This window comes from Coregonus clupeaformis, chromosome 6, assembly GCF_020615455.1.
Source record: "Coregonus clupeaformis isolate EN_2021a chromosome 6, ASM2061545v1, whole genome shotgun sequence".
Lineage (NCBI taxonomy): Eukaryota > Metazoa > Chordata > Actinopteri > Salmoniformes > Salmonidae > Coregonus > Coregonus clupeaformis.
This window is the reverse complement of record NC_059197.1, coordinates 11,200,681-11,344,859: the sequence shown is the minus strand read 5'-3', so window position 1 is coordinate 11,344,859 and position 144,179 is coordinate 11,200,681. Positions and strand designations below refer to the sequence as shown.

At 43.7% G+C, this 144,179-nt stretch overlaps 2 protein-coding genes and 5 non-coding genes across 7 annotated transcripts; all 7 read left to right on the top strand.

Annotated features, from left to right (window-relative positions):
• The first annotated feature begins 783 nt into the window (after nt 1–783).
• trnat-cgu lies at nt 784–855 on the top strand. Its single transcript has one exon. It is a non-coding gene; the product is annotated as a tRNA-Thr (tRNA).
• A 915-nt stretch (nt 856–1,770) lies between these two features.
• trnat-cgu lies at nt 1,771–1,842 on the top strand. The gene has a single exon. It is a non-coding gene; the product is annotated as a tRNA-Thr (tRNA).
• A 914-nt stretch (nt 1,843–2,756) lies between these two features.
• trnat-cgu lies at nt 2,757–2,828 on the top strand. The gene has a single exon. It is a non-coding gene; the product is annotated as a tRNA-Thr (tRNA).
• Nucleotides 2,829–7,665: 4,837 nt separating this feature from the next.
• trnat-cgu lies at nt 7,666–7,737 on the top strand. The gene has a single exon. It is a non-coding gene; the product is annotated as a tRNA-Thr (tRNA).
• Nucleotides 7,738–8,652: 915 nt separating this feature from the next.
• Nucleotides 8,653–8,724, top strand: trnat-cgu. The gene has a single exon. It is a non-coding gene; the product is annotated as a tRNA-Thr (tRNA).
• A 41,872-nt stretch (nt 8,725–50,596) lies between these two features.
• LOC121568224 (probable G-protein coupled receptor 171) lies at nt 50,597–68,057 on the top strand. Its single transcript, XM_041878777.1, has 3 exons — nt 50,597–50,665; nt 66,781–67,189; nt 67,345–68,057. Exons 2-3 carry the CDS (start codon nt 66,816–66,818, stop codon nt 67,994–67,996), a joined length of 1,026 nt encoding a protein of 341 aa, XP_041734711.1. The 5' UTR covers nt 50,597–50,665; nt 66,781–66,815; the 3' UTR covers nt 67,997–68,057.
• Nucleotides 68,058–81,406: 13,349 nt separating this feature from the next.
• On the top strand, nt 81,407–133,403 carry LOC121568222 (clarin-1-like). The gene is made up of 3 exons (XM_041878776.2): nt 81,407–81,976; nt 130,662–130,841; nt 132,368–133,403. The coding sequence occupies exons 1-3, from the start codon at nt 81,724–81,726 to the stop codon at nt 132,631–132,633; spliced, it is 699 nt and encodes a 232-aa protein (XP_041734710.1). The 5' UTR covers nt 81,407–81,723; the 3' UTR covers nt 132,634–133,403.
• Nucleotides 133,404–144,179: the final 10,776 nt, after the last annotated feature.

Genomic DNA, 144,179 nt, shown 5'->3' with positions numbered 1-144,179 from the left:
CATGTATTAGGTAGCAGGTTCAATCCCGAACTCCTCCATTGTATATTTTTTGGTTGTTGAAATTTGCTTTTACAGAACTCCTACTTTCCAGAATGTTGATATTCTAAGCAGGAAATAGAGACGTGTAAGTCATTTCGTTTTTTAAACTGAAGCACATGGGTTCAATCCTTGTTCGTAACTTTAGGGAAGATAGCTGATATCATGGAATTGTACTTTCAATGGAATGGTGTGTGGAAAAAGTTAATTGTATTGATATGGTATTATTTTTGTCACAGCAAGATGATGTAGCTAAATGGTAGAGTACATGCTTTGCAAGTAGGTGGTACTAGGTTCAATCTCCAGTGTTTCAATTGTTGCATTTAGACAATTCTTTCCTTCCATAATGTTGATATTTAGCTGGAAATAGAGATGTTTTATGTCATTTGGTCATGGAACCTGAAGAACATCTGTTGAATCCCGTTCATGTCTTTATTGAAGAGAAGTGTCATGGTGGCCAACTTGTAAGGCGTGGTTTTCGTAAAGTGAAGTTAATGGGTTTGATCCCTGTCCGTACCCTTATGGAAGATAGCTGATATAATGGAATTGTACTTTCATTGGAATTGTGTATAGAAAAATATAATTTTGTTGATATGGCGTTATTTCTTTCAAAGCAAGGGGATGTGTCTCAGCAGTAGAGTGCGTGCTTCGCATATATGAGGTCCTGTGTTCAGTCCCCAGTGTTTCTGTTGTAGAGTTTACACAACTGTTAGTTTCCAGAATGTTGATTTTCAAAAATAAAATGGTGGCATGGTGGCCAAGTGGTAAGGCGTTGGTCTCGTAAACCGAAGATCATGGGTTTAAGCCCCGACCGTGCCTTTATTTAAGGTAACTTACATATTGGAATTGTACCCTCAATGGAGTTGTTTAAAGAAAAACTCATTGTATTTATATGTCATTTCTTCCATAATAAACAGAGGATGTAGCTCAGTGGTGGAGAATATGCTTTGCATGTATTAGGTAGCAGGTTCAATCCCGAACTCCTCCATTGTACATTTTTTGGTGGTTGAAATTTGCTTTTACAGAACTCCTACTTTCCAGAATGTTGATATTCTAAGCAGGAAATAGAGACGTGTAAGTCATTTCGTTTTTTAAACTGAAGCACATGGGTTCAATCCTTGTTCGTAACTTTAGGGAAGATAGCTGATATCATGGAATTGTACTTTCATTGGAATGGTGTGTGGAAAAAGTTAATTGTATTGATATGGTATTATTTTTGTCACAGCAAAATGATGTAGCTAAATGGTAGAGTACATGCTTTGCATGTAGGTGGTACTGGGTTCAATCTCCAATGTTTTAATTGTTGCATTTAGACAATTCTTTCCTTCCAAGATGTTTATATTTACCTGGAAATAGAGATGTTTTATGTCATTTGGTCATGGAACCTGAAGAACATCTGTTGAATCCCGTTCATGTCTTTATTGAAGAGAAGTGTCATGGTGGCCAACTTGTAAGGCGTGGTTTTCGTAAAGTGAAGTTAATGGGTTTGATCCCTGTCCGTACCCTTATGGAAGATAGCTGATATAATGGAATTGTACTTTCATTGGAATTGTGTATAGAAAAATATAATTTTGTTGATATGGCGTTATTTCTTTCAAAGCAAGGGGATGTGTCTCAGCAGTAGAGTGTGTGCTTCGCATATATGAGGTCCTGTGTTCAGTCCCCAGTGTTTCTGTTGTAGAGTTTACACAACTGTTAGTTTCCAGAATGTTGATTTTCAACAAATTGAAAAGTGGCATGGTGGCCAAGTGGTAAGGCGTCGGTCTCGTAAACCGAAGATCATGGGTTCAATCCCCGTCCGTGCCTTTATTTAAGATAACTTACATATTGGAATTGTACCCTCAATGGAGTTGTTTGAAGAAAAACTCATTGTATTTATATGTCATTTCTTCCATAATAAACAGAGGATGTAGCTCAGTGGTGGAGAATATGCTTTGCATGTATTAGGTAGCAGGTTCAATCCCGAACTCCTCCATTGTATATTTTTTGGTTGTTGAAATTTGCTTTTACAGAACTCCTACTTTCCAGAATGTTGATATTCTAAGCAGGAAATAGAGACGTGTAAGTCATTTTGTTTCTTAAACTGAAGCACATGGGTTCAATCCTTGTTCGTAACTTTAGGGAAGATAGCTGATATCATGGAATTGTACTTTCATTGGAATGGTGTGTGGAAAAAGTTAATTGTATTGATATGGTATTATTTTTGTCACAGCAAAATGATGTAGCTAAATGGTAGAGTACATGCTTTGCATGTAGGTGGTACTGGGTTCAATCTCCAATGTTTTAATTGTTGCATTTAGACAATTCTTTCCTTCCAAGATGTTGATATTTAGCTGGAAATAGAGATGTTTTATGTCATTTGGTCATGGAACCTGAAGAACATCTGTTGAATCCCGTTCATGTCTTTATTGAAGAGAAGTGTCATGGTGGCCAACTTGTAAGGCGTGGTTTTCGTAAAGTGAAGTGAATGGGTTTGATCCCTGTCCGAACCCTTATGGAAGATAGCTGATATAATGGAATTGTACTTTCATTGGAATTGTGTATAGAAAAATATAATTTTGTTGATATGGCGTTATTTCTTTAAAAGCAAGGGGATGTGTCTCAGCAGTAGAGTGTGTGCTTCGCATATATGAGGTCCTGTGTTCAGTCCCCAGTGTTTCTGTTGTAGAGTTTACACAACTGTTAGTTTCCAGAATGTTGATTTTCAAAATTGAAATGGTGGCATGGTGGCCAAGTGGTAAGGCGTCGGTCTCGTAAACTGAAGATCATGGGTTCAATCCCCGTCCGTGCCTTTATTTAAGATAACTTACATATTGGAATTGTACCCTCAATGGAGTTGTTTGAAGAAAAACTCATTGTATTTATATGTAATTTCTTCCATAATAAACAGAGGATGTAGCTCAGTGGTGGAGAATATGCTTTGCATGTATTAGGTAGCAGGTTCAATCCCGAACTCCTCCATTGTATATTTTTTGGTTGTTGAAATTTGCTTTTACAGAACTCCTACTTTCCAAAATGTTTATATTCTAAGCAGGAAATAGAGACGTGTAAGTCATTTGGTTTTTAAAACTGAAGCACATGGGTTCAATCCTTGTTCGTAACTTTAGGGAAGATAGCTGATATCATGGAATTGTACTTTCATTGGAATGGTGTGTGGAAAAAGTTAATTGTATTGATATGGTATTATTTTTGTCACAGCAAAATGATGTAGCTAAATGGTAGAGTACATGCTTTGCATGTAGGTGGTACTGGGTTCAATCTCCAATGTTTTAATTGTTGCATTTAGACAATTCTTTCCTTCCAAGATGTTTATATTTACCTGGAAATAGAGATGTTTTATGTCATTTGGTCATGGAACCTGAAGAACATCTGTTGAATCCCGTTCATGTCTTTATTGAAGAGAAGTGTCATGGTGGCCAACTTGTAAGGCGTGGTTTTCGTAAAGTGAAGTTAATGGGTTTTATCCCTGTCCGTACCCTTATGGAAGATAGCTGATATAATGGAATTGTACTGTCATTGGAATTGTGTATAGAAAAATATAATTTTGTTGATATGGCGTTATTTCTTTCAAAGCAAGGGGATGTGTCTCAGCAGTAGAGTGTGTGCTTCGCATATATGAGGTCCTGTGTTCAGTCCCCAGTGTTTCTGTTGTAGAGTTTACACAACTGTTAGTTTCCAGAATGTTGATTTTCAAAATTGAAATGGTGGCATGGTGGCCAAGTGGTAAGGCGTCGGTCTTGTAAACTGAAAATCATGGGTTCAATCCCCGTCCGTGCCTTTATTTAAGATAACTTACATATTGGAATTGTACCCTCAATGGAGTTGTTTGAAGAAAAACTCATTGTATTTATATGTCATTTCTTCTATAATAAGCAGAGGATGTAGCTCAGTGGTGGAGAATATGCTTTGCATGTATTAGGTAGCAGGTTCAATCCCGAACTCCTCCATTGTATATTTTTTGGTTGTTGAAATTTGCTTTTACAGAACTCCTACTTTCCAAAATGTTGATATTCTAAGCAGGAAATTGAGACGTGTAAGTCATTTGGTTTTTAAAACTGAAGCACATGGGTTCAATCCTTGTTCGTAACTTTAGCGAAGATAGCTGATATCATGGAATTGTACTTTCATTGGAATGGTGTGTGGAAAAAGTTAATTGTATTGATATGGTATTATTTTTGTCACAGCAAAAAAATTTAGCTAAATGGTAGAGTACATGCTTTGCATGTAGGTGGTACTAGGTTCAATCTCCAGTGTTTCAATTGTTGCATTTAGACAATTATTTCCTTCCATAATGTTGATATTTAGCTGGAAATAGAGATGTTTTATGTCATTTGGTCATGGAACCTGAAGAACATCTGTTGAATCCCGTTCATGTCTTTATTGAAGAGAAGTGTCATGGTGGCCAACTTGTAAGGCGTGGTTTTCGTAAAGTGAAGTTAATGGGTTTTATCCCTGTCCGTACCCTTATGGAAGATAGCTGATATAATGGAATTGTACATTCATTGGAATTGTGTATAGAAAAAGATAATTTTGTTGATATGGCGTTATTTCTTTCAAAGCAAGAGGATATGTCTCAGCAGTAGAGTGTGTGCTTCGCATATATGAGGTCCTGTGTTCAGTTACCAGTGTTTCTGTTGTAGAGTTTACACAACTGTTAGTTTCCAGAATGTTGATTTTCAAAATTGAAATGGTGGCATGGTGGCCAAGTGGTAAAGCGTCGGTCTTGTAAACTGAAAATCATGGGTTCAATCCCAGTCCGTGCCTTTATTTAAGATAACTTACATATTGGAATTGTACCCTCAATGGAGTTGTTTGAAGAAAAACTCATTGTATTTATATGTCATTTCTTCTATAATAAGCAGAGGATGTAGCTCAGTGGTGGAGAATATGCTTTGCATGTATTAGGTAGCAGGTTCAATCCCGAACTCCTCCATTGTATATTTTTTGGTTGTTGAAATTTGCTTTTACAGAACTCCTACTTTCCAAAATGTTGATATTCTAAGCAGGAAATTGAGACGTGTAAGTCATTTGGTTTTTAAAACTGAAGCACATGGGTTCAATCCTTGTTCGTAACTTTAGCGAAGATAGCTGATATCATGGAATTGTACTTTCATTGGAATGGTGTGTGGAAAAAGTTAATTGTATTGATATGGTATTACTGTTGTCACAGCAAAATGAAGTAGCTAAATGGTAGAGTACATGCTTTGCATGTAGGTGGTACTGGGTTCAATGTTTCAATTGTTGCATTTAGACAATTATTTCCTTCCATAATGTTGATATTTAGCTGGAAATAGAGATGTTTTATGTCATTTGGTCATGGAACCTGAAGAACATCTGTTGAATTCCGTTCATGTCTTTATTGAAGAGAAGTGTCATGGTGGCCAACTTGTAAGGCGTGGTTTTCGTAAAGTGAAGTTAATGGGTTTGATCCCTGTCCGTACCCTTATGGAAGATAGCTGATATAATGGAATTGTACATTCATTGGAATTGTGTATAGAAAAAGATAATTTTGTTCATATGGCGTTATTTCTTTCAAAGCAAGAGGATATGTCTCAGCAGTAGAGTGTGTGCTTCGCATATATGAGGTCCTGTGTTCAGTTACCAGTGTTTCTGTTGTAGAGTTTACACAACTGTTAGTTTCCAGAATGTTGATTTTCAAACTTGAAATGGTGGCATGGTGGCCAAGTGGTAAGGCGTTGGTCTCGTAAACCGAAGATCATATGTTCAAACCCCGTCCGTGCCTTTATTTAAGTTAACTTACATATTGGAATTGTACCCTCAATGGAGTTGTTTGAAGAAAAACTCATTGTATTTATATGTCATTTCTTCTATAATAAACAGAGGATGTAGCTCAGTGGTGGAGAATATGCTTTGCATGTATTAGGTAGCAGGTTCAATCCCGAATTCCTCTATTGTATATTTGTTGGTTGTTGAAATTTGCTTTTACAGAACTCCTACTTTCCAAAATGTTGATATTCTAAGCAGGAAATAGAGACGTGTAAGTCATTTGGTTTTTAAAACTGAAGCACATGGGTTCAATCCTTGTTCGTAACTTTAGCGAAGATAGCTGATATCATGGAATTGTACTTTCATTGGAATGGTGTGTGGAAAAAGTTAATTGTATTGATATGGTATTACTGTTGTCACAGCAAAATGAAGTAGCTAAATGGTAGAGTACATGCTTTGCATGTAGGTGGTACTGGGTTCAATGTTTCAATTGTTGCATTTAGACAATTATTTCCTTCCATAATGTTGATATTTAATTGGAAATAGAGATGTTTTATGTCATTTGGTCATGGAACCTGAAGAACATCTGTTGAATCCCGTTCATGTCTTTATTGAAGAGAAGTGTCATGGTGGCCAACTTGTAAGGCGTGGTTTTCGTAAAGTGAAGTTAATGGGTTTGATCCCTGTCCGTACCCTTATGGAAGATAGCTGATATAATTGAATTGTACTGTCATTGGAATTGTGTATAGAAAAAGATAATTTTTTTGATATGGCGTTATTTCTTTCAAAGCAAGGGGATGTGTCTCAGCAGTAGAGTGCGTGCTTCGCATATATGAGGTCCTGTGTTCAGTCCCCAGTGTTTCTGTTGTAGAGTTTACACAACTGTTAGTTTCCAGAATGTTGATTTTCAAACTTGAAATGGTGGCATGGTGGCCAAGTGGTAAGGCGTTGGTCTCGTAAACCGAAGATCATATGTTCAAACCCCGTCCGTGCCTTTATTTAAGTTAACTTACATATTGGAATTGTACCCTCAATGGAGTTGTTTGAAGAAAAACTCATTGTATTTATATGTCATTTCTTCTATAATAAGCAGAGGATGTAGCTCAGTGGTGGAGATTATGCTTTGCATGTATTAGGTAGCAGGTTCAATCCCGAATTCCTCTATTGTATATTTGTTGGTTGTTGAAATTTGCTTTTACAGAACTCCTACTTTCCAAAATGTTGATATTCTAAGCAGGAAATTGAGACGTGTAAGTCATTTGGTTTTTAAAACTGAAGCACATGGGTTCAATCCTTGTTCGTAACTTTAGGGAAGATAGCTGATATCATGGAATTGTACTTTCATTGGAATGGTGTGTGGAAAAAGTTAATTGTATTGATATGGTATTACTGTTGTCACAGCAAAATGAAGTAGCTAAATGGTAGAGTACATGCTTTGCATGTAGGTGGTACTGGGTTCAATGTTTCAATTGTTGCATTTAGACAATTATTTCCTTCCATAATGTTGATATTTAGCTGGAAATAGAGATGTTTTATGTCATTTGGTCATGGAACCTGAAGAACATCTGTTGAATCCCGTTCATGTCTTTATTGAAGAGAAGTGTCATGGTGGCCAACTTGTAAGGCGTGGTTTTCGTAAAGTGAAGTTAATGGGTTTGATCCCTGTCCGTACCCTTATGGAAGATAGCTGATATAATGGAATTGTACATTCATTGGAATTGTGTATAGAAAAAGATAATTTTGTTCATATGGCGTTATTTCTTTCAAAGCAAGAGGATATGTCTCAGCAGTAGAGTGTGTGCTTCGCATATATGAGGTCCTGTGTTCAGTCCCCAGTGTTTCTGTTGTAGAGTTTACACAACTGTTAGTTTCCAGAATGTTGATTTTCAAGATTTCAATGGTGGCATGGTGGCCAAGTGGTAAGGCGTCGGTCTCGTAAACCGAAGATCATGGGTTCAAACCCCGTCCGTGCCTTTATTTAAGTTAACTTACATATTGGAATTGTACCCTCAATGGAGTTGTTTGAAGAAAAACTCATTGTATTTATATGTCATTTCTTCTATAATAAACAGAGGATGTAGCTCAGTGGTGGAGAATATGCTTTGCATGTATTAGGTAGCAGGTTCAATCCCGAACTCCTCCATTGTATATTTTTTGGTTGTTGAAATTTGCTTTTACAGAACTGCTACTTTCCAGAATGTTGATATTCTAAGCAGGAAATAGAGACGTGTAAGTCATTTGGTTTTTAAAACTGAAGTATATGGGTTCAAACCTTGTTCGTAACTTTAGGGAAGATAGCTGATATCATGGAATTGTACTTTCATTGGAATGGTGTGTGGAAAAAGTTAATTGTATTGATATGGTATTATTTTTGTCACAGCAAAATGATGTAGCTAAATGGTAGAGTACATGCTTTGCATGTAGGTGGTACTAGGTTCAATCTCCAGTGTTTCAGTTGTTGCGTTTAGACAATTCTTTCCTTCCATAATGTTGATATTTAGCTGGAAATAGAGATGTTTTATGTCATTTGGTCATGGAACCTGAAGAACATCTGTTGAATCCCGTTCATGTCTTTATTGAAGAGAAGTGTCATGGTGGCCAACTTGTAAGGCGTGGTTTTCGTAAAGTGAAGTTAATGGGTTTGATCCCTGTCCGTACCCTTATGGAAGATAGCTGATATAATGGAATTGTACATTCATTGGAATTGTGTATAGAAAAAGATAATTTTGTTGATATGGCGTTATTTCTTTCAAAGCAAGGGGATGTGTCTCAGCAGTAGAGTGCGTGCTTCGCATATATGAAGTCCTGTGTTCAGTCCCCAGTGTTTATGTTGTAGAGTTTACACAACTGTTAGTTTCCAGAATGTTGATTTTCAAATAATAAAAAGGTGGCATGGTGGCCAAGAGGTAAGGCGTCGGTCTCGTAAACCGAAGATCATGGGTTCAATCGCCGTCCGTGCCTTTATTTAAGATAACTTACATATTGGAATTGTACCCTCAATGGAGTTGTTTGAAGAAAAACTCATTGTATTTATATGTAATTTCTTCCATAATAAACAGAGGATGTAGCTCAGTGGTGGAGAATATGCTTTGCATGTATTAGGTAGCAGGTTCAATCCCGAACTCCTCCATTGTATATTTTTTGGTTGTTGAAATTTGCTTTTACAGAACTCCTACTTTCCAGAATGTTGATATTCTAAGCAGGAAATAGAGACGTGTAAGTAATTTGGTTTTTAAAACTGAAGCACATGGGTTCAATCCTTGTTCGTAACTTTAGGGAATATAGCTGATATCATGGAATTGTACTTTCATTGGAATGGTGTGTGGAAAAAGTTAATTGTATTGATATGGTATTACTTTTGTCACAGCAAAATGATGTAGCTAAATGGTAGAGTACATGCTTTGCATGTAGGTGGTACTGGGTTCAATCTCCAATGTTTCAATTGTTGCATTTAGACAATTATTTCCTTCCATAATGTTGATATTTAGCTGGAAATAGAGATGTTTTATGTCATTTGGTCATGGAACCTGAAGAACATCTGTTGAATCCAGTTCATGTCTTTATTGAAGAGAAGTGTCATGGTGGCCAACTTGTAAGGCGTGGTTTTCGTAAAGTGAAGTTAATGGGTTTGATCCCTGTCCGTACCCTTATGGAAGATAGCTGATATAATGGAATTGTACTTTCATTGGAATTGTGTATAGAAAAATATAATTTTGTTGATATGGCGTTATTTATTTCAAAGCAAGGGGATGTGTCTCAGCAGTAGAGTGCGTGCTTTGCATATATGAGGTCCTGTGTTCAGTCCCCAGCATTTCTGTTGTAGCATTTACATAACTGCTACTTTCCAGAATGTTAATTTTCTATAAAGAAAATAGTGGCGTGTTGGCCAGGTGTTGGTCTCGTAAACCGGAGATCATGGGTTTAGACAACTCCTACTTTCCATAATGTTGATATTTAGCAGGAAATAGAGATGTGGTAAGTCATTTGGTCTTAGAACCTGAAGAACATGCGTTAAATCTGTATTTGTGTCTTTGTGGAAAATAATTGTCATGGTGGCCAACCTGTAAGGTGTCATTTTGGTAAACTTAAGTTCATGGTCTAGGCTTTGACTAGCCCATTCCAAGACATTTCAATGTTTCCCCTTAAACCACTTGAGTGTTGCTTTAGCAGTATGCTTAGGGTCATTGTCCTGCTGGAAGGTGAACCTCCTTCCCAGTCTCAAATCTCTGGGAGACTGAAACAGGTTTCCCTCAAGAATTTCCCTGTATTTAGTGCCATCCATCATTCCTTCAATTCTGACCAGATTCCCAGTCCCTGCCGATGAAAAACATCCCCACACATGATGCTGCCATGGGTGTTCTTTGGGTGATGAGAGGTGTTGGGTTTGCGCCAGACACAGAGTTTTCCTTGATGGCCAAAAAGCTCAATTTTAGTCTAATCTGACCCGAGTACCTTCTTCCATATGTTTGGGGAGTCTCCCACATGCCTTTTGGCGAACACCAAACGTGTTTGCTTATTTTTGTCTTTAAGCAATGGCTTTTTCTGGCCACTCTTCTGTAAAGCCAAGCTTTGTTTCGTGTACTGCTTAAAGTGGTCCTATGGACAGATACTCCTATCTCCGTTGTGGAGCTTTGCAGCTCCTTCAAGGTTATCTTTGGTATCTTTGTTGCCTCTCTGATTAATGCCCTCCTTGCCTGTGTTCATCCGTCAATAGGTCCTTGGCGTTTGAGCAGACAAAATCCAAAGAGGGTCACTCCCTTCAAGGATCGTATCCCACAGTCGGTTGTCATGCATCCACCCCTAGCTGGTCTGTCAAAGAGTACTTGGTGTTTGAGCAGGCTAAAACCATAGAAGGCCACTCCCTTCCAGGATCATAGCCTTCAGTCGGTTGCCATGCATCCGCACCAAGTAAGTCTATCATTGATTCTTGAGAGTTTGAGCAGGCAAAAACCATCGAGTACCATTCCCTTCCAGGATCCTGGTTTTTCCTCAGTCGGTTGCCATGCATCCACCCCAAGGGGCTCCGTCCTGGGTCCTCGGTGGCTCAGCATGCTAAAACTATTAAGTCCCCTCCCTTCCAGGATCGTAGCACACCTACTGGCTGCCACTCTCCACACAGAGTAGTCTGTCAGTAAGTCCTCAATGGTTCAGTAGACAAGTCCAAAAGAGCCCCTCTCTTCCAGGATTGTAGCACACCTCCTAATGTGTCATACATCCCCATTGAGTTATCTGTCACTATGTCTCCTTCCAGTGTCGGATCCTTGCAGATGCATCCAACGTGGGTGGTACGGGGCCGGGGGCCCGCGGGCTAGAAATTGCTGCGTCGGGTCCGCATCCCAGTCAGACAACACGTGGTTCGCCTCAAGGTCCCAAGGCCCCAGAACCATGCCGGCGCGCCGAGCAACCTCAAGCCCATTTTGCCAACACGCCGTCCTAACACTCCGTCTCTGGCCCCTAGGAGCAGCGGGGTTAAGGTTTGCGTGTATGTTCTTAAAGATGGGGTGAAGAGTAGAGGAGAGGGGAGACCATCCGTCCATGTCCCACAGGCAGCTGGATGATTACTTTTTATTACCGTAGTGTGTGCCCACTGTTAGGTCAATGGACAGGCCTAGTTTGCTTGGTGTGGCTCAGCGCACAGTCGGCGTGAAAGGGGGGCCCCGTGGACTGAAGGTTGAGGGGACCGGAGTCCTGTCTGTCCTGAGATGGGGAGTGGGACTCCCGTAGAGTGCGTCCCACGAGGTAAGGGTTTGTTGGTGGGTTGTAGATAGTTGTTCCTGTTGGTGGCTGAAGGTATACAGGGAGCCCATTTAATGGGGCCCCCTTACTATCCCAGCATTGGTTGTGTAGTTGGTGGGTTGGTGGAAGGGTGTTTGTTGATGGAATGTTGTTTTGGTGATGTGTTGGCACATAGGGGGGTGTCCCCCCTGTGTGTTTAGTGGGTTGTAGTTGCTCCCTCAGTGGCTAGTGACATTCGGGGCCTGTGGTTACGGCCGCCCCTGGTCATTAAGCTTAGCTGAGTTTGGTGTTGATATTGTAGTTTTTTATAATGATGTTTGTTGAGTTGGTGTGATGGGGCCATGGTTGTGGTACCCCTGAGTGTTTGTCAGTGGCTCTGGCCGAGGTTGGTGGAGGGCCCAAGGTTATGGCAACCCTCCATCCAGTTTAAAGTGAAAAGGGGCCCATGTGTTGTTGCAATCCTTCGCAGTCCGCCCCAGTCGGAGACGTGGTGGGGCCCATGGCTGTTGCAGCCCCGAGCGCCTAAGACCGAGCCAGAGACGTACCAGGGTCCATATTAGTGGTGGCCCTGTATTGCTGTGTTATCTTGTTCTTTGGTCGGCGGCTTGGATGTAGAGAGAAAGGGCCCATGGTTGTGGCAACCCTCGGTGTCCGACGAGGGCGGAGGTGTTTGTGTGGGGCCCTGGGTTGAGGTAACCCCTTGTCCTCCACCCTAGTCGAAGAACCTGTGGGGCTCGTGGTTGCGGCAGCCCCCAGTCTCATGTGCAGGGTGGGAGACATTGGAGGACCCCTGGTAGTAGTAGCCCTGTTTGTTAGTGTTGTGGAGGTGATGTTGGTTGTTTGTAGTGTGGGAGGGTGCCTGTTTGTTCTGACAGAGGTGGTGCCGATGGTGACGTAGGAGGAGGAGGAGCAGGAGGAGGAGGAGGAAGGTGTGTTCCTGTGGCCATCTGGAGGGTGGCTGTCGTAGCCGTGGTGGTCGTCGTTGTAGTCGCCACTGTCATTGCTAGAACTGCTGCTGTATTAGTGGCTACTGCTATCGTCATTGCTGCTGGTCTCGTTGTACTCTGCTTTGCCTGAGCTGTGTAGGTTTTCCGAGATTATTTTGTTGAGTCCATCCGGTGTGATGGTGCCCAAACGGGCTATCCAATAGCGCTCCCTGTTGCGTCGTTTTCTGTGGTCAATTGAGGGTTATGTTCCAGTCCCGTCATTCATAGTTGGTCTGGTCTGTGCACATGGAGGAAGTGTTGAATTAGTGGAGTATCTGTGCGTCTGAAAGAGGACAGGTTGTAGAGGTGTTGGTGAGTCGGGTCCTGAGGGGGCCGCTGGTTTCCCCCACATAGGTGGCATTGCAGGTGTTGCATATGAGGGCGTATGAGTGCTCAAGACAGGGTAAGTGCTGAGTCGCGGAAGGTGTCCGGTTTGGAACAGATGCGTCGGTAGCGTAACAGTTGAGACTTGAGTATTCCCCTGCATGTGTGGTGTGGATGGAAGCTGTCGGCGTGCAGGAGACCGTGTGTGTCCATTGTTTTTAAGTACATTTTGGTGTCCAGGAGGCCCGTGTCCGTGAAGCGAGGTCCTTTGTAGGTGATGGTGTCCAGGAAGTGCACTTGTTGTGCGTCCAGTTCATGGGTGAGGTGGATGGAGGGGTGGTGTGCATTGAGTACGGTGGCGAATCGCTCAAACTCCTCCCTACCGTAGGGCCAGAATCCCCATATGTCGTCCAGGTAGCGGTAGAATCTTGAGGGTCGGAGATAACACAGGGGGAATACCGTGGTTTCCCACTGGGCCAAGTAGATGTCTGCGTGGGAGGGGGCAAATCGTATCCCCATTGCTAATCCTTTGACCTGTAGATAGGTGTACCCGTTGAATTCGAAGTCGTTGCGTGTGAGTGAGAGCTCCAGTAGTCGTAGGAGTTGCTTGTCCGGTCTGCCGTGTTGCGGGTGTAATTTCAGGTGAGCCAGCACTGTGGTCAGGCCTGGCCCTACCTCAATGTTGGTGTAGAGGCTGTCCATGTCAATGGTAAAGAGGAGGTCGCCGGCGGACACTGGGGTCATGGCCACTTTTTCCAGGAAGTCGGCCGTATCCTTGATGTAGTTTTTGTGCCTGGTGGCCAGTGGACGTAGGAAGGTGTCAATCCAGTGTGACACGCCGTAGGTCTCGCTGCCACAATCTGACAAGATGGGTCTGCCTGGAGGCACCTCATAGGGTATGGGCCAGGTGGACGGGTCCTTGTGGATTTTAGGCTGTAGGTAGAAGTTCCTTGTTTTAGTTTGCTGCCTATCAAGTGATCCCGTTGTTTAGGCCTAAGATGTCCGCTGGTAACCAGTTGGTCCAACTCCTCTTTCATTAGTGCAGCCGTCTCAAGGAAGATGGGTTCGGTGAGAATTCTGTAGTTCTGTGCTTGGTTGATTTGGCGTTCTGCCTCTGTTACGTATTGGCTCCTGTCCAGGATGACCATGACGGATCCCTTGTCTGCTGGTTTGATGACGATTGAGGCATCCTTTTGCAGTTGCCTAAGGGCGGCCACTTCCTCTGGTGGAAGGTTGTGTAAGGTCCATGGTGGGAGGGACGTGGAGTTGAATGTTTCCCAGTCCTCTTGGAGGAGGTGGTGGACTGTCAAAGGTAGCTCAGTGTCGGGTGGTTCCCATACTGAGGGGTCCTGGAATAGTGGTGTGTTTGCCAGTGGGTCTTCCTCCAATTCGGCAGGTTTGCTCTCTACTGTCATGCCCTGGTGTTCGAAGTAGGAGGCTATTTTGAGTCGTTAGTGGTAGTTGGGGATTTCAGAGCGGAGGCGGGCCCGAGCCTCCTTACCAGTGTCCAGTATGGGGACGAATGTAAGGCCTCTGCTGAGTAGGGCGAGTTGATGCTGTGTGGGTGTGAAGATGCTCGACAAGACCACCACTTCCGCACCGGTGTCTTCCACTCCGGTGTTGGAGTGCGATGGGTGTGGTGTGGGGGGATCCAGCCATCTGTCGGTCCTCCCATCTTGGTGCGATGGTGTGTTTATCATAGATGGTGTTGTTATCCTGGTGCTGTATGTAATGGTCGTGGTTTTGGATGTGGTGTGGGGATAGGAACCGTTTCCCACCCTTCGGGGCACAGGGAAATGAGTGGATGGTGGGGCTCTGGCTAGGGGGTCACTCTCCCCCTGGTCAGGGCAAGAGAGCGGCCTACCTAGTTTCACTTTTTGCTCCACCATTGCCACATGGCCGTGCCTGTCGATGGGGTCCAGTGCAGGCAGTCCTGTTTGGTGTAGAACTCTGATGAGGGTAGCAGAGGGATGTGTTGTCAGTTGGTGATGAATCTGTTGAGGATGTCCAGGTTCATTCGTTCTGTGAGTTGCATTTTGGCTGAGTAGTTGATTTTAGGGATGAAGATAGCTGCGTTGGGGAAGGCAACCAAACCCTATTATGGGAGCACCTACAGTTGAAGTCGGAAGTTTACATACACTTAGGTTGGAGTCATTAAAACTCGTTTTTCAACCACTCCACAAATTTATTCGGTTAGGACATCTACTTTGTGCAAGTAATTTTTCCAACAATTGTTTACAGACAGATTGTTTCACTTATAATTCACTGTATCACAATTCCAGTGGGTCAGAAGTTTACATATACTAAGTTGACTCTGCCTTTAAACAGCTTGGAACATTCCAGAAAATGATGTCATGGCTTTAGAAGCTTCTGATAGGCTAATTGACATCATTTGAGTCAATTGGAGGTGTACCTGTGGATGTATTTCAAGGCCTACCTTCAAACTCAGTGCCTCTTTGATTGCCATCATGGGAAAATCAAAAGAAATCAGTCAAGACCTCAGAAAAACAATTGTAGATCTCCACAAGTCTGGTTCATCCTTGGGAGCAATTTCCAAACACCTGAAAGTACCACGTTCATCTGTACAAACAATAGTATGCAAGTATAAACACCATGGGACCATGCAGCCGTCATACCGGTCAGGAAGGAGATGCGTTCTGTCTCCTAGAGATTAACGTACTTTGGTGCAAAAAGTGCAAATCAATCCCAGAACAACAGCAAAGGACATTGTGAAGATGCTGGAGGAAACAGGTACAAAAGTATTTATATCCACAGTTAAACAAGTCCTATATCGACATAACCTGAAAGGCCGCTCAGCAAGGAAGAAGCCACTGTTCCAAAACCGCCATAAAAAAGCCAGACTACAGTTTGCAACTGCACATGGGGACAAAGATCATACTTTTTGGAGAAATGTCCTCTGGTCTGATGAAACAAAAATAGAACTGTTTGGCCATAATGACCATCGTTGTGTTTGGAGGAAAAAGGGGGTTGCTTGCAAGCCGAAGAACACCATCCCAACCGTGAAGCACTTGGGTGGCAGCATCATGCTGTGGGGGTGCTTTGCTGCAGGAGGGACTGGTGCACTTCACAAAATAGTTGGCATCATGAGGAAGGAAAATTATGTGGATATATTGAAGCAACATCTCAAGACATCAGTCAGGAAGTTAAAGCTTGGTTGCAAATGGGTCTTGCATATGGACAATGACCCCAAGCATACTTCTAAAGTTGTGGCAAAATGGCTTAAGGACAACAAAGTCAAGGTATTGTAGTGGCCATCACAAAGCCCTGACCTCAATCCTATAGAAGATGTGTGGGCAGAACTGAAAAGGTGTGTACGAGCAAGGAGGCCTACAAACATGAATCAGTTACACCAGCTCTGTTAGGAGGAATGGGCCAAAATTCACCCAACTTATTGTGGGAAGCTTGTGGAAGGCTACCCGAAACGTTTGACCCAAGTTAAACAATTTAAAGGCAATGCTACCAAATACTAATTGAGTGTATGTAAACTTCTGACCCACTGGGAATGTGATGAAAGAAATAAAAGCTGAAATAAAAAATTCTCTCTACTATTATTCTGACATTTCACATTCTTAAAATAAAGTGGTGATCCTAACTGACCTAAGACAGGGAATTTTTACTAGGATTAAATGTCAGGAATTGTGAAAAACTGAGTTTAAATGTATTTGGCTAAGGTGTATGAAAACGTCCAACTTCAATTGTAGCTCCCATCAGGGCTACCATACTCACGGGCTACTACAACACCAACACTGGCCAACGGACCCCCTTTGGCACAGGCAGAGCGACAACCCACAGGGATCCCTCCCGTCACGGACGGACGCCACAGCAGCAGGAACCCGACTGGACAGCCCTATGGCACCAGTACAGCACCACTGACCACCAGGACCACCAATACCAACACAACACGGAGCACCAACACTCCCTTGGACCCCGACCACATCCAACTAAAGGGACGGGGTGCTCAGGAAACTGGTTAGACACGTCCCCCTCTCTAGAGCAGCACACTGAGCGACGAGCGGATGTGTCTCCCATCCAGTACCGCTACAGTGATGCATCCAGGAGGTAAGCGACATCCAGCACTACCAGCAGCCAGGGACGACGCTACACTACACAGACAACAACCACAACTACCTCGGACCACTCTCTGGTACCCTCCTCCTCCTCCTCCTCCCCATTCAACCAACACAGGGACAGGATCAAAAGCACCCAGACAACCACCTTCAGAACTCACGGCCCATCCTCCATGCCCCCCCCCCCACACAACCACTGGTGGCCTCCCTCTCCTCCAGTCCAGCAACGGACTGTCGGGAACGGTGGAGGGTTGGCAACGGATACAGCACCAGATAGAACCCTTAAGGCCAACCCGAAGCACAACAAAGTAGGAGTGATACCCTCCTTCTTTATCCACCCCAGCATCCAGACCATGGCAAAAAATCTTCTCCAAGCTCATAAGAGCTCGACATCACCTGGAGAAGATCAACAAATATTTATCCGGCAGCCCCTTACCAATGGGCTACCTACAAAAAGCGAGGGAACTTCTCACCCCGCTTGGGGCCACAGAGGAAATGGTGGATGAACTGGATGAGACACAACCATGAGGCACTGGAGAGACACTGCAAAGCAGAGGTCCTGAGAACCCACGGGTCCCAACACAGTCACACAGACTGCATGGACCGGAAGGAGGCCTGGTACTTGGGCAGCCGATTGGCCCAAAAGCTCCTTAGCAGACCTCTACTGGAGCCCCTCCTCGACAACATCCGCAGCTCGTTCCCCAGCCTCCAGGGAGCATGGCTCACAAGGGACACAAGCTGTTTCATCCCACCCCTCACCCGTACACTAACGGGCAGCGAGGCAGAGGACAGTGATGAGGGGCACTCACAGCCTCATCAGAGGAGAGAGACCCTCCGCCACACTCCAGGAAAAACCAACACCTCCTATAGGAACGGTACCTGGCTGGACCAGGTGTAGAACCACAGGAGACACCGGTCCCTGGAGTAGGGGTGGAGGAGCAGGTCCTGGATAGGGGAGTGGAACAAAAGAGCCACATCAAGGGAAAAGCCCCTCAGACCGCTCGACGAGGAGGAAAGAGGTCCCACAAAAGTAACAGGCCTTCACCACCACCCCCGGAACCCCAGAGACCCGGCCATACCCAAACCCGGGTGGCACAGGGAGGTCTTCTGATGAGGAACACAACCTGGTCCGACCCTAGCCCGGATTATACCCCTGCCAGGGTGTCTAGGCAGGAGACGACCATGGAAGTGAAGGTGTCTTCTGAGCCTCCCAAACCCGACCATACCCAAACCAGGGTGGAAGGGATTGGGACTCAGCAAGAACGAAAGGGCCGGCAAGACCTCGCCCATACCCCCACCAAGATTGACGAGAACGAGGTAGTAGCAGACATCATGGACCACAAATCTGTGAACCACTCAATCCTGCTCAATCTTGCATGCTTTCTCAATCAGTTGTAACTGTTGAGTTGGGCTCTAGGATATAACAACCGTTGAGCATCTGATTTTATGGTTGATTGTGGGGGAGGGGGGTTGAGTGTGTTGGAGTATGTGAGTATGTGCGTGTGTGTTTGTCCCGCATCTGTTGTTGGGGGGGGTTGGGGGGAGTATGGGATGGACCGCGGTAATTGTTTGCTAGGTTATTAATTGCTTGTCAATAAATTAAATGTAATACAATGGCAATCCGGGTTATATGTTAAAATCCTACGCATGAACTGCCAACATTATTACGCATATTAATTGATAATGATGGAAAATAGGATATGCATTATTTTTTGTAATAGTTATATATATAGAGAGAGAGGTGATAGCATTGGAAATGCTTTTGGCGGTTAATCTGCTTCTGTTTTGTGGGTGGAACTGTGTGCTGTTTTCGATGGATGGGTCCTGGCCTCTCGGGGCCTTAGGAATCCGGAGGGATGTGGGTGGGATTCCGATCACTGGGATGACGGCTCAACTTGGGATGGGGAGGGGCTTTAGAGGGGGAATTAGTGGAGAACAATTGAAGGGTTACTTGGTAGCAATGCAAATATCACGGTACAGCTATATGGACACTCAATCATTACGGTATTTTTTATTGGTAAATTTACAAACATATATAATGATAAATAGACTTGAAACTTGTATCTCATTATGGTGTATGGTGAAATAAATATAGCCAGTTATAATTGTAATGGCTTAACTGATAATAACAAAAGAAGAACAATATTTACATGGCTCAAAGAGAAGGAATATAATATCTATTGTTTACAGGAAACTCATTCAACAATTCGAGATGAATTTGTGTTGGAAAAGGAATGGGGGGAGGGGGGGATATACTTCTCCCATGGGCAAAGAAATTCAAAAGGGGTGATGATATTAATTAATAGTTATTTCGATCCGAATGTGCAAATTGTCCAAATAGATACGCAAGGTAGATGGATTATTTTAAATATGTTATTGGACCATAAACAGATATGGCTCATTAACCTTTACAGACCAAATAATAATGATCCACACTTCTTTGACAATATATATAATAAATTATCAACCCTGCAAGCAATTCAAGACAATATTATTATGGTGGGGGATTATAATACTGTTTTAAATAGCTCAATGGACCGTAAAGGAAATCACACCACAAACAATCACCCACATGCTCTTAAGGAAATCGTGAATGTCACGGATACATTAGAACTAGTAGATATCCATTTTAGTAGACGCTCTTATCCAGAGCGACTTACAGTTAGTGAATATATATATTTTTTTTTGTGAGTGCATACATTTTCATACTGGCCCCCCGTGGGAATCAAACCCACAACCCTGGCGTTGCAAACACCATGCTCTACCAACTGAGCTACATCCCTGCCGGCCATTCCCTCCCCTACCCTGGGCCAATTGTGCGCCGCCCCATGGGTCACCCGGTCACAGTCAGCTACGACAGAGCCTGGATTCAAACCAGGATCTCTAGTGGCACAGCGATGCAGTGCCTTAGACCACTGCGCCACTCGGGAGGCCAATATATATATATATATAGATATATAGATATATGGAGGCTTAAATATCCTGATCTAGTGAGATATACATGGCGGGGACTCAATCAAGTTAGTCGTCTTGACTTCTTTCTTATCTCATTCTCGTTGGCACCAAAAGTTTAAAAAGTGTTGATAGGGGACATAATGCGGTCGGACCATCATATAATTGGCATATACATTACTCTTACTGAATTTCCACGTGGGCGAGGATATTGGAAATTTAATCAAAGCCTATTGGATGATAATTTATTTTTAATTAGGTCAAAGGAATTTATAACTGACTTTTTCCGACATAACATAGGTACAGCAAATCCCCTTATTGTATGGGACACCTTTAAATGTGCCTTTAGAGGCCATGCAATTCAGTACTCATCTCGAAAACAAAAGCAATTTAGGTCAAAAGAGTTTATACTAACAAAGGAAATAGAAAGTCTAACAGAACAGATAGATGGCAATAAAAACTGTAACATAGAGGCTCAGAATAAATTAGAGGAAAAACAAAAAGAAATGGAGAAACTTCTTCAAGAAATATCAAGTGTAATATATTATAAAAAATAAAGCAAACTGGATGGAATATGGGGAAAAATGCACAAAATTATTTTTTAATCTTCAACATAGGAATGCTACCAAAAATAATTTCATGAAACTGGTTACAATTGACAGAGTCACCCATGATTCACCAAATTATATTTTGAAGGAGGAAACAAAGTACTTTAAGCATATGTTTTCTTTTCAGTCGCCTCCATCTCCTCTAACTGTTGTTGTTTTTATCGCACTGCTATGCTTTATCTTGGCCAGGTCGCAGTTGTAAATGAGAACTTGTTCTCAACTGGCTTACCTGGTTAAATAAAGGTGAAATAAAATAAAATAAATAAATAACTGAAGCTATTTGTAGAGATTTTTTTTCTATTGATAATGTAAAATTAACAGCCATACAGAAAGACTCATGTGAAGGTGAAATTACAGAGGAGGAACTTCTGGATGCAATTAAAGACTTTAAGTCCGGGAAAACTCCAGGGTTGGATGGCCTACCAGTCGAGGTATACCAAACCTTTTTTGATATACTAAGAGGACCGTTATTAGCATGTTTTAACTACTCCTATGTAAATGGTAGATTATCTGACACTCAAGAAGAAGGTCTGATCTCATTATTACTGAAACAGGATACAAGTGGAAAATATAAAGATCCAGTCCATTTAAAAAATTGGAGGGCCCTTACACTTCAGAGTTGCGATGCAAAAATTCTAGCAAAATGTATAGCGCATAGAATTAAAAAGGTATTGTCGGATATTATTCATTCTAATGAGACAGGTTTTTTACATGGAAGATACATTGGAGATAATATAAGGCAAGTATTGGAAACAATAGAACACTATGGAAAATCTGGGAAACCAGGCCTGCTATTCATAGCAGACTTCGAAAAGGCATTTGATAAAGTACGACTGGGGTTTATATATATAAATGCCTGGAGCATTTCAATTTTGGAGAATCTCTTATAAAATGGGTCAAAATCATGTATAGTAACCCTAGGTGTAAAATAGTAAATAATGGCTATTTCTCAGAAAGTTTTAAACTGTCAAGAGGAGTGAAACAAGGTTGTCCAATATCGGCATATCTATTTATTGTGGCCATCGACATTTTACATTTTACATTTTAGTCATTTAGCAGACGCTCTTATCCAGAGCGACTTACAGGAGCAATTAGGGTTAAGTGCCTTGCTCAAGGGCACATTTACGTCATTTAGCAGACGCTCTTATCTTATAGCGACTACAAATTGGTGCATTCACCCTATAGCCAGTGGGATAACCACTTTACAATTATACTTTGGGGGGTAGAAGGATTACTTTATCCTATCCCAGGTGTTCCTTAAAGAGGTGGGGTTTCAAATGTCTCCGGAAGGTGGTGAGTGACTCCGCTGTCCTGGCGTCGTGAGGGAGCTTGTTCCACCATTGGGGTGCCAGAGCAGCGAACAGCTTTGACTGGGCTGAGCGGGAACTATGCTTCCGCAGAGGAAGGGGAGCCAGCAGGCCAGAGGTGGATGAACGCAATGCCATCGAGATGTTAGCTATTAAAATCAGATCCAATAATAATATCAGAGGATTAGAAATCCAGGGCTTAAAAACAAAGGTGTCATTGTACGCTGATTATTCATGTTTTCTTTTAAATCCACAACTAGAATCCCTCCACAGTCTCATAGAGGATCTAGATACATTTTCTAACCTCTGTGGATTACAACCAAATTATGACAAATGTACTATATTACGTATTGGATCACTAAAAAATACAATTTTTACATTACCATGTAGTTTACCAATAAAATGGTCTGATGGTGATGTGGATATACTCGGAATACATATCCCAAAGGAAATAAATGATCTCACTTCAATACATTTTAATAGAAAGTTAGCAAAAATAGATAAGATCTTGCTACCATGGAAAGGTAAATACCTGTCAATTTGTGGAAAAATCACCCTGATTAACTCTTTAGTATTATCCCAATTTACCTATTTGCTTAAGGTCTTGCCTACGCCTAGCGAACAGTTTTTTAAATTATATGAGAAAAAAATATTCAATTTTATTTGGAACGGCAAGCCAGACAAAATTAAACGGGCCTATTTATATAATGAATATGAATTCGGAGGACAGAAATTATTAAATATTAAAGCATTAGACCTATCACTAAAAGTTTCAGTCATACAAAAGTTATACTTAAATCCAAACTGGTTCTCAAGCAAATTAGTAAGATTGTCTCACCCAATGTTCAAGAATGGCCTTTTTCCATTTATTCAGATTACAACCACTCATTTTCAGTTATTTGAAAAGGAAATCATCTCCCAAATATCACTATTTATAAAACAAGCCATAGAAAGTTGGTTGCAATTTCAATTTAATCCTCCAGAAACGACAGAACAAATAATGCAACAAATATTGTGGTTAAATTCAAATATACTAATTGACAGAAAACCATTATTTTTTGACAAAATGTTTAAAAAAGGTATAATCTTCGTAAATGATATCATCGGTAGCACTGGTGGAGTTATGTTGCACATGCAGCTAACAAAAACATATGGAAATGTCTGCTCTACCCAAAATTACAACAAAATAATTGCAGCCTTACCGCAAAAATGGAAGAGGAAAGTGGAAGGGGGAGAAAGTAAGGAAGTTGTCTGTCGGCCTTGCATTAAAGAACATAATTGGTTAAGGAAAACTGTGATAAATAAAAAAGTATATCAGTTTCATTTAAGGACCAAAGGATTGACAGCCGTCCCATATAGATTGCAAAATAGTTGGGAAGAGATTTTTGACGTACCGATCCCATGGCATAGTATTTATGAACTGACACGCAAAACGACACCGCATTCAAAACATAGAATTGTTCAATTTAAATTATTATATAAAATTCTTGCTACCAATAGAATGTTATTTACATGGGGGATACAATCTTCCCAGCTCTGCAGATTTTGCTGCGAAGAGACAGAATCATTAGATCATTTGTTTTGGTACTGTCCATTTGTAGCTTGTTTTTGGACACAGGTCCAGGAATGGCTAAAGGATTGCAATATTTACCTGGAGCTAACCTTGCAGATAGCATTACTGGGTGATCTGAAAAATCACAGTCAATCGATCAATAATATAATAATACTTTTAGCCAAAATGTTTATTTTAAATTCACAATCTGTAGAAACAATGAGAATAGAAAGGTTCAGAACTTTTGTAAAATATCACAATACAGTTGAAATATACAGTGGGGAAAAAAGTATTTAGTCAGCCACCAATTGTGCAAGTTCTCCCACTTAAAAAGATGAGAGAGGCCTGTAATTTTCATCATAGGTACACGTCAACTATGACAGATAAAATGAGGAAAAAAAATCCAGAAAATCACATTGTAGGATTTTTTATGAATTTATTTGCAAATTATGGTGGAAAATAAGTATTTGGTCAATAACAAAAGTTTCTCAATACTTTGTTATATACCCTTTGTTGGCAATGACACAGGTCAAACGTTTTCTGTAAGTCTTCACAAGGTTTTCACACGCTGGTATTTTGGCCCATTCCTCCATGCAGATCTCCTCTAGAGCAGTGATGTTTTGGGGCTGTCGCTGGGCAACACAGACTTTCAACTCCCTCCAAAGATTTTCTATGGGGTTGAGATCTGGAGACAGGCTAGGCCACTCCAGGACCTTGAAATGCTTCTTACGAAGCCACTCCTTCGTTGCCCGGGCGGTGTGTTTGGGATCATTGTCATGCTGAAAGACCCAGCCACGTTTCATCTTCAATGCCCTTGCTGATGGAAGGAGGTTTTCACTCAAAATCTCACGATACATGGCCCCATTCATTCTTTCCTTTACACGGATCAGTCGTCCTAGTCCCTTTGCAGAAAAACAGCCCCAAAGCATGATGTTTCCACCCCCATGCTTCACAGTAGGTATGGTGTTCTTTGGATACAACTCAGCATTCTTTGTCCTCCAAACACGACGAGTTGAGTTTTTACCAAAAAGTTCTATTTTGGTTTCATCTGACCATATGACATTCTCCCAATCCTCTTCTGGATCATCCAAATGCACTCTAGCAAACTTCAGACGGGCCTGGACATGTACTGGCGTACTTTGAGTCCCTGGCGGCGTAGTGTGTTACTGATGGTAGGCTTTGTTACTTTGGTCCCAGCTCTCTGCAGGTCATTCACTAGGTCCCCCCGTGTGGTTCTGGGATTTTTATTCACCGTTCTTGTGATCATTTTGACCCCACAGGGTGAGATCTTGCGTGGAGCCCCAGATCGAGGGAGATTATCAGTGGTCTTGTATGTCTTCCATTTCCTAATAATTGCTCCCACAGTTGATTTCTTCAAACCAAGCTGCTTACCTATTGCAGATTCAGTCTTCCCAGCCTGGTGCAGGTCTACAATTTTGTTTCTGGTGTCCTTTGACAGCTCTTTGGTCTTGGCCATAGTGGAGTTTGGAGTGTGACTGTTTGAGGTTGTGGACAGGTGTCTTTTATACTGATAACAAGTTCAAACAGGTGCCATTAATACAGGTAACGAGTGGAGGACAGAGGAGCCTCTTAAAGAAGAAGTTACAGGTCTGTGAGAGCCAGAAATCTTGCTTGTTTGTAGGTGACCAAATACTTATTTTCCACCATAATTTGCAAATAAATTCATTAAAAATCCTACAATGTGATTTTCTGGATTTTTCTTTCTCAATTTGTCTGTCATAGTTGACGTGTATCTATGATGAAAATTACAGGCCTCTCTCATCTTTTTAAGTGGGAGAACTTGCACAATTGGTGGCTGACTAAATACTTTTTTTCCCCACTGTACATGGCAAATAGAAATCCTATATGGATGGTGTTAAGAGATTGATGGGAGGTGTTGAATGGAGTTGAAGGATGGGACTAATAACAACTAATAACAAATAATAACAAGATAACTAATAATGTAAGCATACTTTATCCATAATAAGTATATAGGTTGTATGTTGGGAGCTTTTGGGAAATAGCACAGTTAGAAAGATATGGCATATAGAAGCAAACCGGATGGACATCATGAAAATGATGGGAGAGGTTGAGAGTAGAAGAAGTTCAGGAGAAAAAACAAACAAAATATAATTATTGTAAAATTGACTGTGTCCATAAAATGTAGATAGTAAGTATAAGCTGGAAGTAGAGGCCTAAGCATTGTTGTTCACTAATTTACCCCAAGTAGGGAAAGGATGGTGGGGTTGGAAAGTAATAAAGGGGAGTATATATATAAAAAACATGGGGGATTGGAAGTGATGCAGACAATTACATTGATGGAAGTTACAATCTATCTGCAATATTAAACTGATCTACCCCCCCAAAAAAATAAAAATAAAAATAATAATAATCTGTGAACCACACTCCTCCAGAAAAAGCGACTGGACCAGCTCGTCATGCCCAGGCCAAGAAAAGGAAGGGCATCAGGAGACTGGTCAACCTGATTTCGGCCAAAGGAGATGGCCTCCCTACATTCAAGGAACTCACGGTCCGCCCTCCAACGATTAAAGGACCACATCTGTCTCCTATTTCACCACCACGAACCCCCTCCCCACTGGACCAGGAAGACCTGGACATCATCGACGATGCCATCTTCATGAGTGCTGTGACAGAGCTCAACAAGCAGGCACGGACGGTGAACACAGTGCCGACAGGGCCACCCCGTCCCAGCAACCAGCCTCAAACCCTACCTCAGCCCCCTTTCCACCAACTCCCCTTATGGGAACGACCACCCCTCTGGACCACCCCCACCGGAAGAAAAACCTGAAGAAACCACTGATGGTCTCCACCACTCTCACAGAGAGCATCCGGCTACGACTCTCCACACCCAGCCGACCCCGGATCCGTGCCACCAGGCACACACCCCAAGGATCCAACCAACCACTACCATCCACCAGTAGGGTCCCTTCTCTCCACTCCTACTCCTCCCCCACTCCAGCTTCTCCATCATCCCCTGTCACAGCAAGCAGCTCCTTGACAGCACCTACAACACCGGATAACACACCTACACCAGAAATCATAAGCTTCAGACACCACCCGGGGGCTCATCACAAGCCCCAATGGAGGGAAACACCCCACCGACCCATCCTCATTTTGGGCGACTCCAACATCGCTAGGCTCCCACTGATCCACTCGGAACAGGTTCAGGTGGAAGCCTACCCAGGAGTACGCCTGTGCCACGCCAACAGCATCCTGGATCACCTCCTACCAGAGGGACACCCTCAGGTAACCAAGGTAATCCTCTCCTTCAGTCTCAACAACTGGGAAAAGGGCAAGGCCACCACCTACCAGAAGGGCCTTGACCTCCTACTCAGGACAGCCACCCAGGCCTTCCCCAACGCAGCTATCTTTATCCCTAAAATCAACTACTCAGCCAAAATGCCACTAACAGAACGAATGAACCTGGACATCTTCAACAGATTCATCACCAACCGACAACACATTCGTCTGCTACCCTCATCAGAGTTCTACACCCAACAGGACTGCCTGCACTGGACCCCATCGACAGGCACGGCCATGTGGTAATGGTGGACCAAAAAGTTAAACTAGGTAGGCCCCATGCCCCGAAGGATGGGAAACAGTTCCTATCCCCACACCACATCCAAAACCATGACCATCACCTACAGCACCAGAAAAACAACACCATCTACGATAAACACACCATCGCACCAAGATGGGAGGACCGACAGAGGGCTGGAACCCCCCCACACCACACCCACCGTACTCCAACACCGGAGTGGAAGACACCGGTGCAGAAGTGGTGGTGTTGTCGCACCTCTTCACACCCACACAGCATCAACTCGCCCTACTCTGCAGAGGCCTCACATTCATCCCCACACTGGACACTGGTAAGGAGGCTCGGGCCCGCCTCCGCTCGGAAATCCCCAACTACCACTGACAAAAAAAATAACTGTTTATTTTAACCCTACCCAATATAAAACCTAACCCTAACCCTAACCCTAACCCTAACCCTAACCCCTAACGCCTACCCCTAACCCCTAACCCTAACCCTAACCCTAACCCCTAACCTGAACCCCTAACCTGAACCCCTAACCCTAACCCTTAACCCTTAACCCTTAACCCTTAACCCTAACCCTAACCCTAACCCTAATCATCAAGTACTCTTTGACAGACCAGCTTGGGGTGGATGCATGACAAACGACTGGGGTACACAATCCTTGAAGGGAGTTACCCTCTTTGGATTTTGTCTGCTCAAATGCCTAGGACCTATTGACGGACGAACACAGTGCGGATGCATGGCAACCAAACGTCAGTCACGATCCTGGAAGGGAGTGGCCTACTGGGGAATTTTGCCTGCTCAACCACCATGGAGTCAGCGACAGTAAGACGAATGTCCTACTCTTCACCTAACCCTAACACTTACCTTAACCTTAACCTTAAACCTAACCTTAATCTAACCCTAACCCCTACCTAACCCTAACCCTTACCTTAACCTAACCCTAACCTTAACCCTAACCCCTACCTAACCCTAACCTTTACTTTAACTTAACCCTAACCCCTACCTAACCCTTTTCCTTAACCCAAAGCTTACCCTACCTTAACTAAACCCCTACCTTTACCTTACCCTAACATCCTTACCTACCCTTATCTTTACTTTACCCTAATCTCTAACTTAACTCTAGCCTCACCCCTACTTTGACCTGACTTCTACAAACAGTGGTACGAATAAGGACACATCTACTCAACCACTGCACCCCATAACAACGAGATCAAATTGGGCAACGAAGGGTCAACAATGGAAGTGACTGGATCACTAGCCACTATGTACACAATTTCTCACTCTCTCTTCCTGGGCTGGTTGTGCCCAGACCCCTCTATGCTCCTGCTCGGCAAGCGTAGTGCCCTACCCCCTGGTCTCCGTGCAGCATCCGATAGGTTCCGGATCGACCCTGTGGATTTCTCAACCTAACCCTAACCCTAACACTATCACCTAACCCCTAACCCTGAACCCTAACCCTAATCTTAACCTAACCATAACCCCTAACTAACCAGAACCCTTATCTTAACCTAAACCTAACCTCAACCTAACCCGAACCCTAAACCTTATCCTAATCTTAACCTAACCCTTAACTTAACCCTAACCTTAACCTAAGCCTTTAACTTAACCCTTACCTTAACCTTACCCTAACCTCCAACTAACCCCTATGCCCACCTCTACCTTGACCTGACTTCTACAAATAGAGGAACGAATCCAGACACATCAACTGAACCTCTTAAGGATCAGACCCTGTTTTTCAATTTTTGCCTAAAATGACATACCCAAATGTAACTGCCTGTAGCTTAGGACCTGAAGCAAGGATTTGCATATTCTTGATACCATTTGAAAGGAAACGCTTTGAAGTTTGTGGAAATGTGAAATTAATGTAGTCAAATATAACACATTAGATCTGGTAAAAGAAAATAGCAACAAAAAAACATTTGTTTTCAATTTTTTCGTTTTGCTCCATGATCTTTGAAATGCAAGAGAAAGGCAACAATATAATATTGCAGTTTAGGCACAACTTAGATTTTGGCCACTAGATGGCAGCATTGTGTGTGCAAAGTTTCAGATTGATCCAGTGAAGCATTGCAATACTGGACTATTTTGTATCAAATTTGCCGAATTGGTCAATTGAGAATATAGAGAACATACAAAAATGATATGATAATACAAAATGTAAGTTTACACACTCCCAGGAATGTCATACATGATGGATCATTAGCTCATACACTAACTTTCACACATCTATATGGCCGGGCGGGGTGGGTGTGGAGCCAGAGACAGCAAGGGTTCAAACTGTAGAAGCAAGTTCCTACATTTGAAAATAAAAATGGATTTTATTAAACAAAACTATGCTATATTTTATCTCTGGGACCCTTAGGATGACAAATCAGAGCAAGATTACTGAATGTGAGTACATTGTTTACCTTCAGAGGTGAACGTATCAAACCAGTTGCGTGATAAGTTTTTTGTTGCACTCTCCTCAAACAATAGCATGGTATTTTTTCACTGTAATAGCTACTGTAAATTGGACAGTGCAGTTAGATTAACAAGAATTTAAGCTTTCTGCCCAGATAAGACATGTCTATGTCCTGGAAAGTTTGTTGTTACTAACAACAGTCATGCTAATCACATTAGCGCACGTTAGCTCAACCATCCCGTATACGGGACACCGATCCTGTAAAGGTTAACCTCCCCACCCCATAACCAACATGATCAAAAAAACAAATGACGTAACACGTCTCTATTTCCTGCTTAGAATATCAACATTCTGGAAAGTAGGATTTGTGTAAATGCAACAATGGATATGCTGGGGATCGAACCCAAAACCTTACACATACAAAGCATGCGCTCTACCACAGCCCTACTTCACCTTTCCCATGTCAATACAATTAACTTTTTATGTACACCGTTCCAATGAAAGTACAATTCCATGATATCAGCTATCTTCCACAAAGGTACGGACAGTGATCAAACCTATGAACTTCTGTTTACGAAATCAACGCCTTACAAGTTGGCCACCATGACACTTATCTTCCATAGGCACAAACAGATTTAATGCATGTTCTTCAGGTTACAAGACCAAATGACTTACCACATCTCTATTTCCTGCTAAATATCAACATTCTTGAAAGTAACAGCTGTCTAAATGCTACAATGGAGATACAACCAGATACCTCATACATGCAAAGCATGGGCTCTAACACTATACACTATTCCAATGAAGGTACAACTCCATGATATCAGCTATCTTCCATGAAGGTACCAAAAAGGTTTGAACCCTTGCGCTTCAGTTTAAAAAACGAAATTACTTACCACATCTCTATTTCCTGCTCAGAATATCAACATTCTGGAAAGAAGGAGCTCTGTAAAGGTAAATTTAACAACCCAAAAATATACAATGAAGGACTTGGCAATTAAACCCACAACCTACTACATGGAAAACATTTGCTCTACCGCTGACCTATATCCACTGTCTATTGTGGAAGAAACGCTATATCAATACAATACATTTTTACACAAATCAAAGTATAATTCCATGAAATCAACTGTCTTTCATAAAGGCACAGATGTGGATGGAACCCATAATCTTCAGTTTACTAAACATAGGCCTTACCACTTGGCCACTATTTTATGCATGGAAGCGCGACATTCTCGAAAGTAGTAGTTCTGTAAACGTGAATTTGACACAAAACCTATTCCTGGAGGAGCTAGTGATTGAACCGAGGACCTCACACTTGAATAGCATGTGCTCCACCTCTGATCCACAACCCTTTTGGTTTGAAGATATAATGCCATATCAACATAATGTACTTTTTATAGTCACCACTCCATTGAAATTACAATGCCATGATATCAGCAGTCTTTAATACAGGTATGGACAGGGATCGAACCCATGAACTTCAGTTTACGAAAACAAGGCCTTACAAGTTGGTCACCAGTCCACTTAAATTCCATAATGGCACGAACAGGAATTTAATGCATGTTCTTCAGGTTACAAGACCAAATTACTTACCACATCTCTATTTCATGCTAAATATCAACATTCTGGAAAGTAGGAATTGTCAAAATGCAACAATGAAGATGCTGGGGATTGACCTCAGGACCTCATATATGCGAAGCACCACTGAGCTACATCCCCTTTCTGTAATACAAATAATGCAATATCAATCAAATTAACTTCTTCTATACACTATTCCAATGAAGCTACAAATCCATGATATAAGCTATTTCCATAAAGGTACGGATAGGGATCCAACCCATGATCCTCGGTTTACGAAACTGACGCCTTACCACTTGGCAACCATGCCACTATTTGCTGCTATGAATATCAACATTCTGGAAAGTAGTAGTTGTGTAAACGTGAATTTGACACAAAACAACCTTTGGAGAAGCTTGTGATTGAACAGAGGACCTCATAGTTGAATAGCATGCGCTCCACCTCTGATCTACACTCCTTCTGGTTCGTAGATATACTGCCATATCAATACAATGTATTTTTTACAGTGGGGAAAAAAAGTATTTAGTCAGCCACCAATTGTGCAAGTTCTCCCACTTAAAAAGATGAGAGAGGGCTGTAATTTTCATCATAGGTACACGTCAACTATGAGAGACAAAATGAGAAGAAAAAAAAATCCAGAAAATCACATTGTAGGATTTTTAATGAATTTATTTGCAAATTATGGTGGAAAATAAGTATTTGGTCAGTAACAAAAGTTTCTCAATACTTTGTTATATACCCTTTGTTGGCAATGACACAGGTCAAACGTTTTCTGTAAGTCTTCACAAGGTTTTCACACACTGTTGCTGGTATTTTGGCCCATTCCTCCATGCAGATCTCCTCTAGAGCAGTGATGTTTTGGGGCTGTCGCTGGGCAACACAGACTTTCAACTCCCTAGAAAGATTTTCTATGGGGTTGAGATCTGGAGACTGGCTAGGCCACTCCAGGACCTTGAAATGCTTCTTACGAAGCCACTCCTTCGTTGCCCGGGCGGTGTGTTTGGGATCATTGTCATGCTGAAAGACCCAGCCACGTTTCATCTTCAATGCCCTTGCTGATGGAAGGAGGTTTTCACTCAGAATCTCACGATACATGGCCCCATTCATTCTTTCCTTTACACGGATCAGTCGTCCTGGTCCCTTTGTAGAAAAACAGCCCCAAAGCATGATGTTTCCACCCCCATGCTTCACAGTAGGTATGGTGTTCTTTGGATGCAACTCAGCATTCTTTGTCCTCCAAACACGACGAGTTGAGTTTTTACCAAAAAGTTATATTTTGGTTTAATCTGACCATATGACATTCTCCCAATCCTCTTCTGGATCATCCAAATGCACTCTAGCAAACTTCAGACGGGCCTGGACATGTACTGGCTTAAGCAGGGGGACACATCTGGCACTGCAGGATTTGAGTCCCTGGCGGCGTAGTGTGTTACTGATGGTAGGCTTTGTTACTTTGGTCCCAGCTCTCTGCAGGTCATTCACTAGGTCCCCCCGTGTGGTTCTGGGATTTTTGCTCACCGTTCTTGTGATCATTTTGACCCCACGGGGTGAGCTCTTGCGTGGAGCCCCAGATCGAGGGAGATTATCAGTGGTCTTGTATGTCTTCCATTTCCTAATAATTGCTCCCACAGTTGATTTCTTCAAACCAAGCTGCTTACCTATTGCAGATTCAGTCTTCCCAGCCTGGTGCAGGTCTACAATTTTGTTTCTGGTGTCCTTTGACAGCTCGTTGGTCTTGGCCATAGTGGAGTTTGGAGTGTGACTGTTTGAGGTTGTGGACAGGTGTCTTTTATACTGATAACAAGTTCAAACAGGTGCCATTAATACAGGTAACGAGTGGAGGACAGAGGAGCCTCTTAAAGAAGAAGTTACAGGTCTGTGAGAGCCAGAAATCTTGCTTGTTTGTAGGTGACCAAATACTTATTTTCCACCATAATTTGCAAATAAATTCATTAAAAATCCTACAATGTGATTTTCTGGATTTTTTTTCTCTCAATTTGTCTGTCATAGTTAACGTGTACCTATGATGAAAATTACAGGCCTCTCTCATCTTTTTAAGTGGGAGAACTTGCACAATTGGTGGCTGACTAAATACTTTTTCCCCCCACTGTATATACACCACTCCATAGAAATTACAATGCCATGATATCAGCAATCTTAAATACAGTTATGGACAGGGATCGAACCTATGAACTTCAGTTTACAATAGTAAGGCCTTACAAGTTTGCCACCATTCCACTTATCTGCTATAAGGGCACAAACAGGAATTTAACGCATGTTCTTCAGGTTACAAGACCAAATTACTTATCACATCTCTATTTCCTGCTAAATATCAACATTCTAGAAAGTAGGAATTGTCTAAATGCAACAATGGAGATGTTGGGGATTGAACACAGGACCTCATACATGCAAAGCATTTCCTCTACCACTGAGCTAAATTCCCTTTCTGTTACATATATAATGCAATATCAATTAAATTAACTTTTTCTATACACCATTCCAATGAAGGTACAACTCCATGATATCAGCTATCTTCCATGAAGGTACGAACAGGGATTGAACCCATGTTCTTCCGGTTACATTATCCAAGATGGCGTAGTAGTGCAGTTGTGTTTTTATCGTATGTCTGTAAATAGCCTGTAAATACCCTATTTTTCGTACATATTTCCCTATCAGACTTTTCATCCTTCTACAAGATATACTTTCCTGCAACCCGCCTCACTCAATGTGGAACGGATTCTATTATTGACTTACCTTTATCTAGAATCTAGAATCTCCAGTTGAAACTAGCTAGCCAGCTAACTAGCTACTTGCTATTAGCCACAGCTAGCGGTGTTTCACCCAGAACATTGGATTTTTATTCTGCGGGATTAATTTTAATCACTGGACATTGATCACCGGATATTCGGCCAGTCTGCACAGCGCGTTATCGACCCAGAACATATCAGTTTTTCCGCCGGAATCACTGAATCACTGGACCTTTAACTCCGGATTCATCGCTACCAGCTAGCTACAACAAAACGGACGCTGTGGTCTGGCTAATCATCCTGAGCTAGGCCCATCTCCCGGCTATCTACCTCTCTGTCAACCGGACGGGACCACCTAGTGTTGACACGGAGCCCCGCCGATCCTACACGACTGGTCTGCCGACGAAATCGTCTGATGTGGTTACGACGTTAACCACGAAGATTCCATCCATCTGCTAGCCCTGGCCCGCTAGCACACGCTAGCCGTGGCCTCTTACTCACTAGTGCTTCACCACCGGACCTTATGATAACTCAGCTATACAGCTGATATCTGCTGGACTGTTCCTTTTTACGGTACTACATCCTGTTTATGTTTAGCCTCAGCCCAAACATGGTTAGTTTATTGTTGTTTCGGTTATTTCTAATTGTACTATATCACTGTAGACCCCCCAGCCTAGCTAAACCTGCCTTAGATAGCTCCTTTGCCCCTCCCCCTATACACGCGGAGACCGACTCAATTGATGCCTCCAGCGATGCTATCTCTTTCATTGTTACCCAACGCTTAGGTTTACCTCCACTTTACTCATATCCTTCCATATCCTTGTCTGTACATAATGCCCTGAATCTTTTCTATAACACCCGGAAATCTGCCCCCTTTATTCTATGTACCCAACGCACTAGAAGACCAGTTCTTAAAGCCTTTAGCCGTATCCTTATTCTAGTCCTCCTCTGTTCCTCTGGTGATGTAGAGGCTAACCCAGGCCCTGCAGCCCTCAGTATCACTCCTACTCCCCAGGCGCTATCATTTGATGACTTCTGTAATCGCAAAAGTCTTGGTTTCTTGCACATAAATATCAGAAGTCTACTTCCTAAGTTTGAGTTATTCACTGCGTTAGCACACTCTGCCAACCCTGATGTTCTAGCAGTGTCTGAATCCTGGCTCAGGAAGGCCACCAAAAATTCTGAAATTTCCATCCCCAACTATAACATTTTCCGTCTAGATAGAACTGCCAAAGGGGGTGGAGTTGCAATCTACTGTAGAGATAGCCTGCAGAGCTCTATCATACTATCCAGGTCTGTGCCCAAACAGTTTGAGCTTCTACTTCTAAAAATCCACCTTTCCAGAAATAAGTCTCTCACTGTTGCCGCTTGCTACAGACCCCCTCAGCCCCCAGCTGTGCCCTGGACACCATATGTGAATTGATTGCCCCCATTTATCCTCAGAGTTTGTACTGCTTGGTGACCTAAATTGGGATATGCTTAATACCCCAGCCATCCTACAATCCAAGCTAGATGCCCTCAACCTCACGCAAATTATCAACGAACCTACCAGGTACAACCCTAAATCCGTAAACATGGGTACCCTCATAGATATCATCCTGACTAACATACCCTCTAAATACACCTCAGCTGTCTTCAACCAGGATCTCAGCGATCACTGCCTTATTGCCTGCGTCCGTAACGGGTCCGCGGTCAAACGACCACCCCTCATCACTGTCAAACGCTCCCTAAAACACTTTAGCGAGGAGGCCTTCCTAATTGACCTGGCCCAGGTATCCTGGATGGATATAGATCTCATTCCGTCAGTAGAGGATGCCTGGTTGTTCCTTAAAAGTAATTTCCTCTCAATCTTAAATAAACATGCCCCATTCAAAAAATACAGAACTAAGAACCGATATAGCCCCTGTTTCTCCTCAGACTTGACTGCCCTTGACCAGCACAAAAACATCCTGTGGCGTACAGCATTAGCATCAAATAGCCCCCGCGATATGCAACTTTTCAGGGAAGTTAGGAACCAATATACACAAGCAGTCAGGAAAGCAAAGGCAAACTTTTTCAAACAGAAATTTGCATCCTGTAGCACTAACTCCAAAAAGTTTTGGGACACTGTAAAGTCCATGGAGAATAAGAGCACTTCCTCCCAGCTGCCCTCTGCACTGAGGCTAGGAAACACTATCACCACCGATAAATCTACAATAATCGAGAATTTCAACAAGCATTTTGCTACAGCTGGCCATGCTTTCCATCTGGCTACCACTAACCCGGCCACCAACTCTGAACCCTCTGCTGCAACTTGCCCATGCCCCCCGCTTCTCCTTCACACAAATTCAGACAGCTGATGTTTTGAAAGCGCTGCAAAATCTGGACCCCTACAAATCAGCTGGGCTAGACAATCTGGACCCTTTCTTTCTAAAACTAGCCGCCGAAATTGTCGCAACCCCTATTACTAGTCTGTTCAACCTCTCTTTCATAACGTCTGAGATCCCCAGAGATTGGAAAGCTGCCGCGGTCATCCCCCTCTTCAAAGGGGGTGACACTCTAGATCCAAACTGCTACAGACCTATATCCATCCTGCCCTGCCTTTCGAAAGTATTCGAAAGCCAAGTTAACAAACAGATCATCGACCATTTCGAATACCACCGTACCTTCTCCGCTATGCAATCCGGTTTCCGAGCTGGTCACGGGTGCACTTCAGCCACGCTCAAGGTCCTAAACGATATTATAACCGCGATTGATAATAGACAGTACTGTGCAGCCGTCTTCATCGACCTGGCCAAGGCTTTCGACTCTGTCAACCACCGCATTCTTATTGGCAGACTAAATAGCCTTGGTTTCTCAAATGACTGCCTCGCCTGGTTCACCAACTACTTCTCAGATAGAGTTCAGTGTGTCAAATCGGAGGGCCTGTTGTCTGGACCTATGGCAGTCTCTATGGGGGTGCCACAGGGTTCAATTCTTGGGCCGACACTTTTCTCCGTGTATATCAATGATGTCGCTCTTGCTGCTGGTGACTCTCAGATCCACCTCTACGCAGACGACACCATTTTGTATACATCTGGCCCTTCATTGGACACTGTGTTAACAAACCTCCAAAACGAGCTTCAATGCCATACAACAATCCTTCAGTAGCCTCCAACTGCTCTTAAACACTAGTAAAACTAAATGCATGCTTTTCAATCGAACGCTGCTGGCACCCGCCCACCCGACTAGAATCACCACTCTCGACGGGTCTGACCTAGAGTATGTGGACAACTACAAATACCTAGGTGTCTGGTTAGACTGTAAACTCAACTTCCAGACTCACATAAAGAATCTCCAATCCAAAGTTAAATCTAGAATCGGCTTCCTATTTCGCAACAAAGCCTCCTTCACTCATGCTGCCAAACATGCCCTCGTAAAACTGACTATCCTACCGATCCTTGACTTCGGCGATGTGATTTACAAAATAGCCTCCAACACTCTACTCAGCAAATTGGATGTAGTCTATCACAGTGCCATCCGTTTTGTCTCCAAAGCCCCATACACTACCCACCACTGTGACCTGTACGCTCTTGTTGGCTGGTCCTCACTACATGTTCGTCGTCAAACCCACTGGCTCCAGGCCATCTATAAATCACTGCTAGGCAAATCCCCGCCTTATCTTAGCTCATTGGTCACCATAGCAGCACCCACCCGTAGTCTGCGCTCCAGCAGGTATATCTCACTGGTCATTCCCAAAGCCAACACCTCCTTTGGCCGCCATTCCTTCCAGTTCTCTGCTGCCAATGACTGGAACGAATTGCAAAAATCTCTGAAGCTGGAGACTCTTATCTCCCTCAATAACTTTAAGCATCAGTTGTCAGAGCACCTTACCGATCACTGCACCTGTACACAGCCCATCTGAAATTAGCCCACCCAACTACCTCATCCCTATATTGTTATTTATTTTGCTCTTTTGCACCCCAGTATCTCTATTTGCACATAATCTCTTGCACATCTAGCATTCCAGTGTTAATACTATTGTAATTATTCTGCACTATAGCCTATTTATTGCCTTACCTCCATAACTTGCTACATTTGCACACACTGTATATATATTTTCTGTTGTATTTCTGACTTTATGTTTTTTTACCCCATATGTAACTCTGTGTTGTTTTTATTGCACTACTTTGCTTTATCTTGGCCAGGTCGCAGTTGTAAATGAGAACCTGTTCTCAACTGGCTTACCTGGTTAAATAAAGGTGAAAAATAAAAAAAATAAAAAAAAATAAAAAATGACTTAACACATCTCTATCTCCTGCTTAGAATGCCAACATTTTGGAAAGTAGGAGTTGTGTAACTGTAAATTTAACAACCAAAGAAAGACAATGGAGAAGCAGGGTATTGAACCCAGGACCTCAAACATGAGAAGAATGCACTCTACATCCCATTTCCATTGAGGATGTAATGCCATATCAACACAATTTACTTTTTCTACACCACTCCAACGAAAGTACAATTCCATGATATCATCTATCTTTCATAAAGGCACGGACTGGGATTCAACCCATGATATTTGGTTCACAAGACCAACGCTTTACCAGTTGGCCAACATTTTCTGCTTGGAATATCAACATTCTGAAAAGTAGTAGTTGTGTAAAGGTGAATTTGACAACAAAGAACTCCATGGACAAGCTGGGGATTGAACCGAGGACCTCATACAGGCATAGCACGCGCTCCACCTCTGAGATACATCCTTTTTCATTTGTAGATATAATGCCATATCAATACAATTGTCGTGACGTGACTTACATTAATGTGATGACTGCTATTTATCGAATCAACTAACTATGTTTAATTGTTACTCGATTAAATTAATCATGTAACAATTAACTCTTTAGGAATTTGGGGCACCATGGAAGAAGTTGTTTAACGAGTTACCATCTCCCGAATTAAACTCTTAGAAGATATATAAATGTATATGTTATATCGATAACAGTCACTTATTAAATCATTACCTCATCAGTCTCATTCTGAATGATGTATTTCGTGATTGTTGTGCGTTGTTAACATCTGCCTAAGTGGTCTGCAGCTTGCAGAAACCTTCCAAGATTGAACTCATCAGAGGGGGACTGTCATGACTCTCTCTCCTTGGTGAGGATCAAAGGTGCCAGATCAGCTTGGCAAATGGCTGACAAATAACAAGACCCCCCCTCTCCTCTCCTGTCTTGCTATTTGTCAGCCATTTGCCAAGCTGATCTGGCACCTTTGATCCTAACCAAGGAGAGAGAGTCATGACAGTCCCCCTCTGATGAGTTCAATCTTGGAAGGTTTCTGCAAGCTGCAGACCACTTAGGCAGATGTTAACAACGCACAACAATCACGAAATACATCATTACATGTCTTCCCCAAATGAGCGGCGCTGTGGCACTAACTGGTGGTCTAATGGGGAACTTGTTTGTGGCACTATCACTTCCTAAGTCAAAGAAAATGAAAGTAAAAATGAACAAAAACAAAAGATAAACAAAATATAGTTACCACACCTTAATCATCTAATTGGACTGTATTCTATATACGTCCACGGTCTTGGCTAAACAACTCTATCATGGCATTGTCTAATGTCATATCTAGAGCGTTCCTACTTAGCGGTGTGTTGCTTTGGGCACTATTCTAAGTTGATAACTACATGATAAGTCTACAGCTGTAAGGCACTAGCTTCGGACAGTCTACAGGGATGACCTATGGACCTCTGGGGAGAAACTGGTGAGTACTGTAGATGTAGAGTCAAAGACCTCAGGGTAAATGTTCAACTTTACCAAGGCTGGTATTTTGTTCGGACCCTTAAGTCATCCTAGCATAAATCCTCATGAAATGTTCCGTTGTACATGTGCGTTTATGCAAGCGCACATGCCAAGGGAAAGAAAACCCAGTATCCTGGTAGGCTGCAACCTGTTCAGAATGAGTCTGATGTCATCAGATAATTTCCATGTCAATGACTGGAGGTCAGTAAGAATCGGTGCCAACCTCAAGTTATATGCCAAGGGGACTTGTAGTGGTTTTACTACAATTCAATGTATCTTACACCATTGTAGTGGCGATAAGTATGAAGGAGTCTATTTCATAGCTATGTTATCCACGGAGGAGCTAATCTCACGACGGAAGTGCTCTATAAAAACTGAACCAGTCGTACGCGATGTGATTATGGTTCATGACTTCTAATAGCTTTCCTCCTGAATGGAGGGTTCTATTTAATAGTGGCATGTGTGTTAACCATCAGAAGAGTGTTTTGGGGGATTCCCTTCCACGTGTTGCAATCTGAGTGACTACTACCTCCTCTGTCGCTGTTATCAAGGGCAATTCTAATGTTCTTACTGATTGTGGCTGGACTGACTGTTGCTGGCATTGGTACTGGTACTCAAGGGGACCAGCTATCCTACCGATTTATTCTGAAATGTTATCCTACCGGAATACATGATTAGAGCATTTCACTAGTTGCATTGTAGTTGAAACTACCCATGGCAATGAATGATTATTGTTGCCATTTGTTTTGGAGGTGGAAGGTCCACTGGACTTGTTTTTCGACCAGTGTGGTACACCTCAGTGATATCTCAGATGTGTTCTAAGGTTATCCCCGTCGAGGGACTTGTCCACTCCTCTCTGTTCTCCTGTTAACAACTAGATTTGTTTCCTGCTCTGGTGGCCTCGTACAGTGTTGCACGTAGTCTCGACCCCCCCTCCGGCCTCGACGAGGCTCATCATCATATTCCCCCCCTTTGTGTCTCGGTAATCCCCCAACAGCGGTTGGCGTTGGAGTCCGGGACACAAATGAAAAGGTCGGACCATTTGTATGAGTTGTCGTCAGCCGCATTGTTAGTAGATTGGCTGTAACCTTTCAACCAAATCTCCTGGTGTTTGTGCTTGAAAACGTTCAGTGGCTGTCATGGCCTGTCAGTCACCACAGCATATGCGTGTGGCAACCATTCCAGTACCTGCGAACTGATACTAGGATATCTTTCTGCGATACGGCACAGCGTTTCACCAGTGGGAATCATCGGGTCAGTTGCTGGACTGACGCTGTTCGATTCATTGTAAGGGGTTTCAGTCCCCCTCAAAGCGGAAAATGTATCATCGGAAGCAGAGTACACTCTGCACATTGATGCTTTTATTCCTGAAACGGCCGCAGTGCTTGCGGAAGTGTCCGTAGGACAAGTTAAGTTAATCTCAGCTGCAGTATCGCATGACTCCAAGGAGGAGGGAAGTTGCTCAGTCACAGAGACTGCTGGCTCGAAATCATGGAAAAGAATGGTCAATGAGGTTTGCTGATTTAATGTGACGAGATATCGTAATATCTCCTTGGGCAGATTCTGCACCAAGAGGTGTCAAAACGTATTTTTCCTAAGGGGTTCTTTCGATGGGTACCCCTCGTGGATTACTGTGTTGCAGCTAGCGTTCGGAGAAGACAGTGTGGTCAGTGGAGACGGGACAGTTACCTGTGACCATACATGGTTGGTTTTCCAATCCATCAGTTGGATCGAACGATCCATCAAGTCTGCTCCGAGTAGCAGGGGTTCACTTTTGAGGCAGGTAACATACACAGGGTGAACAAGCGATACATCTTGGAAGTGTAGTTTCAGCATGAATCTCAATGTGAGAGGCGAGGTAGTCTGAGTGAAACCTCAAAGTTTAGTATCGCATCTTTCCGTTTTTAACCAACGTTTAGCTGGGTTAAAAGCCCCTTTGAGATCATTGAATAACGTTTGAGAGATGAGTGATATTGTCAAGCCCAAATCAATTAGCGCATGACAGAATAAGCAGTGTTCCAAGACTGTTTCCAGGTATGGGCTTTCAGTCGCGTTTTGTGGTCATATTCCCCACAAAGTGGAGTGGTTGTTCGCAATGACGTTATGTGTCATTAGTGTTCATGGTGAAAACAGATCGACTTATCAGGTTTTGAGTGGAATCGGCTATTGTGATGTTTTTTGACCTTTTTCTTCACAACATTTGTATCAGAGTCTATAGACAAAGCCTGTGGGCTTGTTTCTAGATCGCGCGGGCCCTGGATAGGGTCTCGAGTGAGATACCCAAGATGGCGAAGTAGTGCAGTTGTGTTTTTATCGTCTGTCTGTAAATAGCCTGTAAATACCCTATTTTCGTACATTTTTCGTACATATTTCCCTATCAGACTTTTCATCCTTCTACAAGATATACTTTCCTGCAACCCGCCTCACTCAATGTGGAACGGATTCTATTATTGACTTACCTTTATCTAGAATCTAGAATCTCCAGTTGAAACTAGCTAGCCAGCTAACTAGCTACTTGCTATTTGCTATTAGCCACAGCTAGCGGTGTTTTCACCCAGAACATTGGATTTTTTTCCGCGGGATTAATTTTAATCATTGGACATTGATCACCAGATATTCGGCCAGTCTGCACAGCGCGTTATCGACCCAGAACATATCAGTTTTTCCGCGGAATCACTGATTCACTGGACCTTTAACTCCGGATTAATCGCTACCAGCTGGCTACAACAAAACGGACGCTGTGGTCTGGCTAATCAACCTGAGCTAGGCCCATCTCCCGGCTATCTACCTCTCTATCAACCGGACGGGACCACATAGTATTGACACGGAGCCCCGCCGATCCTACACGACTGGTCTGCCGACGAAATCGTCTGATGTGGTTACGACGTAACCACGAAGATTCCATCCATCTGCTAGCCCTGGCCCGTTAGCACACGCTTACTCACTAAACTGAACTAGCTACTGGACTAGCTACTTGCTATTAGCCACAGCTAGCAGTGTTTCACCCAGAACATTTGATTTTTTTTCCGCGGGATTAATTTTAATCACTGGACTTTGATCACCGGATATTCGGCCAGTCAGCACTGCGCGTTATCGACCCAGAACATATCAGTTTTTCCGCCGGAATCACTGGACCTTTAACTCCGGATTCTTCGCTACCAGCTGGCTACAACAAAACGGACGTAGCACACGCTAGCCGTGGCCTCTTACTCACTAGCACTTCACCACCGGACCTTATGATAACTCAGCTATACAGCTGATATCTGCTGGACTGTTCCTTTTTTACGGTACTACATCCTGTTTATGTTTAGCCTCAGCCCAAACATGGTTAGTTTATTGTTGTTTCGGTTATTTCTAATTGTACTATATCACTGTAGACCCCCAGCCTAGCTAAACCTGCCTTAGTTAGCTCTTTTGTCCCTCCACCCATACACTCAGAGACCGACTCAATTGATGCCTCTAGAGATACTATCTCTTTCAGTGTTACCCAACGCTTAGGTTTACCTCCACTTTACTCATATCCTTCCATATCCTTGTCTGTACATAATGCCCTGAATCTTTTCTATAACACCCGGAAATCTGCCCCCCTTTATTCTATGTACCCAACGCACTAGAAGACCAGTTCTTAAAGCCTTTAGCCGTATCCTTATTCTAGTCCTCCTCTGTTCCTCTGGTGATGTAGAGGCTAACCCAGGCCCTGTAGCCCCCAGTATCACTCCTACTCCCCAGGAGCTATCATTTGTTGACTTCTGTAATCGCAAAAGTCTTGGTTTCTTGCACATAAATATCAGAAGTCTACTTCCTAAGTTTGAGTTATTCACTGCGTTAGCACACTCTGCCAACCCTGATGTTCTAGCAGTGTCTGAATCCTGGCTCAGGAAGGCCACCAAAAATTCTGAAATTTCCATCCCCAACTATAACATTTTCCGTCTAGATAGAACTGCCAAAGGGGGGTGGAGTTGCAATCTACTGTAGAGATAGCCTGCAGAGCTCTATCATACTATCCAGGTCTGTGCCCAAACAGTTTGAGCTTCTACTTCTAAAAATCCACCTTTCCAGAAATAAGTCTCTCACTGTTGCCGCTTGCTACAGACCCCCCTCAGCCCCCAGCTGTGCCCTGGACACCATATGTGAATTGATTGCCCCCATTTATCCTCTGAGTTTGTACTGCTTGGTGACCTAAATTGGGATATGCTTAATACCCCAGCCATCCTACAATCCAAGCTAGATGCCCTCAACCTCACGCAAATTATCAACGAACCTACCAGGTACAACCCTAAATCCTTAAACATGGGTACCCTCATAGATATCATCCTGACTAACATACCCTCTAAATACACCTCAGCTGTCTTCAACCAGGATCTCAGCGATCACTGCCTTATTGCCTGCGTCCGTAACGGGTCCGCGGTCAAACAACCACCCCTCATCACTGTCAAACGCTCCCTAAAACACTTTAGCGAGGAGGCCTTCCTAATTGACCTGGCCCAGGTATCCTGGATGGATATAGATCTCATTCCGTCAGTAGAGGATGCCTGGTTGTTCCTTAAAAGTAATTTCCTCTCAATCTTAAATAAACATGCCCCATTCAAAAATACAGAACTAAGAACCGATATAGCCCCTGGTTCTCCTCAGACTTGACTGCCCTTGACCAGCACAAAAACATCCTGTGGCGTACAGCATTAGCATCAAATAGCCCCCGCGATATGCAACTTTTCAGGGAAGTTAGGAACCAATATACACAAGCAGTCAGGAAAGCAAAGGCTAACTTTTTCAAACAGAAATTTGCATCCTGTAGCACTAACTCCAAAAAGTTTTGGGACACTGTAAAGTCCATGGAGAATAAGAGCACTTCCTCCCAGCTGCCCACTGCACTGAGGCTAGGAAACACTATCTCCACCGATAAATCTACAATAATCGAGAATTTCAACAAGCATTTTGCTACAGCTGGCCATGCTTTCCATCTGGCTACCACTAACCCGGCCACCAACTCTGCACCCTCTGCTGCAACTTGCCCATGCCCCCCGCTTCTCCTTCACACAAATTCAGACAGCTGATGTTTTGAAAGCGCTGCAAAATCTGGACCCCTACAAATCAGCTGGGCTAGACAATCTGGACCCTTTCTTCCTAAAACTAGCCGCCGAAATTGTCGCAACCCCTATTACTAGTCTGTTCAACCTCTCTTTCATAACGTCTGAGATCCCCAGAGATTGGAAAGCCGCCGCGGTCATCCCCCTCTTCAAAGGGGGTGACACTCTAGATCCAAACTGCTACAGACCTATATCCATCCTGCCCTGCCTTTCGAAAGTATTCGAAAGCCAAGTTAATAAACAGATCATCGACCATTTCGAATACCACCGTACCTTCTCCGCTATGCAATCCGGTTTCCGAGCTGGTCACGGGTGCACTTCAGCCACGCTCAAGGTCCTAAACGATATTATAACCGCGATTGATAATAGACAGTACTGTGCAGCCGTCTTCATCGACCTGGCCAAGGCTTTCGACTCTGTCAACCACCGCATTCTTATTGGCAGACTAAATAGCCTTGGTTTCTCAAATGACTGCCTCGCCTGGTTCACCAACTACTTCTCAGATAGAGTTCAGTGTGTCAAATCGGAGGGCCTGTTGTCTGGACCTATGGCAGTCTCTATGGGGGTGCCACAGGGTTCAATTCTTGGGCCGACACTTTTCTCCGTGTATATCAATGATGTCGCTCTTGCTGCTGGTGACTCTCAGATCCACCTCTACGCAGACGACACCATTTTGTATACATCTGGCCCTTCATTGGACACTTGTTAACAAACCTCCAAACGAGCTTCAATGCCATACAACAATCCTTCAGTAGCCTTCAACTGCTCTTAAACACTAGTAAAACTAAATGCATGCTTTTCAATCGAACGCTGCTAGCACCCGCCCACCCGACTAGAATCACCACTCTCGACGGGTCTGACCTAGAGTATGTGGACAACTACAAATATCTAGGTGTCTGGTTAGACTGTAAACTCAACTTACAGACTCACATAAAGAATCTCCAATCCAAAGTTAAATCTAGAATCGGCTTCCTATTTCGCAACAAAGCCTCCTTCACTCATGCTGCCAAACATGCCCTCGTAAAACTGACTATCCTACCGATCCTTGACTTCGGCGATGTCATTTATAAAATAGCCTCCAACACTCTACTCAGCAAATTGGATGTAGTCTATCACAGTGCCATCCGTTTTGTCTCCAAAGCCCCATACACTACCCACCACTGTGACCTGTACGCTCTTGTTGGCTGGTCCTCACTACATGTTCGTCGTCAAACCCACTGGCTCCAGGCCATCTATAAATCACTGCTAGGCAAATCCCCGCCTTATCTTAGCTCATTGGTCACCATAGCAGCACCCACCCGTAGTCTGCGCTCCAGCAGGTATATCTCACTGGTCATTCCCAAAGCCAACACCTCCTTTGGCCGCCATTCCTTCCAGTTCTCTGCTGCCAATGACTGGAACGAATTGCAAAAATCTCTGAAGCTGGAGACTCTTATCTCCCTCAATAACTTTAAGCATCAGTTGTCAGAGCACCTTACCAATCACTGCACCTGTACACAGCCCATCTGAAATTAGCCCACCCAACTACCTCATCCCTATATTGTTATTTAATTTGCTCTTTTGCACCCCAGTATCTCTATTTGCACATAATCTCTTGCACATCTAGCATTCCAGTGTTAATACTATTGTAATTATTCTGCACTATAGCCTATTTATTGCCTTACCTCCATAACTTGCTACATTTGCACACACTGTATATATATTTTCTGTTGTATTTCTGACTTTATGTTTTTTTACCCCATATGTAACTCTGTGTTGTTTTTGTTGCACTACTTTGCTTTGTCTTGGCCAGGTCGCAGTTGTAAATGAGAACCTGTTCTCAACTGGCTTACCTGGTTAAATAAAGGTGAAATAAATAAATAAAATAAAAGATCGGGAGTAAGTTGATCGTTTACATCCTTGCAAATGTTGTTAATTTTGGCGGACCTGTTGTCTTATCTTTTTCCCCTTTCTCAAAATGTTTGCGCTTCTGTATTTCTCTTAGCAGAACTTCTAGAGAGAATCTGTTTAAGTTTTGATCGTCATTGAACAATTTGTTACCCTTGTTACCGTTGTGCCCTGACACTTTGTGTGGATTAGGTGCAGGAACGAAGCGACCAACGTCTTAACACTTGGCCACCATGCCATTATTTTCTGCTTGGAATATCGACATTCTGGAAAGTAGTAGTTGTGTAAACGGGAATTTGACAACAAAAAACTCCATGGGGAAGGTGTGGATTGAACCGAGGACCTCACACATGCAGAGCATGCACTCCACCTCTGAGATACATCCCTTTTCAGTTGTAGATATAACTCCATATCAATACAATGTTATTTCAACACACACCACTCCATTGAAACTACAACGCCATGATCTCAGCAATGTTTAATATAGGTACGACCATTCATTGAACCCATGAACTCCAGTTTACGAAAACGATGCCTTACAAGTTGGCCACCATGCCATTTATCTCCCATAAAGCCCTGCTGACGTGGGGCCTGATGCTGCTCTCCGTACTCCCCAATGTCGTGCTGACCAGCAGCCTGCGGACAAGGAGCGTTCCAGGTACTGTGGGCAGCTAAAGACCCGCCTGGATCAGCAGTGGCACAAGGTGTCCTCGTATTTCAACGTGGCCCTGTTCTGGGCCACCGTACTGGTGCTGGCCTTCTGCTACTCTTCCATCGCCCACCACTTCTACAAGTTGTACCGCCGCGTGCGCCAGGATGACAGCGGGGTGTACAGCATGTCCCACTGCAGCATCTTCAGCCTCCTGGCCGTTTTGTTCATCTGCCCTACCACATCTGCCGCGTGACCTACACCCAAAGCCAGTTAACCGGCTCCGGCTTCAGCTGCCACAGCCGTTATATGCTATTCCAGGCGAAGGAGGTCACCCTCTTCCTGTCAGCGCTCAACGTGTGCCTTGACCCCGTCATCTACTTCTTGATGTGCACTAAGTTATGTGAGTCACTACTGAAGAAACTGCCCGGAGCTGGGGGAGGGCAGAGGAGATGTTCCCTTACCACAGAAGAGACCATTAGTAATAGTCCTGTGTAGCTCAGTTGGTAGAGCATGGCATTTGCAATGCCAGGGTTGTGGGTTCGTTTCCCACGGGGGGCCAGTATGAAAATGTATGCACTCACTAACTGTAAGTTGCTCTGGATAAGAGTGTCTGCTAAATGACTAAAAATGTCAAATGTGATGAGTTGGAAGAAGTGTATGTGGAAAAATAGTCAAGCAGTGTAAGGCAAGAACTATAATGCTAGATATGTGCTTGCATATTACAGGGAGTTAGATTGACCCTTTCGTAATGAACTCAGCTGTGTGTACATTTTTCAATGGAACATCTGCCAAAGAGTGTGCCTTACTCAAAGGCTCACACCCACAACATTCAACTGAAATACACACTGTCAAAAGTACTTCTGCTTCTTGGGAGTAAGGCACAGTATAGTCTGTCTGAATCCACACGAGAGGCCCCTGTTAAAGTGATGACTGAGCACAAACTGTCAGGGGCGGACTGGGACCAGAAATCAAGCCTGGCATTTCTAACACATCGGCCAATCTTTTTCCCTTGAGACCCCAAAACCGGCCATTTTTTTTCCCTTGAGGCCCCCATTACTAGCCAAATAATTATAACTGTGAGCAAAAAATAAAAAAGTTAGACAGGCCCACTGGGCTAAAAATGGACCAGCCCATATGGCATTTGCCAGAAATTCCAGATGGCCAGTCTGTGCCTGCATACTGTAAATGTGTCAGAGTGTAAAAGTGTCTACCAGAGTACAGAACACTAAAGACATGTCTGCGCTGCATTAGAAATTATAATAACAGACATTTGTTTGTAGAAAACACCTTTAAAGTATTTAAAATGCTTACATTTAATTGCTACTGAGGGCATAGGTTAAGACATGGGTTAAGACATTTTGTTTTTGATCCAATCATGTCAATATTGTTTTGAGGTCTAATTTAATACAGCGTCCGAGTAAAAGTAGAAATTGAAATCGTACTCTGGTGCTGCTTTTAAAGATGATAGATGATACATAGATAATAATATAACATATGATATATCATATGATGATATATTGTTTTGCTACTCAAACCAGAGAACAGTACTGTATCCTGAATGTCTGCTATTTTCAGTGTCTATATATATATGGATATTTTGCAGCTGAAATAAAAAAAGATAAGAAAATGCCAGTGGAAATGGTTTAATCCCCACATGGGGGCAGTGTGCTCAAGAATGTGCACGCGCATACACACACACACACACACACAGATACATATCCTCTGTGGTTGTAATAGATAGAGCTACATTTGCATGGCTGGGGGAATGTCTAGCAGAGAGGACGTTTCAGGAAACTAGCGGCCTGGACAACAGCATTCCAGAGTACCAGGCAGCCCCTCTTTTCGTGGTTGTGGTGCCGGAACTGACATGGCCACTCATTTTTAGCACACGCAATTCAACAACATGCTGATGATTGTGGTTCCAAACGTGGAATACAAAACTGTGATAAGAAGAAAAAAAGTCAAGGGTTCAAGACTGTGTACGTACTGGCGTTGGGGGGAAAACAAACTACTCATCCCATACAGCACTGAGGTCTACGTCGTCCAGTCACAGAGCAGATGCAAGTCACGTGATCTGTTGGCGAGAACATGACGCCGGATAGCTGCTATATCGTCCAATCATTGGGCAGATGCAAGGCACGTGACCTAGTTTTATGGACGGCAATGTTAGCTGTTGAATCACGTGACTTTAATCTGCTCTGTGATTGGACGATACCGACCGCAAGGCTCTTGGTTCGTGTAGTTTTAAGTGCTCTTTGCGCCAGAAACTGACGGTAAAAACAACTTCTGAACACAGAGGTTGAAACATTCATTACCGATGGGCACCACATCAACATATGAATTGTCTTGCAATCTCGGGAGAAAATAGAACGTTGCACAGTAATATCGCTATCGCTAATATTTATTATCACAACGGGTTCCAAGCATTAAGAATCCACTTCCTGGAACCGCTCGTCGGTGCCCTATACTCCTCCTCAAGTTCACTCATTTCCCCATTTACTTTTAGTTGCTGTATAAGGGGAAATAAAAACATATCGCCTGCTAGCTTGATATACCGCTGAATTACATGTATTTGTTGGATGTTTGTGAGGGGATGACAACTCCAGTCAGTGCTACAGCTTGTTTGAATCAAACCGCACAGACAAGAAGGCTTTTCCTGTCTCAGAGAGTACAGAACACTGAAGACATGTCTGCGCCGCATTAGAAATTATAATAACGGACATTTGTTTGTAGAAAACACCTTTACAGTATTTAAAATGCTTACATTTAATTGCTATTGAGGGCATAGGTTAAGACATGGGTTAAGACATATTGTTTTTGCTTCAATCATGTCAATATTGTTTTGAGGTCTGATTTAATAAAGCGTCCGAGTAAAAGTTGATAATTGAAATTAAAAGTTGAAATTGAAATCGTACTCTGGTGCTGGTTTTAAAGATGATTGATGTTACATAGATGATAATATAACATATGATATATCATATGATGATACATTGTTTTGCTACTCAAACTAGAGAACAGAATGGTTTTATGACTCATACCAGAGAACAGTACTGTATCTTGAATGTCTGCTATTTTCAGTGTATATATATATATATATATATATATATATATGGATATTTTGCAGCAGAAATAAAAAAGATAAGAAAATGCCAGTGGAAATGTATATATATTTGCATCCACGCACACAAGCGCACACACACACACACACACACACACACACACACACACACATACAGATACACCTCCTCTGCAGCTTGATATACCGCTGTGGTTTGTGTGTGGTTCTTACTGAATTACATGTATTTGTTGGATGTTTGTGAGGGGATGACAACTCCAGTCAGTGCTACAGCTTGTTTGTATCAAACCGCACAGACAAGAAGGCCTTTCCTGGAATGCAGGAAGAGATGTTTCTGTGGATGTGTAAAGGACTTCACGCTGCTTGCTTAGCGAGTACCACTTCCTCCCGATTCGGGACCTCTGCCTCACAAACACACGTGACTGCCCTCCTTAAGCGTCTTAGCCAATCGCGCCACCTCAAAAGCTAGCTAATGAGCCGAAGCAAGTGTGACACTTAAGGTGTGTAACCTTCACACATCCCCATGTGCTCCAGATGACCTTACAACACCATTGGAATGAACTCAATTCAGTGAGTAGAACTGCCAAGGGCAAAAAGGTAAATCATATTTGACAAGCAACCTTTTGCTTTCACTTGTAAATGCAGTATCTGAGACCTGCTATTATAGAATTGAGTAATGATGACCTATTTAGCAATCACCACATCACTGTTTCTTGACAAGATAAAATATTTCCATGCGCTCTCTTCCTCCACGTCTCTTTAACACATGCATGCTCACACACACGTATGCACACACGACTCGCAATCTCTCTCTCTCTCTCTCTCTCTCTCTCTCTCTCTCTCTCTCTCTCTCTCTCTCTCTCTCTCTCTCTCTCTCTCTCTCTCTCTCTCTCTCTCTCTCTCTCTCTCTCTCTCTCTCTCTCTCTCTCTCTCTCTCTCTCTCTCTCTCTCTCTCTCTCTCTCTCTCTCACAAACACACACACACACACACATGAATAAACATTCACAGTCCCTCATGCAAATACAGTGAGGTTCTTCCTTATGAAGAAAGGAAGTTAAAGAGAATATAGAGAAAATATGTTGAACCCGTTAACCAGCTGACATACTGTATCTTTGGCTGTACAGAAAAAAAGGGTAAGAGATATATCCAAAACAACATTCTCTATTACATAGTGATAACTTTATAATTCCGCAACAAATTAGTAATATATTTTTTTAAAGCAACAGCTTAAGAGAGTTATAGTGGAGAGATGCAGATGAGCATAGCTATTTCCCTGTCAGTTAATGCACCAAGGTATTTTTACATATCATGGTACTACTACTTTCATGCATAAGCATGAATAAACTATTTAGAAATAGTTTACATGATTCTATTAATATAAATGAGTATACTATTACTTATAAGTATTTACATTGATTTATTGATGAAAGTTATTACTACAAAGTGTAACCAATATCATGAATTAATAGTTGTAGATTGACAAAAATTCTGCAAGGAAGTGAGCCAGAAGAAAGTTGGTATTCGAGGTTCTGTATAACAGATAGATAGGAGGGTTGTTCCACGAATAGAGTGACTGTCACCGATTCTGCCGAGGCTGCCCCTCCTCCTTGCTCGAGCAGGCTTCGGCGTTCGTCGTCAGCGGAATACTAGCTACTGCCGATCTATGTTCTATGTTTCTATGTTCTACCTGTTGTCTGATTGTTACACACCTGTTTCCCATCATGTCATTACTTCTTCCCTATTTAACCCGGTGGCTCCCATTGTGTTTTGTGCGTGTTTGTTTTTCGTTTCGTGTGTCGTTGGTGAGCGGGTTTGTTCCTCCCTGTGTGGAGGTATCTTGTATTGATGTCTTTACTTGTTCAGTAAAGCACGTTTCATTGAGTTCTGTGTCCTGCGCCTGACTTCGATCCACCGCATTACACTGACACTCGTGACAGTGACTTTTGTGTCCCTTTGATATTTTAATTAATTTTAATATAGACCATATGGAAAATTCTATAAATCGGATTTTCTTAATTTGAATAAAGACTTGCTAAAGTGCCAAAATTCATAATTTTGACATGCCCGTCTGTGCACCCTCTGTGATTTCTAGGAAGATTTTTATCCACTTAACACCAGACTTTCTCCAAGTTTTCACCATCATTGTAAAGCCTTAGTTGTGTTGTTGCTTTGACAAAGTCATTTCTGAAGATTATTATTTAATTCATGTAATTAGATGCATCACTAATCACATTAAATAAATAATAATCTTAAAATCTCTGTCCCTCATGTTAAGGTCAACCCTGTTACGTGAACTGAACTCTCCTTTTAATATTGTGAAACGTCCTTTTTATAAAAAGCTGGTTCTACTCTTTTTGGCCATTTAATGGTATTTTGTGGTGGTAAACTGAGCACGTCAAGCATAACATGTCAACCCTGTTACCCATAGATAGATGGGCTAGAAATGTTTTAACAATTCAATTTTTTGGTGAATCTTGCATTCAATTGTCCCTCCCTATTGCACACAACAGGCTTCCGTTCCCCTGTCCCAAGATATGTAAGTCTGATTTATGTCTGATTAAAGATGAAATCGTCAACCCTGCTACGGTCAACACTGTTATTTTGGACTCTGTTATTTTATTTGACACTTAATAGGCACTTATTATACTATATTTTGAGGTGGGAAAATGTTTTTTATTAAGTTGAACATGTGCTCTTTATGACAGAATGTTAAAATTAGGTTTAAAAAATAATAATTACACAAAGTTACACTACTCAAAAGGTACTCGTTTGGTGGAACGACCCAAGTACTTTAGAGATTTTCTTGCCTATTTGGATATTGTCTGAGCAGTTAGTTCTCTATGAAGAAAACCTGTTGTTTTAAACTGTGATGTCACGAGAGGCTGTGTCCTGGAGGGACGTTACATCCCCCTGAGGTGGCTGCAAACCCAGACAGCTATGGCTCCATCTGCTGGTATGGTCGGGAACTCCAACCCTCTATGGCCACTCTTCCCACGCAGCTGAAACCAATCAGGAGCTGATGAGCTGAAGGTTTGGGAAGGGGAGAGACACAGTCTCCAAGCTGGGCTCTCTGGAGGACAAGAGTGCTGCACGTCCACTTCCATGAGGAATATAAGGATTTGGAGATACTTACCTTTGGGAAATACTCACCTTTGGATATATGCACCTGTGGAAATACGTGTGGGACATTTGGAAGGACGTTTTTGCTGGGTTGGCCACTAGCTGCAACGTGGAAGACAGTAAGACTGGGGAAAAGTTATTCGAGCGAGGGAGAGTTATGATTTTGGATGTGGAAGAGACATCCCTGAACTGTTAACCCTTAAGAGCCACCAGAGAACAGTATTGTGTTATACTTTCGTTAGTTTCCCAAGACCTTTAATAAAATCCTTGTTTTGGTTGAACCTGGTCTCCTTGCACTACTTGAGCAATCCCGCTGAAAGCTGTGTAGCCTCTCGTGACATCACAGATGGTGGAGAATACGGGCACGCTCAAGCGTTAATAGTGCATGTCAGAGGAGGATACCGAAGGTTTGATCACCCAGTTTTCCAAGTTGGCCGTAGGCTCCCCGCCCGACTGAAATGGAGGACATATTGAAAGCCCTTGTTGCTGGCCAGCAAGCCCAGATGCAAGCAAACGTGGCTCTCTTGGAGGAGCAAAAGAAAGCCAACCTTCTGAAGGCAGAGGAATTGCAGTTGCAGAGACAGATGGTTGTCCAAAATACCCGCCCAATAAAGGCAAGTGACTTTATATCTAAGATGGGAGCTACCGATGACATTGAGGCATACCTGCATGCATTTGAGGCCACGGCCACTAGGGGAAGCCTGGCCCAAGCAACAGTGGGTTGGTCTGTTAGCCCCCCTTTCTAACCGGGGAATCGCTGAATGCTGTCCGGGACCTGGGCCCTGACCAGGTTACTGACTATGATGCCCTGAAGTCTGAGATCCTCAGCAGATATGGACTCACAAAGTTTGGTATGGCCCAGCGCTTTCACAGTTGGACCTTCCAACCAGACCAACCTCCTCGGGCGCAGATGCATGAACTTGTCCGAATCGCAAGGAAATGGCTGGATCCGCAGAGGAATACAGCAGCGGCGGTGGTGGAGGCCGTTGTGGTGGATCGTTACCTACGCGCCCTGCCTTATGAGGCAAAACGGTTCATCAGTCAACAGGCCTTGACCACGGCTGATCTGACCGTGGAAGCTGTGGAAAAGTACCAGGCCACAGCGGAGATGCTGAATGCTTCCCGAAAAGACCCCAGGAGTGCGGCCCCACCACAAATGGGAAGAACCCGTCCAAAGGACCCCAAGGTCTCGAACCCAGCCACGTCAGGACTTATCCCGGCTCCAGGGGGAGCCAGAAACCAGGCGGGTCCAAGAAGAGTACACCAGGAGGGGGAAACTCGACAGTGTTACCGGTGTGGGGAGATGGGACATATCTCCTGGCAGTGTGGGAAACCAGCCGATGAACCTATGCCCACTGCGGAGTCCTCCAGCTCAGCACCCACACATCGTTTTGCCTCGCTCTTGGGAGTCGTAGATGGCGGCCCAGATCGACCCCCCACCTGCCCGGTAACTGTGAATCACCATGATGTGGAGGCCTTACTGGATTCTGGTAGCCGGGCCACCCTGGTGCGTAAGGATTTGGTGGGCCCAACGTGTCTGACCCCGGGGAAAGTCCTCCCAGTTTCCTGTGTCCATGGGGACACCAGAGAATACCCCATTACTGAACTTACAATGACCAGCACACGGGGAACCATACACACGACGGCGGGGGTGGTTGATTCCCTCCCCGTCCCTGTCCTAATTGGACGAGACTGCCCAGCCTTTTACCCACTCTGGAGAGAGTCTCAGGAGAGGATAACCCGAGTACCTCGGAAACGGAGAGGCAAGACTCATCCTGGGAAGGCTCCGGTGCAATCCTCCGAGTTACTCACTCCCGCCCGGGCTCTGAGAGGGATGGCAGGTGCCCAGACCGACACAGAGACGGAGCTACAGAATCTGGACAAAGAACTGTCTGGTCTGAAGGGGACCGCTGAGAGGTATCGTTTGTTAAAGCAACAGTTAGACATGAAGACAGAAGAGTTAGATATCCTCCAGGCTAAACTCCAACAGAGCTCCTTCCCTAAGCAACAGGAGGAGCTGGAGAGGCTGCGCAGGACCATCGAGGAGTGTGAGGAGACCCTGCGCAGTAGTAAGGAGGTCCAGAAGAAGGCAGAGGAGAAGTACAAGGTGTTGGAGAACAAGATGAAGAATGCGGAGGCAGAGAGAGAGAAGGAACTGAAAGCTGCTCAACAGAAGCTAAACTCTGCTAAAACCAAGGCTGATGCGTTCAGTAAGAAACTCAAGGAGAGACAACAGGAGGCTGAGTCCCTGGTCCTAGAGTTGGAGGAGTTGAAGAGAGAGCAGTCTGGCAAGCACCACGGCAATGCGGACGCCCTCTCCCGGCGTGATGCCTTCTTCGCTGCCTTTACCCCGACGAGGACGTCGGTCCCGAGGAGGGGGGATGTGTGATGTCACGAGAGGCTGTGTCCTGGAGGGACGTTACATCCCCCTGAGGTGGCTGCAAACCCAGACAGCTATGGCTCCATCTGCTGGTATGGTCGGGAACTCCAACCCTCTATGGCCACTCTTCCCACGCAGCTGAAACCAATCAGGAGCTGATGAGCTGAAGGTTTGGGAAGGGGAGAGACACAGTCTCCAAGCTGGGCTCTCTGGAGGACAAGAGTGCTGCACGTCCACTTCCATGAGGAATATAAGGATTTGGAGATACTTACCTTTGGGAAATACTCACCTTTGGATATATGCACCTGTGGAAATACGTGTGGGACATTTGGAAGGACGTTTTTGCTGGGTTGGCCACTAGCTGCAACGTGGAAGACAGTAAGACTGGGGAAAAGTTATTCGAGCGAGGGAGAGTTATGATTTTGGATGTGGAAGAGACATCCCTGAACTGTTAACCCTTAAGAGCCACCAGAGAACAGTATTGTGTTATACTTTCGTTAGTTTCCCAAGACCTTTAATAAAATCCTTGTTTTGGTTGAACCTGGTCTCCTTGCACTACTTGAGCAATCCCGCTGAAAGCTGTGTAGCCTCTCGTGACATCACAAAACGTAAAGCAGGGACAGTCACTATCCTTTGATGAGAGAACACTGTGTGCTGCAGATCAACATTATTTCAAACAACAAATACTTGAGAGAAAAGCTAACAACAAATCACTCCACTTTACTCCCATTGTTTACGACAGATACCGTAGGTGTTGAATATACAATCTTTATCCATTTAATACAATTTTGCCAAAATATTATTGGACTGTAAAGAGAAAAGGCCAGCTGACCCTATCAAATGCCTTTACCACGTCCAGTGACAAAACCACAGAAGCAATCCTGTTGGATTTGAATATGTGAATCAAGTTGAATAGTCTTCTTGTGATGCTGTGTGTCATCAGTGTTAGCTACCCTTCAAATTGATCACTTTATTTTGCACATTTCACCTCCACCATTCAGGTTGGTAGCCATGTTCAGTAATGAGTCAGTTCTCAATCCCTGTCACCACTGCTAAGTCATCCTACTGCCTACAGGTACCTGAAGATCGTACTCTGGAGACCCACGGTTCGCGCTGCCCACTACACTTCCATGGCAACCTGGGTCACCCTTCTGGCCTCATCATCATTGTACCTGACTGTGTCCCATCATCTGTGTACCTGTTTGGCTACCCAAACACAAGGCCGCAGTGCAGGAGATGAAATCTCTGGAAAACTACAACCTGAAGATCGTCTACAAGCCAGGACCAGAGATGTATATCAGCGACACACTGAACAGGACAACAGCACAATGTACAGGCAGAGGCACTGCCTATCAGCGGCATGCCAGGAACAACAATAATAATATGCCATTTAGCAGACGCTTTTATCCAAAGCCACTTACAGTCATGCGTGCATAAAACATTTTTTGTGTATGGGTGGTCCCAGGGATCGAACCCACTACCTTGGCGTTACAAGCGCCGTGCTCTACCAGCTGAGCTACAGAGGACAAGATGTTCAACAGATCAATCAGGCAGACTACATAAACGTCACAGATCACCGCCTAGCCCAGATCAGGCAACACACTGACAAGGACGAACACCTACAGTCACTGAAGTCCATGGTTCTCACAGGTTGGCCGTACCTGCAAGAGGAGACCCCTTTCACAGTGAGAGAATACTGGACCTTTCCAGATGAGATCAGCGTGCAAAATGGCATCTTGTTCAGAGGACAGAAGGTCATTATCCCCAAATCACTACGTCCAGAGATGCTTACCAGCATACACTCCAGTCACGTTGGAGGTGACGCATGCTACCGCCAGGCACGTGAAACATTATACTGGCCAAATATGCAATCAGAAATTAAAGACTTTGTCAGCAGCTGTACCACATGCAACGAATATGCTCATGAACAGCAAAAGGAAACCATGATGTCACACAAACAGCCCACAAGGGCTTGGCAGATCAGCAGCATGGACTTATTCAGCCACAAACAAAAGCACTATCTTCTCATTGTTGATCACTACTCTGACTTTTGGTAAATTGAACTGCTCCCTGACTTGTCTGCAGAGACGGTCATAAAGCGCTGCAAGGCGCAGTTTGCAAGGCAAGGCCAGCCTGACAAGGTCATCACGGACAATGGCCCACAATTCACTGCACAGTTCAAGCGTTTCGCCTCAGAATGGGAGTTTGACCACATGACCTCCTCTCCAAGACACCCAAAGGCAAATGGCAAGGCAGAGTCAGCTATCAAGATTGCAAAAAACCTGTTAAGCAGGGCCTTGCGTGACAGCAACGACCCCTGGAAAGCCATCTTACAGTGGAGGAACACACCCACCGAAAACATGGACCGCAACTCAGCACAACGCCTTCTGTCCAGACGTCTGAAGACGACCATCCCCGTAGCTAACAAGCTACTTGAGTCCTGCGTCATGGTTGGCGTCACGGACATCCTGCGCCACAGAAAGCAGCTCGCTAAGTGCTTCTACGACTGGACTGCTCGAGATCTACCAGAGCTGGAGGTGGGTGAAACGATAAGGATGAAACCGCTGCCGGGAGACCACACAGGACTTTGGAGGCTGGGCACGTGCCTACAGAGAGTTGCACCACGTTCTTACCTGGTGGATGTTGGTGGCTCCCTCTATCGTCGCAATCGGGTGGATCTCCGCGTAGCAGAGCAGACAACAAACCAGAACACCCCACACACTCACCTAGATGAGCTGGATCACAGTCCAGGCCTAAGGGCAAGGGGCGCATAATTGAGACATTAGCCAACTGAAGGTGAGGCTTCTACCCCACCAAGCTCTCCAGCTCCTGGCCCTAATCCTACCCCTGTCAGAGCCCATACTTACTCACAGGTGGGTCGGCTGTGCAAGCCACCGGACAGGCTTACTCTGTAAGCAAGGGACTCTGTTAACTTGTCCTCTGTTTATATATAAAAAAAAATGTAATGCTTTTTCAATTGTTATGACTTGACTGTTAAGAACTTAATGTTGTGCCGTTATGTTTTCACTTTCTTTTGAAAAGGATGATGTTACGGAGTCTAGTTGATAGGTAATCGACTAGCTGGGCTGTTCCGTGTGTAGGTACTTGTACAATACTTGAACAAGGCTATTGAACTTGACATCTGAGTCTGTCTTTATTCTTTTATCCAACATATCATACAGAAACAAGGTCCACTGGAAGTTATACCTGCTCTTCGGCTCTTGCTGTGGTGTATAATTATATACTAGGGCTTGGGTCTTGTGTACGTTTAGCACATACCCTTAATATGTTCTAAATGTTTGTAAAACATCCATCAATCTAGGTATACTTGAACCTGGGTCTTTAAGGAATAACAGAACGTCATCAGCATACATGCATATCTTCTGTTCAGTGCCTCTTACTGTTATTCCTTCTAAAGATGGGTCCTGTCTTATTGCCTGTGCTAACGGCTCAATGTAAGGAGAAGAGCGTGGGTGAAAGATTACAGCCTTGTCTGCCCCTCGTTCTAAACTTATCGTTTGCGACAAATGTCCATTCATCTTTATTCTAGCAGTCGGACATGAATACAGTGTTTTGATGCACTGTATCACTTCTTTGTTGAAACCAAATCTATCCATAACTTGGAATAGATAATCCTATCCCACTGAATCAAATGCTGTACATCAACGATATCCTGATCTACTCGGCTACGTTCAAGGAGCACGTCAGGGACGTCTGAGCTGTCCTACTCCGCCTCCGGGAACACAGCCTGTTAGTGAAAGGGGAGAAATGCGAATTCCACTAACAGGCCATCTCCTTCCTAGGATACAGAATCAGTCCTCAGGGGGTGTTCATGGAAGGAGTGAAGACGGACGCCGTCAGATCATGGCCAGTTCCCACCACCATCAAGGGCCTACAGAGCTTCCTGGGCTTCGCCAATTTCTACCGCCGTTTCATCAGGTCCTTCAGCTCCATAGCCGCCCCGCTCACCTCTCTCCTTAAGGGTGGGTCTCAGAAGCGGGCCTGGAAACCTGAGGCTGACGATGCCTTCAAGAGGCTGAAGGAGAGGTTCACCACAGCGCCCATCCTAAAACACCCAGATCCCTCTTGTCCTTTCATCCTGGAGGTGGACGCATCGGAGGAGGTGCGGTCCTCTCCCAGCAGCACGGTAAGCCAGAGAAAATGTATCCCTGTGCCTTTTTCAAAAAAATGCTTACTCCCGCAGAGAGGAACTATGGAGTTGGAGACCGGGAGCTGTTGGCAGTGGTCCTCGCTCTGGAGGAATGGAGACACTGGCTGGAGGGCGCAGTCCATCCATTCCGGATTCTTACTGACCACATACGGGCAGCGAAAGGTATGAACTCTCGTCAAGCCAGGTGGCCCCAATTTCTTACTCGATTTCAATTCATTCTGTCCTACCGCCCAGGATCCCAGAATGTGAAAGCTGACGCACTCTCCAGGATGCACCATACCGGAGAAAGGAAGGATCTGGGGGGTCCTATCCTGCCCTCGTCTCTCATTGTTGCACCTGTCGTTTGGGATGTGGACGAAGACATCTGCCTGGCAGCTCAGGAGGACCCAGCGCCTGCCAACACCCCTCCGGGGCGCGTGTATGTACCCACCAGTGTCCGGGACCGCCAGCTGACCTGGGCGCACTCCACCCTTACGGCAGGGCACTCTGGTATTACGCGCACCCTGCATTCTCTAGCACAAAACTGACATCAGCCTGCAAGCACCCATCCCACCACAAGGAGTTGCTAGAGCGCAATGAGCCAAGTAAAGTTCCCTATTTGACATGTGGAAGTCGCGCCATACATCAAGCAGTCTTAAATCCTGTAATATCCTATTGATCTTTTTAGCAACCAGACTCGTTTTCCTATTTTGATTCGTGCTGTCCAATTTTGAGTTTAGATTTGTGTTAAAATCCCCTCCACAGACAAGAGTGCCAGAGGTTTCCGTGGCAATTAAATCAAACACCTTCCTAAAGAAGACCATGTAACTTCCTTGTGATCCAGTTTACATTTAACAAAGATAAATCTACCCTCCTTGTCTTCTGTTTCTGATATAAACGCCCCTTCTACCCGTTTTATAAGAAGAAGAAAAAGGTATTTATTCCTATATCCCATTTACTTGAGTTTCTCGTGTTCAGGAAGGGATAAGGGAGTTTCCTGACAGAATAGTATGTAAACTCTCTCCCATTTCATCTTTGCTATCACCTTACTTTTCTTGATGGCACTCCCCAATCCGTTTACGTTGAGACTTAAGACCCGTTGGAACCAAAAATAAAAAGTAAGCCCTTTCGTCGCTTACACACATCGGTTAAATACAAGAGAAAAAGATATAGGTCATGCGTGCTGGGGGGTGTGAGTATAATGTAATAGGGGATAAATTATGGAACAAAAACAGTCTGGTCTGTATCTTATAGCCTACTATCAACCATATGCAGTCCATTCATTGAATCCTCCCCATCTTTGCAGGGAATGGTGTTTGGAAGCGACTCCCTTTCTCTTTTTGTGCTTTCTTGATAGGGGTGTATTCCTTTCTTCTTTTCAGTATCTCTCCAACGTAGTCATGATCAAAGAACACTCGTTGGCCTTGGAAGTTAACAGGCTTTTTCCAGGCTGCGCGGAGGACTTTCTCTTTGACTGAATTGTAGGAACCATACAACTATGGATCTTGGTGGGGTGCCACTGGGTTTTTTTGAGGCCCTAGCTTGGTGTGCTCTCTCGATTCCCAAGTCAGTGTCATCTTCAAGTATTTATTTGAATAGATCCGCCACGAATTTGGGCATCAAGTCTTTTTCTGTGCCGTTGGCCACAGAATAAAGTCTAATGTTATTACGACGTGAACAACCTTGGAGTTCTGTCACTTTTGCCTGTAGTGCGTGATGGCTTTTCAAAGACTGTACAAGTGTGTCCTTGACTGCAGTGTTCCATGTGTATTTAGACAAGTGAACACCCCCCCTTAGAATTGCAATTGCAAACTTGCTGAGGTATAACCAACAACCTTCCAGATCACAAATTAAGCTAATTGGCTTCCATCTGTGATCAATTGTAGTGACTTTGATTAGTTCAGAATAAAAGCAGTTGTTCATAGAGGACTCCACTGCTTAGTAGTGCAATTCAAAGCAAAGAATCCACTATGGGCGGAAAGGTACTTTCAAAAGATCTACGAGATAAAGTTGTGGAAAGGCACAAGTCGGGATGGATATAAAAATATTTCAAAGGCTTTGTCTATCCTTCGGAGAACAGTTAAGACCATTATTAAGAAGTGGAAGGCGTATGGCACCACCCAGACCCTGCATAGATCAGGCCGTCCCTCCAAACTGGATGACTGGGCAAGGAGGAGACTGATCAGAGAGGCTCCCAAAAAGCCAATGGCAACTTTTAAGGAGCTTCAGGCCTTTATGGCAAAGACTGGTCAATGTGTGCTTGTGACCACAATATCACAAGCGCTCCACAAATCTGGCCTCCATGGGAGGGTGGCAAGAAAAAAAACACTCCTCAAAAAAAGCCACACTAAGTCTCATTTGAGCTTTGCCAAAAAGCACATTGTAGATTCCGAGGCCAAGTGGCAAAAGGTGCTGTGGTCAGATGAGACCAGAATTGAACTTTGTGGCCTGAACGCAAAACGATATGTCTAGCGAAAACCCAATACATCTTTCCATCCAAAGAACACAATGCCTACAGTAAAGCATGGCAGTGGCAGCATCCTGTTGTGGGGGTGTTTCTCTTCAGCAGGGACTGGAGCACTTGTCAGGATAGAAGGGTAAATGGACAGTGCAAAATACCAACAGATTATTGACGAGAACCTGCAGCCCTCTGCCGGGAAGTTGAAAATGGGAAGATGGTTCACGTTTCAACATGACAATGACCCAAAGCACACCACCAAAGCAACCATACAGTGGCTGAAGGACAAGAAGGTGAATGTCCTTGAGTGGCCTAGTCAGAGCCCCGACCTAAATCCCATAGAGAATCTGTGGAATTACTTGAAGAGTGCAGTCCATGAGCGGTCACCATGCAATTTGACTGAGCTTGAACAATTCTGCAAGGAAGAATGAGCAAATATTGCACAGTCTGGGTGTGCAAAGTTAGTAGAGACGTATTCAAAAAGACTCATGGCTGTAATTCAAGCAAAAGGTGGTTCCATCAACTATTAACTCAGTGGGGTGTTCACTTATCCAAATAGGTTATTTTACTGTTTTAATTTTTGTCACGATCGTCTGAAGAAGCGGACCAATACGCAGCGCGTGGAGTGAACATGATGACTTTATTTAATAAAGCAACCACGAAAAACAACAAATGACGATAGTGAAGTCCTCTGTAACACTGACAGAAACATGGAACAAAAACCCACAAACCAAGGAGAAACCACACAGTTTAAATATGGCTCCCAATCAGAGACAACGAGCCGACAGCTGACACTCGTTACCTCCGATTGGGAGTCATATGACTAATCCTAGAAATAAACGTGACAGAAATGCAACCATAGAAAATCACCCAAAACCCAACATAGAAATACACCCAAACAATGAAAATGAACAACCCTGGCTCAAATAATCAAAGTCCATGGAGCCAGAGTATCACAGTACCCCCCCCTAAAGGTGCGCACTCCGGGCGCACCAGCATACAGTCTAGGGGAGGGTCTGGGTGGGCGTCTGTCCATGGTGGCGGCTCTGGCCCAGGTCGTGGTCCCCACCCCACCTTAGTCACTATCCGCTTCCGTAGGCCCCTCCACCTGACCACCCCCCAATTAAACCCCACTGGATTAAGGGGCGGCACCGGACTAAGGGGCGGCACCGGACTAAGGGGCAGCACCGGACTAAGGGGCAGCACCGGACTAAGGGACAGTACCTGACTAAGGGGCAGCACCGGACTGAATGGCGGATCCTGGCTGGCTGGCTCTGGCGGATCCTGGCTGGACGGCTCTGGCGGATCCTGGCTGGACGGCTCTGGCGGATCCTGGCTGGACGGCTCTGGCTGATCCTGTCTGGCGGAAGGCTCTGGCTGATCCTGTCTGGCGGAAGGCTCTGGCTGATCCTGTCTGGCGGAAGGCTCTGGCTGATCCTGTCTGGCGGAAGGCTCTGGCTGATCCTGTCTGGCGGAAGGCTCTGGCTGATCCTGTCTGGCGGAAGGCTCTGGCTGATCCTGTCTGGCGGAAGGCTCTGGCTGATCCTGTCTGGCGGAAGGCTCTGGCTGCTCCTGTCTGGCGGAAGGCTCCGGCTGCTCCTGTCTGGCGGAGAGCTCTAGCGGCTCCGGTCTGGCGGACGGCTCTGAAGGCTCATGGCAGACGGGCGGCTTTGCAGGCTCAGTACAGACGGGCAGTTCCTGCGGCGCTTGGCAGACGGACAGTTCAGACGGCGTTGGGCAGACGGGCAGTTCAGACGGCGTTGGGCAGACGGACAGTTCAGGCCCCGTTGGGCAGACGGCAGACTCTGGCCGTCTGAGGCGCATCGTAGGCCTGGTGCGTGGTGCCGGAACTGGAGGTACCGGGCTGAGGACACGCATCTCAGGGCTAGTGCGGGAAGCAGCAACAGGGCATGCTTGGCCCGGGGGACGCACCGTAGGCCTGATGCGTGGTGCCGGAACTGGAGGTACCGGGCTGAGGACACGCATCTCAGGGCTAGTGCGGGGAGAAGCAACAGGGCATGCTGGACCCTGGGAACGCACATAAGGGCTAGTGCGGAGAGCCGGAACAGGGCATGCTGGACCCTGGGGACTCACATTAAGCCTAGTGCGGAGAGCAGCAACAGGACGCACAGGACTCGGGAGACACACAGGAGGCTTGGGGCGTGGTGTAGGCACTGGTGGGAAAGGGCTGGCGACACGCACCGTATCCCTGGTGCGAGTGGCCGGAACAGGCCGGGCCGGGCTGGCGAAGCGCACCGTATCCCTGGTGCGAGTGGCCGGAACAGGCCGGGCTGGGCTGGCGGCGCACCGTATCCCTGGTGCGAGTGGCCGGAACAGGCCGGGCTGGGCTGGCGAAGCGCACCCGTATCCCTGGTGCGAGTGGCCGGAACAGGCCGGGCCGGGCTGGCGAAGCGCACCGTATCCTTGGTGCGAGGGGTCGTAACAGGCCGGACCGTACTGGAGGCACACACCACTGGCTCTACCCCGGGAACTGGAACGGGCCGGACCGGACTGGATACACACCTCAGTCTCTCACGCCGTGCCTCTACATCTCCTTTCCCTACTTTGGCCAGTGACCCCCGTAACCTGGTGGCCTCTTGAATTCGCCCCTTCTCTGCCTCCGTTAGCCCCGTCGTCCAAGCCCTGTGCCCCCCCCCAAAAACTTTTTGGGGTTGCCTCTCGTCCTTCCAACGATGATGGCCCTGCTGACGCCGTTGCGCCTCTCGCCGTCGCCTCTCCACCGTTTCGCTCCATGGACGGCGATCCATCCCATCCAGGATCTCCTCCCAAGTCCAGGACCCCTTTCCGTCCAAAATCTCCTCCCATGTCCAGGAAGCCTTTGGAGCTGGGTCCTGTTGCCGCTTGACACGCTGCTTGGTCCTTTGATGGTGGGTTTTTCTGTCACGGACGTCTTCAAATGGAGTAGACCAAAGCGCAGCGTTTGAAGTGAACATGACTTTATTTAATAAAGTGCAACACGAAAAAACAACAAACAACGACGAAACGTGAAGTCCAACAGTATATAGACTAAACAGGAACATGGAACAAAAACCCACAAACCAAGGAGAAACCACACAGTTTAAATATGGCTCCCAATCAGAGACAACGAGCCGACAGCTGACACTCGTTACCTCCGATTGGGAGTCATATGACTAATCCTAGAAATAAACGTGACAGAAATGCAACCATAGAAAATCACCCAAAACCCAACATAGAAATACACCCAAACAATGAAAATGAACAACCCTGGCTCAAATAATCAAAGTCCATGGAGCCAGAGTATCACAATTTTAATATGATTTTTTCATTTTTATTCTCCCACTTGGATATTGTGGGTTACTGTGTGTAAATAAAGCCGGAAAAAGTCTGATTTTATGTGTTTTCATTTCAGGCTGTAAGGTAACAAAAGGTGAACATTTTGAAAGGGGGTGGTGACTTTCTATACCCACTGTATGTAACCTGTGGCTTACCTTGTGACTTCGACAGAGAAATATGCTGCTTGGTCTTGTTTCTGTCCCCAAACTCTCTATTCAACCTCCCTGCACACTCAATGTATTCTTGTTCAATGGCTCTAGTATTGTTGTGGACAAAAGTACAGTATTAATCATTGTGCGTTCAATCAATCAATCAAATCATGGCTACACGTACAGCCAGATAAAACACCAGGTTTAGTGCATGTGCGCTTTGTGTCTTATGTATTTGTAGCAAGCTCCAATAAATGATACACATTAGAAATTAGTACCTATCCTAATTTCCATGTGTGATCAAAAGCACAGATTAGGGAACAGAAATGACACTTCCCTATTGAGCATGTCTTACTTCTGGGCATCTGTTCCTGTAGCAGATAGCAGACAGCAGAATCCCTCCACAGAAATTCATGTCCTCAAAATGTAAAACCTTAAAAGCATAACATAATAGACTTGGTTATATAGCTAGAAGTGTTTTTATTTTGTGTGGTATGATGAAGGCCTTTACAAGAGGAAGTCCAACATACAGAATGACAAAACAACATTGTAGCAAATAATAACACCTAGATATAAAATATGTAATTAAAGTGCGTCCTCTTTCAAAGCATTAGATTATATCTCAGTTTCTAATGCTAAATAGACCTGTCCTATAGGACCTTTCAACCAAAAATAGGATTTGCATCAATCTACTGTACAAATGGTGAAATACTGTCAAGGAAACATTGGTAAAGTGAGATAAAATAAATAAATGGTTAGACTGTTTTTCAAACTACAAAATGGTGAGATTCAGAATGGAAATCATTTTTGGCTTACTTCTATATGTCACTGACTGTCTAGGATGTGTCGTCTGGGTGTATACGCTAAAGAAGTTGAACATAAAACTCATAGTGTTCACCACTTCCTGTAATGTCTCATTTTAAATAGACAATGACGTCAGTGTCTCAGCTGAAAACCAACAAACAGACACAACGGAAGAGTGACAGTTAATGTAAAGCTCTCATTTTAATTAAAAACAAGGTTGATAGGTGTGATAAGATCACTGCAGTATACTTTTTTATGTTTTGCTAGCTCGCCTTACTTAAACTGCTAAAAATGTGTATGGCCTAACCACATGTTTTTTTGTTTTTTTGTCATAGGTGCATGTTGTGTTAGACTATCTACTCCCCAATTGATGATGACACTTCCAACAAACTCCACCGATGACGCCCTCACTCAGTGCTTCGTCAATGACCAGATGAGGCCTTTTAGCGTGCTCTACATCCTGTTCTTTCTGACCAGCATGGCTGCCAACCTGGTGGCTCTGTGGGCATTCGTACTCAGCTATAACACCAAGAAGAGCATCAATGTCTACCTGGTCAATCTCCTGACCGCTGACCTCCTGCTCACCCTGGCCCTGCCCTTCAAGGTGGCCAAAGACATGGGCGTGGCGCCCTGGGGCCTCATGGTCTTCCACTGCCAGGTGAGCAGCGTGGTAATCTACATCAGCATGTATGCCTCCATCCTCTTCCTCACCTTCATCAGCGTTGACTGCTACTTGCAGATCAGGTATTATTATGGTTTTGAAACTGTCTTTTTTATTATTTTAATAATATTAACGTTGGACAATCTTTAATTATTGTGTAAGGATTATTAGCAAGTTTTTTGTCAAATGTTTTGCTAGAATTAGAGGCACTTTAAACAATGATTGATTGATTGATCAGCCAGAGCTCCAGACTGTTCCGTCTCCAGGAAGTGGGCTTCGCCAGGCTGATGTCAGTGGTGGTGTGGCTACTTGTGCTCCTCATCATGGTGCCCAACATGGCCCTGCCCATTCAGGACGTCCCAGAGAGGGAGTTCCTGAGCTGCTCCAAGCTGAAGCAGGAGGTGGGACTCCACTGGCACGGCTTCACCGTCTTCCTCTGCACCATCATCTTCCTCAATGCGTCCATGGCTGTCCTCGTCTCCAACGGCCTGGTGCTGAAGAGGCTGCTTGTGAGCAGGAAGGACCCTGAAGAGCGCCGCAGCGCTCGCCGCGCCACCGTCGATGTTGCGGCGGTGACGGTGGCGTACGTGGTGTGCTTCGTGCCATACCACGTGGTCCGGACGCCCTATACGCTAGCCCAGACCCAGGTCATCACTCCAGACTGCCAAACCAAGAGACACCTCTTCCTGGCCAAGGAGTCCACGTTACTGCTGGTGGTGCTGCACCTCTGCCTGGACCCTGTGTTCTACTACTACTTCTCCAAGGCATTCAGACAGAGGGTCAGGGAGGTGTTCAGGAGCAGGAGGAGCAGGCGGTCTTCGAACACCAACCCAACCCCTGACCCTGCAGCTGAAGACTTGAAGCTGCAGCCAATAACTGCCAAGGAGTAGGAGAGGGGGTGACAGAGATAAATAAACAGAGAGACTGGGAGAGAGAGACACAGAGACTGGAGAGGGGGTGACAGAGAGAAATAAACAGAGAGACTGGGAGAGAGAGAAACAGAGACTGAGAGAGAAATAAACAGAGACTGGGAGAGAGACACAGAGACTGAGAGAGAAAGAAACAGAGAGACTGGGAGAGAGACACAGAGAGAGAGAGAAAGAAAGAGAGACTGGGAGAGAGAGACAGAGAGAGAGAAAGAAACAGGGAGGCTGGGAGACTGGGAGAGAGACACAGAGAGAGAGAGAGAGAGAGAGAGAGAGAGAGAGAAACAGAGAGACTGGGAGAGAGAGAAACACAGAGACTGAGAGAGAAAGAAACAGAGAGGCTGGGAGAGAGAGACAGAGAGAGAGAAAGAAACAAGGAGACTGGGAGACTGGGAGACTGGGAGAGAGACACAGAGAGAGAGAGAAACAGAGAGACTGGGAGAGAGAGAGACACAGAGCGAGAGAGAAAGAAACAGAGAGACTGGGAGAGAGAGACACAGAGACTGAGAGAGAGAGACAGAGACTGGGAGAGAGATACACAGAGAGACTGGGAGAGAGACACAGAGACTGGGAGAGAGAGACACAGAGACTGGGAGAGAGAGACACAGAGACTGGGAGAGAGAGACACAGAGACTAGGAGAGAGAGACACAGAGAGACTGGGAGAGAGACACAGAGACTGGGAGAGAGAGACACAGAGACTGGGAGAGAGACACACAGAGACTGGGAGAGAGACACAGAGACTGGGAGAGAGACACAGAGACAGAGAGAGACACAGAGACTGGGAGAGAGACACACAGAGACTGGGAGAGAGAGACAAAGAGCGAGAGAGAAAGAAACAGTGGGACTGGGAGAGAGAGACACAGAGACTGGGAGAGAGACACAGAGACTGAGAGAGAGACACAGAGACTGGGAGAGAGACACACAGAGACTGGGAGAGAGAGACAAAGAGAGAGAGAGAAAGAAACGGAGATACTGGGAGAGAGAGACACAGGGAGAGAGAGAAAGACACAGAAAGACAGAGAGAGAAAGAAACAGAGAGACTGACAGAGAAAGAGAATATCCACCACAGGAAAAATGTGGCCGCAACGTTTTACAAACCACTTTCCAATAGAGTAGCCTAGACAAAAATTCAAATGATTATTTGCAGTGAGGTGTTTTATGCAATCCTATGTTGTGACGTTATGATTGCATTGTTTTACATTTCATTGTTGCATGTTCACACTGAATAAAAGTAACAGATGACTGTTTATTTTTTTCACTAACTTCCTGCATTTCAACTAATTTTGCCATGGTGCAGACAGAACAATTTGCTGTTTTATAATGCTATTCTACACATTTTATCATGAGGCTAAGAGAAAATGTTGCAGTTTTAAAGATAATTTCCTGCAATTCTACACATTTTGCTATCATATGCTAGCTGGGGGCCCCCCAACCTCCAAACCCCCCAATAACGTTGGATGCCAGCCCCGATAAACCCCACAGAAGAAGGAGCGACAACGGTAGCTAGCTAGCCGTACACCGGTAGACAGTGTCCTTCGTCCCCACCTGTCGGGCACTGTTTTCCCGCAGTTCTGTTAACGATGGCGAGGGCAGGTGTTCGGCAGGCAGGAGCGAAGGACACAGTGTGCTAGCTTAGCCAGCTAGTCCAGTACACAGCAGTCGGGAGGCGGGGGTGACACCGTGTGCTAGTTAGCCAACTAGCATTCTAGCTAGTGTAGTGTATTAAGATTATGTCTTTGTTAAATGTTTTTCATGAAGAAATGGAATGTTGGTTATGTTAGTATCAAAAGGCAATGTTTAGTATAATGTCACATATAATAGTCAGGAAGTGTGTTGTAAACTGGTGATTGGCCAGAAGAGGGAGCCACCCCTCTTTTTGCATTGTTTATAAATAGGGGGGTTAGGCGAGGAAGACGTCAGAACGGCCATGGCAATCGGGGAGCCGTTCTCCGGACACCGCGGGTCTGTACCTATGCTGTAATCTCGTGGTTTTAATAAAGGCCTTTGAACACGATACAGACTAAGGGGATTCTTTGATCGACAGCAATACCCACCAGCATTCGACACGATACCACAAATGGAGGTCCTACCGAGATTCTGATTGCATTGTGCTGTTTCCTGCCTGAGACGCGAGGTGACTACTGTCCAAGCCGGCTAAAGGTGAGATTACTCACAAAATTTGGGCATTAGTGATTTCGTTGATTGGGGAGAGGACAGTGAAGGTGTACAGATTAAAAATACTTGGATCGTTGTTGATGTGGGGTGTTGCGGTCGATTACGGGTCTTTAAAAATATTCTAAAATTTATATTTCATTGGTAACTGGTGGCAATGACAAATTTAGAGCAAAAGGAACGGTAGAAGTTTATATTTCATTGGTAACGATAGACAATGAGGATTTAGAGCATTAAAATGTTATTTCATTGGTAACGAGTGGCAATGAGAAATTTAGGGGAAAAAATGATGAGGTTATTTCATTGGTAACTATGGGCAATGATAAGGTTATTTCATTGGTAACTATGGGCAATGATAAGGTTATTTCATTGGTAACTATGGGCAATGATAAGGTTATATTTCATTGGTAACGGTGGGCAATGATAAGGTTATATTTCATTGGTAACTATGTGCAAGGATACGGTTATATTTTAAGGGAAGCGCAGGATGTGTGATTGTGTAGTAGGCCGCAGTTAGCTAGAGGCTAAGGCTAAGGCTGGATTGTTTTGGGCCACGTGGTGCCTCGTGGCTAATGCTTGATTGTTTCAGGCCACGTGGTACATCATTGCTAAGGCTAATTTTTGTAAGGCTAAAGTGTGAATCATGCTACATTCTACCTAGTGGCTGAGGTTAATGCTAAAGGCTAATGCTAATTGTGTTGTGTGCTACATGCTAACGTATCCTTAGAGGGCCATTGCGATGGATTTAAGCCTCTTAAATTTGTTTGCATTTGGGTGGAATTCAGAGTTCTACGCAAATGTAAGGTCTGTTGTGTAATTGTCTGATTGTAAGTGTAAAATAGAAAAACTGAGGTAGGATGCTGGCGTTCTATTGGGCGTTCTATTGTGCGGTAAGCATGGGTTTAATTGGATGTGCGCATGCGCGGGATTTTACAGGGCTAAAAACTACGACATGAGGTCGCGCTGAGCCTACAAAACAAAATGGTGGGTACAGGTCATAGGTCCCATTTGGCGTTACCCTGCAAGGGAAATAGACAGACAGAGGAGAGATTTTAGTTTCAACGGCGGCTGGTTAAAGATGAAACTTGTTTTGTGACCTATTGAATTTATACATTAGATATATGGTAACGGATTATAATAAAGTGAATTAAATTAAAGACGGATTAAAATAAAAATGTTTTTTGAGCGATCTATTTAGTTCTGGGTTTAGTCTTAGAGTGAATAATGTAGAACGAACGAATATTGAATGGTTGGAAATACTCAGTGATTGCATTAACTGCTGAAATCTTGTGTGCTTCTATGTTTTTTGAAATATGAGAGGAACATGGAATGAGAGGAGAGAGAGAGAAGGGGGTGACGTGGCAGACGAGAGGATCAGATCAGGCTAGTACACAAAATCATCCTGACAAAATATGTGATGTTATGACAATTTCACATAGGCTTGGCAAATACTATTTCATTAAAAATTGCATTTTGGAAGCTCTGTGTATCACTGGGGTTTGATTACAGATGTGTTGGGAATCGAAGACTGACATTCTTCTGTAAATTTATGATAATTATGGGTTATAGAGCAAGGGGTTACAGGCTTTGTTTATGGGTATTTTAGTCTGAAGAGGACTAACTTGCATTTACTTGCAGTTGATGGGTTGTGGTAAGATAGCCAACACTACTTGATAGATTGGTAATATAGGAATAAAAATTGGTTTTAATTATTCATGATTTTTAATTGATTTATTTGGAGTTTATTTGAATTTATTTGGAGTTGTTAGGGTTATATTAATAATTTAAGGGGGGAAGCCTTAGGCTATACAGTCTAAAATAACATAGTTCACAATAAAGGAATATAAAAGGATTGATATAGGGGTAAAATAGTAATCCTTTAATTAAAGTAGGGTTAGAAAGTAGGGTTACAAAAACTAATGGCAGAAGTTAGTACACCTTTCTCACATACGGATTCAGCAAAAAGACACCCACCTTATGAGAAGGAAGCTTTCAGTGATCATCCAGCAGGGTGATTATGGCATCAGAGATGAAGACGAATAATAGATAGAGGACAAGCAGAAACGACGATGAAGATTAATCCAGAACTCCAGAAGGAAGAAAATTAGATGTCTGGAAGAGAAGAGTGAACTTAAAGAAGATGAGGATGATGAAGATGAGAGTGATGATGAAGAGGTCATGGGTGGATATGACTCTGTGATCAGAAGGAAGTTGGCAAGAAAGAAACGAAGAAGGATACGCGAGATTTGATCTCTGATGAAAGTTGAACGAAGAAGGAGACAAGAGATTCGAGTTCTGATGAAGAAAGCGATGAAGATTTGGAGATTAAAGGTGCTTTATTTTCAAGAGGAGTTTGTCCTACAAGGACGGGCACAGAAGAAAAGTAAGAAGATGATGGAAGATGATATGTCAAGGACAGAACTTAGAACTAAGGTTGAAGAATACTGATATGTCAACGACGAGAAGGAACAGTTCGAGACGCTGAAGATACAGAAGAGGAGAAACTGCTGAGAGGATCCCAAGAATTGGAGAAGAACAAAGAAGAAATAGGAGGAGGAAGAGTTCAGCTACACTTCCAGCAACTTTCAGAAGACTGTTATAATTGTGGACAGATGGGTTACTTTACCTGTGATGAAAATGTGTCAGGAGAAAACAACAGAGGAAGACAAAGGAGCAAGTGAAGATCACCTGTTAGTGTCTAGAAGAGACGAAGGGGGGTGCCAGCTGAGAGCATCGATTAGAGAAGAAGAGAAAATAGCTAACAATTGAAGTAAAAACAACCGACTGAGAAATAATGGTGAATAGTGTAAAAACTTATCTGTGTTCAGCCTAAAGAGGTTAAACATTTCACTAATTGATAACTAATTAGGATAGGGATTTGAGGTAGTAAAACGGTTAATTACTCTTAAGGTACTAATATTAGAAGATACTGTTATTGCAGTGTTGGGAAGAGAATTGAATTGTACAATAAGATGTACACTAGACGACTGTCAGACAGTCTGTCTGAAAAGTTAAAAGGGGTGACTGTTTATTCTGGGTTACATTCTTACACTAAGAGATTTCAGGCTAGGCTAAAAGGTGTTTAGTCGTTTTGCCAAGTCTGTGTGTAATGAGTCAAAGGCAGTTGGGAACTTTCCCAATCACATATTCTAAAAATTTGGTGGTAAGAGATTTTGTGATTAAATCAAGGAAAAAAGTTTTAAATGTTATGAGAGAAAAGATTAGATTAAAATAAGTTAGGAGTAGATTAGGGTTGAAGGAACTCTGAGACAGTAAGCTAAATTTCAAAGGTAGTAGTAAGAGAGAGAACAAGGGTGGAGGACACTGTAGAGTAGGAAGATCAAGGTCATTATAGGTGTATTTTGTGTAATCACAAGTTTGAAAGTCAAGGATGAGAGAAAGGACTGAGATTTGGGGAAAAAGTGACACTAGGGGTGATAGATGGAAGTACAAGTAAAGAGTTCAAAGTCTTAGGGGAAAACTGGGGAAAATTAGGAGTAACTAAGGACATTAACACTTCAGTCTATTATAACAACAGTGAGAAGCAAGTTAACTCTTTCAACATTGATAGGTATTAAAGCCATAAATATATCGCATTTGATTATAAGGGAACCAATACAGCACCAATGTTAGGGAAAGAATACTTATTAGGTTTAGGATGGGGACGTTTCTCCCATATGGAGAGATAATTATGGAGAATAAGTATTGTTATCAGGACCAGGAGTAGAAGCTGTTGCACCTAGTCAAAGGAGGGATAGTTTGTACAACGATATGAAGTGGAAGATGTTAGGAGTGACTGTTCACTTATGTTGCGTAATGTTACAGAGAAAGGTCAGGGAGAATAGATGTATACTTATCTAGTGCAAGCATTAGAATTTGTTCTGGTTAAGAATTATGGGTTAAAAGGCTATGTAATTCGTAAAGTGATGCCTATAATGGAAGATTTGAAATTTGTTGAAGCTTCCGCAGTCACCGAGGGAGTTCAGGAGTAGATTACAGTAGCCACTCCAACAGTAGATAATACACAGAGGATATCGGTAGCTTTCCTACTAGAAGTAATTAAGGTTAATACATCAGCTAAATCAACTACTTTAATGATAACTTTGGAAGGGATTAATGATACGATGTAGGGAGTATGGCATCGACAACAACTGTTCTGAAATTAAAGGGGGTTAGCAAGAAGGACTCAGGGGTTATGTTACGGTTGGAGAGTGCTATCAATGATAGTACGAATAGGGTTAAAATAGGAGAACAGAGAGTAGTAGAGAGAATATAGATTCATCATGGAGGACAGGATGAGATCTTTGATTTTGATGACAGACAAGGAGAGGTATCTGATCAGTACCGCTCGTTCTTCTGTTGTGGAAATTAGAGATATATTAACTCATTCTGTAAGATCAGTGAGGAATCTTGAGGGTCCATGTCTGTTGAGAATTCCAGCACCAAACATGTTAGACGGTCGCGCGGCCTCTATCAGGTATGGGTCAGTCTTATGCTTTGTCATGACTGTGGTATTAGCAACAGTCATTGACAGATAAAATAATGTCGTTGTCAGAACAGTGGTTTAAGCCTAGGTTTAAGTATTCTTGGTTAAATGAATTACCCTATGGGAATTGTTAAATGGGAAAGGAAAATCAGGTAACAACGGAAACCTGAAGTATTCAGGTGAAACATTGAGGGCTAAAAGTTGTTTTTGTTTTAATAAAACATATGAGGTAAAGGGGATGTTTATGGGAAGATCAGATTGGGATGTTATATGATAACTTTGGATGAGCATGAACATAAGGTTAGAGATGACAAATATAATGTAATTTTTAATATACCAGGGAGTAAGAAGAGCAGGACTTTGATGGTTAAACGATTAGCTTTTGACTGACAATGTGACTATGGGGAATTTTAGAGATATTTAGGGGGTTGGGGTGATAAAGTATATATATTCTTACATTAGGGATGGACAGGATTTGGTTACATGTCAACGTTGAAGCTTCCATATGAGGCTTTTACTATTAAAAGAGGAGTAGCACCGAACACAGATCAATTTGAAACTAGAGTTCAAAATAGGATGAAAAGCGACATGTCATAGGCTTCAAGCCTATCATTGAAGGATAAGTCTAAGGGAGAAGGGGGGACTTTATTCATGGTATGGTGTAACATTTGGGAAGATCATATTGATAAATATTAGTTATACTTTGAGTCCAGATAGTTCAGATAAGATCACTGGGGTTATAGAGGCATTATAAGGGATGTGTTTGGGAGATCTGAGAGGATTTGGTTGCAAGATCAATTAGGCCAGTAGGGGCAGTGATGGGTCAGATTTTAGTTTCAGCTTTGATAACACTGTGTGATGTTTGTAATTTGTTACTGACCTTTGAGAAAGCTATGATATTAAGATAGGTTGGAGAGTGCCTGGAGACAACACTCAGATGCCGGTGTTGACTGTTCCTGATCTGGATAAAGATGGACCAGTGGAACTGAATGGATAAATATCATTTTTGATTATTGGATGATTTTTCAAAAAGAAAATTTCAATGTTGGGGTGATGTTGGTATGATTTATGAATCAAAGGGGGGAATAGGTTTATGTGATTCATGCATCATTTATATATCAGTTTATATTCTTAGTTGATATTGATGTTTAATTTGAAAGGGTTGTTTTGCAAAAGATACTGTTTGGTCGGTTCTTTTCTTTTCATTCCAGAAGCATTTGGGAGAACATGTGGAGATTGAAATACTCAAACAAAGACAATATGAAGGGACAATATGACTGGAGGAGATGAAACAAGGAGGGTGTGGCTGATTCCATCATCAACAAGTCAACAAGTCCATTGGAAGAGGGGACTACGGGGAGATGAAGTGTAGTGGACTACATTCCAGTGTCTGCAATGAAATATAGACATGTGTAATACATAATTTGTGTAATAGCCTCAGGGATTAATTTTTGTAGAATGATGTTTGATGTAATTGGATACATGGGAGGATCTTAGATGTTTTTGTTTATTTCGTGAATGTTTAGGGACAGAGAGGCTAGGAAGGGAGAGTTCCACTTTTGGGCCCAATGGGTTGACCAGCCTTTAGAGTGGATGTTTATGGATAGGATTTTGTTTGCAGGGGCTTACATGTGTATTTAATTGCATCATAGTTTCAAAATGCATTTACATGGTTAATGAGGTTATCTGGAGTACCGACGGTGGTTGCCTGGGGCAGAGGGACCGTGAGAGAATTTTACTGTCTTGATTATGGATGGATATCTGAAAAGATGGCTGCCGGACAGTTTTTCGCTCTTACACTCCATAGAGATTTGTTCATATGTCATAGTAATGTATTCACACTTCATAAACAGGTATTTCACAGAAAGGTATTTACACTCTAGAGGAGAATGTTTTTGGTTTAATGTTAGAGATACTCAATAAGATAAATGGTTACTAGTCATAATCATATTCTGTTTGTTTTCGAGACGTTTAGTTCGTCTCGAAGGGGGGAATATGTAGTGTATTAAGATTATGTCTTTGTTAAATGTTTTTCATGAAGAAATGGAATGTTGGTTATGTTAGTATCAAAAGGCAATGTTTAGTATAATGTCACATATAATAGTCAGGAAGTGTGTTGTAAACTGGTGATTGGCCAGAAGAGGGAGCCACCCCTATTTTTGCATTGTTTATAAATAGGGGGGTTAGGCGAGGAAGACGTCAGAACGGCCATGGCAATCGGGGAGCCGTTCTCCGGACACCGCGGGTCTGTACCTATGCTGTAATCTCGTGGTTTTAATAAAGGCCTTTGAACACGATACAGACTAAGGGGATTCTTTGATCGACAGCAATACCCACCAGCATTCGACACGATACCACACTAGCTAGCACACGGTGTCCATAACTAGCAAACTAGTTAGCTAACACATGATGTCGCCCCAGCCACCCGGCTGCTGTGCTAGCTAGGAGGCGGGGGCGACCGGTAGACAGAGTCCTTCACCCCGCCTGTTGGGCACGGTTTTATCCGGTACACAGCAGGCATGGGCGACACCGTGTGCTAGCTTACTAGCAAGCTAGCACATGGTGTCGCTAACATGCTAGTTAGTTAGCACATGATGTCGCCCCATCCTCCGGTAGACAGTTTCTTTCGCCACCTGTTTTCCCGCAGTTCTGTTAATGTTGGTGGGGGCAGGTGTTCAGCAGGCGGGAGCGAATGATACTGACTACCGGTTAATACATTTATTTCCCTTTTGACCCACATTCAAAAGTGACACAAACATGAAGATGACGCGCTCGAGGGGGGGCATCCATGCAGGAACCAATGGGGTGCTCAAGGGGGGGTGTTCATGAAGGAGCCAATGGGATGCTCGAGGGGAGCGTTCGATAAGGTTGACAGCTGTGATAAAAGAGTTGACTGGGGAAGTTGTCAATGCAGAAGTGTTAAGAGATGGGAGCTTGTAAATAGGGAAGTGTAAGGTGGTGTCGAGCAGCCGGACTGATCAAGCAGGGAAGCGGTGGATTAAAGGGGTGATAACAGGAGTGCCTGTGAGTGTTAGCACTAAAGAGGTAAGAGACTATTTGAGAGGAGGCGTTCTAGTCAATGTTCAAAGACTGCAAGCAACAAGGGATGGAGTGAGGGTAGATAGCCCGTCTATTCTGTTATACTTCAAGGATAAGGTACTGCCAAATCAAGTAAACATAGGATATATAAGTTATTATGTGAGTGCTTATGTACAGAAGCCTTTAAGATGTTATAAGTGCTAGAGGTTTGGGCATGTGGCAACAGCCTGTAAAGAGAAAAAGAGGTGTGCCAGGTGTGGAGGGGAGCATGGCAATGGGAAGTGTGGGATGGTGTACAACCAAAGTGCTGCAGCTGTGGGGTGCTCATAATGTGGCATATGGTGGGTGTACGGCAATGAAGCATGCAGTGGAGGTGCAACAAGTGAGAGTGGGTGTCATATGCTGAGGCAGTGAGGGTGGTCCAGGTCTAGGGGGATACAGGTTCAAGGGAGAGATGGGTAGGAGCATCTAGACCGGGGATTACGGGGCAGGTGGGCAGAGATATGGTATACATAGATAAGAGAAAGCTGGTGACGTTCATAGCAGGAGCAATCAATAGCACTGCTAAAGTAGAGTCTAAAACAGAGAGGATTCAGCTAATAGTGAAAGCGGCTGGGAGACATCTGAGTATGACAGGGTTGACATGGGAAGAGATTTGAGATTCCCTAAATCAGCTGAGGCTGGGGAACGAATGGATGGAAATGGCCAAGTGATGGAAAATCTGATAGAAATGAAAGATCTGGTGTGCCTGAATAATGGCAGAGGGACCAGGATTGATGTAGCCACATGGAAAGAGTTTGCCTTGGACCTCACTCTGGTATCTAGTGCGATGGCAGGAATCTGTGAGTGGGAGGTATGGGAGGAGTCGACAGTAGGGAGTGACCATTACCCTATAGTATGCACAGTAGGCCGGAGGGAGGAGAAGGTGTCAGTGGATGGAGTAGGCAGGTGGGTGTTTGGAAGGGCAAAGTGGGACCAGTTTCAGGAGCTGAGTGAGCAGGTGATGGCTCGGGTGGATATGAGAGAGGATGTGGATAGTATGAATAACTGGGTGAGAACATCTTTAGTGGGGACAGCTACTGAGGCTATACCTAAGACTTCAGGGAGGAGGAGGAGGAAAGCAGTCCCATGGTGGATGGAGGAGTGTGGGGCAATGGTGAGGAGTAGGAACAGGGCATTTAGAGTACTGAAAAGGACGCATAACTTCCAACATCTGATTCAGTATAAGCAGGCCCAGGCCCTGAACCGTCAGGCAAAGAGGTCATGTTGGCGTTGGTTCTGTGACACCATTGGAAGGGCAACACCTGTGGGAGAAGTGTGGGGGATGATTAAGAGGATGAGTGGGGTCAGAAGGGAGTGGAATTATCCAGTGTTGAAGAGTGGGGAAGATATGGCAGTAACAGATGAGGAGAAGGCAGAGATGATGACCAAAGCCTTTGTCCAAGTGCATAGCTCGGCAAATTTGTCAGAGGAGGGGCAGAGGGAGCGAGAGAGAATGAGAGGGGAGCACCCTGGAGTGCTGGATAGGAGGGAGGATGTAAATTATGCGTTGAATGAACCATTTACCAGGGCAGAGATTAAAAGGGCAATAGGTAAGGCTGGGTTAACTTCACCTGGGAAAGATGAGGTGTGCTATGTCATGTTGGCCCATCTTAGTGATGAAGCACTGGATAAGGTATTGGTGTTGTACAACAGAGTGTGGGAGGAGGGGAAACTACCAGGCAGCTGGAAGGAGGAAGTAGTGGTACCAATCTGGAAGCCAGGGAAGGACTCAACGAGGCGAACAAGCTATCGGCCAATAGCTTTAACATCACATGTATGTAAGTTTATGGAACATATGATAGGCTAACTTTCTTCCTGGAGAGCAGGGGTCTAGTTTCGCCACATCAGAGCGGGTTCAGGAAGGGGAGGGGAACTATGTACCCAGTGCTCTGCTTAGAAGCAGAGATCAGGAAGGCTCAGGTGAACAAGGAGACTGTTGTGGCTGTCTTTTTTTATGTGAAGAAGGCATATGATATGATGTGGAAAGAGGGGTTGTTAATCAAGCTTGATATTATGGGGGTAGGAGGAAGAACATACAACTGGATAAAGAACTTCCTGTTTGGAAGGTCTATCCAGGTGAGGGTGGGGAAGTCTTTATCAGGCAACTACCTGGTGGATAACAGTACACCGCAGGGGAGCGTGATTAGTCCTCTGTTGTTCTCAATCATGATCACTGATGTTTACTCTCAAGTACAGCCGGGTATAGGGAGGTCGTTATTTACAGATGATGGGGCCTTATGGAAGAGGGGAAGAAATGCAAGAAACTATGCCATACATAGTCAGGAAGGTACAGGAAGCAATTGATGAGGTAGAGAGGTGGGAATTCATGTGGGGATTAAGGTTCTCTGTAGAGAAAACTTACTAACAGGACAATGACCCAACACACCTCCAGGCTGTGTAAGGGCTATTTTACCAAGAAGGAGAGTGATGGAGTGCTGCATCAGATGACCTGGCCTCCACAATCCCCTGACCTCAACCCAATTGAGATGGTTTGGGATGAGTCGGACGGCAGAATGAAGGAAAATCAGCCAACAAGTGCATATGTGGGAACTCCTTCAAGACTGTTGGAAAAACATTATAGGTGAAGCTGGTTGAGAGAATGCCAAGAGTGTGCAAAGCTGTCATCAAGGCTAAGGGTGGCTATTTGAAGAATCTCAAATATAAAATATATGTTGATTTGTTTAACACGTTTTTGGTTACTACATGATTCCATATGTGTTATATAATAGTTTTGATCTCTTCACTATTATTCTACAATGTAAAAATAGTAAAAATAAAGAAAAACCTATGAAGGAGTAGGTGTGTCCAAACTTTTGACTGGTACTGTATGGTAGGAGCATTGGAATAGAGTGGAATGGCCACCCAGACTATTTACACTTTACCCTTACCTACATGTACAAATTACCTCGACTAACCTGTATCCCAGCACATTGACTTGGTACCGGTACCCCCTGTATATAGCCTCGTTATTGTTATTTTATTGTATTACTTTTTATTATTTTTTACTTTGAACTGCATTGTTGGTTAAGGCTTGTAAGTAAGCATTCACGGTAAGGTCTACAGCTGTTGTATTCGGTGCATGTGACTAATAAAGTTTGATTTGATTTGATAGAGACACTAAGGGCAGGCATTTATTCCAAGTACAGAAGAAAGTCGGGGAGGGGAGGACAGCAGGAAGAGACAGAAGAGAGGAGGCTATTTTTACATGATTAAGGGTGGGACACAGCTGGTTGAATAAGACTTTAAATGTGATAGGAAAGCATCCAACAGGAAAGTGTGATTATTGCCAGGAAACAGAGACAGTGGAGCATGTACTGATACAGTGTGGACAGTATGAGAGGGACAGAGAGAGGCTGATCCAGTATGAGGGAGAAGGGGATACAGGAAATGAGTTTAAAGAGTATACTGACTAGAACTCATTAGATACAGTGTCAAATATTTTGTTATCTTTTTTAAGAGAAACTGGGCTGGCACGTATGATTTAGTTTCTCCCCGTCTCTGGCCCACCCGCCAGTACAGTAGATGGCGGTAATGCTCCATAACGTTGGATGCCAACCGCCGATAAACCCCACCGAAAACTCACGTGTCTGTATTCAGCGCAGAAGATGAGCGTCGTACCCAATCAGACGTCAGGTCACCGAGGCTAAAGGCGTCCCTCTCGCTATCTTCGAGAAGCGTCTCCCGAAATTTAAAACTTGGAGAAAATGAGCAAGAGGGAAAAACTATCAATGTAACTTAATACGCAACGGCCACCTTAGAACAGCATCAATACGGTATACACATTTAGCTATTTCAATGAGACTTGTCATAATAGCCTAACACAGATATTTAGCATCTTCGTTTTGGATTATTTGCCTCAACAACAATTTGCGAGTTTGCGACCGACTGGAGATGAATTGAACACCATGTTCTGGTCAGACTAATTATTTCGCCACACTCTTCAGACTCATCATGCCAAGTCATCAAAAGAAAATTATATTCTCTGTTGGGGGGGTGTTGAGTTTCGGTTGCGTCCTCATTGTTGCGGCGGCGATGGGGACGCAATTTTGGGTCCAGGGTACTGTGCTGTGTACAACCGGGGCGCAGCTTGTAAATGCCACAGGACAAGAGCTGGATCAATTTGTCGGTAGGGTTAACTATGGGCTCTTTCACGGACAGACAGTGAAGCAATGTGGACTTGGTGGAAGACCCTTCAGATTTTCATGTGAGTAGAAGTCCCTGTGAATTTTGTGAAAAACTGTATTTAAAGATTACTGCTTGGTTGAAACATCATGTTCTCATTTGAGCATATATTATGAAAAGTGAATAACAATGAGACAAGCAGTCACCCACCCCATTAATAATACAAATGACTATAGATAGACTGCACCCTGTTTTAAGTGAGTCCTATCCCTGTGACTTAAGGAGGGAGGGGAGGGGGGGGATTCACCTTTACAATAAAGTATACTGAACAAAAGTATAAACACAACAATTAACAATTTTACCAAGTTACAGTTCATATAAGGAAATCAGTCAATTGAAATTAATTTATTATGCCCTAATCTATGGATTTCACATGACTGGGCAGGGGCGCAGCCATGGGTGGGCCTGGGAGGGCATAGGCCCACCCACTGGGGAGCCAGCCAATCAGAATTAGTTTTTCTCCACAAAAGGGCTTTATTACAGACAGAAATACTCCTCAGTTTCATCAGCTGTCTGGGTGGCTGGTCTCAGACGATCCCGCAGGTGAAGAAGCCAGATGTGGAGGTCCTGGGCTGGCGTGGTTACACGTGGTCTGCGGTTGTGAGGCCGGTTGGACGTACTGCCAAATTCTCTAAAACGGCGTATGGTAGAGAAATTGAGGTGGCTTATGGTAGAGGAATGAACATTCCATTTTCTGGCAACAGCTCTGGTGGACATTCCTGCAGTTAGCATGCCAATTAAACCCTCCCTCAAAATTTGAGACATCTATGGCATTGTGTTGTGTGACAAAACTGCACATTTTAGAGTGGCCTTTTATTGTCCCCAGCACAAGGTGCACCTGTGTAAACACCATGCTGTTTAATCAGCTTCTTGATATGCCACACCTGTCAGGTGGATGGATTATCTTGGCAAAGGAGAAATGCTCACTAACAGGGATGTAAACAAATTTGTCCACAAATCGTGAGAGAAATAAGCTTTTTTGTGTATGGAAAATATATCTGGGCTCTTTTATTTCAACTCATGAAACATGCAACCTTACATGTTGCGTTTTATATTTTTGTTCAGTATATTTGCAGGCTAACAATAAAATCAAATTCCTAATGTGATTACCCAGTGGGCATAAGACGTGGTAAAGACGTATTTTACTGGTTGAAATCTGGTCTGGACATATAACCTGATCACAACCAAATTTCTACATGACCTATTTTTGACGTCATGAAAAATACATCTTATTTTGGTTGAAATCTGATTGAACTACTGACCAGTTATATAAATGCTACTCAGTTAAAATAAACCAATCTATATAAACGTGCATAGGGTTTGTTGGCCATGCCCCCATTGCATATAAGACACTAGAACCATTACAATTATGAACATTTGAGTAATGTTTTTTTTCAGCAGGGTTTGCATGATTCAGCTTAGCACACTTGGCAAACAACAGCTGGCAGAGCTCACCAAAGCGGGTTAGGGTCTCGTGGCATACTGTACCCAGTCAACACACTGGGCTCGGGCCTATTCCATTTGAGACCCGGGGTCTCAGAATGGACTCGGTTTAGGGGTGCTTCATGCGGGCCGAGCTCTTCCTGAGTCCTGCAGAATCATATTACTCTGCGTTCCGGCTAAAGGTACTCGGCCGAGTCTACTCAGCTTATCCGGTCCGATGAACTTTTTCAGGAGTAGGGCCATTAGAGGTTTTTATTCGGCAGGTGATGAAATACCTTTTTTTTTTAGACAAAGAACGTGAGATATTTCACCTCCAAGTCATTGAATTAGCTAGGTAATTAAAAGCTCAAATGTGTGACACTGCGGTCCTATAGCTATCAGAGATGGTCCCTAATTTAGAGAATTTACTACAGGCTATGTTTTTCGTAGTTGCAGTCCACCCAATTGAAAAGTGCACATTCAAATCAAATCAAATTGTATTTGTCACATGCGCCGAATACAACAGTTGTATACCTTACTGTGAAATGCTTACAAGCCCTTAACCAACAATGCAGTTCAAGAAATAGAGTTAAGAAAATATTTACTAAATAAACGAAAGTTTAAATAAAAAGTTACACAATAAAATAACAATAACGAGGCTATATACAGGGGGTACCGGTACCGAGTCAATGTGCGGGGGTACAGGTTAGTCGAGGTAATGTGTACATGTAGGTAGGGGTAAAGTGACTATGCATAGATAATAAACAGTGAGTAGCAGCAGTGTAAAAACAAAGGGAGGGTGGGTGTCAATATAAATAGTTCGGGTGGCCATTTTGATTAATTGTTCAGCAGTCTTATGGCTTGGAGGTATAAGCTGTTAAGGAGCCTTTTGGACCTAGACTTGGTGCTCCGGTATTGCTTGCCGTGCGGTAGCGGAGAGAACAGTCTTTGACAATTTATTGGGCCTTCCTCTGACACTGCCTAGTATATACACTACCAGTCAAAAGTTTGGACACCTACTCATTCAAGGGTTTTTCTTTATTAAATTTTTTTTTAAAATAAATTACATTGTAGAATAATAGTGAAGACATCAAAACTATGAAATATCACATATGGAATCATGTGTTATTTGAGATTCTTCAAATAGCCACCCTTTGCCTTGATGACAGCTTTGCACACTTGGCATTCTCTCAACCAGCTTCATGAGGTATTCACCTGGAATGCATTTCAATTAAAAGGTGTGCCTTGTTAAAAGTTAATTTGTGGAATTTCTTTCCTTCTTAATGTGTTTGAGCCAATCAGTTGTGTTGTGACAAGGTGGGTGGGTGGTGGGGGGGAGTATACAGAATATAGCCCTATTTGGTAAAATAAAAAGTCCATATTATGGCAAGAACTGCTTAAATAAGCAAAGAGAAATGACAGTCCGTCATTACTTTAAGACATGAAGGTCAGTCAATACGGAAAGGAAGACCCAGAGTTACCTCTGCTGCAGAGGATAAATTCATTAGAGTTACCAGCCTCAGAAATTTCAGCCCAAATAAATGCTTCACAGAGTTCAAGTAACAGACGCATCTCAACATCAACTGTTCAGAGGAGACTGTGTGAATCAGTCGTTCATGGTCAAATTGCTGCAAAGAAACCACTACTAAAGGACACCAATAAGAAGACAAGATCTGCTTGGGCCAAGAAACACGAGCAATGGACATTTGACCGGTGGAAATTTGTCCTTTGGTCTGGAGTCCAATTTGGAGATTTTTGGTTCAAACCGCTGTGTCTTTGTGAGACGCGGTGTGGGTGAACGGATGATCTCCAAATGTGTAGTTCCCACTGTAAAGTATGGAGGAAGAGGTGTTATGGTGTGGGGGTGCTTTGCTGGTGACACTGTCTGTGATTTATTCAGAATTCAAGCCTCACTTAACCGGCATGGCAACCACAGCATTCTGCAGCGATACGCCATCCCATCTGGTTTGGGCTTAGTGGGACTATCATTTGTTTTTCAACAGAACAATGACCCAACACACGTCCAGGCTGTGTAAGGGCTATTTTACCAAGAAGGAGAGTGATGGAGTGCTGCATCAGATGACCTGGCCTCCACAATCCCCCGACCTCAACCCAATTGAGATGGTTTGGGATGAGTCGGATGGCAGAGTGACGGAAAAGCAGCCAACAAGTGTTCAGCATATGTGGGAACTCCTTCAAGACTGTTGGAAAAACATTCCAGGTGTAGCTGGTTGAGAGAATGCCAAGAGTGTGCAAAGCTGTCAAGGCAAAGGGTGGCTATTTGAAGAATCTCAAATCTCAAATATATTTTGATTTGTTTAACACTTTTTTGGTTACTACATGATTCCATATATGTTATTTCATAGTTTTGACGTCTTCACTATTATTCTACAATGTAATTTATTTTATTTATTTTTCAAATAAAGAAAAACCCTTGAATGAATAGGTGTGTCCAAACTTTTGAATGGTACTGTTGGTCCTGGATGGCAGGAAGCTTGGCACCAGTGATGTACTGGGCCGTGCGCACTACCCTCTGATGCTCTCGATGGTGCAGCTGTAGAACTTTTTGAGGATCTGGGGACCCATGCCAAATCTTTTCAGTCTCCTGAGGGGGAAAAGGTGTTGTCGTACCCTCTTCATGACTGTCTTGGTGTGTTTGGACCATGATAGTTTGTTGGTCCAAACACATGATAGTCCCGTGTAGCTCAGTTGGTAGAGCATGGCGCTTGCAACGCCAGGGTTGTGGGTTCGTTTCCCATGGGGGGCCAGTATGAAAATGTATGCACTCACTAACTGTAAGTCACTCTGGATAAGAGTGTCTGCTAAATTACAAAAATGTAAAAATGTTATGTGGACACCAAGGAGCTGGAAACTCTCGACCCGCTCCACTACAGTCCCGTCGATGTGAATGGGGGCATGTTCGGCCCTCCTTTTCCTGTAGTCCACGATCAGCTCCTTTGTCTTGCTCACGCTGAGGGTGAGGTTATTGTCCTGGCACCACACTGCCAGGTCTCTGACCTCCTCCCGCCTATAGGCTGTCACATTGTTGTCAGTGATCAGGCCTACCACTGTTGTGTCGTCAGCAAACTTAATGATGGTGTTGGAGTCGTGCCTGGCCACGCAGTCGTGGGTGAACAGGGAGTACAGGAGGGGACTAAGCACGCACCCCTGAGGGGCCCCTGTGTTGAGGATCAGCGTGGCAGATGTTGTTGCTTACCCTTACCACCTGGGGGCGGCCCGTCAGGAAGTCCAGGATTCAGTTGCAGAGGGAGGTGTTTAGTCCCAGGATCCTTAGCTTAGTGATGAGCTTCGTGGGCACTATGGTGTTGAACGCTGAGCTGTAGTCAGGAATCAACCTTAGTCCTGTATTGACGCTTTGCCTGTTTGATGGTTTGTCTGAGGGCATAGAAGGATTTCTTATAAGCGTCCAGATTAGTGTCCCGCTCCTTAAAAGCGGCATTTCTAGCCTTTAGCTCGGTGCGGATGTTGCCTGTAATCCATGGCTTCTGGTTGGGATATGTACGTATCGACGTCGTCGATGCAGTTATTGATGAAGCCGGTGACTGAGGTGGTATACTCCTCAATGCCATTGGATGAATCCCAGAATATATTCCAGTCTGTGCTAGCAAAACATATTGAGCGAGTCACTGGTACTGCCTGCTTTAGTTTTTGCTTGTAAGCAGGAATAAGGAGGATAGAATTATGGTCAGATTTGCCAAATAGAGGGTGAGTGAGAGCTTTGTATGCGTCTCTGTGTGTGGAGTAAAGGTGGGATAGAGCACTAGGAGCACTGCTTCTGGATGAGCATTTTCTTGTTTGCTTATGGCCTTATACAGCTCGTTGAGTGCGGTCTTAGTGCCAACATCGGTTTGTGGTGGTAAGTAGACGGCTACGAAAAATATAGATGGTGTGGTCTACAGCTTATCATGAGGTACTCTACCTCAGGCGAGCAATACCTTAAGACTTCCCTAATATAAGTCATCGCGCACCAGCTGTTATTGACAAATAGACACACACCCCCACCCCTCGTCTTACCAGACGTAGCTGTTCTGTCCTGCTGATGCACGGAAAACCTAGCCAATTGTATATTATCCGTGTCGTCGTTCAGCCACGACTCGGTGAAACATAAGATATTACAGTTTTGAATGTCCCATTGGTAGGATAGTCTCGAACGGAGATCATCAAGTTTATTCTCCAGTGATTGCACGTTGGCCAATAGAACGGATGGTAGAGGAGGGTTACCCACTCGCCGACGAATTCTCACAAGGCACCCTGATCTCCGCCCCCTGTATTTCCGTCTTTTCTTCACGCGAATGACGGGGATTTGGGCCTGGTCTCGGAGAAGCTGTATATCTTTCGCGTCGGACTCATTAAAGAAAAAATCTTCGTCCAGTTCGAGGTGAGTAATCGCTGATATCCAGAATCTCTTTTCGGTCATAAGAGACGGTAGCAGCAACAACATGTACAAAATAAGTTACAAACAATGCGAAAAAACACACCAAATAGCACAGTTCGTCAGGAGCCTGTAAAACGGCAGCCATCCCCTCCGGCGCCATTATACTTTGACACTCTGATCTTCAGTGTGTATTGATTCCTACTAACCAGCATTGTAAGAGCTAGGTTTGTACTAGCTCTGCTTATGATCATTAACTTTTTTTATTGCGTCAGGCCTCACTGAGACTGGATTCCCCAAGAGACATGCTATTCAGCTGCCCATTATTGCCTGACCTTACACGCTTAGAAAAAAAGGTGGTATCTAGAACCTAAAAGGGTTAATCGGCTGTCCCCATATGAAAACCCTTTGAAGAACCCTATTTGGTTCCAGGTAGAAGTATTTTGGGTTCCATGTAGAACCCTTTCCACAGAGAGTTATACATGGAACCCAAAATGGTTATACATGGAACCCAAAATGGTTATCCTATGGGGACAGACGTAGAACCCTTATGGAACCCTTTTTTCTAAGTGTGTAGTGTAAGTACAGTTGAAGTCGGAAGTTTACATACACCTTAGCCAAACACATTTAAACTCAGTTTTTCACAATTCCTGACAGTTAATCCTAGTAAAAAATTCGCTGTCTTAGGTCAGTTAGGATCACCACTTTATTTTAAGAATGTTGAAATGTCAGAATAATAGTAGAGAGAGTGATTTATTTCAGCTTTTATTTATTTCATCACATTCCCAGTGGGTCAGAAGTTTACATACACACAATTAGTAATTGGTAGCATTGCCTTTAAATTGTTTAACTTGGGTCAAATGTTTCGGGTAGCCTTCCACAAGCTTCCCACAATATGTTGGGTGAATTTTAGCACATTCCTCCTGACAGAGCTGGTGTAACTGAGTCAGGTTTGAAGGCCTCCTTGCTCGCACACACTTTTTCAGTTCTACCCACAAATTTTCTATAGGATTGAGGTCAGGTCTTTGTGATGGCCACTCCAATACCTTGACTTTGTTGTCCTTAAGCCATTTTGCCACAACTTTGTGGGGGTCATTGTTCATTTGGAAGACTCATTTGCGACCAAGTTTTAACTTCCTGACTGATGTCTTGAGATGTTGCTTCAATATATCCACATAATTTTCCTTTCTTATGATGCCATCTATTTTGTGAAGTGCACCAGTCCCTCCTGCAGCAAAGCACCCCCACAGCATGATGCTGCCACCCCCGTGCTTCACGGTTGGGATGGTGTTCTTCGGCTTGCAAGCGACCCCCTTTTTCCTCCAAACATAACGATGGTCATTATGGCCAAAGAGTTCTATTTTTGTTTCATCAGACCAGAGGACATTTCTTTCAAAAATATGATCTTTGTCCCCATGTGCAGTTGCAAACCGTAGTCTGGCTTTTTATGGCGGTTTTGGAGCAGTGGCTTCTTCCTTGCTGAGCGGCCTCTCAGGTTATGTCGATATAGGACTCGTTTTGCTGTGGATATAGATACTTTTGTACCTGTTTCCTCCATCATCTTCACAAGGTCCTTTGCTGTTGTTCTGGGATTGATTTGCACTTTTCGCACCAAAGTACGTTCATCTCTAGGAGGCAGAAAGTGTCTCCTTTCTGAGCGGTAGGATGGCTACGTGGTCCCATGGTGTTTATACTTGCGTACTATTGTTTGTACAGATGAACGTGGTACCTTCAGGCATTTGGAAATTGCTCCCAAGGATGAACCAGACTTGTGGAGGTCTAAAAAAAAAATCTGAGGTCTTGGCTGATTTTCTTTTCATTTTCCCATGATGTCAAGCAAAGAGGCACTGAGTTTGAAGGTAGGCCTTGAAATACATCTACAGGTATACCTCCAATTGACTCAAAGTATGTCAATTAGCCTATCAGAAGCTTCTAAAGCCATGACATCATTTTCTGGAATTTTCCAAGCTGTTTAAAGGCACATTGAACTTAGTGTATGTAAACTTCTGACCCACTGGAATTGTGATACAGTGAATTATAAGTGAAATAATCTGTCTGTAAACAATTGTTGGAAAAATTACTTGTGTCATGCACAAAGTAGATGTCCTAACCGACTTGTCAAAACTATAGTTTGTTAAGAAGAAATTTGTGCAGTGGTTGAAAAACAATTTTTAATGAGTCCAACCTAAGTGTATGTAAACTTCCGACTTCAACTGTAGATCCAATTGAAATAGCACCACTTCTAATAATATGCATTTGTAAAGCAAATAAAATCCAAAACCCTTGTAAAATGAGTGGTGAGTCATGCAAAGTTTCTCCCATTTCTCTTGCTCTTTCTCTCTGTCACTCATTCAAACTGACACACGTGCACAGTTGCAGAGAAGAGGAAGAGATTTGCTGATTACACACATTTCTAAAAATGTTTGTTGCAGGAATGATATGACAGACTTTTGAACAATATAATATGTTATTGTCTCTATTGCCTCTTTACACAAACTTACATTTTTGCATTTAGCTTTCTTTTTTTAAGACTGCCAAGCGGTCCTCAATTGGGGGAACCTCTGTCCGGGACAATGTCCTCAGAATAATGGAGCGGTGTGTTTATAACAAGTTGTATTAAGATTAAGCAATAAAAATTGTAATTATCCAACTACTGTCTAATTTTGATAATGTCCTTCTCTAGTTAGCTTTTAAAATCGCACATTTATAAAGTTGTAATGCGCTGATTCTCTTCACTGCTGATCTGACCCATCACACGACTCTTCAAGAGGGCCACTACGCTCTAGATCGCCTTCTGTGCTCAGAGGTCCTTGATGAGTATCTACGCCATCACACCACTCCTATTAATCAAATAAAACAATGGGCCTTTATACACTCTGTGTCCCAGTCTTTCAATGCATGTAATGTCTGTGGGTGAATTATGAAACAATTACTGTATGCAGATGTAGGAAAAATGGTGATGTAGTTTTGTTTTTGCCATTGCTTGATCTATTTTAAATGTAAGAATATGTTGCAGATTTATCTTTTAATTGGTGACTGTGGAAACAAATAGAAATGTAATGAACAATGTTTTCAATATCAAACTCTATCCTCTGCAATACTTTTTACAGTACACTCTTAGAAAAAAAGGTGCTATCTCAAATCTAAAAGGATTATTTGGCAGTTCTCATAGGAGAACCCTTTGAAGAACCCTTTGAAGAACCCCCCCTCTTTTAAACTAGGCATGAAAGGAGGTGATAAAGTCTTGAAGGTGAGCAGGTCGAGAGCGCACCCTTACAGGCAGCGACAGCAACAGGTGTCTGTGGGGCTGGCACTTGTACTTCAGTTGGGGTCAAGGGAGCGTGTGCCACCGGTAGTGAACCACTCAAGGTGGCATCAATGGCGGAGTGGAGACATGCAGGAGGTGGCACCTTCCTCAGTCGGCTGGCATGCCAGCGAGAGCCGTCAGTCAGTTGAAATGTTGCTGGGCCCAGCTGACGTTGAATTAAACACGGTGTTGACAAGAAGGTGCGTGTGTCTGCGCGGTGTGGTCATTGCACCCCTCACTTGGATTCCAGGAAGCCGTGCTCTCTTTGTTGTTGGCTTTGCGCTGCTGCTTTAACTGTCTAGGCTTTCGGGCTGCCAATAGAGCGACGGAGTCTGTTTAGGGGCAGCTATAGTTCACGTCCTAACATCAGCTTGGCAGGTGAGCAGCTCTGTAGTAATAATAATAATATGCCATTTAGCAGACGCTTTTATCCAAAGCGACTTACAGTCATGTGCGCATACATGTTTACGTATGGGTGGTCCCAGGGATGGAACCCACTACCCTGGCGTTACAAGCGCCATGCTCTACCAATTGAGCTACAGAGGACTGTAGTGCAGCAGAGTTTGCGACAAGGACTCAGTGAAGGAGCAACCCTGAGCTAGGTGAGCTCTCATTCTTCAGGGTTTGATCCCGTTGGCCTTGGGGTGGTAGTAGGCTGTTCTGATGTGCTTGATCCCCTTGCTTTGGATGGACGGGAGGGCCAGGCCAGTGGCTGCAGTGGTGGTGGCGGAGATGGGCCTGTCCTTCCACTGACAAGGCATGGAGCACAGTCCACGTACTAGCCCTTCGATATCATGATCAATGCCAGGCCACCACACCAGTTCCCGGCAGCGCTGCTTCAGCTTCACAATGCCAAGGTGGCCCTCATGAGCCATGGCCAACACTCGTCCTCTGAGGCTGCTTGGTATGACGGTGCAGTTTCCACGAGCCAGACGTGTCATACCAGCATGGCCGCTCATGTTCGAACCTGGCGTATGGTTGGAGTTCCAACGGGAGCTGTGCCGGCCAGCCATTGGCTATGTATTCTCGCAAGGTCATGAAGATTGGGTCGTTGGATGATTCTTGGGTCAGCTCCTTGAGCGACACTGTGTCTTGGAGAGGTGAGTGTAGGAGCTGGATGAGGTGTACTGGGCACAGGTGGAGTCTGGGGGAACTGAGCACAAAAGGAGGTTGGCCACCACATTGTCTCTGCCCGGCGTAAACTGCAGCTTAAAGTTATACTGCTGGAGGCGGTCTGACCAGCGGTACATGCGGAGGGGCTTGTGCTCCGACCCGGAGGTAGACATCAAGGCTGTGAGGGCCTGGTGGTCGGTGCGCAGGGTGAAAGAACGTCTGTAGAGGTAAATGTGCCATCGCTCGCAGGCCCAGACGCATGCTAGTGCCTCCCTCTCTCCAACTGATTACTTCTGTTTGGTGGGGCGAGATGCGAGAGATGCAAAAGCCACTGGCTTCTCAACACCGTCCTGAAGCTTAGAGAGGAACGCTCCCACTGCTGTGGCTGAAGCATCACAGGTGACCAGAGTTGGGCTGGTGAGGTTAAAGTGGGCCAGGACAGGTGAAGTGGTCAGCAGTTCTTTGAGAGAGTGGACAGCCTGTGCACAGTCGGGTGTCCAGGCCCAGTACACCTCCTCCTTCAACAGCTGACGCAGAGGGGAAGTGATGGCCGAGTACTGGGGCAGGAAACGCATGTAGTAGCCCGTCATTCCCAGAAATTAGGCGAGTTGTGTAGCGGATGTCGGTTCTGGGACATGATGGATGGCTTCCACGTTTGACTGCAGTGGTGAGAGCCCTCGGGCTGACACGCGGAACCGGACAAAGTCGATCTCTGGCACTGAGATCAGGCACTTCTCAGTGTTGAGTGTGAGGTTGGGTTGACTGAGCGCAGCGCTGCGAAGGCTGCTTGCAGACGTTCGCCATGGACGGCGGTGTTGACGATGTCGTCCAAGTAGACAGCCACTCCAGAGACCCCGGCAAGGATGGTGGACATGATCTTCTGGAATCAACTGGGGGCTGAACTGAGACCATTTTGGTATTTGGTATTTCATTAGGATCCCCATTAGCTGTTGCAAAAGCAGCAGCTAATCTTCCTGGGGTCCACACAAAACATTAAACATCACATAATACAGAACATTAATAGGCAAGAACAGCTCAAGGACATAACTACATCAATTTAAAATAAAAGGCACACGTAGCCTACATATCAATACGTACACAAACTATCTAGGTCAAATAGGGGAGAGGCGTTGTGCTGTGAGGTGTTGCTTTATCTGTTTTTTTAAAGCAGGTTTGCTGTTCACTTGAGCAATATGAGATGGAACGGAGTTCCATGCAATAATGGCTCTATATAATACTGTACACATTCTTGAATTTGTTCTGGATTTGGGGACTGTGAAAAGACCCCTGTTAGCATGTCTGGTGGGGTAAGTGTGTGTGTCAAAGCTGTGTGTAAGTTGACTTTACACATTTTTTTCAACACATGAATGTTTCTTCGAAAAAGAAGTGATGTCAGTCTCTCCTCAACTCTTAGCAAAACAGAATGCAACTTTGTTAAGGGTTTCAGTGACTTAATTAGCTGTGGTTGCTGATGCATATATGGTTGATTCATCAGCATACATGGACACACATGCTTTGTTTAACGCCAATGGCAGGTAATTGGTAAAAATAGAAAAGAGTGGAGGGCCTAGAGAGCTGCCCTGCGGAACACCACACTTTACATGTTTGACATTAGAGAAGATTCCATTAAAGAAAACCCTTTGAGTTCTATTAGAAAGCTCTGAATCTACGATATGGCAGAGGTTGAAAAGCCATAACACAAGTTTTCTCAACAACCGGTTATAGTCAATAATATCAAAGGCTGGACTAAAATCTAACAGTACAGCTCCCACAATCTTCGTATTATCAATTTCTGTCGATCAATCATTAGTCATTTCTGTCAGTGCAGTACATTTTGAGTGCCCTTCTCTATAAGCATGCTGAAAGTCTGTTAATTTGTTTACAGAAAAATAGCATTGTATTTGGTCAAACACAATTTTTTCCAACAGTTTGCTAAGAGCTGGCAGCAAGTTGATAGGTCTGCTGTTAGAACCAGTAAGGACCACTTTACCACTCTTGGGTAGCGGAATTACTTTGGCTTCCCTCCAGGCCTGAGGACAAAGACTTTCCTTTAGGTTCAGATTAAAGATATGACAGATACAGTGAGGGGAAAAAAGTATTTGATCCCCTGCTGATTTTGTACGTTTGCCCACTGACAAAGACATGATCAGTCTATAATTTTTATGGTAGGTTTATTTGAACAGTGAGCGACAGAATAACAACAACAAAAATCCAGAAAAACGCATGTCAAAAATGTTATGAATTGATTTGCATTTTAATGAGGGAAATAAGTATTTGACCCCACTGCAAAACATGACTTAGTACTTGGTGGCAAAACCCTTGTTGGCAATCACAGAGATCAGATGTTTCTTGTAGTTGGCCACCAGGTTTGCACACATCTCAGGAGGGATTTTGTCCCACTCCTCTTTGCAGATCTTCTCCAAGTCATTAAGGTTTCGAGCCTGACGTTTGGCAACTCGAACCTTCAGCTCCCTCCACAGATTTTCTATGGGATTAAGGTCTGGAGACTGGCTAGCCACTCCAGAACCTTAATGTGTTTCTTCTTGAGCCACTTCTTTGTTGCCTTGGCCGTGTGTTTTGGGTCATTGTCATGCTGGAATTCCCATCCACGACCCATTTTCAATGCCCTGGCTGAGGGAAGGAGGTTCTCACCCAAGATTTGACGGTACATGGCCCTGTCCATCGTCCCTTTGATGCGGTGAAGTTGTCCTGTCCCCTTAGCAGAAAAACACCCCCAAAGCATAATGTTTCCACCTCCATGTTTGAGGGTGGGGATGGTGTTCTTGGGGTCATAGGCAGCATTCCTCCTCCTCCAAACACGGCGAGTTGAGTTGATGCCAAAGAGCTCCATTTTGGTACATCTGACCACAACACTTTCACCCAGTTCTCCTCTGAATCATTCAGATGTTCATTGGCAAACTTCAGACGGGCCTGTATATGTTATTTCTTGAGCAGGGGGACATTGGGGGCGCTGCAGGATTTCAGTCCTTCACGGCGTAGTGTGTTACCAATTGTTTTCTTGGTGACTATGGTCCCAGCTGCCTTGAGATCATTGACAAGATCCTCCTGTGTAGTTCTGGGCTGATTCCTCACCGTTCTCATGATCATTGCAACTCCACGAGGTGAGATCTTGCATGGAGCCCCAGGCCGAGGGAGATTGACAGTTATTTTGTGTTTCTTCCATTTGCGAATAACCGCACCAACTGTTGTCACCTTCTCACCAAGCTGCTTGGCGATGGTCTTGTAGCCCATTCCAACCTTGTGTAGGTCTACAATCTTGTCCATGACATCCTTGGAGAGCTCTTTGGTCTTGGCCATGGTGGAGAGTTTGGAATCTGATTGATTGATTGCTTCTGTGGACAGGTGTCTTTTATACATGTAACAAGCTGAGATTAGGAGCACTCCCTTTAAGAGTGTGTTCCTAATCACAACTCGTTACCTGTATAAAAGACACCTGGGAGCCAGAAATCTTTCTGATTGAGAGGGGGTCAAATACCTATTTCCCTAATTAAAATGGAAATCAATTTATAACATTTTTGACATGCGTTTTTCTGGATTTTTATTTTATTATTTCTCGCACTGTTCAAATAAACCTACCATTTAAAATGATAGACTGATCATTTCTTTGTCAGTGGGCAAACGTACAAAATCAGCAGGGGATCAAATACGTTTTTCCCTCACTGTAGGAGTGGCTATAGAGTCAGCTACAATCCTCAGAAGCCTTCCATCTAAGTTGTCAATGATCAATAACAATTTTTCCAGCTCTCCCACACTAACATTACAAAATTCAAACTTGCAATACTTTTCTTTCATTATTTATTTTATGCATGAGTACGATGGCTCACTAATCGTTGTTGGTATTTCCTGCCTACATTTGCCCACTTTGCCAATGTAATCATTAAAATTATTGGCAACAAAGTGTTTTGTGATGAATAAGCCATCTGATTCGATGAAAGATGGAGTTGAATTTGTCTTTCTGCCCATAATTTTATTTAAAGTACTCCAAAGTTTTTTTCTATATCATTGATCTTGGCTTCATAAGACAGTTTCTTCTTCTTTTTGTTGAGTTTAGTCACATAATTTTTCAATTTGCAGTGAGTCAGCCAGTCAGTTGTGCACTCCTTTTGCCCCATGTCTTTCAACCATACAGTTTTTCAATTCCTCATCGATCCATGGAGCCTTAACAGTTCTAACAGTCAGTTTCTTAACCTCTTAAGGATCACACCCTTCTTTTCAATTTCCACCTAAAATGACAGACCCATATCTAACTGCCTGTAGCTCAGGACCTGAAGCAAGGATATTCATATTCTTGATACGATTTGAAAGGAAACACTTTGAAGTTTGTGGAAATGTGAAATTAATGTAGGAGAACATAACATAATAGATCTGGTAAAGGATAAAACAAACAAAAAACATGTTTTTTTGTTGTTGCATCATCTTTGACATGAAAAATAAAAGCTATAGATTCAGATAGGAAGCGGGAGGTAATTTAGATGTTGTCCATGAGGGGAACAGTGTATGTGCAAAGTTTCATACTGATACCTTCAAGAATGAGCGAGCTACATAACATTTAGTATGAAGTCACCCAGGTGTCCCTCACGAGTTTGCCCAAATGTACCCAAGAGGCCTCCAAGTGACCGAATTGGTAAATTGATACATTTTCAAGTACATAACTATAGAGAACATACAAAAATGCCATGGTAATAAAAAATACAAGTTTACACACTCCCCAGGAATGTCATACATGATGGATCATTAGCTTCCCTACATGAGACACTAACCTTCACAAATCTAGATGGCAGGGTGGGTGTGGAGCCAGAGACCGCAGCAGGGGTCCGACTGAATGAACCAGTTTCTGCTGGAGGACTTGAATGTAGTCTCTTTGGTGTTGGCTCCCAGCGGTCATCTGAGTCAGTCTCTAGCACTACAGAAGATAAAAAAAATTCAGTAAGAACTCTCAATTTCTGGTGTTTTGCGGGTACTATTTAATGAAGCTGCCAGTTGAGGACCTGTGAGGCGTCTGTTTCTCAAACTAGACACTCTATTGTATTTTACCTCTTGCTCAGTTGTGCACCGGGGCCTCCCACTCCTCTTTCTATTGTGGTTAGAACCAGTTTGTGCTGTTCTGTGAAGGGAGTAGTACACAGCGTTGTACGAGATCTTCAGTTTCTTGGCAATTTCTCGCATGGAATAGCCTTCATTTCTCAGAACAAGAATAGACTGACGAGTTTCCAAAGTAAGTTATTTGTTTCTGGCCTTTTTGAGCCTGTAATCGAACCCACAGTTGCTGATGCTCCAGATACTCAACTAGTCTCAAGAAGGCCAGTTTTATTGCTTCCTTTAATCAGCACAACAGTTTTCAGCTGTGCTAACATATTTGCAAAAGGGTTTTCTAATGATCAATTAGCCATTTTAAAATGCTAAATTTGTATTAGCAAACACAACGTGCCATTGGAACACAGGACTGATGGTTGCTGATAATGGGCCTCTGTACGCCTATGTAGATATTCCATAAAAAATCAGCCGTTTCCAGCTACAATAGCCATTTACAACATTAACAATGTCTACACTGTATTTCTGATCAATTTGATGTTATTTTAATGGACAAAAAAATTGATTTTCTTTCGAAAACAAGGACATTTCCAAGTGACCCCAAACTTTTGAACGGTAGTGTAAGTATTTAGACCCTTTACTCAGTACTTTGTTGAAGCACCTTTGGCGGCGATTACAGCATCGAGTCTTCTTCGGTATGACGCTACAAGCTTGGCACACCTGTATTTGGGGAGTTTCTCCCATTCTTCTCTGCAGATCCTCTCAAGCTCTGTCAGGTTGGATGGGGAGCGTTGCTGCACAGCTATTTTCCGTTCTCTCCAGAGATGTTTGATCGGGTTCAAGTCTGGGCTCTGGCTGGGCCACTCAAGGACATTCAGAGACTTGTCCCGAAGCCACTCCTGCGTTGTCTTGGCTGTATGCTTAGGGTCGTTGTCCTGTTGGAAGGTGAACCTTCGCCCCAGTCTGAGGTCCTGAGTGCTCTGGAGCAGGTTTTCATCAAGGATCACTCTGTACTTTGCTCCGTTAATCTTTGCCTCGATCCTGACTAGTCTCCCAATCCCTGCCTCTGAAAAACATCCCCACAGCATGATGCTGCCACCACCGTGCTTCACCGTAGGGATGGTGCCAGGTTTCCTCCAGACTTGGGGCTTGGCATACAGGCCAAAGAGTTCAATGTTGGTTTCATCAGACCAGAGAATCTTGTTTCTCATGGTCTGAGAGTCTTTAGGTGCCTTTTGGCAAACTCCAAGTGGGCTGTCATGTGCCTTTTTACAGAGGTGTGGCTTCCGTCTAGCCACTCTACCATAAATCAAATCAAATTTTATAAAGGCCTGATTGGTGGAGTGCTGCAGAGATGGTTGTCCTTCTGGAAGGTTCTCCCATCTCCACATATGAACTCTAGAGCTTTGTCAGAGTGAACATCAGGTTCTTGGTCACCTCCCTGACCAAGGCCCTTCTCCCCGAATTGCTCAGTTTGGCCAGGCGGCCAGCTCTAGGAAGAGTCTTGGTGGTTCCAAACATCTTCCATTTAAAAATGATGGAGGCCACTGTGTTCTTGGGGACCTTCAATGCTGCAGACAATTTTTGGTACCCTTCCCCAGATCTGTGCCTCGACACAATCCTGTTTTGGAGCTCTACGGACAATTCCTTCGACCTCATGGCTTGGTTTTTGCTCTGACATGCACTGTCAACTGTGGGACATTATATAGACAGGTGTGTGCCTTTCCAAATCATGTCCAATCAATTGAATTTACCACAGGTGGACTACAATCAAGTTGTAGAAACATCTCAAGGATGATCAATGGAAACAGGATGCACCTGAGCTCAATTTCGAGTCTTATAGCAAAGTGGCTGAATACTTATAAGGTATTTCTGTTTGTAATTTATTTATACGTTTGCAAACATTTCTAAAAACCTGTTTTTGCTTTGTCATTATGGGGTATTGTGTGTAGATTGATGAGGAAACATTTTTGTAGCCATCCCGGAAGGGAGAGTAACAATGGATCGAGAGTTTTTGAAGCGTGAGTACTACAGGCAGTGTTTTCCTCAAATTGTCTTTTGTTAAAATCCCCAGTTACAATAAATGCAGCCTCAGGATATGTGGTTTCCAGTTTGTACAAAGTCCAGTGTAGTTCCTTGAGGGCCGTCGTGTTATCGGCTTGAGGGGGAATATACACGGCTGTGACTATAACCGAAGATAATTCTCTTGGGAGGTAATACGGTCGGCATTTGATTGAGAGGAATTCTAGGTCAGGTGAACAAAAGGACTTGAGTTCCTGTACGTTATCACAATCACACCATGAATAGTTAATCATGAAACACACACCACCGCCTTCCTTCTTCCCGGAGAGTTCTTTATTCCTGTCTGTGCGATGTACTGAGAACCCAGCTGGCTGTATGGACGGCGACAGTATATCCAGAGAAAGCCATGATTCCGTGAAACAGAGTATGTTACAGTCCCTGATGTCTCTCTGGAAGGATATCCTCGCCTTGAGCTTGTCTACTTTATTGTCCAGGGACTGAACATTAGTGAGTAATATACTCGGAAGCGGTGAATGGTGTGCACGCCTCCTGAGTCGGACTAGAAGTCCACTCCGAATACCTCTTCTCCGCCGGCGGCATCTTGGAGCAGGCTCTGGGATAAGTTAAATTGCCCTGGGGGGTACGAACAAAGGATCCAATTCGGGAAAGTCGTATTTCTGGTCGTAATGCTGGTGAGTTACCGCCACTCAAGAAGGTATTTTGGCTGTATGTAATAACAGAAATGTTCTGGGCTAATAATGTAAGAAATATCACACAAAAAAACGAAATACTGCAAATTTGCTTAGGAGCTAGAAGCAGAGCTGCCATGTCTGTCGGCGCCATCTTGTCAACCACAGGTTAAGTCACATTATGATGAATACATTACGCGAGAAACAATGTTATGATATATCTTAATTTAAAAATGCAACTCTCTGGGCCTGATGCAGAGATGGCAGATAAAAATTTTTTACGGAGTTCAGTATTTTTTTTGCCATAGTTTAGATATGTTTCTGCTTATTTCCAACATTTTGGTAGGCTATTTGTTAGTGAACTTCTCTATAATTCGATACATGCAGCTTCTCTTCTGTCATTACTTTTTGCCCCAGAAGACGAATTATAAACTGGGTGGTTCGAGCCCTGAATGCTGATTGGCTGATAGCCGTGGTATATCAGACTGTATTCCACGGTTATGACAAAAATAATTATGTTGGTAACCAGTTTATAACAGCAAAAAGGCACCTCTGTGGTTTGTGGTATATGGCCAATATACCACGGCTAAGGGCTGTTCTTAGGCACGACGCAACGCTGGATACAGCCCTTAGCCGTGGTATATTGGCAATATACCACAAACCCCCGAGGTGCCTTATTGCTGTTATAAATGGGTTACCGTATCATATACCACACCCCCTCAGGCCTTATTGCTTAAATAAACCCATGCTCACCAAAATGTCATAAATCGATAGAATGAATGCGTCAATTTAGTTGACATACTGTAGGTAAAGCTTTCTCTTTCATCTCTGCTTCTTTCACGGAGCAAAGACTGGGAGAAAATGCAATAACTCTAAAACCATGCAGAATTTCCAAATGACATCAGTGTGACATTTTAGGACATGCACAATTTCCAGCCAGCTAATATAGCTTAAGATTGTGACATTAAGTTTACAACATTAGCAATCTCAAATTCAGCTTTTTTTAACAGTAGCCTACATATTTGCAACAGGATCATATATCATATTTTGGGGACTAAAATGTATATTGTTCCCAAATGCTTGTTGGCTTTCCGCCAAAATGTATTCACATTTGGCAGATGTTAATTTCATGCCCTTAAGGCAGCTGGCCATCTATTAGCTAGCTACAGTGGCTTGCGAAAGTATTCACCCCCCTTGGCATTTTTCCTATTTTGTTGCCTTACAACCTGGAATTAAAATGTTTTTTTGGGGGGGTTTGTATCATTTGATTTACACAACATCCCTACCACTTTGAAGATGCAAAATATTTTTTCTTGTGAAACAAACAAGAAATAAGACAAAAAACTGAACTTGAGCGTGCATAACTATTCAGCCCCCTCCCCCCCCCAAAGTCAATACTTTGTAGAGCCACCTTTTGCAGCAATTACAGCTGCAAGTCTCTTTGGGTATGTCTCTATAAGCTTGGCACATCTAGCCACTATTATTTTTGCCCATTCTTCAAGGCAAAACTGCTCCAGCTCCTTGAAGTTGGATAGGTTCCGCTGGTGTACAGCAATCTTTAAGTCATACTACAGATTCTCAATTGGATTGAGGTCTGGGCTTTGACTAGGCCATTCCAAGACATTTAAATGTTTCCCCTTAAACCACTCAAGTGTTGCTTTAGCAGTATGCTTAGGGTCATTGTCCTGTTGGAAGGTGAACCTCCGTCCCAGTCTCAAATCTCTGGAAGACTGAAACAGGTTTCCCTCAAGAATTTCCCAGTATTTAGCGCCATCCATCATTCCTTCAATTCTGACCAGTTTCCCAGTCCCTGCCGATGAAAAACATCCCCACACATGATGCTGCAACCACCATGCTTCACTGTGGGGATGGTGTTCTCGGGGTGATGAGAGGTGTTGGGTTTGCGCCAGACATAGCGTTTTCCTGGATTTAATGGTGCTCCGTGGGATGTTCAAAGTTTCTGATATTTTTTTTATAACCCAACTCTGATCTGTACTTCTCCATGACTTTGTCCCTGACCTGTTTTGGAGAGCTCCTTGGTCTTCATGGTGCCGCTTGCTTGGTGGTGCCCCTTGCTTAGTGGTGTTGCAGACTCTGGGGCCTTTCAGAACAGGTGTATATATACACTGCTCAAAAAAATAAAGGGAACACTAAAATAACACATCCTAGATCTGAATAAATGAAATAATCTTATGAAATACTTTTTTCTTTACATAGTTGAATGTGCTGACAACAAAATCACAAATTATCAATGGAAATCAAATGTATCAACCCATGGAGGTCTGGATTTGGAGTCACCCTCAAAATTAAAGTGGAAAACGACACTACAGGCTGATCCAACTTTGATGTAATGTCCTTAAAACAAGTCAAAATGAGGCTCAGTAGTGTGTGTGGCCTCCACGTGCCTGTATGACCTCCCTACAACGCCTGGGCATGCTCCTGATGAGGTGGCGGATGGTCTCCTGAGGGTTCTCCTCCCAGACCTGGACTAGAGCATCCGCCAACTCCTGGACAGTCTGTGGTGCAACGTGGCGTTGGTGGATGGAGCGAGACATGATGTCCCAGATGTGCTCAATTGGATTCAGGTCTGGGGAACGGGCGGGCCAGTCCATAGCATCAATGCCTTCCTCTTGCAGGAACTGCTGACACACTCCAGCCACATGAGGTCTAGCATTGTCTTGCATTAGGAGGAACCCAGGGCCAACCGCACCAGCATATGGTCTCACAAGGGGTCTGAGGATCTCATCTCGGTACCTAATGGCAGTCAGGCTACCTCTGGCGAGCACATGGAGGGCTGTGCGGCCCCCCCAAATAAATGCCACCCCACACCATGACTGACCCACCGCCAAACCGGTCATGCTGGAGGATGTTGCAGGCAGCAGAACGTTTTCCACGGCGTCTCCAGACTCTGTCACGTCTGTCACATGTGCTCAGTGTGAACCTGCTTTCATCTGTGAAGAGCACCAGGCGCCAGTGGCGAATTTGCCAATCTTGGTGTTCTCTGGCAAATGCCAAACGTCCTGCACGGTGTTGGGCTGTAAGCACAACCCCCACCTGTGGACGTCGGGCCCTCATACCACCCTCATGGAGTCTGTTTCTGACCGTTTGAGCAGACACATGCACATTTGTGGCCTGCTGGAGGTCATTTTGCAGGGCTCTAGCAGTGCTCCTCCTGTTCCTCCTTGCACAAAGGCGGAGGTAGCAGTCCTGCTGCTGGGTTGTTGCCCTCCTACGGCCTCCTCCACGTCTCCTGATGTACTGGCCTGTCTCCTGGTAGCGCCTCCATGCTCTGGACACTACGCTGACAGACACAGCAAACCTTCTTGCCACAGCTCGCATTGATGTGCCATCCTGGATGAGCTGCACTACCTGAGCCACTTGTGTGGGTTGTAGACTACGTCTCATGCTACCACTAGAGTGAAAGCACCGTCAGCATTCAAAAGTGACCAAAACATCAGCCAGGAAGCATAGGAAGAGAAGTGGTCTGTGGTCACCACCTGCAAAACCAGTCCTTTATTGGGGGTGTCTTGCTAATTGCCTATAATTTCCACCTGTTGTCTATTCCATTTGCACAACAGCATGTGAAATTTATTGTCAATCAGTGTTGCTTCCTAAGTGGACAGTTTGATTTCACAGAAGTGTGATTGACTTGGAGTTACATTGTGTTGTTTAAGTGTTCCCTTTATTTTTTTGAGCAGTGTATATATGTATATATAATATATACTGAGATCATGTGACACTTAGATTGCACACAGGTGGACTTTATTTAAATACTTATGTGACTTCTGAAGGTAATTGGTTGCACCAGATCTTATTTAGGGGTTTCATAGCAAAGGGGGTGAATACATATGCACGCACCACTTTTCCGTTATTTATTTTTTAGAATTTGAAACAAGTTATTTTTTTCATTTCACTTCACCAATTTGGACTATTTTGTGTATGTCCATTGCATGAAATCCAAATAAAAATCCATTTAAATTACAGGTTGTAATGCAACAGAATAGGGAAAACGCCAAGGGGAATGAATACTTTTGCAAGGCACTGTAGCTAGCTAGATTTACCAGTATATTTGCTATAACAGTAGTTAGGTAGCTTGGTATCATTAACACAAATTATGATGGCTAACTAACTAGCTACATCTTTGTGTGTACTGTCTACTGCAGAACACATTATAGACAGCACCAGCCACTGCTAACGTAAGCTAACCAGCACACTAGTTCGGTCTCTTTTATGCTAGCTAGCTAGCTTCTCAATTTACCTCTCCACATAATGGGAAAAGTTCGAAGTGGTCCCAGCCGTCTCGGTGATTGAAGCAGTGTGCTTTTCTGGCACAGAAATTCTTTATGGTTGTCATAGGTGAAATGGACAATGGCTGATTTCACTGACACGCGTGCACAATATGTATTGGCAGGTATTTTTTCCCAAATTGATGCACAATCATTGGATGGCGATGCCAGGGCAGGCACAGGGCACTGCTACAGAAGATACACAGATAGGCATTGGAAGATTGATACACTTGCTGCCTGTCATGTCACCCTGACAGTTTTGCTACAATTATTGGGATAAACAGGGGCTGATTACTTGGCTGGTCTTGGGAAGAAAGTATGAGTCCTCATTGTCCAAGACTGAGTAAAAATGTATCCCAGGCGAGACAAGACTGAGACACTCAATATGTGGTCTCGAGACCGGTCTAGAGTACTACAACACTGTCCCATTCCCTTTTCGCAATGTTTTTAGAATTGTAAACTAATGGAAACTAGCAGTGGAGAAGTATTGCGAGCACAGCTCCAGATCACTTGATATCTACCACAAAGGGGAGAGAAGAGAAGAGGGGGAGAGAGAGCTGTCTATCAAACAGCAGAGCGTGTCCAACTCCAGCGCTTACATAACAGAGCTGAGAGCACTCCATGCAGAATGGGGCCCATATATAAATCTCCCATGTTTTTTTCTCTCCCCTACCCCAATCCCATTATCATTTATATAAATTGCATTACATATATCTCACCACCAGGGGGTGCTGTAGCACCTCCAACATCCGTACATCCCACGGCTATGCTAAGTAAGCAATAAGGCATGAGAATCCGGGAATTATCTTGTGAATAACTCCCTACCGATGCCTTATCTCACCAACTGCGTTGCGATCTTTTTGTCTGAATTCTGGGACCTTTCTGGTGGCCTCTTTAGACAGGGCAAGAAAGGGGGCCAGCATCCCTGCCGACCGCTCCGGACAGAAAGGGGGCCAGCATCCCTGCCCACCGCTCCGGACAGAAAGGGGGCCAGCATCCCTGCCCACCGCTCCGGACAGAAAGGGGGCCAGCATCCCTGCCCACCGCTCCGGACAGAAAGGGGGCCAGCATCCCTGCCCACCGCTCCGGACAGAAAGGGGGCCAGCATCCCTGCCCACCGCTCCGGACAGAAAGGGGGCCAGCATCCCTGCCCCCATAGTACTCTTACTGCTGTCCTCTCGAATGAAAGCAGGTAGAAAGCACACTGTTTCCCCTGCCTCAATGTCATCCTGTTCACTCCAGGCTTACTGTCCTTCCCTGCCTGAGCCAGCCTGGCCACTTCAATTCTCAAGAGGTGTGTGCTTTCCTTTTGCGCAATGGCGCATGTAGCCAACTGTTTTAACAATGCAGTGTCCATCCTTAATATAACTTCTGGTAACTCTGTCACCACTTCTGGTGCCCACTTTCTCCACCACTGTGATCAGTCCAGAGGGGTTCCGATATACAGTATGCGGTAGCGAGGGTGGTGTAAACAGAGAGAGAGTCTGCTTTTTAAGTTGCAAAAATCGAAATGATATATTTAATGTTCACAGAATGGCACTCGTCGGTTCAAAAAAGGGGAAACAAAATCCAAGCCCGGTTCAGAGCACTTCACTTATAAACCAAAGATCCTTTCGATAATCACTCAATTAAATAGTCTAGTTTTTGGCCAAACTTGGCTTTGGCTTGCGGGTATCACTCACACAAGCTATTCCTCTTTGTCTTTGTCTCTCAATGTCCTTTTATCCCTCCTTTAGTTCTATATTTCTCCTTATTTCTTTGTCCGTTCCTTTCTTTCCTTTCTCCCCACCAAGTCTCCATTGTTCTCCTCTCCTCACCTGCATCCCTTCACCTGCGTCCCTTCACCTGTGCTGGTAATAAGGGATGTGTTCGGGGAATCCTGTGGCCCCGCCCATCTGACTCCCATTGGCCCCCATACCTCTGGATGGTTCAGAGTTAGTATTGTGGAGTAACTACAATGTTGTTGATCCATCCTCAGTTTTCTTTTATCACAAGAATTAAACTCTGTAACTGTTTTAAAGTTACCAGTGGCCTCATGGTGAAATCCCAGAGCGGTTTCCTTCCTCTCCGGCAACTGAGTTAGGAAGGACGCCTGTATCTTTGGTGACTGGGTGTATTGATACACCATCCAAAGCCTAATTAATAACTCAAAGGGATATTCAGCATCTGTTTTTGTATTTTTACACATTTACCACCCTGGTCTTTGTGGTTGAATCTGTGCTTGAAATTCATTACTCGATTGAGGGACCTTACAATTATCTGTATGTGTGGGGTACAGAGATGGGGTAGTCATTCCAAAATCATGTTAACCACAATTATTCAACACGGAATGAGTCCATGCAAATTATTATGCATTTTGTTAAGCAAGTTTTTACTCCTGAACGTTATTTAGGCTTGCCATAACAAAGGGATTGAATACTTATTGACTCAAGACATTTCAGCATTTAATTTGTCTTAAATTCAAAAAATGTCTCCAAACCAAATTCCACTTTGACATTATGGGGTATTGTGTGTAGATCAGTGACACAAAATGTCAATTTAATAAAACAATTATTCAGGCTAAAACACAACAAAATGTGTTGAAAGTAAAGGGGTGTGAATACTTTTTGAAGGCAATGAAAGCAATATAGTTTGAAACCTATTTCGAGCAATTTTTTTAAACTCATAGGCCTAGGCGTGGAGAGAAGCATCGATCGATCCTCTTGCTTGCTGAATTGCTATAAAATAGGCTACAGCGTTGGCAATGAACCGGTCGGGAAGTTTGAATGGCTAGAGTGACGTGTAGCTCTGGTGTGATATGGGATCCCATTGCCTAAATGTAAATATTGCCCCACCAAACAATGTTTTGTTGTCATGACGAACTGACGACGTAAGCTTTTGTACTAGCTACGTAAGATGGTTACGAATCCACAACGTCAAAGTGAAAGACCCATTTTGGTTGGTTGGTACAACGTAAGTTGCTTACATTGTCATTTCGTCGTCAGTACGCCGTGACATTATGTATTTAAGGTTGACTTCTTCATTTGCGAACCAGCATTGCATGTATTTGGTTATGCCATATTGGACTGGCCATTTTCTAACCAGCAGAATGAGTCCACCAAGCCTACATGTTGCCTTCTGTCCTCTCCTGGTCCACTCTCTGCAGCATCAACCATATCAAATCCCATTTAGCCTACCCTCTGTGTGCATGGTGTGGTGTTCTAGTTCTTAAATAAGAGAACACTTTGTAGAGTTAGATTGTACTCCTACATTCCACACTGTTCTCCAGCTTCGTGTTTATCCAACTACTCAACCATAATTCCCTGCTCTCTTAAAGGTGCACAACACATTTAAGTATGAACGTCACACATGGATTCTATCAACCCTTTTAGAGATAGTTATAGGATGCAACATTGTATATGTCCCATTATGGCGTCTGTGAGTACATGGGCAGCGCCATTGAGGCCATCTCCATTTTGAAGTAGTCCGTTTTTTAACAAACTGAAAGGTTGCATAGTGCCACTGATAGTGTGTTGTGTGAACAGGTGTATAAAGCCAAGGTTGGCGATTTACTGCCACCTGTAGTTATGGAATGCTTTCTCACAAGTATAATTCATTGGCTGATCCCTCCTGATGACCTGGATGAAATTATGTGATCCTTCCTGAACCCATAGGACTTATTCAAAATGGTGAAAGGCCTCAATTTACATTTACATTTTAGTCATTTAGCAGACGCTCTTATCCAGAGCGACTTACATGAGCAAGTAGGGTTAAGTGCCTTGCTCAAGGGCACATCGACAGATTTTTCACCTAGTCGGCACGGGGATTAGAACCAGCGACCTTTCGGTTACTGGCACAACGCTCTTAACCACTAAGCTACCTGCCACAATGGCGCTGCCCATGCTAAAACTGGCTTTTGGGCACTAGAGTCCTCTATCTATGTCTATGATCAACTCCTGCCCCTTATCCAGATATAATTATGTGCTGCTGATGAAGCTCACCAGTCAAGAAATGTTATCTTCTAGCAGATTGCATAACAACCCATACAAAAAGCACAATATGAAATGTATAAATATTTATTAAAACGTTAAAACAAACATATGCCAGATATGTTCTCTTATTTTACATTTCCTCATCACCCGCCTCGCTGTGGTACAGGTGTGGAGATGTTACGACAATAGAGCGGAGTGACATTTATCATGCAAGTCACATCTTTATGCACCTTTGACCATTGAGCAAGTGGAATAATGTCGATTGCAAATTGCTAAGCCTAATTGATTTATTCCTAGGCACATTTTCAAAACCTACACTACCAGTCCAAAGTTTGGACACACCTACTCATTCAAGGGTTTTTCTTTATTTTTTTTACTGTTTTCTACATTGTAGAATAATAGTGAAGACATCAAAACTATGAAATAACACTTATGGAATCATGTAGCAATCAAAATATATTTTATATTTGAGATTCTTCAAATAGCCACCCTTTGCCTTAATGACAGCTTTGCACACTCTTGGCATTCTCTCAACCAGCTTCATGAGGTAGTCACCTGGAATGCATTTCAATTAACAGGTGTGCCTTCTTAAAAGTTAATTTGTGGCATTTCTTTCCTTCTTAATGCGTTTGAGCCAATCAGTTGTGTTGTGACAAGGTAGGGGGGGTATACAGAATATGGTATTTTACCAAATAGGGCTAAGTCCATATTATGGAAAGAACATCTCAAATAAGCAAAAGAGAAATGACAGTCCATCATTACTTTAAGACATGAAGGTCAGTCGCAAAAAACATCAAGCGCTATGATGAAACTGGCTCTCATGAGGACCGTCACAGGAATGGAAGACCCAGAGTTACCTCTACTGCAGAGGATAAGTTCATTAGAGTTACCAGCCTCAGAAATTGCAGCCCAAATAAATGCTTCACAGAGGTCAAGTTTTTTTAATTGTATATATATATATATATTTTTTTAATAATCTTTATTTTAACAGGGAAAAACAGACTGAGACCTGGATCTCTTTTACGGCTGTGCCCTGTGTAAACATGTTGACATGTACAGTTTTAGACATACAGACAAGAACATTTCAAACATACAAAACAAAAACACAATTCAACAGAAACAATCACAGACAACATCATATTGATCCTCCATAATGTTTTTTAAATGGGCAAGGGACACCAGAGTGTCTAACTTAAGTTGGATCTGCAGTTTGTTCCATAAATAAGGTGCAAAGGAACTGAAGGCAGTCCTACCCAACTCTGTGGAGACCACAGGAGTCTCTAATGTAATCTGGTTTTAAAATTAGTATATCTAGTGGAAATTAATGATGATATATATGGAGGTAGTTTTAAAAGAAGTGCTTTATAAATAAACAAGAGAGCATGTTGCTTTCGCCTCACAGATAGAGGCCCAACCCACATGTTGATATAGGAAACAGTGTTGAGTTTTGTAACTATCACCCCTGATAAACCTGAGTGCACAATGGAAAATAGCATCCAGTGGTTTTAATGTGTTTGCCGATGCATGCATATCGATAATATCACCATAATCTAAAACGGACATAAAAGTAGCCTGCACAATTTGTTTTCTATTTACGGAGGACAGACAAGCCCTGTTTCTGTAAAGGAACCCTATCTTGAATTTGAGCTTTTTTCCCAATTCAGTAACATGTTTTTTAAAAGAAAGCCTATCATCTAACCATACCCCTAAGTATTTATATGCAGAGACCTGTTTGATTTGAGTACCATCCAAGCTAGTGATTACAAAAGTGTTTCTAATTGAGAGTTTAGAACTAGAAAATAAACATGACATTTGTTTTCTTAGCATTTTAAACAAGTTTAAGCTGTAAAAGAGACCCCTGTAGTATCCTAAAATCAAACTCCAACTGCATTAAAGCTTGGTCCGCTGTTGGAGCAATAGAGTACATCACTGTGTCATCTGCATATAAATGGAATTTACAATATCTGACATCATCACCAATGTTGTTTATATAAAGTGAGTACAATAGTGGGCCAATTATTGAACCCTGAGGGACCCCTTTAGTAACAGACACATCTCAACGTCAACTGTTCAGAGGAGACTGGGTGAATCAGGCCTTCATGGTCGAATTGCTGCAAAGAAACCACTACTAAAGGACACCAATAAGAAGTAGAGACTTGCTGGCCAAAAACACGAGAAATGGACATTAGACCGTTGGAAATCCAAATTTGAGATTTTTGTGAGACGTGGTGTGGGTGAACGGAGGATCTCTGCATGTGTGGTTCCCACCGTAAAGCATGGAGGAGGAGGTGTTATGGTGTGCTTTGCTGGTGACACTGTCTGATTTATTTAGAATTCTAGGCACTCTTAACCAGCATGGCTACCACAGCATTCTGCAGCGATACGCAATCACATCTGGTTTGGGTTTAGTGGGACTATCATTTGTTTTTCAACAGGACAATGACCCAACACACTTCCAGGCTGTGTAAGGGCTATTTTACCAAGGAGAGTGATGGAGTGCTGCATCAGATGACCTGGCCTCCACAATCCCCCGACCCCAATCCAATTGAGATGGTTTGGGATGAGTCGGACGGCAGAGTTAAGGAAAAGCTGCCAACAAGTGCTCAGCATATGTGGGAACTCCTTCAAGATTGTTGGAAAAGCATTCCAGGTGAAGCTGGTTGAGAGAATGCCAAGAGTGTGCAAAGCTGTCATCAAGGCAAAGGGTGGCTATTTGAAGAATCTCAAATATAAAATATATTTTGATTCGTTTAACACTTTTTTGGTTACTACATGATTCCATATGTGTTATTTCATAGTTGTGATGTCTTCACTATTATTCTACAATGTAGGTGTGTCCAAACTTTTGACTGGTACGTATAATTATTAGGGATGGGCATTTGAAATGTTTGAGAACTCGCATATTTTTTGGGGGTGTTCAAGTACTTGAATGAAAAAATGTATTAATAGAAAACTAGAATATGCTCTGGGTGGACGTATACGACAGCGTGTTCCAGTTCCCGCCAATATCCAGCTACTTCGCACAGCCATTGAAGAGGAGTGGGACAACATTCCACAGGCCTCAATCAACAGCCTGATCAACTCTATGCAAAGGAGATGTGTCACGCTGCAGGAGGCAAATGGTGGTCACACCAGATACTGGTTTTCAGATCCACGGCCCTACCTTTTTTTAAAGGTATCTATGACCATCAGAAGCATATCTGTAGTCCCGGTCATGTGAAATCCATAGATTAGGCCCTAATGAATTTATTTCAATTGACTGATTTCCTTATATGAACTGTAACTCAGTAGAATCTTAGAAATTGTTGCATGGTGTGTTTTATATTTTTGTTCAGTGTAGTTTATTCTGCCTGTTCATTGGATGAACAATTCCACATTGAACACTGCATCGTGATGAATTACGCCTAGGCTAACTAACCTGTCTATGTTTAGGGGGGTTATAGCCTAGGCTAACCAATTCTAAATGGCACTAGCAGTTCGCAAAGTAGCCTAAGCGGAAAATAGACGGGATGCAATTATTCCAAAACTGCAGCTCGTTGTTGGGACACATATTTCCCTACTTACATTTAAGGAGGAGGGGGAGGAGGATTCAGCAGGGAGGAGAAGGTGGCAAAGAGACATTTACATTTACGTCATTTAGCAGACGCTCTTATCCAGAGCGACTTACAAATTGGTGCATTCACCTTATAGCCAGTGGGATAACCACTTTACAATACGTTTTTTTTTGGGGGGGTGGGGTAAGGGGGGGTAGAAGGATTACTTTATCTTATCCCAGGTATTCCTTAAAGAGGTGGGGTTTCAAGTGTCTCCGGAAGGTGGTGAGTGAGTCCGCTGTCCTGGCGTCGTGAGGGAGCTTGTTCCACCATTGGTGGCCAGAGCAGTGAACAGTTTTGACTGGGCTGAGCAGGAACTGTGCTTCCGCAGAGGTAGGGGGGCCAGCAGGCCAGAGGTGGATGAACGCAATGCCCTCGTTTTGGTGTAGGGACTGATGAGAGCCTGAAGGTACGCAGGTGCCGTTCCCCTCACGGCTCCGTAGGCAAGCACCATGGTCTTGTAGCAGATGCGAGCTTCAACTGGAAGCCAGTGGAGTGTGCGGAGGAGCGGGGTGACGTGAGAGAACTTGGGAAGGTTGAACACCAGACGGGCAGCGGCATTCTGGATGAGTTGTAGGGTTTTAATGGCACAGGCAGGGAGCCCAGCCAACAGCGAGTTGCATTAATCCAGACGGGAGATGACAAGTGCCTGGATTAGGACCTGTGCCGCTTCCTGTTTAAGGCAGGGTCGTACTCTCCGAATGTTGTAGAGCATGAACCTACAGGATCGGGTCACCGCCTTGATGTTAGCGGAGAACGACAGGGTGTGGTCCAGGGTCACGCCAAGGCTCTTCGCACTCTGGGAGGAGGACACAACGGAGTTGTCAACCGTGATGGCGTGATCATGGAACGGGCAGTCCTTCCCCGGGAGGAAGAGCAGCTCCGTCTTGCCGAGGTTCAGCTTGAGGTGGTGATCCGTCATCCACACTGATATGTCTGCCAGACATGCAGAGATGTGATTCGCCACCTGGTTATCAGAAGGGGGAAAGGAGAAGATTAGTTGTGTGTCATCTGCGTAGCAATGATAGGAGAGGCCATGTGAGGATATGACAGAGCCAAGTGACTTGGTGTATAGCGAGAATAGGAGAGGGCCTAGAACTGAGCCCTGGGGGACACCAGTGGTGAGAGCACGTGGTGCGGAGACAGATTCTCGCCACGTCACTTGGTAGGAGCAACCGGTCAGGTAGGACGCGATCCAAGAGTGAGCCGCGCCGGAGATGCCCAGCTCGGAGAGGGTGGAGAGGAGGATCTGATGGTTCACAGTATCAAAGGCAGCAGACAGGTCTAGAAGGACAAGAGCAGAGGAGAGAGAGTTAGCTTTAGCAGTGCGGAGAGCCTCCGTGACACAGAGAAGAGCAGTCTCAGTTGAATGACCAGTCTTGAAACCTGACTGGTTTGGATCAAGAAGGTCATTCTGAGAGAGATAGCAAGAGAGTTGGCTAAAGACGGCACGCTCAAGCGTTTTGGAGAGAAAAGAAAGAAGGGATACTGGTCTGTAGTTGTTGACATCGGAGGGATCAAGTGTTGTTTTTTTGAGAAGGGGTGCAACTCTCGCTCTCTTGAAGACGGAAGGGACATAGCCAGCAGTCAAGGATGAGTTTATGAGCGAGGTGAGGTAAGGGAGAGGGTCACCGGAGATGGTCTGGAGAAGAGAGGAGGGGATAGGGTCAAGCGGGCAGGTTGTTGGGCAGCCGGCCGTCACAAGTCGCAAGATTTTATCTGGAGAGAGAGGGGAGAAAGAAGTCAAAGCATAGGGTATGGCAGTGTGAGCAGGACCAGCAGTGTCATTTGACTTAACAAACGAGGATCGGATGTCGTCAACCTTCTTTTCAAAATGGTTGACGAAGTCATCCACAGAGAGGGAGGGGGGGGGATTCAGCAGGGAGGAGAAGGTGGCAAAGAGCTTCCTAGGGTTAGAGGCAGATGCTTGTAATTTAGAGTGGTAGAAAGTGGCTTTAGCAGCAGAAACAGATGAAGAAAATGTAGAGAGGAGGGAGTGAAAAGATGCCAGTTCCGCAGGGAGTCTAGTTTTCCTCCATTTCCGCTCGGTTGCCCGGAGCCCTGTTCTGTGAGCTCGCAGTGAGTCATCAAGCCACGGAGCAGGAGGGGAGGACCGAGCCGGCCGGGAGGATAGGGGACATAGAGAGTCAAAGGATGCAGAAAAGGAGGAGAGGAGGGTTGAGGAGGCAGAATCAGGAGATTGGAGGGAGAAGGATTGAGCAGAGGGAAGAGATGATAGGATGGAAGAGGAGAGAGTAGCAGGAGAGAGAGAGCGAAGGTTGCGACGGCGCATTACCATCTGAGTAGGGGCAGAGTGAGTAGTGTTGGAGGAGAGCGAGAGAGAAAAGGATACAAAGTAGTGGTCGGAGACATGGAGGGGAGTTGCAGTGAGATGAGTAGAAGAACAGCATCTAGTAAAGATGAGGTCAAGCGTATTGCCTGCCTTGTGAGTAGGGGGGGACGGTGAGGTCAAAAGAGGAGAGGAGGGGAAAGGAGGCAGAGAGAAATTAGTCAAAGGTAGACGTAGGGAGGTTGAAGTCACCCAGAACTGTGAGCCATCCTCAGGAAAGGAACTTATCAAGGCGTCAAGCTCATTGATGAACTCTCCAAGGGAACCTGGAGGGTGATAAATGACAAGGATGTTAAGCTTGAATGGGCTAGTGACTGTGACGGCATGGAATTCAAATGAGGAGATAGACAGATGGGTCAGGGGAAAAAGAGAGAATGTCCACTTGGGAGAGATGAGGATTCCTGTGCCACCACCCCGCTGACCAGATGCTCTTGGGGTATGCGTGAACACATGGTCAGATGAGGAGAGATAATCCAGGTTTCCGTCAGCGCCAAGAAGTCGAGGGACTGGAGGGTAGCATAGGCTGAGATGAACTCTGCCTTGTTGGCAGCAGAACGGCAGTTCCAGAGGCTGCCTGAGACCTGGAACTCCACGTGGGTGGTGCGTGCAGGGACCACCAGGTTAGAGAGGCAGCAGCAGCCACGCAGTGTGAGGCGTTTGTACAGCCTGTGCGGAGAGGAGAGAACAGGGATAGACAGACACACATAGTTGACAGGCTACAGAAAATGGCAACAATAATGCAAAGGAGATCGGAATGAAATTAACTAAACATCTGGGAAAGGAGAGAGCGGGGCCTCCCTCACTTACGTTTCACTGAAACACCCAAATATAACTCTCCCAACTTCCACCTCAGAAACTATAATTGTTGTAAACTACAGCGGTTCAATGTTTTCTAGGAATAGACTAACTTAGTTTATTCAGCTAGCTAACTTGGTACAGTATTCTTCCGTGAAAATCGTCCAGGGATCCTAGTCATATGACGCCACAGCCAACTAGCATGCAGGACTCCAACAACACGGTTTAGCACCAATACAAACCACCAGTGTGTCAACACGCCAAGCAGATCATTTGTGTCCGTGTCTAACGTTGTGGGTTAGTCCCGACAGCTTGAGCGAGTCCGTCGTCAACTTATTCAGCCAGTTAGTTAGCATACTAGCTAGCCATTGCTTTCAGACAATGAAGAAACCCCTCCTCCCACGGCACGAACACAGAGAGAACCAAGCTAACGTTAACTAGTCACCCATGTCCCGAATTCCCTTGAACGACTCTGGCTACCAGTATGTAAAAACAAAACACAAATGTAGGTTATAACTTACCCCTAGCAGCTACTGTTAGCTAGCCAAGTGCAAAGCTAGCCACTGAATTGACTCAGCCAGTTCGCGTCTGTTCGCTAGGTCGTTCCAGCTATTGTTTAGTAGCCATCCAGGTAGCAACAAGCTAGCTAAATGTCAAGCACAGTAGCCACTTACTACCTAACGTTAACGGTTCAGACAATGAGGTTAGAAAACAGCTGAATGGTAGGCAATTATTGTATGTAATTATTGTAGGCAGCCAATCTCAGGCGTGAAACAACTATACCGTTGCTAATAGTTGCCAGTAGCTACCCGCCAGCTAGTCCAGGTAGTGGGTTAGCTAGCTTGCTTCGTGCTTCACCGGGCTCAGTCGAATACAATACTAACCTACAATAATTACATACAACAACCCACGATAACTACCTACAATACCTAACTACAATCTAAATACATAGTTTAAGCTTTACTCGACAAAGCCCAAACTATGTATATAAGCCAAGCTTACCTCCCGCCAGAGAGAGACACAACCTCACCCGACGACGACGACACCTACCGACTTCAATCAACCAGTCCATTTTGAATTTGGCAAAGAATATAGCTTGTGTATCCATCCCATCAGTTAGATATGTTTTTATAGCCATTTATTTCTGTAGGCCTAACGGGAGCTTGTGTGCTCACTCAGCACGCGTGTGTAGTGGTCGGAACGCAATTGAGTGACAGACACTGATGGGAAAGGGAATTTAGGGAGAAGAACTGATTCTTGGCTTGGTTAATTTTTTGTTATGCGCCGCAATTGTACAAATGGAACACTAGAGTCAAAGCAAATTAACTTTGTCTTCAAGACAAAATGTCATTATTTTTTGGGATAAAATTTCACTTGCCCGTTCGGGCAGCCACATTCCACCAAATAGTTTTACAGTATTTGATTATTTTTTTAAATCTCTGGTTAAAGATTGAGTTTTGACGTCCCTTCTACTTGATTACTCATGCTCATCCTAGTATTGCAGCAAAGGGCAACCTGGGGATATAACTCAGTCAGGGTTACCTCCTGTTACATGAAGAGATTGAAAATAATTAGTGTCAATGCATTCGGGATATTTAGGAAGTCTAAAAATATAAATCCAAGAATCAACCACTATTATCGAGGACCATTTTCAAGACAAGACATGTTACATTATATAATCAAACGTTGTGGTCTCTCGTAGTCATTGGAGCTCAGTGTGTTGTAAACTGCTCTCTCCCTCATCCCTCTGAAATGAAACACACAACTGTTTAATAGGCTTGTATTACATGCTTCCATAATTAATTAATGAATTAATCCACTAGTCTGAATAGCAGTGTTGCCAGTACACTCACTCTGTGGATGATGTCTTGGGCTGTGTGAGTCGCAGCGATTGTTCATTTACTGGGTTGGTTTAGTGTAGTCCTCACTCTAGAGGTAACTGACTGACATTTTTACATTTTAGTCATTTAGCAGACGCTCTTATCCAGAGTGACTTACAGGAGCAATTAGGGTTAAGTGCCTTGCTCAAGGGCACAGCGACAGATTTTTCACCTAGTCGGCTCGGGGATTAGAACCAGCGACCTTTCGGTTACTGGCGCAACGCTCTTAACCACTAAGCTACCTGCCGCCCAACAGAGACTCACACAGACAGACCTGTCCAAGTTGGGGGATGAGGGGGGGTTAGCTGGGGGTTAGAGGAGGAAGAGGGGTACGGACTAAACTGAGGGTTTTGCAAGTTAGATAGGTTAGGGATTCAGTTGAGGTCAGCCTGAGCTATTGCACCTACAGTTGAAGTCGGAAGTTTAATAATAATAATATGCCATTTAGCAGACGCTTTTATCCAAAGCGACTTAGTCATGCGTGCATACATTTTTGTGTATGGGTGGTCCCGGGGATCGAACCCACTACCTTGGCGTTACAAGCGCCGTGCTCTACCAGCTGAGCTACAGAGGACCACAGTTTACATACAGGACCACAGTTTACATACACTTAGGTTGTAATCATTAAAACTCGTTTTTCAACCACTCCACAAATTTCTTGTTAACAAACTATAGTTTTGGCAAGTCGGTTAGGATATCTACTTGTGCATGACACAAGTAATTTTTCCAACAATTGTTTACAGACAGATTATTTCACTAATAATTCACTGTATCACAATTCCAGTCGGTCAGAAGTTTACATACACTAAGTTGACTGTGCCTTTTAAACAGCTTGGAAAATTCCAGAAAATGATGTCATGGCTTTAGAAGCTTCTGATAGGCTAATTGACATCATTTGAGTCAATTGGAGGTGTACCTGTGGATGTATTTCAAGGCCTACCTTCAAACTCAGTGCCTCTTTGCTTGACATCATGGGAAAATCAAAACAAATCAGGCAAGACCTCAGAATTTTTTTTTGTAGTCTGGTTCATCCTTGAGCATTTCTAAACGCCTGAAACTACCACGTTCATCTGTACAAACAATAGTACGCAAGTATAAACACCATGGGACCACGCAGCCATCATACCACTCAGGAAGGAGACGCGTTCTGTCTCCTAGAGATGAACGTACTTTGGTGCGAAAAGTGCAAATAAATCCCAGAACAACAGCAAAGGACCTTGTGAAGATGCTGGAGGAAACCGGTACAAAAGTATCTATATCCACAGTAAAACGAGTCCTATATCGACATAACCTGAAAGGCCGCTCAGCAAGGAAGAAGCCACTGCTCCAAAACCGCCAAAAAAAAGGCAGACTACGGTTTGCAACTGCACATGGGGACAAAGACCGTACTTTTTGGAGAAATGTCCTCTGGTCTGATGAAACAAAAATAGAACTGTTTGGCCATAATGACCATCGTTATGTTTGGAGGAAAAAGGGGGTAGCTTGCAAGCCGAAGAACACCATCCCAACCGTGATGCATGGGGGTGGCAGCATCATGCTGTGGGGGTGCTTTGCTGCAGGAGGGACTGGTGCACTTCACAAAATAGATGGCATCATGAAGAAGGAAAATTATGTGGATATACTGAAGCAACATCTCAAGACATCAGTCAGGAAGTTAAAGCTTGGTCGCAAATGGGTCTTCCAAGCATACTTCCAAAGTTGTGGCAAAATGGCTTAAGGACAACAAAGTCAAGGTATTGGAGTGGCCATCACAAAGCCCTGACCTCATTCCTATAGACAATTTGTGGGCAGAACTGAAAAAGCGTGTGTGAGCAAGGAGGCCTACAAACCTGATTCAGTTACACCAGCTCTGTCAGGAGGAATGGGCCAAAATTCACCCAACTTATTGTGGAAAGCTTGTGGAAGGCTACCCGAAATGTTTGACCCAAGTTAAATAATTTAAAGGCAATGCTACCAAATACTAATTAAGTGCATGTAAACTTCTGACCCACTGGGAATGTGATGAAAGAAATAAAAGCTGAAATAAATCATTCTCTCTACTATTATTCTGACATTTCACATTCTTAAAATAAAGTGGTGATCCTAACTGACCTAAGACAGGGAATTTTTACTAGGATTAAATGTCAGGAATTGTGAAAAACTGAGTTTAAATGTATTTGCCTAAGGTGTATGTAAACTTCTGACTTCAATATATTAAATCAAAACAAATGATTTGCTTGATCAATGTATTAGCTCAGTTCGGAACGAAATAAGTTGGTAGGTTTAAGAGTGATGCCGACTAAATAATACATATTGTCTATAGTAGAAGTATCAAATAAAATTGGAAGATTCTGGAGGTTCTTAAATCCGTAAAACTGCTTAAACTGCTTAATGACTAAAACTCTGCTGTTCCTTTCTAACAAGAACCACACATATACACATTCACAGAAATGTTCTCCTCCACATACTCTGCCAAGCACCTATCTTCATCAATCAGGTTTGTGCACAATTCAATAAACCTATTGATTTACAAGACAGAATACTGCATTGAAAATCAGAGAAGAACAAATCCAGCACTAATGTCTGGCACAAAAATAAGATACGTGTTGTTAGAAATGGGTGTAAATGCAAATCTCTTTCCATTCTCTGCAACTGTGCACGTGTGTGAGTTCGAGTAAGCTACAGAGAGAGCGAGCGAGAAAGAAAGGGGACAAGGTTTTGCACCTGAAAAAAATATTATAAGTGGTGCTATTTCAATTGGATCTCCTTACACTAATGTCAGGCAATCATGGGAAATCCAGTCTCAGTGAGACCTGATGCGAAGACAAAAACATGAAAGATCATCAGCATAGCTAGTACAGACCTAGCTCTTACCAAGCTGGTTAGTAGGAACTAAGATCAGAGTATCTAAGAGAAAGAAAAAAAACACAACTTACTGTCAATGACTTTGGATTTATGGAGGGGTTGTTCTGCTCGCTCCTTTCCCTGAATAGGTCTCTGGTAACTGAGTAGGTGGCCATTGACTGCTGTAGTGGCTCAGTTGGTAGAGCATGGCGCTTGCAACGCCAGGGTTGTGGGTTCGATTCCCACGGGGGACAAGTATGGGGGAAAAAGTATGAAAATGTATGTGCTCACTACTTTAAGTTGCTTTGGATAAGAACGTCTGCTAAATGACTAAAATGTAGAGGCCATGCATCAGGTCATTTACATGTTTCATGATTAACTATTTAGTTCATTAATATAGATACTACAAAAGACCTTCACTAAGTTAGCCAATGTACTAGCTAGGCTAAGTCTGTTTCCCCTCAGCAATCTGGCAAACAGACGGAGAGCGAAAGAGAGACATTGGCTATGTTGCCCCTCAGCAATCTGGCAAACAGACGGAGAGCGATAGAGAGACATAGGCTATGCATTTCTAAGTCAGCAGGCTAGATAACTACCTACTCACTCCCTTTGTTCCCTCCTCCATCCTTCCATCAACCCAAGCTAGATGATTCCTGCAAAAAAAGATAATCAAGAATTGAAAAGGGCAGTTGAGAATTAGACTACCTACTGTAACCATATCGCTTTCTTTCTCACAAATGCATTAAACTATTTTCCTCAATGACATACTTCATAATATGATATAGCTCTCAATCTATTCATATAATTAGTGATGACACTAAAATATAGTGTAGCTACAAAACCACTAAAATAACACAACTTGTATGAAAGATCTGTGCTTGTATTACACACAGTAGGCTACAATAGTACATTCAATTATCCCCGTATTCCTTTATACAGGCTAACAGTCAAATGTATTATAGAAGAGGCATGTGTATATTCAATGTAAAAAACAATAACATTGACAGCTAAAAATTGAAGCTAAAAATAGCTTGTGTGAAATAGCAGGCTAACATTAGCTAGCCCCTAGTGTTAAGTTAGTTAGCGGTTAGCTCTCAAAAACCCTTCTCCGAATGTAGGGTTTTCAGCTATTACATTCGCCCACATTTGGCTCTGTGTAAACTACAATAACGACACTGTGTTTTAACATTTAGAAACGTCAATAACCATCACTTTCATCACTGACAGCCTAAGCTCAATAATCAGCTAGGCCTAGTGGCTTCCGTCTGGCCACTCTACCCCAAAAGGCCTGATTGGTGGAGCGCTGCAGAGATGGTTGTCCTTCTGGAATGTTCTCCCATCTCCACAGAGGAACTCTGGAGCTCTGTCAGAGTGACCATCGGGTTCTTGGTCACCTCCCTGACCAAGGCCTTTCTCCTCCGATTGCTCAGTTTGTCTCGGAGCTCTACGGACAATTCCTTTGATCTCATGGCTTGGTTTTGCTCTGACATGCATTGTCAACTGTGGGTCCTTATATAGATAGGTGTATACCTTTCCAAATCATGTCCAATCAATTGAATTTACCACAGGTGGACTCCAATCAAGTTGTAGAAACATCGCAAGGATGATAAATGGAAACAGGATGCACCTGAGCTCAATTTCGAGTCTCATAACAAAGCTTTTCCTTCACTCTGCAGTCCAACTCATCCCAAACCATCTCAATTGGGTTGAGGTCGGGTGATTGTGGAGGCCAGGTCATCTGACGCAGAACTCCATCACTCTCCTCCTTGATCAAATAGCCCTTACACAGCCTGGAGGTGTGTTGGGTCATTGTCCTGTTGAAAAACAAATGATAGTCCCACTAAGCGCAATCCAGATGGGATGGCATATCGCTGCAGAATGCTGTGGTAGCCATGCTGGTTAAGTGTGCCTTGAATTCGAAATAAATCAGACAGTGTCACCAGCAAAGCACCATCACACCTCCTCTTCGACACATGCAGAGATCATCCGTTCACCTACTCTGCATCTCACAAAGACACGGCAGGTGGAACCAAAAATCTAACATTTGGACTCATCAGACCAAAGGACAAATTTCCACCGGTCTAATGTCCATTGCTTTTGTTTCTTGGCCCAAGCAAGTCTCTTATTATTATTGGTGTCCTTTAGTAGTGGTTTCTTTGCAGCAATTCAACCATGAAGGCCTGATTCACGCAGTCTCCTCTGAACAGTTGATGTTGAGATGTGTCTGTTACTTGAACTCTGTGAAGCATTTATTTGGGCTGCAATCTGAGGTGCAGTTAACTCTAATGAACATATCCTCTGCAGCAGAGGTAACTCTGGGTCTTCCTTTCCTTTGGCGGTCCTCATGAGAGCCAGTTTCATCATAGCGCTTGGTTTTTGCGACTGCACTTGAAGAAACTTTAGAAGTACTTGAAATGTTCCATATTGACTGACCTTCATGTCTTAAAGTAATGATGGACTGTCGTTTCTCTTTGCTTATTTGAGCTGTTCTTGCCATAATATGTATTTGGTATTTTACCAAATAGGGCTATCTTCTGTATACCACCCCTACCTTGTCACAACACAACTGACTGGCTCAAACGCATTAGGAATGAAAGAAATTCCACAAATTAACTTTTAACAAGGCACACCTGTTAATTGAAATGCATTCCAGGTGACTACCTCATGAAGCTGGTTGAGAGAATGCCAAGAATGTGCAAAGCTGTCATCAAGGCAAAAGGTGGCTACTTTGAATAATCTAAAATATAAAGTATATTTTAATTTGTTTAACACTTCTTTGGTTACTACATGATTCCATAAGTGTTATTTCATAGTTTCGATGTCTTCACTATTATTCTACAATGTAAGTAAAACCCTTGATTGAGTAGGTGTGTCCAAACTTTTGACTGGTGCTGTGTATATGTATACATATATAAAAAATATATATATATACAGTGGGGAGAACAAGTATTTGATACACTGCCGATTTTTGCAGGTTTTCCTACTTACAAAGCATGTAGAGGTCTGTAATTTTTATCATAGGTACACTTCAACTGTGAGAGACGGAATCTAAAACAAAAATCCAGAAAATCACATTGTATGATTTTTAAGTAATTTAATTTGCATTTTATTGCATGACATAAGTATTTGATCACCTACCAATCAGTAAGAATTCCGGCTCTCACAGACCTGTTAGTTTTTCTTTAAGAAGCCCTGTTCTCCACTCATTACCTGTATTAACTGCACCTGTTTGAACTCGTTACCTGTATAAAAGACACCTGTCCACACACTCAATCAAACAGACTCCAACCTCTCCACAATGGCCAAGACCAGAGAGCTGTGTAAGGACAAGTTCAAGATGACGGTCAATCACCCTCGGTCTGGGGCTCCATGCAAGATCTCACCTCGTGGGGCATCAATGATCATGAGGAAGGTGAGGGATCAGCCCAGAACTACACGGCAGGACCTGGTCAATGACCTGAAGAGAGCTGGGACCACAGTCTCAAAGAAAACCATTAGTAACACACTACGCCGTCATGGATTAAAATCCTGCAGCGCACGCAAGGTCCCCCTGCTCAAGCCAGCGCATGTCCAGGCCCGTCTGAAGTTTGCCAATGACCATCTGGATGATCCAGAGGAGGAATGGGAGAAAGTCATGTGGTCTAATGAGACAAAAATATAACTTTTTGGTCTAAACTCCACTCACCGTGTTTGGAGGAAGAAGAAGGATGAGTACAACCCCAAGAACACCATCCCAACCGTGAACCACGGAGGTGGAAACATCATTCTTTGGGGATGCTTTTCTGAAAAGGGGACAGGACGACTATACCGTATTGAGGGGAGGATGGATGGGGCCATGTTTCGTGAGATCTTGGCCAACAACCTCCTTCCCTCAGTAAGAGCATTGAAGATGGGTCGTGGCTGGGTCTTCCAGCATGACAACGACCCGAAACACACAGCCAGGGCAACTAAGGAGTGGCTCTGTAAGAAGCATCTCAAGGTCCTGGAGTGGCCTAGCCAGTCTCCAGACCTGAACCCAATAGAAAATCTTTGGAGGGAGCTGAAAGTCCGTATTGCCCAGCGACAGCCCCGAAACCTGAAGGATCTGGAGAAGGTCTGTATGGAGGAGTGGGACAAAATCCCTGCTGCAGTGTGTGCAAACCTGGTCAAGACCTACAGGAAACAAAGGTTTCTGTACCAAATATTAAGTTCTGCTTTTCTGATGTATCAAATACTTATGTCATGCAATAAAATGGGGCGGCAGGTAGCTTAGTGGTTAAGAGCGTAGTGCCAGTAACCGAAAGGTCGCTGGTTCTAATCCCCGAGCCGACTAGGTGAAAAAATCTGTCGATGTGCCCTTGAGCAAGGCACTTAACCCTAATTGCTCCTTTAAGTCGCTCTGGATAAGAGCGTCTGCTAAATGACTAAAAAAAAATAAAAAATGCAAATGAATTACTTAAAAATCATACAATGTGATTTTCTGGATCTTCACATACTGAGACAGAGGGGTGCTGTTTCCCTCACTTGGATGCTTTATCTGAGATAGATGAGTCTTTCTGTCAGCGCACGTCTCGGTCAAATAAATTATCAATATTTCAGTATTTAATTTGGACGGGCAAGGAGGTACGGTAGGGTTGGCCTGGCCCTCTAAGGCCCGCCCATAACACCGGCCGTGGAACCCACAGACCTGTCAGTGATAAATGATCAATATTTCAGTATTTAATTTGGACGGGCAAGGAGGTACGGTAGGGTTGGCCTGGCCCTCTAAGGCCCGCCCATAACACCGGCCGTGGAACCCACAGACCTGTCAGTGGTCGTCAGTGGTAGTGACCCAGATAACAATATCTATTGGTCAATAGCCTATTTTTGCATGCAGAAAAGTAAAACCTGTTCCTAATAAATAATTAACAGATTTCGGCAGGAAAATGTTCGCAACTGGTGTGAACGGCATCATAAACAAGACGTTCTCATTTATTTTGGTGAGAAAGGGCCTTAAGCGGGTTATTCTTTAGGCCCGTGGCGGGTGTTTTTCTCGATAATTATTGCTTTTATAAAACATGTTTTTACATGTTTTCATTAAAAACGTTATTATATTGAGTAAATTTGTTTTATTTTATCCTTCCACCATACAAAATAGTCTGGGCAAAAGCCAGTCGTGAGTTCAGAAATTCTGAATTTGCCAGCCAAATGGGCTGGTCTCAATCTATTTGCAATGGTTGCTATGCTAAACAAATCATAGTTTATCAATAAAACGTCAGAATACGGTGCAGAGCGTTCGGTTTGGCTGCTGGGGGGCAAGGAGACTCCCACCTCCGCTAAAACCATTGACAACTACGTGCCGTTTTCAAGGGATTTTAAATAAATGTTAACTATTTGGTTTTAATATCATCACCTCTTAAAGAGCATAGTCCGAACTACACATTTCAGATTATTCCACATTTAGCTCTATCATCAGAGTTATACAGCAAGTAACTGCATGCTTTTCATGATCAGGAAACATCAATCGATCATGTATTTTCAGATACGTGAGGGTAGCCTATCCATTTGGCATGTAGCTAGCTAGCTAGCTAAGCAAACAATGTGTCATTTAGGTTTCTTCATCAGAGGTTAGGTTTTTGGAAAGGGCTTGACATCGCAAGTCCTCGTCCTGGTGAAGTTGTCAGTCAGACTACTGTCATCGCCGCTATAGATGGCAAGCAAATCAAACAATATTTGGATATAGCCATCTGGTTCATCCCCTGAAAGTTAGCTTGTTAACTAGTCATGACGTGATCTTTTATTTGCTAGCTAGCCAATTTGATAAGGTCCATCAATCAATGTAGCCTATAAAGTCTGTCAGCAGCAATCGTGATTAAGAACTCTTAAAAACAATGTTGAAATGGGGATAATGTTAGCTTAACTTTGCTAGGTAGGGCTACGTTGGTTGGAGGAAAAAGTACATTAGGTCTACTTACCAAAATGTTTAGCCAACTGTACAATGTTTCAAGTTTTAATGTCACATGCACAAGTACAGTGAAATGCCTTTCTTACCAGCTCCAAACCCAACAATGCAGTAATCAATATCAATGTAGCACTAACAATAACACAAGGTAGAACAAAAACACCAGAAATAAAAATAAGAAGAACACAAGAAAGTGTGTGTGAGTGTGTAGAGTCCTGTGAGTGTGCAAAGAAAGTATAAAAATAACATTCAACGGTCATCTCAGATGGTCCGTGTAGCCATTCTGTTATCTATTTAGCAGTCTTGTGTTTTGAGGATAGAAGCTGTTCAGGAGCCTGTTGGTGTCAGACTTGATGCACCACTTGCCATACGGAAGCAGAGAGAACAGTCTATGGCTTGGGTGGCTGGAGTCTTTAATGATTTTCCAGGTTTCCTTTCACACCGCCTGTCGCGCCTTCTTCACGACTGTGTGTGTGTGAGTGGACCATTTTAAGTCCTTAGTGATTTGCTCGCTCCCCCATTTCCTGTAGTCCATGATCAGCTCCTTGGTCTTACTGACGTTGAGGGAGAGGTTGTTGTCCCGGCACCACACTGCCAGGTCACTGACCTCCTCCCTGTAGGCTGTCTCATCATCGCCGGTGATCAGAACTTACCACCGTTGTGTCGTCAGCAAACTTGATGATGGTCTTGGAGTTGTGCGTGGCCACACAGTTGTGGGTGAACAGGGAGTACAAGAGGGGACTTAGCACACACCCCTGTGGGGCCCCCGTGTTGAAGGTCAACGTGGCAGAGGTGATGTTGCCTGCCCTCACCACCTGGGGTCAGCCCGTCAGGAAGCTTGCAAAGTAAACATTATCAGCTAACATTACATCGGCAAATGCGCCCTTCTGCTGCTTGACAGTCAGAGCAAACAAAGGATGGGTAATTAACCTAAACCACTCATACTTGTCAGGTATAGTTAACTTTTTTATTTTATATCACTCAAACATCCAATTAATGGTAGCCAATATTTATGCAATATGGCACGAGGCACTGCCTCCCGTGCCTTGTTGCTTTCATAAAACTGTTACCAACATCTTAAAATAACAATGAATTACATTTTCATTAAAACGTTATTTTGTGAATTCATACAATTTCATTCTTCCACCAGAAGACAGAGTCAAGACAAAAATCTGGTTGTTAGTTCACGTTGGTCATGTTGCTACCCCCAGTTGTTAATTATTTTTGTATAGTTGCTATGCCAAAGGACTGGTCATCCGTTCTAAACAAAATGGTTGCTATGCAGGCTGGATAATGTTCTTGTCGCTAGCTAGCTAGCTAACCTGCCAACTTCAGCTAACTCAGTCACATCAAACATTGAACCTGGAATGACAGTACACTAGCTGCATTTTTGTTTGAGATTTTTTTCTATTGACATTTACTATCTCATTCCAAAATCATGGGCATTAATATGGAGTTGGTCCCCCCTTTGCTACTATAACAGTCTCCACTCTTCTGGGAAGGCTTTCCACTAGATGTTGGAACATTGCTGCGGGGACTTGCTTCCATTCAGCCACAAGAGCATTAGTGAGGTCGGGCACTGATATTGGGCGATTAGGCCTGGCTCGCAGTCGGCGTTCCAATTCATCCCAAAGGTGTTCGATGGGATTGAGGTCAGGGCTCTGTGCAGGCCAGTCAAGTTCCTCCACACCGATCTCAATAAACAATTTCCGTATGGACGTCGCTTTGTGCACAGGGCCATTGTCATGCTGAAACAGGAAAGGGCCTTCCCCAAACTGTTGCCACAAAGTTGAAAGCACAGAATTGTCTAGAATGTCATTGTATGCTGTAGCGTTAAGATTTCCCTTCACTGGAACTAAGGGGCCTAGCCCGAACCATGAACATCAGCCCCAGACCATTATTCCTCCTCCACCAAGCTTTACAGTTGGCACTATGCATTGGGGCAGGTATCGTTCTCCTGGCATCCGCCAAACCCAGATTCGTCCGTTGGATTGCCAGATGGTGAAGCGTGATTCATCACTCCAGAGAACGCGTTTCCACTGCTCCAGAGTCCAATGGCGGCGAGCTTTACACCACTCCAGCCGACGCTTGGCATTGTGCATGGTGATCTTAGGCTTGTGTGCGACTGCTCGGCCATGGAAACCCATTTCATGAAGCTCCCGAAGAAACAGTTATTGTGCTGACGTTGCTTCCAGAGGCAGTTTGGAACTCGGTAGTGAGTGTTGCAACCAAGGACAGACTCTTTTTTTACACGCTATGTGCTTCAGCACCCGGTGGTCCCGTTCTGTGAGCTTGTGTGGCCTACCACTTCCCGGTTGAGCCATTGTTGCTCCTAGACATTTCCACTTCACAATATCAGCACTTACAGTTGACCGGGGCAGCTCTAGCAGGGTAGAAATTTGACGAACTGACTTGTTGGAAAGGTGGTATCCTATGATGGTGCCACGTTGAAAGTCACTAAGCTCTTCAGTAAGGCCATTCTACTGCCAATGTTTGTCTTTGGAGATTGCATGGCTGTGTGCTCGATTTTATACACCTGTCAGCAACGTGTGAGTCTGAAATAGCCGAATCCACTAATTTGAATGGGTGTCCACATACTTTTGTATATTAGTGTATTTAATAATCCCTTGAAAATGGCACGCAGTTGTCAATGGTTTTAGCAGAGTGGCTAATCGACCACTCTGCACCTTATTGTGACGTTTTATTGCTAACGACCTATTGGCATGTAGCTACGCAGGCTACTTGTCCTTTGCTAGCTAACCAACTAAAGCTAAAACACGATGCACAATCACATCAAACAACTGAAATGACTGCAAACTATGTGCGCTTTCGTTTGTTTTACCTTAGTTTCTATTGACATTTCTTTGGATATATCCTTTATAATGATCCTGATAAATGAATTCACCTGGCTCAGAGAAGCTGTCAGTCTCGTCACGTTTATATGCATGGCACGGTGGAAATCACAAAAAAACGTCATTGTTCCACAGGTCGGAGAGGAAAATGGCAAAGTTTAGACAAACCCCAACTGTTGCAAACCAAACATTTTACAAAAGTACAGACTTCAAAATGGTATATCATACACTGCAATTGGGGGAAACATGGGAAATGTATGCTTCTTTGAAATTTGATCAACGTGTTAACCCACTTTAGAGACAAGTAGGAGAAAAATACACTTGAATGATTTCCACACTTTCTAGAGAGCTCTTCTTTGTTTTATGCCCACTCAGCATCGTCCACACCCTCTTAAGCCTTAGCCCCACCCATCTCTTTAAGAATTCACATGTTATTGCATGAGTCAGCATGGAATTGTCCTCCAGAAAGTAGTCTCTCTATTATCCGGTCGTCACTAGTTAAAAGTCATAAACCCTGCCTATTTCTACAATTTCTATTCTTTAAATACGATTATAAACCTAACCTTAACCACACTGCTAACCTCATGCCTAACCCTAACCTTAAATGAAGACCAAAAATGTTTTTTTCATACGTTTTTACGATTATAGACAATGTTGACTTTGTCGCTGTGCTATTTAGTGGAAAACCTATTATCCCCCTCCATTATCTCAGCCGATCATGGATCCTGTCTTTCTCCATAAATTGCTCCATGGCTAAACTAGGCTAATCATTTAAATGTTTTATTCATATTTACGGATCCCATACAAGTTTGTAATTAAGGCATATGAAAGTTCACATGTTCAAGAAGGCCTTTATGGAAAAAAATATAAAAAGTAAATACAAAATCAAACGGCCCTACTGTGTAGGAAATGACATCAAGCACCTACGATCCTGAATCTGGTCACAAATGCTAGCCTAGTGGCATGGGGAAATATTGTCTAAACGCTTTATTCCAGGGGAGATTAAGTTTATACACTGACTGGGATAAATCTAATGGAACTGTTAACAGGCAGTACCTGGAGAATGTGGGATTGTGGTGCTATAACTCCCTGCTATCAACCAATCTGAATTCTGGATCCAAACAACCTGTTTTATGATAATGGATTTACAGGCTGCGGAGATGTATAACGCTGCTGTAAAATCGACCTCTCAGTTGTTCAAGGTATTGGAAAATTGATTGAACAATCACATATCTAATGAGACTAGACTAGGCTACACATACAGCCTGTACACAAATGTGGGTCATGGAGACATGATGGCCACGCGTAAATGCGCACATAGCCTATCCTCTGCGGTAGAAATACCTTAAAGGAATATTTCAAAAAATGTCATATTCATCATCTACAGTACTACCCCACCATCAATGTATGTGAAAACGGTGCATTACCATGTTTTTTTGTAAAAAAGACAGAGGAAGATAGATGAAACGCTTTTGACATTCCTGTACTGACTTTACTAAGCTTTGCCAACTCATAGTTGGTTAAAATCACATGAGATCGGCTACACCAGATGATGTAAAAGTGGTCAAAACTATTTCTTGTGAGCTTAAATGATGACATACAGAAAACTTTTATTTGTATCTGGTGTTCATCTTTTTGACTATAAAACATAGAAATCCGCCATATTCACATATGCTGAAGATTATGAATATGAAGTTGACAAATTTGGAAATGTCAGCAGAACTATTATTATTTAGTGCTAACAACAAACTCAAATCAAACAAAGCCAAATAAATGTAAATGGAGGATGTAGGCTAGCCTTACAGGGCAAACCCAAGCCTTCATCTTGGTTAATTGGCCATTCATAAGCAAGTAGCACTAAATAGTAGCACTAAATAGCAGTACATGTTTTGAGGTTGCAGTAACAAGAATCCTACACAAGCACAATGGAGTGAATCTTTATTGGACTGTGACACATGCATCATCAGCAACTGTTCACTAATGAGATTTGGCACACACACACACATTATCTTTTCGCTTGACCGGCAGGCTAACTAACCATGATGAGGCCTTTTTAGATAAACAAAAAACTATTTGTTCTCTGATGGTTTGCTCCATCTGCCTTGCACGTTAAACAAATAGAACACAGAGACTCATGCATGTGTTTCATCATGTGAAAAAATACTATTTACTGTATAATAATTGTAGAACATGTTCTGGAACATTCCCACACCTCTCCATATTGTCTCTCTCCTTGTAGTTTTTCCGAACTTGGTGGACGTCATCCCAGCCAGTCTTCACGTCACTGTGATCTTCTTCTGCGGTGTGATCATCATCTTCTCCTCTGTGGCTACAGGCTTCTTTATGTACAACGCCTTTGGTAGTCCCTATGAGACTCTGCACGGAACCCTGGGACTCTACCTCTGGAACTTCGTCTGCTGTAAGCACAAAAAAATCATAGTGTCATAAAAAAATAACAATTTAACCTTTTCTTTATAGAGTGCTGTCCTTCAAAGGGTAGCCGAATCGCCTTCTAAGTTGTGAACCAGCAGCCTACTATATGAACATTGGCTAAGCCCAAGACCCCATACTCTGCAACATAAGCCCAAAATCTAACACACCGCTCACATCACAGGTAGACGTAGGCAAACAGCTCTCTTACACACATGCATTCCATCTTCAGATATAAATAGCTCGCAGTAGGCTACACAGGAGCCACGTTTATTGGTTCTAACATGCGTCATTTGTCCTGATTTTTAGACAGGTGTAGATTAAGACTCATTGTGATTTGATTGGGATCAGATCTTCCTGACCACCTCTGAAGGTAGTCAGCCACACATTGTGTCTGGATATCTTACAAGTGTAGACGAATCTAGTGAAACAATTTAAATCATCATTATCCTGCCCTCTAAAATCATATTTTGAAAGAAAAGCTGACAAATAATTTGCATACAGCAAGGGACCAGGAATTCTGGTCACAGTGTGGAGATGCATTTCTGAAAATGTAGGCCCAATCAGAATGTGGACAAGATCAGGACGCATGTTAGCCCCAGGTATTAATGGGGCAATAGGTTCTCAACCAGGGACACTAGTACCCCTGGGGGTACTTAGCCTATACACAGGGTACTTGAGAAGACTCATGAGACCATACGCTTACTGGTAAAATGCACATGAAAGGGGTACTTCAGGGGTACTCTGGACAGAGCAAAATGTACTTGGTGGTACAGTAACCAAAAAAGGATGAGAACCACTGCTATAGAGAACATGATTGGGGTCCAACAAAGTTGTCCTTCAACACTTCAACATGAGTTATAAGTGCATATCAGAGTCGTTCAAACACAACAGCCAAGCCATGAGTGGTCGGCTGTACGTCATTGAGAAAAGGGTCCACTTCCCTATTGCCTTTTTCAGCTTTAAAACCAGTATCCGGTAGCCTACCATTTCATCAGGAGACAGTGGGCTACTTGACCTCCCATCCAAATCATGGCACCAATTAAGAAACACAGCACCAGTGTTTAAAGGAGATATTTCTCAGTTATCTGGAACCGAGACCCTACCTTAGGGGGGCCCTATTCAATCAAAACCGCTTGCCAGGTTTCAGGGGCGAAACTAAACAAAACATTTTTTACACTAGAATGCAAGTTTGGATTCATCTGATCAATTAACCTATATTTACGACTATGTGAAACATGTCACTATGATAATTAAAATCTCTCGCAGCAGTGAATGACCTATGCTTAATTGTTTTGGTAACCTTTTTGTGATTGCAACTACTGTAGCGTTCACATATTTCCTTTTAATGTGGTGAGGGAGGGAAAAGGTATTCTGCCTTATAGGAACGTGTTTACAGTAACTGATCATTTGGATGCCTTTGACTTCTTATTTTAACTCCCAGTGTTGTCAACTGTAATAGTATAATATTGTGTGCATGCATGTCTGTCTGTCTGTGTCTGACCATCTGAACAGGCTTCTGCAGCTGCCTGGTGATGATTGTGTTTGCCTCCGAGGTGAAGCTCCACCGGCTGTCTGACCGCATCGCCAACTTCAACGAGGGCACGTTTATGTACAAGACGCACACAGAGCAATTCGACCACTCCTTCTGGCTCATCTTCCTCACCTTCCTCATCCATGGCCTTAACATCCTGCTGATCCGTGTGGCCGGCATCCAGTTCCCCTTCCAGAAGGCCAAAGAGTCGGACGTGAACACCGGGGCATCAGATCTCATGTACTGACTAGGGCTTTTGTTTGTTTCTGTGGCCGCTGGCTGGACCCCCCCACTATAGTGACACTGAGCCTCGGCTATTGGCGTGTCTCAATGGGAGACTTGGGATGAGACTCCTACGTGCCCATGTGCTGTTGAAAGGTCCAAGCAAATGTGACCCTCCTAAGCCACTTCTTTTCCCTTTCCAGTGACAAGCTGTCAGTCCTTCAGACGACAACTGGAGACATGTCACTGGCCATCTCTGTTAGGGACGCTGTTTTGAATCTTGTTTTTCTTTCCATCGTGTCGTTAATTGGTGGTATCTCGTTAGGTGGTGGGCCAATTAAAGGCCAGGATTTCACTCGGCTGTTGAAAAGCAGAGACGTGTTTGGTTCCACTCCTTTTATCATGTCTTTCCGTGCATTGGCAGTCCCTCCCTTGGCAGTCCCAAGCTTTATCAATGAAGGTGGACCGTTAAACAGTATGTGACGATTGATTGACCAGAATAGGTACAGTATATATAGCCTTTCCATATTGCCCCCGAAATGTATTGAAAGACCACAACTGTATAACTTAAACAGAGCAGTTTCTCTAACCCTTGTGCTTCATAATGGTTTTTACTTACTCATATTTAGAAATCCTAGAGTCATGTCGCTTCATTGTTTGATCGGATTATATATTCAGAATCATGTGATTTGCCAATTTGAATGAATTTAATTATGATCATTCCTAATACATTTATTTTATGAAATGTGTAGAGCTATTTAGATTTGTTGTAGATTTATATTCTGTTGGTGTAAGTCTGAGGTATGTGTGTGTATGTATGTATGTATGTATGTATGTATGTGTATATATGTGTATATGTGTGTATGTGTATATATACAGTGAGGGAAAAAAGTATTTGATCCCCTGCTGATTTTATACGTTTGCCCACTGACAAAGAAATGATCAGTCTATAATTTTAATGGTAGGTTTATTTGAACAGTGAGAGACAGAATAACAACAATAAAATCCAGAAAAACAAATGTCAAAAATGTTATAAATTGATTATCATTTTAATGAGGGAAATAAGTATTTGACCCCTCTGCAAAACATGACTTAGTACTTGGTGGCAAAACCCTTGTTGCCAACATTTTTGACATTTGTTTTTCTGGATTTTTTTCTGGTTTTTCTGGATTTTATTGTTGTTATTCTGTCTCTCACTGTTCAAATAAACCTACCATTAAAATTATAGACTGATCATGTCTTTGTCAGTGGGCAAACGTACAAAATCAGCAGGGGATCAAATACTTTTTTCCCTCACTGTATATATATATATGTGTATATGTATGTATGTATGTATGTATATATGTGTGTGTGTGTGTGTGTGTGTGTGTGTGTGTGTGTATATACACTGCTCAAAAAAATTAAGGGAACACTAAAATAACACATCCTAGATCTGAATGAATGAAATAACCTTATTAAATACTTTTTTCTTTACATAGTTGAATGTGCTGACAACAAAATCACACAAAAATTATCAATGGAAATCAAATGTATCAACCCATGGAGGTCTGGATTTGGAGTCACCCTCAAAATTAAAGTGGAAAACCACACTACAGGCTGATCCAACTTTGATGTAATGTCCTTAAAACAAGTCAAAATGAGGCTCAGTAGTGTGTGTGGCCTCCACGTGCCTGTATGACCTCCCTACAACGCCTGGGCATGCTCCTGATGAGGTGGCGGATGGTCTCCTGAGGGATCTCCTCCCAGACCTGGACTAAAGCATCCACCAACTCCTGGACAGTCTGTGGTGCAATGTGGCGTTGGTGGATGGAGCGAGACATGATGTCCCAGATGTGCTCAATTGGATTCAGGTCTGGGGAACGGGCGGGCCAGTCCATAGCATCAATGCCTTCCTCTTGCAGGAACTGCTAACACACTCCAGCCACATGAGGTCTAGCATTGTCTTGCATTAGGATGAACCCAGGGCCAACCGCACCAGCATATGGTCTCACAAGGGGTCTGAGGATCACATCTCGGTACATAATGGCAGTCAGGCTACCTCTGGCGAGCACATGGAGGGCTGTGCGGCCCCCCAAAGAAATGCCACCCCACACCATGACTGACCCACCGCCAAACCGGTCATGCTGGAGGATGTTGCAGGCAGCAGAACGTTCTCCACGGTGTCTCCAGACTCTGTCACGTCTGTCACGTGCTCAGTGTGAACCTGTTTTCATCTGTGAAGAGCACAGGGCGCCAGTGGCGAATTTGCCAATCTTGGTGTTCTCTGGCAAATGCCAAACGTCCTGCACGGTGTTGGGCTGTAAGCACAACCCCCCACCTGTGGACGTCGGGCCCTCATACCACCCTCATGGAGTCTGTTTCTGACCGTTTGAGCAGACACATGCACATTTGTGGCCTGCTGGAGGTCATTTTGCAAGGCTCTGGCAGTGCTCCTCCTGCTCCTCCTTGCACAAAGGCGGAGGTAGCAGTCCTGCTGCTGGGTTGTTGCCCTCCCTACGGCCTCCTCCACGTCTCCTGATGTACTGGCCTGTCTCCTGGTAGCGCCTCCATGCTCTGGACACTACGCTGACAGACACAGCAAACCTTCTTCCCACAGCTCGCATTGATGTGCCATCCTGGATGAGCTGCACTACCTGAGCCACTTGTGTGGGTTGTAGACTCCGTCTCATGCTACCACTAGAGTGAAAGCACCGCCAGCATTCAAAAGTGACCAAAACATCAGCCAGGAAGCATAGGAACTTAGAAGTGGTCTATGGTCACCACCTGCAAAACCAGTCCTTTATTGGGGGTGTCTTGCTAATTGCCTATAATTTCCACCTGTTGTCTATTCCATTTGCACAACATCATGTGACATTTATTGTCAATCAGTGTTGCTTCCTAAGTGGACAGTTTGTGATTGACTTGGAGTTACATTGTGTTGTTTAAGTGTTCCCTTTATTTTTTTGAGCAGTGTGTGTATATGTGTGTATATATATATATATATATATATATATATATATATATATAGGAAGAACAATTGTATAAATGATGTAGGGCCTTGTAAACAATAAGGGAATTATGTAGAGCTCTATGGGTCTTTAGCGAAGTCCAGCCAACCTTTTGATACAGGATGCAGTGACGAGTATCCAAACTGTCACCTGCAACAAAACGAAGGGCACTATAGTAGATGGCATCCAGAAGTTTAAGAGTAGTAGCAGCTGCACTTTGATAAGTAATATCACCATAATCAAGAACTCATAAAAAGGTTGACTGAATAATCTGCTTCCTACTGCTTAGAGAAAGGCACCATCTGTTAATACAGGCAAAACTAAATACATGTTGTTTTCAAACTCTCGTAAGAATGTTTCAGATGAAATACATGTTCACTCATTAGATGGTTCTCCAATCGAACATGTTCCCACATATAAATACTTAGGCATTTGGATTGATATGGATTTTACGTTTAAAAAACATATACAGTAGATGAGCTGGTTAAGAAGCTAAGATTTAATGGTACAAATCTATTTGCGGATGATACTATTATGTATGCTATTGGCTGTGTCAAAACTAGTCAGATTCTATAGCTATGCAGGAATCCCTTGCTAATTTAAAACCTGTGGTTAATACAGGCAAAACTAAATACATGTTGTTTAAATCTTAGCTTCTTAACCAGCTCATCTACTGTATATGTTTTTTAAACGTCAAATCCATATCAATCCAAATGCCTAAGTATTTATATGCGGGAACATGTTCGATTGGAGAACCATCTAATGAGTGAACATGTATTTCATCTGAAACATTCTTACGAGAGTTTGAAAACAACATGTATTTAGTTTTGCCTGTATTAACCACAGGTTTTAAATTAGCAAGGGATTCCTGCATAGCTATAAAATCTGACTAGTTTTGACACAGCCAGATCAACAGTCTGGGCAATAGCATACATAATAGTATCATCCGCAAATAGATTTGTACCATTTTTAACAGATTGACCAATGGTGTTTATGTAAGTAGTGAAGAGAATAAGTCACAAAATCAACCCCTGTGGTACACCTTTATGTACATCAAGAAATTCAAACTTAACCCTATCAATCACGATGTCACTAAGATAATCATGAAACCATGAACAGGTGTCAGAGCTCAGGCCTATCGAGGACAGCTTATTCAATAGAATAGCATGATCAACAGTATCAAAAGCTTTTGACAGGTCCACAAACATAGCAGCACATATCATTTTAGTGTTTGAAGCATTGACCAATATCATTGAAATCCTGTGATATCCTTCAACGTAGCCCCCGGGTATCACAGGGTTTTTGCTCCAGGAACTGAGATGTGCCTCACCATGGAGCTACCAATGATGATGGCTGGAGGAAGGTGAGTGGCCGTGGACGACCAGCCTTTTCTGACCCTCCTTGAGGACCGACGGGAGATGGGGGACGGAGGACCCACGTCATCAATAGAAGCCCTCCAAGCGGGGGGGCCTTGAACCTCAGACACCCTCGAGGCCTGATGTGAGAGGGAGCCCGGGGGTATGGGCCAGTGGTAGAATCCTCCTGGGCCCTCAGGAGACAGAGTAGTGCAGGAATCTGGAAGCAGGTGGGCAAAACTCTTGAGCAGCAGGATGGGATCCCCCTAAGCCATTTCAGCCCCATTCACCAAAGACCGCTGCTTTGCGCTGGGTTTTCGGTGTGTGACGTGCCTCCACTGGGATGCAGGATCAATAACCACGGCATCCGCCAGCTCCTCATAAAGTGTCCTTGCTCTTTTATTCTCCAAGGGGAGTGGGTAGGATGGGAAGGGAGAGGTGACTTCATTAGGGAGGGGTCTCTGCAGGGCAGCCCGGGCCAGTCAGTCAGAGAGTGGTCACACGGTGGTGTGGCAGAGACATGACGACCAGGCTGAGGATTAGAAAAGGTCTTAGAGTGGGACCTATCCAGGATACGCTGCAATGTCTCAATCCAACTCAGACATATATTCCTCAATAAGCTGACAGTTTCCAAATTGGAAATTTGCCCAGTCAATATTATCCCAGAACTGTGCAAAATAGATGCAGCTCCTACATGGGATGAAATGATCACTGTAGTCCCTGAAAGTGGTAGCCGCCAATCTGGAAAAAGTCAGTTAAACTCCACACAAATAAAATAGGTTGGTGAGGAATCAGCTAAAAGTCAATCAATCCACACAATGTGATAATTAGTTAGATTGAATCACACAGTTTGTAGGATCACCACAGTTCTAGGCAGCAAAACAGAACCCAACCACAGACTAGAAACCAGCCAGCACTAGGACACACAACCAAGGCACAAAACTCACCAGCATAATAACAGCAAGAAGAGAGCGGTGACTTATTCAACGTCATTTAAATGCTGGGGCCCATCAAAACAGTAAAGCAATGGAGGCCGTGTTACCAGTATGATAGCCAGGAGAGAAGCACCTTCGGGGGGATTTATACTGAACAAAAATACAAACGCAACATGCAATGATTTTACTGAGTTACAGTTAATTTAAGGAAATCAGTCAATTAAAATAAATTCATTAGGCCCTAATCTATGGATTTCACATGACTGGGCAGGGGCGCAGCCATGGGTGGGCCTGGGAGGGCATAGGCCCACCCACTTGGGAGCCAGGCCCAGCCAATCAGAATGAGTTGTTCCCCCACAAAAGGGCTTTATTACAGACAGAAATACACCTCAGTTTCATCAGCTGTCCGGGTGGCTGGTCTCAGATGATCCCGCAGGTGAAGAAGCCAGATGTGGAGGTCCTGGGCTGGCGTGGTTACACATGGTCTGCGGTTGTGAGGCCAGTTGGACGTACTGCCAAATTCTCTAAAACAACGTTGGAGGCAGCTTATAGTAGAGAAATGAACATTACATTCTCTGGCACCAGCTCTAGTGGATATTCCTGCAGTCAGCATGCCAATTGCACACTCCCTCAAAACTTGAGACATCTGTGGCATTGTGTTGTGTGACAAAACTGCACATTTTAGAGTGACCTTTTATTGTCCCCAGCACAAGGTCCACATGTGAAATGATCATGCTGTTTAATCAGCTTCTTGATATGCCACACCTGTCAGGTTGGATGGATTATCTTGGCAAAGGAGAAATGCTCACTAACAGTGATGTAAACAAGAAATAAGCTTTTTGTGCGTATGGAACATTTCTGGGATCTTTTATTTCAGTTCATGAAACATGGGGCCAACACTTCACGTTACATTTATATTTTTGTTCAGTATAGATTCCAGTACAGGCCGGTGGAAGCTGGGAGGGAGGCAAGCACTACACCGGGCCGCGGGAGAGTCAAAAAAAGTAAATCCAAGTAGGCTAAACCAAGTGTTTGGCAGTAGTAAAAAAAACATCCAAGGCACAATGTCAAGTGGAAGGATGAAAGCAGAGGGTAGGCAGGTGTCTTCTCGGATAATGTCCCAGTGCAGGCCCCAGTGCAGAGTAGGGTGCCCAAGTATATCCAAGTAGGCCTCAAAAGTTTCAGCTGACCTGTTTTATTTATGTCTCCTTACAAACTGTATGCAATATTGCACTATTGTCCAATGTGTTCACAGCCAGATGAAACAAAGCTAAATGGAGACAAAAACCACGAAAAGCTTTTCAACTACAAACACTGATCAGAAAAAAAAGACATGCTTGCTGCCTACTTGAAAAGTGGGAGGGGTAATGTTCTTTCAATTATATCTTGAATTATAACTATGAATTATAGCTGATTGATTGATCAATTCATTGTATTAAACTATCTTGCATCTTCCTATAAGGCACTGAATATTAAAAAACTAATCATATTGGTAAATACATTTTATCGACACTATGAGATCCCACACTATTTTGTAAATTGGTTGAATTTGAGACATTTTAAAACGTCTTATTTCTTACCTTAATTTCACAAGGTGACAGTATGTACATACACGGTACAGTACATCAGTAGACAGACCAAATCCAAGCAACAGAACAGCAAGGTAAAATCCAATCACAACTTAAGTTAAAACTGACAATGTAATTGAAAAAATAGGACAGTAAATTTGTATGAGAGTACAGTGAAAGCAGAGTTGTTTTCTGTGCATAATACAATACAGCACAAAAATGTTGCCATGGAAGCGCATCAAACATCATTGACATACAGTACCAGTCAAAAGTTTGGACACACCTACTCATTCAAGGGTTTTTCTTTATTTGTACTATTTTCTACATTGTAGAATAATAGTGAAAACATCAAAACTATGAAATAGCAATGGACATTAGACCGGTAGAAATCTGTCCTTTGGTCTGATGAGTCCAAATTTGAGATTTGACTGACCTTGTCTTAAAGTAATGATGGACTGTCATTTCTCATTGCTTATTTGAGCTTTTTCTTGCCATAATATGGACTTGGTCTTTTACCAAATAGAGCTATCTTCTGTATAACCCCCTTGTCACAACACAACTGATTGGCTCAAACGCATTAAGAAGGAAAGAAATTCCACAAATTAACTTTTAAGAAGGCACACCTGTTAATTGAAATGCATTCCAGGTGACAACCTCATGAAGCTGGTTAAGAGTGTGCAAAGCTGTCATCAAGGCAAAGGGTGGCAATTTGAAGAATCTCAAATATATTTAGATTTGTTTAACACTTTTTGGTTACTACATGATTCCATATGTGTTATTTCATAGTTTTGATGTCTTCACTATTATTCTACAATGTAGAAAATAGTAAAAATAAAGAAAAACCCTTGAATGAGTAGGTGTTCTAAAACGTTTGACTGGTACTGTACATGAGCACATTCAAAGAGAAATGGAAAGGGGGATACCTAGTCAGTTGTACAACTGAATGCATTCAACTGAAATGTGTCTTCTGCATTTAATCCAACCCCTCTGAATCAGAGAGGTGCGGAAGCCACTTTCATTAGTGCCTAACAGTGCAATAGTGTTCAAACAACATTCAAAGTTCTGTTCTATGGAGGGGCTACGGTTACCCGGTCATGAATATGCAACAGATGCCTATAAAAACTGTCAGGTTACGTTAGCCTTCTGATGGACAACCTTCAAAGGCTTCATTCAACTTGACTCTTCTCCAGCAACAAGCTTCTACAACAACAGCCCAAATTGACTGTCCTAGAGCCTTCCTCACCTAGCTATTTTAAGTCTACGTAGCACTGAGTCACAAGGTAAGAGCTAAATTGCACCTTGATAGAGCCTAATCATTGCATTGACTTTAAAATTGAGCTGCATGAAGTGAATGTTATCTTTCTGACTTAGTATGCTAATGAAAGATGGGTGTCAGATTTTCATGGTTGATTAAATGAATGAGCAATATTCTGTATTAAACAACAGATTAAAGAATGAAAGTTGTAGACAGATTTTTCAAACATCAATAGTAGTCTAATGTCAAGATGAATCCATGTCCCTCACCATTGGTTGCATTGATCCAGTTACTGTATATAACCTTGATCTACAGTGCATTCAGAAAGTATTCAGACCTCTTGACTTTTTCCACATTTTGTTACATTACAGCCTTATTCTAAAATGGATTAAATAAATAAAAATCCTCACCAATCTACACACAATACCCCATAATGACAAAACGAAAACAGGTTTTTCGAAATTTTTATACATTTATATATTTTTAAAACAGATACTTTATTTACATAAGTATTCAGACCCTTTGCAATGAGACTCGAAATTGAGCTCGGGTGCATCCTGTTTCCATTGATCATCCTTGAGATGTTTCTACAACTTGATTGGAGTCCACCTGTGGTAAATTCAATTGATTGGACATGATTTGGAAAGGCACACACCTGTCTATATAAGGTCCCACAGTTGACAGTGCATGTCAGAGCAAAAACCAAGCCATGAGGTCGAAGGAATTGTCCGTAGAGCTCCAAAACAGGATTGTGTCGAGGCACAGATCTGGGGAAGGGTACCAAAAATTGTCTGCAGCATTGAAGGTCCCCAAGAACACAGTGGCCTCCATCATTTTTAAATGGAAGATGTTTGGAACCACCAAGACTCTTCCTAGAGCTGGCCGCCTGGCCAAACTGAGCAATTCGGGGAGAAGGGCCTTGGTCAGGGAGGTGACCAAGAACCTGATGGTCACTCTGATAGAGCTGCAGTGTTCCTCTGTTGTCCTTCTGGAAGGTTCTCCCATCTCCACAATCTCTGCAGCACTCCACCAATCAGGTCTTTATGGTAGATTGGCTAGCCTGAATGGGAAGCGTCACGTCTGGAGGAAACCTGGCACCATCCCTGCGGTGAAGCATAGTGGTGGCAGCATCATGTTGTGGAGATGTTTTTCAGCATCAGGGACTGGGAGACTATTCAGGATTGAAGGAAAGATGAACGGAGCAAAGTACAGAGAGGTCCTTGATGAAAACCTGCTCCAGTGCTCAGGACCTCAACCTGGGGCGAAGGTTCACCTTCCAACAGGACAACGACCCTAGGCACACAGCCAAGACAACGCAGGAGTGGCTTCGGGACAAGTCTCTGAATGTCCTTGAGTGACCCAGCCAGAGCCCGGACTTGAACGCGATCGAACATCTCTGGAGAGACCTGAAAACATCCAACCTGACAGAGATTGAGAGGACCTGCAGAGAAGAATGGGAGAAACTCCCCAAATACAGGTGTGTCAAACTTGTAGCGTCATACCTGAGAAGACTCAAGGCTGTAATCGCTGCCAAAGGTGCTTCAACAAAGTACTGAGTAAAGAGTCTGAATATTTATGTGATGTGATATTCCGTTTTTAATTTTTAATAAATTTGCTTTGTGTGTAGATTGATTGAGAGGGGAAAAAAACCATTTAATCAATTTTAGAATAAGGCTGTAACATAACAAAATGTGGAAAAAGTCAAGGGGTCTGAATACTTTCCGAATGCACTGTAGCTATATGCCTATTGCCCCTCAACCCCAAATGAATGGAAAGATAAGCATAAAAAAGTATTTGGTATTTATTCTAATCCATTCATTTTGAATTGTGGGACATGGCTGGAGCTACAAAACATATGGCCTGGGACGTGGACTTATCTCAACAGAAGACCACTTTTGAGGTCTGAAAACAGACAAACTTAGATTTTGGAGTGAAGCCTAATGTCCTTTTAACCATGGTAATTCAACTAGGTAATTGTTGAACTACACTGAACAAAAATATAAAGGCAATATGTAAAGTGTTGGTCCCTTGTTTCATGATCTGAAATAAAAGATCCCAGACATTTTCCATATGTTTCTCTCAAATGATGTACACAAATTTGTTTACATCCCTGTTAGTGAGCATTTCTCCTTTGCCAAGATAATCCATCTACCTGACAGGTCTGGCATATCAAGAAGCTGATTAAGCAGCATGATCATTACACAGGTGCACCTTGTACTAGGGACATTAAAAGGCCACTCTAAAATGTGCAGTTTTGTCACACAACACAATGCCATAGATGTCTCAAGTTTTGAGGGAGCATGCAATTGGCATGCTGACTGCAGGAATTTGGCCAATCGGCTTCACAACCGCAGACCACGTGTATGGCGTCGTGTGGGCGAGCGGTTTGCTCATGTCAGCATTGTGAACAGAGTGCCCCATGGTGGCGGTGGGGTTATGGTATTTACATTTACATTACATTTACGTCATTTAGCAGACGCTCTTATCCAGAGCGACTTACAAATTGGTGCATTCACCTTATAGCCAGTGGGATAACCACTTTACAATATGTTTTTTTTCTTTCTTTGGGGTGGGGTAAGGGGGGGTAGAAGGATTACTTTATCCTATCCCAGGTATTCCTTAAAGAGGTGGGGTTTCAAGTGTCTCCAGAAGGTGGTGAGTGACTCCGCTGTCCTGGCGTCGTGAGGGAGCTTGTTCCATCATTGGGGTTCCAGAGCAGCGAACAGTTTTGACTGGGCTGAGCGGAAACTGTGCTTCCGCAGAGGTAGGGGGGCCAGCAGGCCAGAGTGGATGAACGCAGTGCCCTCGTTTGGGTGTAGGGACTGATGAGAGCCTGAAGGTACGGAGGTGCCGTTCTCCTCACAGCTCCGTAGGCAAGCACCATGGTCTTGTAGCAGATGCAAGCTTCAACTGGAAGCCAGTGGAGTGTGCGGAGGAGCGGGGTGACGTGAGAGAACTTGGGAAGGTTGAACACCAGACGGGCTGCGGTATTCTGGATGAGTTGTAGGGGTTTAATGGCACAGGCAGGGAGCCCAGCCAACAGCGAGTTGCAGTAATCCAGACGGGAGATGACAAGTGCCTGGATTAGGACCTGTGCCGCTTCCTGGCAGGGTCGTACTCTCCGAATGTTGTAGAGCATGAACCTACAGGATCGGGTCACCGCCTTGGTATGGGCAGGCATGAGCTACGGAAAACGAACACAACATTTTATCGATGGCAATTTGAATGAACAGAAATACTGTGATGAGATCCTGAGGCCCATTGTGAGACTCATGTTTTTAAAGGTATCTGTGACCAACAGATGCATATCTGTATTCCCAATCATGTGAAGTCCATAGATTAGGGCCTAATGAATTTATTTCAATTGACTGATTTCCTCATATGAACTGTAACTCAGTAAAATCTTTGAAATTGTTGCATGTTGCGTTTATATTTTTGTTCAGTATAAAACTCAAAACACTTCAACATTTC

Coding starts and splice junctions, on each gene's coding strand:
- LOC121568224 (XM_041878777.1), top strand. CDS start 66,816: ATGATGACACTTCCAACAAACTCCACCGATGACGCCCTCACTCAGTGC. Junction 67,190..67,344: donor GACTGCTACTTGCAGATCAG/GTATTATTATGG, acceptor TTGATTGATCAG/CCAGAGCTCCAGACTGTTCC.
- LOC121568222 (XM_041878776.2), top strand. CDS start 81,724: ATGCCAAGTCATCAAAAGAAAATTATATTCTCTGTTGGGGGGGTGTTG. Junction 81,977..130,661: donor AAGACCCTTCAGATTTTCAT/GTGAGTAGAAGT, acceptor CTCTCCTTGTAG/TTTTTCCGAACTTGGTGGAC. Junction 130,842..132,367: donor CCTCTGGAACTTCGTCTGCT/GTAAGCACAAAA, acceptor CCATCTGAACAG/GCTTCTGCAGCTGCCTGGTG.